A 123,660-nucleotide genomic window follows, 5' to 3' on the forward strand; every position below is an offset into this window, starting at 1 on the left:
TGCAGGTGGGTCAGGATGGGTGTTGTCTAGGGTTTCCCACTTATATACTCAAGGCCATTTTGTGGCTTGAATCGGTGGTGAAGACTAGGCTAATTTTCACCTCCCGTTCATGACACGAATTGGTTGTGATATACTATCACCAACGGTTTAAATAGAACCATCGGTGAAAATGTTGTTGGCGAAAACCATTTCTGTAGTTGTGTTAATATTTCAAGCCTAGCTTGTTTGTTTCACCTAAGGCTCCCTAGTGTTTCAGAAGGTTCTGTAATTTTCTTCAACACACTTAAACTATTATTAAAGGGATTATAATAGTTGAGAAATAAAAAAATTGCTTCTTGGGCCTTAGCTAGATGGCTTAAACCATGCATATGAAGTCCACAGTTATAATAATCATGACAATTGTTTCCTTAATGAGTCATATACCAATAATGTCAATCGTGCTTCATGCTAAACTATATTGATACTCAAGTAATATATACTCCTGAAAAGAACACAAGATTTTGTGCTCGCTTCTCCATGTTTCTCTCCCTCGACCCACGTGCCTGCTTCTAGCACCCCCTTTGCTCTTGGTTATAAGCAATTTTTCTCGGCCGCTTAAAAAACGAACACCAATCAGGGATTGTTTTGCCAAATTAACCTGCCTAGGTTTGCTGACTACGATCGGTTCCCCTATCTGCGACTCGCCCGACTATTCTGTTTTGTCTCTCCTAGGATTTTTGTCAAAATTAGCCCCACTAGAAATCGTTGCCTCCTCCGCATCCATCCACTAATACGCCCAAAATTGACGCCTCCTCAATGTCCATCATCCCGCAGCACACTCCATCGAGCCACATATATGCCCTCTATGTACTAGATGATGACTCTCCTATGCTGCTTATCCTTGCCAAGCCCGGGCTCACCACCAGCAATCACCGTCCTAAAAACATGGGTAAGGCCAATCAACGCACGTCTTCATCTCCAACCCATAACTATCGCTTGTCATTGAAGGAGATTTTTCGTCTCTAGCGAGGCCACTAAGCAACTTATAGTGGAAGATTCGAATGTTCGTCTATGGCCTTGATTTGTGTGGTGCCCCACAATAGGACGAAAATGGCTAGGATGATCACTTGGAGGTCCAACTCACAGCCCATGTGAACAACTAGATCCTTGGAGGCCAAATTAAACTTCACGTTGATGCCAATTGCATCTAGGGTCTTGCTCTGGTGATCATCAACTTTGATAATCGACGCAATCTTGAGTGGATTGAGTTGCTGATGCTGCTAATCACTATGAGTCGTTTCACTCGGATCCACTTGATTGATGCCTTTTCATGATATTTTTTTGGGTGGTTCTCATGTGATTTAGCATGGGTGTGGTTCATTTGGATTCTATGTATGTTGTTAGAGGTATCCAATTTTGCTTGGTTGGTTTAAAATTTTCTTAACAATGAACTAGAATTGCTCTTCTGATAGCTGTCACAAAGCAATTGTTTGCAACTTGATCCATTCTATTATTTTCATTTTTCCTAGAATCCTTGGGTTACATGGGCAATAATGAACTTTAGATACTTTGACGCCAATGCAGGATTAATAGGCATCCTCATTCTTGCCTCTTTTACAAAGAAGCTTGGTAGGTTCCTCTTCTAGACTCTAGAGTATGTTATAGGACAATAGGCAGATCAAACTATGCCATACTAATCGACTGAAGCATGGACACTTAAGTAAGTGGCAAGTTTTGGTGTTTAACAATTTGGATGTTAGGTCACAAAGCACAAGAGGAATGTGACCCCCCCCCCCCCCCCAATTTTGATGCAAAGGCAATCAAGGACATGGATTCAAGGCTAAGGACCTTTTCTAAAACCAAGTATCACAAATTAATGATATGATGGAATCTTGGGTAGAGAGGTTTTGCTAGTCTTTAGTGTTTCACCATAATATAAAAGGGGAATGAGAGCTAGTAGCTTGACCTTTAAGTTCCGTGAGATTAAAGATGCACACTTGGAGAACAAATGTCCATAGAGGAGCCTAAGGAATCAAGTTTGACTCAAAGCTAAGCAAGAATGAAGAATTTGGAGTCAAAACAAATTCAGGAATGTTTGGAAATTGTAACATCCTATTAAGGGTATACATTTCATGTGCATCATAATTTATGAGCATAACTAAATATATTTTTGCTTTTTATAATTCGTTATTAAGGCTAAAATCAATTCATAATAAACTCCTTGCTAAAACCCTACACGTGAAATTCATACCAGATCAATCACCAACTGGCCCTAGCAACTCAATTAAGCACAATCGGTATGAAAGTCTCTGAGACTGTAATGTCTGAAGTGTAAGCAACGGCGGAGCCACGTATTGGCCATAGAGGGCTCCGGCCCCCCCTTGCCCCGTAAAAAAAATGAGGATATATGCTGCGGATGTGCAAGCTCCGCCATACTAGCTAGTGCAAAGCAGCAGGACTGTCCGAGCAAGCAAGTTAGCCATACAATAGTAGAGATGCAGTAGTAATAATATAAGTATATCCGTGCCAGTAATAAATAATACACTTGCAGCAGAACAACTAGCTGCTCTCAAGTTCAAGGATGCTACAGTATAATTGGCCCCTCCTTAACTTTGATTCACGCTCCGCCACTGAGTGTGAGTGTGGCTGACTGGTAGTGTTACTAAGATGCTATATATGTTTAAGGCCGAGTAACTAGCTATCTTGTTTAAGCGCTTAATAAATTTCAATAATAAAAGGCATAGTATTAAACCTTAGGTTAAGTTAGAAAACACTAAGTCTGCGGTTGTAAACAAAAATGCACAAATGCTCAACCTGATATATCTCGAATCCATGTAGAAACCTAGCCGCAAGTTGAACTGATGTGCTTCTTGACAATGACAATTTCAACCTGTTTGGAAATGATCAGTGGACTTATATTTGGGGCAGCTCCCTTTTCTCTTGCAAGAATGCCTACAGAGCACTTATGGGGTTAGCTTCTGCACCACGGCCTTTTAAATGGTTATGGAAGAGCAGGTGTAAAGGCAAGCATAAATTCTTTTTTTTTTTTTTTTTTGCTCCTTCTTTTGGAATGATTAAACAATAAATCTCCTCCGAAGAAAACACTTTTCGGTACATTCTTTTGATTGTGTGCTCTGCAATTGTGTTACTGAGGAGACTTTGGAGCATCTCTTCTTTACTTGTACCTTCAGTAGGTGGTGCTGGCGTCTTATTGGGGTGCCATGGAACCTAAATGTTGATCTTATTGACAGAATTGTCTTGGCCTGAACCCTTTCCTTCAGCCCAATTTTTATGGATATAATCATGGTGGCCTGTTTGACTATGAGGACAATGAGGAATGGCATTATCCTCGACAATAAAAGACCCTCGCTTGGTCATTGGGAGTCCTGCTTTAAGGAGGATTTAGCTTTGTTAGTTCTTAGATGCAAGTATTCAAAGAAATCTCTTCTTAAAGATTGGCTTTCTATTTTTTTAGATTTTGTTTTGTTCTCCTTTTTTTTTACTTTTGTACATACTTATGCCCTCCAAAAACGAATACAATAGGGGATTCACTCCTATTTTTCTAAAAAAAGAGTTTTAGGTGTAGATGACATGCAAATATATCCCAATCTCATTTGAGTTGGTTTAGTCTTGAGTGATCCAAGTCAGTCCTGAGTAATCCAGAGTCCATATCCGAGTGATGACTCCTAGACTATAGAAAACACTTAGTTCGAGGTTGAAAACAAAATGCACAAATTTCCAACCCAATATATATATCTCGAATCCATATAGAAACCTAGCCGAAAGTTGAACTAGGATTTGTAGAGTTTTAGGTGTAGATGACATGCAAAGATATCCCAGTCTCAATTGAGTTGGTTTAGTTATTCAACTTCGAACTCAAACGAACTAGGGAAGAATCGAAGGAACCCAAGTTCTTAACTTGAATCCTCAACTTGGAGCACTAGATCCCTTATTTGTTTGTCTTTAGCCGATGAACAACTTTCGTATTTACAGCTCAACAAGTTTCCATTCGAAATCACAAAAGAGATCGCATTTGTGCTTACTATGTGGTGCTCGAATAGCATTTTGATCGGTTATAAGCAGACATATCTAGAGTTTGAGGGGCAATGTGGGATTATGCCATACACCGCGTATTTGCTTTTTGTGGATTGTATTAGTACTCCTTCCATCCTAATAAAATATAATATATCAAGGTATTAAAAATGTGCCTAATATTATAAGGGGATCTAGGAAAATTAACTTCCTAAGACCTCAATCATTAGTGAACTTATCATTGATGTATGTTGTCAACTAGCCACCAGGCGCAAAATATAGTAAGGACCACTATTATGGGATTAAAAAGTTAAATACACGACCGTCACGCGGAGCACGGACGGCATGACACGGCTGGCCCACCATCTCCCTCTTGGGCGCGTCTCCCTCTCCCTCTCCCTCTCACGTTCTTCCTCCAACCCTCATCTGTGCCCGCGCTCGTGAGCTCCTCCGCAGACGAGCTCCTCCCCGCACCTGCTCCTCGCCCCCACCCACGCTGGCGAGCTCCTCCCTCTCTCCCCTCCAGCGGCGGCCCCGGCGAGGTAGGCCTCCTCCACCACCACCTCCTCCTGGATCTGCTTCTTAGGGTTTTGGCGAGCTCTCCCTCCCTTCTTCCCAAACTTCGGCGGCTAGAAGGAAAGGGGGTTGGGGGACGAAGGCCGACCAGGCAGTGGAGATCCAACGGGCGGGCTCTAACGGCGGTGGAGGCGGCCGAGCCAGGTCCGAGCGAGGGCACCATGGCCATGGTGAGGAGAGGGGAAGAAGGTGGCGCCACGAGCGAGCTAGGGTTTCGTCGGGAGCTCCACGGCCGCCGATGAAACCTTAGCTCGTTGTGGCGAGGCGGTGAGCGGCGGCGGGGGCAAGGACGAGGCCGTGGTTGAGGGAGGAAGATGAACGGTGTTTGAGACGCCCTCCTAGCTTGCGTGGTCGAAGGAGGAAGATGCACAAGACAGGGGTCACGCGCTCTCCAATCGCGCAACGGGTGACGCGTTAGCTGCCTCCTTATGGGATGAGTTGATGAATCAATGCTACATGGCTAGGTCACTCCAAGTCCAACTCATTGTTATTACGGTATAGATAAAGAAATCCTATTGACTGTTATTACGGTATAGATAAAGAAATCCTATTGATTTGTTATCTTTTATATTAGGGTATAGATATAGATGTAGAAACATATAGATAGAGATTTGGACATCCCAAGAATAGCCGGATAGGTGTGAAGAAAACAATTGACTCGACAAGACATACTCGAGCAGCTAAATCCGTGAGAAAAGTAAATCAACAGCGTGACAGTCACGCGGAAAGTTACGGTACAATTTACGACACCGTTCAACAGAGCATCCATCATCAATTTATAAACATCATACACCAGTAACTGTCTTTTCTTTTGTTAACAATACATTTACACCGAAAATAACTACTTTTCTTTTGTTATCAGTAACAGTTACACTGAATCGTTCTCTCGTAGGGCATAACACCAGAAAACCCCTGCTACAGTTACACCTACAATCTAAAGCCGAATTTCAGGCATGCTAGATATACACTCACAAGAAGGAACAAATACAATGGATATGATTCTGAATTTAAGAAACTGGGAAGATTCCACTGTGCACACACCCCTTGTATCAAAGTATTTCGAGGTGTTTGGTTAAAGAAATAAAAAAAAGGAAAATATTGATCGTCCCATCTGTGCGACATCTATCTTTTGGCTTCGATGTGTCCTAGCCACAACTCCGGCAAGGTACACCATCTGTCATTATTCACCTGCTTGGAATCTGGCCTCTGAATGCAGCAGCTTAAGAGCTAACAGCTTGACTCCAGCTTCCGCTTCTTGATAGCAGGTGCTGGCTCAACAATGATCCCAGACTCAAGCTCCCTCTCGATCCAATCATTTTCGCTCAAACCATCAAAAGTGATTGCCTGCTCATTTCTTGGTCCTACCACAATCCCTGACTCGAGCTCTCTCTCAATCCAGGCTTCGTCACTTAGCTCATCTGAGATGGCATTGGCAGCACAATTGGCTTCTTGTTGTTTTGTAACAATCCCAGACTCGAGCTCTCTCTCAATCCAGGCTTCTTCACTGAGGCCATCTAAAGCAATGGCTTGCTCTTGGATCTCCCTCCGGCTCTTCCTCTTCATCAATAAACCTTTTATCCTGGCAACATCAATATTTCCAAGCTTTGCACTCAAAGTATCAGACTCCACCTTGGCCAGCAGCACGGATGGTGCATCATCTGTGGGGCCTGAAGCAGCATCAGCCAATCTCTGATCAGTGCACAAGCTATCCACATTAACACTGTCAGTACAGCAACCGGAGTTTGCAATCAATGGTTCCAAACACCAACTGCTTTCCTTGTCCACCTTGGCATCCAGTGATACCACATCAGGCAATGGGACACCATCACCATGCTGATTTATTGACACCTGGTTCAAGCTTTCGTCATTGACTCTGACATTGAAGTCATTACACTGGCTTGCATCCTGCTTCATATATTCAGCACTGCCCTCAGTGCCTACAGTAGCATCTAATGATGTCTGATTACTAGAAGGCATCATCCCATTGTCAAGTTTGGTTATTAAGGCATGATCCAAGCTCTCTTCATCATGTGCTTTACAAGAAACATTTATATTAGCACAAGTATTCAACGAACTGCTGTCAGGACCTGAGACCCTACAATCACCCGTGTGACTGCTTATCAAGTATTGACAGGAATCCACCTGCACGTGGTCACTGGGCTCGCTAATATCAGGGCTTGAGCTGCTTATTAACAAGCTTGATTGATTCAACACAGAGTCTGGGCTATTAGATAAGCTCAGTTTAGCTTCACATAAAGTGTCCTTTTGCTTAACCGGATTGGGACGAGCAGGCATCAATTTCTTCACAGCCGCAAGCTCCATCATTTGATGAATGACAGCTGCAGAAATACGTCTTCTTTTCATGTTTCAAAAAGCAAAGAGTACAATGATGATATGATCCACCTAATAGTCCACATACCTTCCAGAGGCTTTGGCGCAACATCAAATTGGTGCCACCAAACATGCACTCCATGCAAAGGAAGCTTGATATTGTGAAGCTTTGCAGCCAGGTAAAGGGAACCAGCAGCTATGTACTGGGGTTTATACTGTAGGCACAATGTTGTTTTAAGCCTGAACATAAGTAGCAGAATTAATACATCCGATTTGCAATCTTAGAAATATTGGCATTGATAAATATTGAAATAGCTTATCATATACCAATCATTCACAAAGTTCCATGCTACTTGTTTCACTTCTTTTTGATTGATGCCAAGATTTTGCATAGCATCAAAAAGTGGTCTATAAGGATGCTGAATGTTGAAATCAAATCGAATAGTTGTAAGAAGCAATCTCTCTCCGATCAAAATGAGCACTTTCTGCTTCTCAAAAACATCCTGTATAATAGATGCTGATCAAACACTGAATGGACAACAACATAAAAGTCTCAAACATTATTTTAGTGGTACCTTCTGGCGGATCCTTTGAGCCGCAGCAGTGTCCCGCCTATACATTGTTTCATAGGCTACTCTAACTACATGGTCCAGGGGGCAAGGAGTATCTTCAACTTTCGACGCCAGAAATACACATACTGTTGCAACTGTCTGAAATAGGGTAATGACAAAAGGAACCATTAAAACCAGTAAAAGGAAATAAAAGTTCCAGAAGAACTACTGGTCCACAACGAGCATACCACAAATAGATCATGCACTTCGAACAGAGTAAATATTATGAACACACATAATAAAACAGAAATTCCTACTAGTGTTCGACATAACTAGGGGCTGCATGATAACAGAGAGATAATTTCTGGAAAAGTGATCTGGTAAATATGAACTAAACAAATCTTACAAAACTAAGAAAAGAAATGCAGTAAAGTGAGCCATTTCTATAGAACTTACTGGTGAATATGTAATTTACAAGACGATCCGTCAAAGTATGTCAAACTTGCTTAAGTTGTAACAGTAAGTTGCAACCCAGTTGGCTGATCGGGGTTAAGTAACTTCAATAGGAAAATTCTGAATGCACTTTCCCAGTTATGACGAAGTATTGTACTTAATCACACTAGTATCATATCTTACAAACACAAACTTCCCAGGTAAACTGAAAACAACTCTTAACTACCTCGAAACTTTTTAGTATATTAAGAGAAGTGAATTAGGACTTAAAAGTTCTAGAAAAAAATGTGTTCCAACAACATTGTAGCTGGTAGATTCCTTTGAAATGTCCAATCACGAAGTGATCTTGAGGTAGAGTAGCATCAAGATGAATCAGCAATTAGCATGTAATCAGAAAACTAAAATAGTTATAATATTACAAGATTAAATACTTCAAATGATTTGAAGGATGTTCTGTAATGTTAAGTTAGACATGGAGAACATATTGCCAACAAATGCTTGGCAATGAAACTCTGCACTCTTGTCACTTTTCATAGACATCAGCAACCATCACTACCACAACAAAATAGTCTCTCACCTGCCATCCATTTTTGGCAAGGGACTGATGTAAATAGAAACGATGGCAAAGCATGACTGCTGTTGCTAGTGTCATCTGAGGTCTGTGGGAAAAAAAAAGATGTTACCACATATAGAAAATCTTACCAAAGTTGCCAAAATAATACAATCTGGTAGCAGAGTCAAACATATTGGTCGTATAACAAAAAAAGCTTTGTCTTAGAGAAAAAAAGGAAGTCATTTATGTTCATGACAGATTGGGTCAATGTAAACAATCATGTTATGAGCCACAATATAAAGTAGTATAAACTAAGAACACCCTAGAATAAGGTTGAACAAAGTCAATTTCACTTAAGAGAGTCGAAAGTAGTTTCATACAGCTTCAGCCTGATGCCAACATCCCGGATAAATGAACAATATAAATGCCGAATTTCTGACTCCTTGTTTTCAGTAATACCATCTTTCCTTGATGGAGAAAATTTCTCTAGTTCTTCCCTGGTGAAGTACCAAGAGTGAATGCATTCATGTGATGATTTCTCAAGGATCCTGGGTGCCCCATCCATCAGTATGTCTGAGACACCCTGCTGGATGGGCTCTCTGCAACCTCCTCTAAATCCAGATAAGGTTGAAGGAAGCTTAATTAGTTGTATCCTGGACGTTGCAAGTTTTGCGAAGCAACCTGTAGAATCGACATATCTTTAGAACCAAATATCCACTGCTTTGCATTGATATACTGCTTGAGAAAAGCAAGAACATATAAATGTACAGACAAATAAAAAAATAAAAATATATATTTATATAAGTAACGACTAAAACATGCATGTGGTACCAGATCTTGTCATGCATGTCCAGGTTTATTGTGTCTAGGTGCAGTCTTTAGTATTAGCAAATTTTCAGCTAGTAGTTTTGACGGAGAAAAAATAGGTCCCACTGAGATTTGAACTCGGGTTACTGGATTCGGAGTCCAATGTTCTGACCACTAGACCATGGGACCTTTGATTTTTTTCAGCTAGTAGTTAAGGAGAATAATAGGCAATCATAGAAGTTATGACTACAGTAATTAGGAGGATATCATGGGCAGGTGTATCAGCTATATATATGAGAAAATGGTGATGGTTAAGAGAGACGGATCAACCAAAAGAAGGGAGAGGGAGTGATTTCCAAGTGTGTGTTTGTGATAAACACTGAAAAGGAGAGGGAGTATTTCCTAGTGTGTGTTTGCGATAAACACTGAAGAAAGGGAAGGAGTGATTTCCAACAGAGCTTATTACTTTGCCAGCATGCTATGAGCCTATGGCTGTTCGCCAGGCCCTAGGCCATCAACAGTTTTTCATATTTCCTTTTTTCCAGTTGTGCAAGCAGCACCGTTTCCTCTCTCCTAACGTTGCAGGGGGGAATGAATGGCCATTGTCCTACAGGGTATAAAAATTATATTTTCTTTACTGGATTTGAGCATGCTGGAGAGAACCAGTTTTGCAACCTGACAAGCTTGTATTAGGGGAAGTCACCACTTGAGAACGGCTGTAACCAGCTCATGGACCTGTTTCGTACAGCTTAAAATTATGGAGAAGCTAGCTTTTCTCCTGCTGCCCACAGCAGACTCTTAGTAGGGAAGCTCTGGCCCAAAAACTGTTTGGCAGTCTCTAGCACCCATGGTCGTTTCCACCGCCAGATCTTGGCTATGGAGACGGAGACGGCCAGATCTCACACTGAGATGGGTAGATATGGTGCTGGACCACCTTGGGGGCAGCGGATTCAGGAGTTTGGATGCAGAGGAAAGGGTGACAGGCGGATGGGAGTGGAAGCGGATGGGAGCTTGAGTGCGGCCAGAGGGGAGCACGGTGCCGCTGCAGAGGAACTCGGCGACCTTGGGAGGTTGAAGGTGCTGGCCGCAACAGGGTGGAAGGGCGGTCGAGGCAAAGGGGAAGTGGCACCCATGTGGAAGCGGGGGGAAGGGGGGTGAACTTCAGGGAAGCTATGCGTTTGGCTCCTTTATGGTTTGTTTTTTATGGGAAACAATTCAAACAGCACCCATACTGGTTGATAAGTCATGGATTTTATGGACTTCCACTGTTAAGTGAGCATAGGCCTGATCAACATGCTACAATCCACTCTATTTCATCACTAATAGAATCACGATGTGTTAAAATATGTCTGTGTGTGCTGGGTTGATGGGGTCGAGGGGGAGTTTTACGCCTGCCAAGTCTCTCTCTATTGTTGTATAAACAATTTGTTTCCGGTCGTCATTCATGAAAGAAGGTCTTTATGGAATATTGTTGAAGTGGATGGTTACTAATAGAACATTCTGCTTCGCAAAATGGTGTCACCAGTTAGGTAATTCTCGTGGAACTATCTTGAAAACAAAGCTTGCAGCCTAGCCTGGGTATTTCAGACTCACTAACAACAATCCATGTTTGAGGTCGGAAATACTAAGAACATTCTGCAAGCCATGCATGCCCTCCACTCATGGTTCAGTAAACAGAACCGAAGTGTTTAAAGCTTTTCAGAGACAGCGAAGAAAAAATAATTTGAGAAACAAGACGTGCAGATATATTTCTGATTTACTGAGGCATTGTTTGGATAAAAATCAATCTCTCCCAATCCATATGGAGTGGATTGGAAAACGGACTAATTTTCCACCTCAACCCCTTCCAAAACGTATGGATTGAAGGGGATTGCTGAGTTTCCAAACAAGCCCTAAAGGTAAGTAAGTCAAAACTCATGAATCTCAAAGCAATTGGAACTCCAATCTATTTAAGGCATCATTATAAGATGCAATACGAACACTGTCAAGCACACTTCTACTCCTGCTCTTTTGGTCGAATATCAATAGTTTGACTTCAAGCTCAGCTCGCACCATCCTCACAAGAAAAAATTACTACGATGATTCAGGTAGGTAAAAACAGGCTGATTCAGCAGGTACAAAATCGAGCTTATGCCGAGCAACAAGGTGGAGTAATAGCACTAAAAGCTTTGAGAAGACAAAATTTGCAATTATTTAGATACAACAAACAGCAGCCTAACTTCCACCAAATTCACCCTGTTAAGGGGGACAATTTCTATTTCTACTCATGCACCTTATATACAGAAATAAAAATTAGCGATCTTAAAGGACATGGGTGTACATGTAGACCCGATTTTTTTGCAAAAAAGGAAAAAAATCGAAGTTTGCAGGCATAATCATGTATACTACACTTGTAATTGGATCAGATCAGATCCAAATAGAAATAGCTTGGGTTTGGGAGCTCGGTTTCGCGCAGCAGGAACGGAAGAGAAGGGGTGGGAAGAGAAGGGGCGGAAAGAGAAGGGGTGGGCGTACCTGGTGGGTGCTCGTCGCCGGTGAAGGTCCCGAAGATAGAGGGCTGGGCACGGCGGCGGCGGCGACCGCCAAGTCGTCGCCACCAGAAACAGATAGAGCGCACGCGAGGGGCACGGGAGAACGACGCGAGAGAACAGAAGCAAGGCCGCAGGGTAGAAGGTTTTGTGCCATGCATTAATCTCTGGGTAATAAGGGTAAGTACGTTTTCCCGAGTCTAAACCAAGTAGTTTCCGAAAAAATAAAGGCGATATTTTCTGAAACCAAGTCGATATTTTCTGAAACCAAGTCTAACCGGGCGTCCGTCAAATTTCTCCCAAGCCCATTCCACGGACGCGTCAAGTTGGGTTACAGGTGTTGGGTTCAAAAACTTTTTCAACCAAATTTAGGCTGTGTTTAGTTCGTGAAATTTGAGAATTTGGCTACCGTAGCATTTTCGTTTTTATTTGGCAATTAGTGTTCAATTATGGACTAATTAGGCTCAAAACGTTCGTCTCGCGATTTCCAACCAAACTGTGTAATTAGTTTTTTTTCGTCTACATTTAATGCTCCATGCACGTATCGCAAGATTCGATATGATGGCTAATGTAGCACTTTTTGAAAACTAAACATAGCCTTAAGGTATATCTATAAAATCTTGTTATTGATGGGTTCGTTACAAAAAAATTGACACCAATTTTTATCACCAAATAGCAAAAACACAAGAAACTTCTTCAATCTTATAAGAGGGGGAAAAATGCTCACTATTGTGTAATGGCCACTCAACCAATTCCATCCCTATATTTTTGCTCTAACTTTGGCGAGCCTTGATTTTGGCTTGCCATCGGGCAAGTTTTGAAACCCAACCAAGAAGGCTCATAGTGTCTCGAATTGGATTTTTCATATCGTGTCAGAGTTTGTTTTTTTTTTTCTAAATCAGGTTTGGAATCAAAACTTATGGACATGTCTAACCTAATGGTTATTATGGGTCAAAGAAAATTGCTTATTCAATTAGCATGTATTTAGTTCAAGATGATAGAGGATGGGATGGGCGAGTACATTTTTCATGGTGTTTGGTTCGGGGGTAATAGAGGACGAGACGGTTCCTAAGTAGAATATACACCTCATATGCCATCCCTTCATGATCCCTATGAATTGAGGGGATGGAGAGGCAGGAGTCGTTCTCGTGAGCGCGCCGGGAAGAGAGAAGGGCACGTCTCGAGCCAGTCAAGCCCGTGGAGACGAGGACAACAATGGCGAGCTCTGCATCGGTCGCACATGGATAGTCGAGGGTGGCGACTGCGCAGAGAGGTGAGGGTGCCAGCATTCGAGGCCCGCACCATGCGTAGACCTTAGAGCGGCGGTGGCATGCTATTGAGAGCGGAGGGTGGCAGACATGAGGAGGGGTTAGGGCACTGGCGTCCGAGCCATGCAGCGGACGTGCGGGGGTGATGACTTCGATCGTGGTCTTGGACGGAAAATGAACCAAACGAGGAGAGAGATAGAAAAACGGAGAAATAATAGAGACTAATAGGTGGACCCTAGCCCCACGTGCAGGGTGTGTGATCTAAAATTCCGGGTTCATGAACAAAATGAATAGACAATAAGAACCATTCCACCCGCGTCCAAACAAAAATCATTGGATCGTCACATTCTTAGAAATTGGGTTGAGTCCATCTCATTGCACCACGTCTCCGACCTAAAGACACGCTTAATGCATTAGTTGGTTAGTTTAGACTAATTTTTTTCAAGCAGGTTAGTTAATGAGGTGACTAATCTCTTTGCTTTTGAAAATAATGTCTTGTGTAGTTTTCATTTCTTTTCGTTATGATATACTACTTAATTTCGACATTTACTTCCTTCCTTATTAATGTTAGTGTCGGTGCAGAAAATGACCAACTAGTAAATATTTGTAGTTTTACTATACGTTGCGATCAGAGGTGGCTAGCGCTCAATGATATAGGATTTATACTAGTTCGGGCAACGTGCCCTACATCTAGTTAGGATCGGTCGGTGACTTTATTCCTGAGCCTAGGCGCTCGAAGTCTGTAGTGGGGGTACAAACGAGAAGGAGAAAGAAGGGGGATACAAGAGGTTCAGTTGGCTCCGATCGAAAGGGTCACAGTCGGAACTTGGTGGTCCTATGATTGTAAGGTGTTGATGTCGATCTAGTGAGTCTAAGCTTGAAGAAGTTGATCTCCCTGGTTGGAGAGAGCGCATCCCCTTTTATAGATGAAGGGGATGGCTTTATAGGTGAGAGGGAGAGAGAGTACGGATATTTCTAAGCCTTGCTGCCTACGGTGATGAAAACTAGATAATGGTTGACGCCCCCCAATACTGTCGATGTCGCTGTAGGATGTCAGATGTGCACGGGGGGCGAGCTATCTTCTTTAGGAAGGATGGACGCCGGTACCTGCAAATACTTCTTGATGCCTAGTGGCATATGAGGAGCCATGCTATGTTCACCCGGTATGGTAAATCCTAGAGCCCATACTACGATCGATGTCTAGAGACACGCGGGGGGCTTACCATATGGGAGTTTCTGGTAGCCCCTACAATACTTTGTGTCAGGGTGGCTACAGAGCACTGCTTCGTGCAGGGTATGGTCCCTGGTACAGTGGTTTTAACTTGTGTGCCATGCCTTGCCTTTCTCCGCACGTCTTTTGGTTCCTTCCAAATGGGGTGCCCCCGATTGGATGGTTCCAGTCAGCTCTCAGCGTGCCGGTCAGAGAAGAGTGGTGAGCAGGGTTTCCACGAGCCCTGGTCATAGGGTTGGAGTCGCGGGGTCGGAGTACAAAGCAATGTTACAGGCCTTCTGATTGGAGGAAACGCTTGGAGACAGCTGGTGCCCGAAGCGAGCGCTCCGGTCAGAGAGGTGGGCCGAAGAAGCTAACGAGCGGGCACTTGTTCTTTTGGGTAGACCTTCTGGTCTGCGACCGGACTGTCCTTCTGGCCCGTTGTGCTTTAGACTCTTGGGCCGGCCCATGAACTATATGTTCTTCTCTTGGTCCAAGCCCGGGCGTGGAAGCCGATCCTCGAGGGACCCTGGGTTTATAACCCGACAGGAGCCCCCGAGCCCCTGGGCAATTTTGAGCCGAATCGTCCGGGGGATTTTTGTCTTGCTGGCGGGTGCGCGCGAGCGTACCCGCGGGTGTTGCCCCCGAGCCCCTGGGTGGTTCGGACGGAACCGGCTGGGGGGTTCTTTGTGTTTTTGTGTTGTGTCTGTGGGTGTGCATGTTTTGAGTTTTAAGGCGTAATTTTGTTTAACCATGGCATCGTTGTGCAGCCGAGGTGTTTTTTTAAGCGTGGGGATTTGGATTGAGGCAGAACTTATTGATCCCGGTGTCGGTGCGCACCGGGGATCGAGCGAGGAAGTTTTTAGTTTTGAAACAAGCCCTGGCGTCGGTACACACCATGAATGGAAATAGCTTAGTTTTGGATGCAATAGAGTTTAATCTTTGGCGTCGGTGCGTGCCGTGGGATCGGGTAAGGTAGAGTCGTGAGTAGTCCTAGGCGTCGGTGCTCGCCGTGGATCGAGAGAGTTAGTTTTAGTTACTGAAGCCGTTACGTGAGTTTGGAGTTACGGTCCCAAGAGCCATAGCCGAATGTCGCCTATCCCGTCGACGCGAGTTCGGAGTCACGGTCCCAAGAGTCATAGCCGGATGTCGCCTATCCCATCGACGCGAGTTCAGAGTCACGGTCCCATGGCATTTAAGCCCACGAGCCTTGTTGGGCCTTCATGGGGGCCGATGTGAGTTGTTTTGCGCTACCCCATCCGGTTCCTCACAACCAGAGGGGCTGAGTTTCATCGCCTGTCCCGATCGCTCGGGCTCGAAGACTAGCTCGGTGAGCTCGCTAACGGGTGTGATCGAGTGGAATCTGGGTCCATCGTTTATGACGGGGTTGGCATAGCCCTCTTGTAGCATTCCACTACTCCTTTACCTGCAGCCTGGTAGATGCCTAGGTCGTTCCATAGACCGACCCAGGTGGCCTAATGGCCTCCCCTTGATGGAGATTCTATGGGCTTGGCAAGAGGTTCAGGATCAAACGAGAAGGTTGAGATGACCCGGTTTGCCAGACCGGGCGAAGGCCGCCTGGTGCTCATCTATGGTTTTCTCCCCTGGTTCTGTTTGGTTGCTCATGTCGAATGAGGCAAGCCGCTGCTTCATGGCACAACACGGAGCATTTTGGTGTATTTCGCTGCACGTGCGATGCTTAGTTCTCGAGCCCCGGGCGGTTCGTGCCCTAACCGTCTGGGGGTTCTGGCGTATGAGATGAATGCGTGTATGGATGTATGAATGATTTGTAATGGAATAGAGGGGCTTTTGATAGTGTTTTACCTTGAAGACTAGAGAGATGGGGTTCGAAGGGCTCCAGTCGGAAACGTCCATCCGGGACCTGCGCTCGTCAATCGTGGGTTAGCCCTCATGTGAACAATTTTGTATTTTAAAGAACACATGCTCACCTTGATGTCCTGAGAGACGGGGTTCGAAGAGCTTCAGTTAGAAATGTCCGACCAGGACCCGCGCAAGTCATTCGAGACAGAGTCGGCATGGCCCGTATGGGGCGCCCCTTCGCTTCCTGCCTATATCTTAGGTGCTTATCTAGAGTTAATCGATCGACTCAGGAGGCTGGTTAATCTCTCTTGGTGGAGATCTCGTTGTTGGATCTCTCCAGGTCTAGCCTTGATGACTGGAGTGATGGGGTTCGAAGAGCTCTAGTCGAAGACGTTCGACAGGGACCTTGGTGACCTGAGAGACGAGGTTCGAAGAGCTCTAGTCGGAGACGTCCGACCGGGACCTTGGTGACCTGAGAGACGGGGTTCGAAGAGCTCTAGTCGGAGACGTCCGATTAGGACCTGAGAGACAGGGTTCGGATAGCTCCAAGTGGAAAAGTCCGACTGGGACCTGTATCTTAGGCATTTATCCTTAGTGAATCGATCGACTTAGCAGGCCGGTTGATCTCTCTCGATGGAGATTTCGCTGTTGGATCTCTCTAGGTCTGGCCTTGGGAGATGGGGAGTCATCTGCGTGCGGTGGCGCTTCGGTTTTCATGCCCAACGCGTGGTAGTGGTTGATCGTGCGGTAGTGTGGACCATGTCTCAATCATGTCCCGTCGGTCAGGGGGTGTCCCATCTGCATTAAATGGGAAAGAGAGAGAAATTCTCGCTCTGTCGTTCTGCCTTCCCCGATTGGCGTGTCCTTCCCTAACCGCTGTCCCTTTTCTTTTAAGTAGGAGCAGGGAGAGATTTTTGTTCCGTTCTTTTGCCTATTCTTCTTCTTCTATCGCCCTCCTTCTTTTCTTGCCGTGAGCGTTCCTGAGAGCCACGGTGGTCTCTAGGAAAGAGAAGGGAGAGGGTGAGAGCAGAAGAGAAGAACTTACTGATTCTTTTTGCAATCCGGAGTGAGGATGTCAGACTAGAAGTCATCCATCGTGAGGAAGTCGGTGCTGGAGGCCTTCGTCTAGAAGGGGTTTCTACCGTTGTAGGAGTTGGCGTACTAGAGGGTCCCCAGAAAGGAGGAGTTCCCGCAACCTCGTTCCGACGAGGTGGTTTCATTCCTTACCTTCCATGAGCGCGGTTTGGGATACCCCACACACTGGTTCCTGCGTGGGCTTCTTAACGAGTGGGGCCTAGAGCTGCAGCATCTCAATCCGATGGGGGTGCTGCACCTCACCGGTTATGTTACTATCTGTGAGGCTTTTCTTGGGATGGAGCCGCATGCAGATTTCTTCCGGTGGCTCTTCTCCCCAAGAGCCTTGACGGCGGGGGACTCGGCTGAGATCACGTCGGTGGGAGGATTCGCCCTACAGAGGAAGTCAGGCATGGGAGACTCATATCCTAGGTACCTCCCCAGTGACTCCAATCGGGGGTGGCATGGGGAGTGGTTCTACATCAGGAATCCAGCGGCGGCGCCATTCCTGGTGTTCACCGGTAGGAGGCCGGAGAAAAAAGAAAGTTGGTCGTGGGGCTACGCCAAAAAGGAGAAGCATAAGGTGGGAGTCATCGAGGTGGAGTTCTAGAAGCTCATGAAGAGTGGTCTCAATGGGGTACGGGTGTTTCACACCCTATACCACCATCGGGTCATGCCGTTGGCAGAGAGGGTGCGGCCGATGTGGATGTACAACGGCCTTTCGGACCCGGACCGTACATCGTCGGAGGATCTACCGAACGACGAGGTCTAGAGTCGCATTGGCCAAGTGCTATAGCTAAGGCCCAAGGAGAGGGTCAAAGGGAGGCCCATACCTTTCAACTCTTTGATCGTGTCCCACCTAGTTTGTTCCCTTCTCTAATATGTGCATTTTTCTCTGCTTTTCCTATTTCTTGATTGGGGGTCGTACGTTCCGTAGGGGCTCAGAAAGTACAAGTCCCGGCCACACCTTCCCAAGGGACCGGAGGGCTAGGCCTAGCAAGCCGCTTAGAAGGAAGCGGCAGACGCCCGGAAGAAGAAAAGAACTAAGGATGTTCGGCGGAGGGAAGAGAAGAAGAAGGAGGTCGCCCGGTGCATGAGGGCCGAGGAACGTAGGAGCGACGTTGAGTCAGAACTCGTGTCGGATGACCCTCCTATGGATTTGGATGACATGGTCTTCTCCGACGAGGAGGAGAGTCGAGAGGTCGTTGTGACCTTGGCGGAGCGTTACGGCCCTACGGCGACGTCCGCTGGTGGTGAGTAGGAGGCTACGCGGCGTGCGATGGTTCGTACATCAAGGAAGCACGCAGCGAGTGCGGATGTCGTGGGTGAGCGAGCGGTGAAGCGGCCGCAGTCATCGCGCCCCTTGGAGGCGTCGCCGGTCCCGTCATCATCTGTGGCGGGCGCGGCTAAGCGAGCCGGGCGGTCCGAGGAGCGTCCGGGCGCTTGTGCGGCGACAGAACCGGTGCCAACAATGGACTTATAGTCGAGCAGTCTGGGCGGTCTGAGGGGCAGACTGGCACCCAGTCGATACATGACTTGCAGTCGAAGGATGCCCTACCCACTACTCCGGTCAGGGAGTCCTGAGCCGGGGGTCGTAGCGACCCACAGGCCGGGCAGGAGCCAGTCGGGATGACTCTAACCCTGTTCGAAGCGAGGGGGCACGGGTCGTAGCCTAGGAGCGGTCCTCGGGCCATAGGTCCATGGTCGTCGGAGCCTGCCTTCTGGGTCATGCCGCTCGCCACCCAGTATGTTTCCTTGCTTCTTCGATTCTTGCTAGTCGAGTCTTTGTGGAGTGTGGCTTACCCACGATTTTTGTTAGCGGCCGGGGGATGCCGGGGTTGAGCATCGCCTCGACCCCGTGCAGGAGGTTTGGAGGCCCACACTACAGCGTATGGCGGCGAGCGAAGGTGGCAGCAGGGTGGCGGTAGCAAGGCCTTCCCTCCCGGGGGTGTTGCCCCTCGGGGGGCTGCTGATAAGGCGGCAATGGTGGTGTCAGTGTTGGCGGCGATCCCGGTGCCGACGACGGAGGTGACGCTCGTGGCCCCTTCTTCGGCGGTCGTGGTGGAGGAGACAAGGGAGAGCAAACTCCCTATCTCATCGGGTGGAGGGCTGCACAACCTATCCTTGCCGTCGAAGCTGAAGGCGCCGGAGGGAAGCATGGCCAGGATGGAGCTGGGATGCCCAGCGGCGTCCCATGCGAACATGGTGGTGGAAATCCCATCTGACGACAAGGTGGATACTGTGGCGGAACCGGTGGTGTCGCCACGGGAGCTAGTGGTGGTCCGGTCAGAGGCTGGGCCCTCCGACGATTCATCGGAGGGTGACCTAGAGTGGCCCTTCCCTAGGGACCCATCGAAGGCGAGGTTCGTCCTTCGGGATTCCTGGGAGCGCCAGCTCTAGGACATTTTCGAGGGGCAAGGGCATGCCGTGGTGTCCGAACTCACCAAGCTATTCGTGAAGCTTGATAGTGCCCAGAAGCAGGCTCAGTTTGCTCGGTAGCTGGTTGAGGTCGACCTACAGCTCGCCGTAGAGGTGAGTTTCTAGTACTTATCCTTGCCCTTTGAATCTTTTTGTCGGTTGTTTTTAGCATGCTTGTTCTTCACAGGAAATAAGGAAGGTGTCGTCCCACAAGTCATACTTCCTCTAGACGGAACATGCCTGGACGGCCGAGCTAGAGCGTCGGGCGGAGTCCCAAGTCCAAACGGCCAAGGCAGCCACGGCGCGGGCGGAGGGGCAGCGTGTGGCGAAGCGGGCGACTGCTGCCGAGCAAGGGCTCGAGGCGGCGAAGGCCCGCCATGAGGAGATCGAGGCGGGGCTATGGACGTCCCTAGCCAATACTGAGGCGGCGCTTCAAGAGGCCTTGGCAGCCCTTGAGCCAGAGTGGGCTACCCTAGAGAGGGCACAGAAGGCCCTGGAGGCAGAGCAGAGGGCCTGGTCGGAGGTGGATCTGGAAGTGCTCGCGCTCCGAAGCTAGGTGATGGGGATGGAAGATGCGAGTGCCCGGCTGCACGAGCAGGTGGCCCAGCAGGCAGAGGATTTCTCCACCCTTGAGGCCTCTCGCATCGGTGCGTACCCTTTTGTTTTCTCATGGTGTTAATTTTCCCCTTAGCCTGTTTCTAAGTTTGTCGCCCTTCCTCCAGAGTTAGGTGAAAAGGTGAAGGCGCTAGAGCAAGACCTGGAGACGTCCAAGGCGAGCTTCAGCCAGAACGCCGAGGAGCTGGCCAAGTCCCGTGAAGAGCGACGTGCTCTCAAAGGGGATCTCGACCAGATCCACAACGTTGCCTGGCTCATCATCTCGAAAATCTTTGGGTTGGCGCCAAGTACCAGCGCGCCTGTGGTCCAGCTCATGGAGGTTCCAGACACGGTCAAGGACCTCGTTAGGAGCGAGCTATTTTATGGAGCGTCGGGGGTGCTGACCTCGGTGGCGATGCACCACCCAAACCTGGACTTCGACGCTATCTGTAGTGGGTATGCTGAAGGTCTGAGCATGGAGGACATCCAATCCATTGGGGTGAGCTTGCTACCACACGCGTGGTCGGTGTCAGAGCAAGTCTCCGCTGAGTGGGTGATGGACGTTGGCCGTCAGGACATGGCCCAAAGCATGCGTGGAGAGAATGCTTTGGGGCCTGCGGATAGCCCGAAGCCTGGTTCGGGGGGAAATGTCGCCTCGGCCTCGGTCGAGACAAATGTCGTGCCGCCAGGGGGTGAGCAGCCTATGCCTTCGTCGGTCGTGCCGCCAGCAGATGTCGCAGGGTCGGTTTAATAGCTTGTAGAATATAAGTAGTTAGTAAACGTAAAAAGTTTTTAGTTCATGGGGGAGCCCCCGTGTAAGACGTTCATGGTGTGTTTTAATGACTGCAATTGGTTTTTTATTTTTGTAATGGAGTTGCTCCGTTCGGGGAAGCTTGTTCCCTTTCGTTCCTTAGTTCTCCCTTAGCATAATTTTATTTTAAATTTCTTTCTCTCTCGTACCTGCCCGTTTGTTCCATGGGCTGCAACTTTACAAGCCCAGGGCATGGCCTACGAGGCTCGGCCGGTCGTAGCCGTAGGAAAAGGCGGGGTGCAATCAGTCAGAATGTTCTAAAGCAAAGTTACGTAAGGTAAAACAAAGGAACGAACTACCCTTTTATTCAGGTAGGAAGGAGTTTCTTTATACAAAAGCAAAAGAGTACTTAAGGTAAAAACAACAACAAAGGGGTAGTAGCGCCCCCTAGTGGAGCCCCCGAGCGCCCCGAGCCGAAAAGTGTTCGGGTCGGGGTGCTCTTATTGGAGCGTTCGCTAAGTAAAGGTAAGACTAAAACTTAGGAAAAGAAGAAAAGACATAGTTGTTCCAAGGTCCTTAGAGAGAGCATCGTCGTCGTCCTTTAGTCGATAGGCTTCCGGTCGGATCACCTCAGTCGTCTGGATCCTTGCCCGCTACGCCCCCTTCTTCGGTCGTGACCTCCTCGCCTTTTTCTTCCTTTTGCCTGCCAGCCTACCTCAGCAGGCGCTTGAGGAGCTGGTAGTCCTTGTAGAGATGGTTGATGGGATAGTTGTGGTTGGTGCACGGGCTCTCCATGAGCTCGTGAAAGTGGCCCGGAGGGTCTTGTTGGGGCTGCGTGCCGGCATGATCGACCGCGGCGATCGACGCGAAGTTAGACAGTCGGCGGTGATCCTTTCTGTTCCTCTTTCCCCTCTGCGTGGAGGGGCCCTCGTCTTGATCCTGGTGCTTGGCCTTACCTTTGTCGTGGTCCCCGTTGAAGCGCGGCAGAAAAGGCGCTTGCTGGGGGTGTTGGACAAAGGTTTGTGGTTCTAGGCTGTCAGGGCTGGGACTTCGACCGACACTACGCGCGTCTTGGTTTGACCCGAGCCGCGCGTAGATAGGCGATCGGCACGGGGTGGTCGTCAAGTCAAGACAAGGTGCGGTTGCGGCTTCTTATGCCGCAATCGGTGGTTGTGGCGATGACAGGGTGTAGTGCCCCATCTGCTGCGTCCCTGTTCCCCGGACGAGGAGTGAGGTCACAAGTTGGCGTCGCGATATGGAGTACTCTGCTTGTTGAAAGGCGGTGGTCTCCAACAGTGCCTGGAGGTTCTAGTGGATTGCTCATCCACGAGGGTCGTTCGGCTCGGGCAGGTCACGCAGGAGCATTGTCGCGGCGGCAACGTTCTAACTGGCCCGAGCGAACTATGGGGGGTCGGTCCCCCGGACCGGAGCATTGTGCTGGGGCTGACGGGTGCGACCCCAAGCGCCGCTCGCCGGTCTATGCGCGCGGGGCGCAGTGTGGTGCGCCGAGCGCGTTGGTGCAGTTGGTGGCTGATGCGGCCACTATCATCGTAGATGCTCCCTGTGCTCACGTGTGAGCTCGAGGGTCCCCGCGTGGGGGCCTGGTGGGGCGTGGGTCCGAAAGGACTCAGTTACCTCTAGCGGCTGTTCTGGGGCGTCCGCCGCAGCGTACTACTAGGACCGACGGTGGCTAGGCGCCACGTCGCCGATGCTGGAGCCATCACTCCCAACGTCATCATCCATGATGTCGAGGAAATAGGTGAGAGCATAGCTCACCATCCCCACGAACTCAGACGTGAGAGGGTGCGGCGCTAGCACCTTTTGGAGTCCCCGAGCGTATGCGTCCGCAGAAGACGCGATGCCATAGGGGAACCAGCCGTATGATGGCTATGACGGGGACAACGGTAACCCACCGGGTATTTGTCGGAAGATAGAGCATAGTAAGTAAATAACAGTATGTATATTACTCACAGCGGGGTTTGAGCAGAGAGTTTGCTCGAAATGAAGCGCAGATGCCGCGCCGTCGAAGTTGCGTGTCCCGGAGTCGATGGAGGACGTCCCTCCGACAGGTGCTGGGTCGCGAGCCTCCTCGCGGAGGTGGAGTACGCCGATCCGATTGGCGATGAAGTCCAGGCTCCTGAAGCGGAAGGCCTAGAATGGCTCAAAGACGGGTGGAACCCGCATCCCGACGGGCGAGAGTGCGGGGAACTCCAGCGAGCTGAAACGAATCGTATCGCCCGAGCCCGCCACGGTGAAGGTGGCGGAAAAATGGACCATCCAATGACTAGAAAGTGTTGAACGTACATCGTCTTCCCCACGGACGGCGCTAACTGTCGGTGCAGAAAGTGATCAACTAGTAAATATTTGTAGTTTTGCTGTACGTTGCGATCGGAGGTGGCCTAGCGCTCAATGACACAGGATTATACTGGTTCGGGCAACGTGCCCTACGTCCAGTTGGGGTCGGTCGGTGACTTTATTCCTGAGCCCAGGCGCTCGAAGTCTGTAGTGGGGGTACAAACGAGAAGGAGAAAGAAGAGGGGATACAAGAGGTTCGGTTGGCTCCGACCGGAAGGGTGGTGGTCGGAACTTGGTGGTCCTACGATTGTAAGGTTGATGTCGATCTAGTGAGTCTGAGCTTGAAGAAGTTGATCTCCCTGGTTGGAGAGAGCGCATCCCCTTTTATAGATGAAGGTGATGGCTTTACAGGTGAGAGGGGGAGAGTACGGATATTTCTAAGCCTTGCTGCCTACGGTGATGAAAACTGGATAATGGTTGACGCCCCCCCCAAAATATTGTCGATGTCGCTGTAGGATGTCAGATGTGCACGGGGGGGGGAGCTATCTTCTTCAGGAAGGATGGACGCCGGTACCTGCAAATACTTCTTGATGCCTAGTGGCATGTGATGAGCCGCACTATGTTCACCCGGTATGATAAATCCTGGAGCCCATACTGTGATCAATGTCCAGAGACACGCGGGGGGCTTACCATATGGGAGTTTCTGGCAGCCCCTACAATACTCTGTGTTAGGGTGGCTGTAGAGCACTGCTTCGTGCATGGTATGGTCTCTAGTACAATGGTTTTGACTTGTGTGCCATGCCTTGCCTTTCTCCGCACGTCTTCTGGTTCCTTCCGAACGGGGTGCCCCCGGTCGGATGGTTCCAGTCGGCTCTCAGCGCGCCGGTCGGAGAAGAGCGGTGAGCAGGGTTCCCACGAGCCCTGGTCGCGGGGTCGGAGTAGGAAGCAACGTTACAGGCCTTCCGATTGGAGGAAACACTTGGAGACGGCTGGTGCCCGAAGTGAGCGCTCCGGTCGGATAGGTGGGCCGAAGAAGCTGACGAGCGGGCACTTGTTCTTTTGGGTAGACCTTCCGGTCGGCGACCGGACTATCCTTCTGGCCCGTTGTGCTTTAGACTCTTGGGCCGGCCCATGAACTATATGTTGTTCTCCTGGGCTAAGCCCGAGCGTGGAAGCCGGTCCTCGAGGGACCGCGGGTTTATGAACCCGACCGTTAGCATGGCAAAACAAGCTTTGGCTCAAGCGCACTAGGATGGCAGGTTAAGCTCGCCCCGCGCCTCTTGTTAGATAGAATCTAGACAGCAAAATGCAAACCTAAAAAAGTTTGAGTCAGTCTGATGCTATTATTTAAATTATTTTACACTGCAGAAGTAGGTAGACATTTGATCTGATCTAAATAGAGCGTCCAACCCCAGTTGTTCTTTCATGACTATAATTATCCGTGATCGATAATTGGTGATCTACATGAATATATTCTAGTGCGTCGCTACGGTTTAAAAATTAAGATGTAGCATAGTTAGCTTGGTGAAGCTATTGCAACATAGCACCACATCTGTAATTGGCCATGTATATACGAAGAAAAGATTAAAAAAAGGACTCGTAAAGATGCATCTAGGCCTTGGGTTTTTGAGTAAGGCCCTATTTATTTCGCTGAAAAGCTAGACTGAAAAGTAAAGTACTGTTTACTGATTTAATAGCGGATAAGTTTAAGCGAACAGGACCTAAATGACAAGGTTATTAATGGAGTAATGGTTTAATTGAGATGAGCTGCATGTTAAATATACCGATGATCTCACCTCTAAAATTATTTGGACATTTAAAGTTGTTACCTAGAGTTTAATTCTTTCATATTTTAAATTTGAGTACTAGACATGCCTTGTTATGAGCTACCAAAGGAATATATAAATTGTTTATCATTGTAGGTGCCTCAGTTCAAATGGATATCTCAATAGACCCACGTACTGTACTTCACTAAATAGCTAGTTTCATGCTACATAATCTGACAGATTTGCTCAGTGTGGGAATTGGAAAACTTCTTTGATTCTTTCCCTAGAGTGTTTGTCTTCCACAGAGTGTTTAGGCCGTGAACGTGATGGAATGCAGTAGCGCTGGATCTTTCCTTCGCGTCCGTGGCCCGACGGCTCCGCTAGCAGTTACGTGTTCGCGCGCGAGCCACCAATACCGGTCTGTCCCGTTCCCCACCTCACCCTCTTCTTCCCCATACTCGGGCTGCGGCCACTGCTCCTCGCCTTAAACCCGTCGCCGCCATGACTCCCGCATCCACCTCCCCTTTCGCTGCCACCGCCGTCGTACCCACGAACCTATCTTCCTTCTCTCGCTGCCCCCCTCGCCGCCTCCCGCGCGTCTCCTGCCCGGCGGCGCCCGTACGCGGGGGCGGCAATGCGTCGAACGCCCCGCCGGCGCCGCCGCAGCAGCCGAGGTGGCGCGCCGCGGTATCCGCCGCGCTCGCGGCGGCCGTGGTCGCCGCCTCGATGCCAGCTTACGCGGACCTGAACAGGTTCGAGGCCGAGCAGCCGGGCGAGTTTGGCATTGGCTCCGCCGCGCAGTTCGGCTCGGCCGACCTCAAGTACGCCACTGCTTCTTTCGCATCTCTTCTCCGTGATCATTTTGTTGTTACATTGCATTGCTGATTTGCTTTTTTTTGTGTGTGTGGTCTTACAGGAAGGCTGTCCACGTTAACGAGAACTTCAGGTGGGTTCTTAATTTCACTTGTTCCGAGTTAGAAACCCCCCAATTGTTCATGCCAAGTCTGATAGATTAAAGGAATAGTTAGTAGAAAGGAATCCTACTTTTCAACTTTGTGCCAGCTTTGGCAGATCTGATGTGATTTTGGCCCTCTGGAAGTTTAGGTATTAGCACGCTGCATAGAGCTCTACCACTTCCCAGATATAACGATGATAATGTATTATTACCAAAATTGATCAGCATTGTGTCCGCATGCATTTTCTGAGCATTGCTTTTATTTAGGTCATATATACTAGATGGAAATAGCTTGTTGTATACAATGTTTATTTATGGAGAAAATGTGTAACAAATATGCTACAGAATTACTGTAAGTACACTGTTGTCAAACAAAATTTTAGCAGAGTAAGAGTAATTATCTGTGATACGGATAAGGATAACTAAAGAAATTGCTATTCCTCATCTCTCCTTCACCAAATACATCATTTATTGATGTAGGCGGGCCAACTTCACATCCGCTGATATGAGAGAGTCGGATTTCAGTGGTTCCACATTCAATGGTGCCTATCTTGAAAAGGCTGTTGCTTATAAGGCAAATTTCACGGGTGAGTGAAACAACAGCTTTTTATTATGCAGATAGGTTATTTTTTTTCCTAAACACGCGGGAGAGCTGCGTATTATTATATTAAGAAGAAAAAATGGGAAAAGAGTCCATACAAAGCCACACCAATGCACACAACTAGGAATTATTATCATACATGATGTGTGTGCTCGTACATGATGTTCGTGCTTGATGCACATAACTACCTTTGTTTAGTGGTCAGTGGTCCTCTAATGTACCTTACTCTGGAAGCTACTCAACCAGAGATATCATAGAGAACCTCTTATCTGCTACTTGCTTCACCACCATCTCAGTATAAAATCAGAACAGTTTTTTTTTTTCCTTTTCTGGTTTCAAGTTGACTCATCATGCTATTTATATCAAAGTTTGGTAGTAGTTCTGGTCTTAGCATTCACTGAAACCTGGCTATGTGGGATTCTCATATCTGTTGTTCCAGCACTTTATCTAGAATTGTAGAAACTTCCCTTATTTTGAGCAAAAACCAAAGTAAATTACAGAACAGGAACTCTATATCTGAATCTTTTTATCCTGTTGATGTGATTTTTACCACATTTGAGTATATGGCCTTGGAACATTTTAGAATATTCATGCAGTTATTTTGTGTTTTTTTACCAGTGCTGTTGTTTACCTTTTCAGGTGCCGATTTGAGCGATACATTAATGGACCGCATGGTAAAAACTGAATTAGTACTTTTAGGTTTTAGCTTTGTCATATTGTTGAACCATACCAATATTTTTTTCCCAAATGCATGTGATTTCTTATGTTTATTGAAATATATGGTTCATATTTCCAGTGATTATAGGCATAGATGGAGCATACGCAATTACACATCTAAATTCTAGGTCAGCTTTAAAGGTTGTCCCTATGTTTTCTCCTTTCTGTAGTAATAAATTATGATTGCGATAATCCTTCTTGATTTTTGAGGTTAATAAAAGATATCACAATAGTACCCAAGTTGATTAACTGTTGGAATGTTATCTCCACTTTTAGTTCTAGAAATAATATCCATAGCATTGGCTTCCTCTGTTTCTAGTATCCTTTCAGCAAATCTTTGAATAGCATTGATAAACCTTTGGCATTTGGTACATATTACAAGTACATCTAACTGAGACTAATCAACAAGACTGATACACTGCATCTTCTTCTGGGCCATGGATTCATATACATCTAGAGGCTCATTTTAAAAGAAAAAAGAAAGGAAGAAGGAAAAAATCATCTGTTGTGCAGTGGAAAGTCGAAGGGCGGGCCTGGTGCAAGCGGTAGAGTCTTACCGCCTGTGACCGGAAGGTCCCGGGTTCGAGTCGCGGTCTCCTCGCATTGCACAGGCGAGGGTAAGGCTTGCCACTGACACCCTTCCCCAGACCCCGCACAGAGCGGGAGCTCTCTGCACTGGGTACGCCCTTTTTGTGCAGTGGAAAGTCATTGGAAATTTAGGAGCAGCACTACTCATTTACTCTATGTTCAACACATCGATACATATACCACTTTCTGAAACAATGTGCACTTGGTCATATTTTGAAGAATTATCTGCATTACTAGAATAAAAATATAGAAATTTGTAAGTATGTTATTGGCCCTATAGTTATATATGGCCAAGTTCAAAACATATCCTCGCTTAAGGAAAATTCTACTTCCTTTTGGGCATGCAATATCTCACTCACATTCTCCCATACTACCCTCACATTTGTTTAAGTACAGGATTTTAAGATTTGGGTGTTAAAGATAATTTAATGAAGCATAAGTCTTGCTCAGAGTAGCTGTACTTTTTTCAAAAAGCTATATGTAGCAGAGTTACCCACATAAATATATTAAAAAATGGCCATGGAGAGGGATTTCCCTTTGGCTTTTCTTGAGAGAGGAGTACCAAGTACCCAACCTTTAGGTACTCATGCAACCTTCGAGCACCTGGGTTCGAACTTGGGTGGGCGACCTCTCAACTGTGGGGGCTCCACCGACGAAGCTATTGTTCGGTTCTCCCCACAGTTATACTCCCGCCGTTCCTTAATATAAGCCATATAGATTTTTAAAGAAAATTCCAAAATATAGGTATGTATCAGCTCCCACGCCGATTAGTTTTAAAACTTTTTCATCGTACATAGCACGTGCCCCAACCAATCCCTTAGATTTAGGAAGCAATCTGATTGGGAGAGAGAAGATGGCCTGATTTTCCTTTTTTTCCTCGGTCTCACATCCTTCCCCAAGCCGTGCGTTAATATTGGTGCTAAAAACTATATGGCTTATATTAAGGAACGGAGGGAGTATTAGAGATGCAAGGTTATTTTACAAATAGCCTAGTGGCAAGACATTCTTTTTTTTCTTTTAAAAAACAACTACTGGAAGAGAAACCGAACGAAGATTAAGAAAGATAAATAAGCAGAAGCAGTAGGCAAAATCCTTCTCTTTATATATTCTGACAATCATTTGCTCCAAAGTTCTCCCATGGAGGCATTTTGCTCTAGCCAAAGTCCAAGTGATGCTTCCTCCATGAGAACAAACTTAGATTTGCAGTGTGGTGGCCAATTTGTTTGGACGATGCACTTGTTTCTTTTTTTTCTTTACTACCAAACCTTTTGAGCCATTAGTCCATTATTTGGCAGCTAACCCAGTGTCCGGTGGATGGGAGAGAGTTGCTAGCAGACCTGTTCATCCACGGTTTTGGGGGGTTTGCTGGTTTCTGAAACTAACGTGTCGATGGACTATCTTAGCTGAATCAGTCTGGTTTCTATGGTTTTATGGCTGATAATTGCTGGGTTGGTTTCATGTGGGTTTACCGGTTTGGCTGGGTTAAACTGTATGCATACACCAGAAGCATCTAGATGAAGCTCGCGTCCAGCAAGGGGCACTTGAACTTCTCTGATTATTCCTCTATACAGCTGCTGTTGGCCATAGAGAGGAGCGGCATCATGTATGCCACCGCCAAACACGGGAAAGAGTCCCACCGTATATACCTTCTCTGGCTGAAGCCTCAAACAGGTAATGCCACACCACCATGGTTGCTGCGTCTATTTGGGGTGAGGAGTGGTGCTATTGGTGTAGCTATCAAGAACCAGAGTGATCTGACAAGAAAAGAACAGCCAGAGCTGAAGAACATAGAGGGGAATGCCTTAACTGGAAGATAACTCAACTGATTGAAGGATTCAAGTACAGGACAGCCTGCTTTACTTGACTACTGCTACTACAGAACTAGGGTTCTTCGATTAAGCCTTACAGCCAACACTCGCGCTCCTTACAGACTGAGGCATCGATGACTACATTAATTAAAAGATAAACACTTTTAACTTCTGAAAAATATGAAAGCAAACATAGTTTGGTGCTAAGCAAAGCAAGTGACTCAGTTGAAGCAAATTCGTTGGATAGCAATCAAATGCTGAAGAACGGAGTCTCTGAACTTGAGCATTCAGCACTGGCTTCCTTTCTGACGAAACTGAATGAACTAGCTGACAGTAGCTAATGGCAATATCAGGACTCGAGCTCAGTTAGCAAAACGGTGCTGGACAGCAGATTAAACGGCGGCTTGCACATCCCAAGCGTTGTGTTCTTTGTGATCAAGAGGAGGAGATGGTGCAACATATTCTTACCAGCTGTGTTTTTTGCTAGGCAATTGTGGCATAATTTGCTGGCCCCTATTGGCCTCCCCCAACACACTTCACCTGGGCGCCATGATGAATGCTTCACTGTTTGGTGGAGGAAAGGTAGCCAAAAATTGGAAGGCCTTAAAGAAAAGGGTTCAACAGTGTTGTCATTTTGGGAGCTTGGACCCTATGAAATCTCAGAAATGGATGTGTTTTTTATTGTGCCTCTCCATCATTGCCAGCAGTCCAACACTTTTTTTAATGAAGAGCTGCAGATATGGTGTTTTGCTGGAGCTTGGAAATTTCAGGATTTATTCTTTGGTCGTGTGGAGGTTATAGAGTAAACTGTTATCATGGTCGGGCGTGCTCTTGTATTTGTATGGGGTGATAAGCCTAGCATTTTTTTTATTGCAACATTCTTTTATCTCCTAGTGGAGGTAAGTATGTTGCCTTGTACGGGGTTTCTTCCCCCCTCCTTTCTCTTTAATATAAAAGATGCACAGCTCTCCTGTGTGTTCAAGGGGAAAGGACTCGAGCTCTGTCATGGAAATCAGATCAGTTAGGTCGCTTTGTGGATGCTACATCAAGCCAAGACGGTAACCTCCGGCATGGATGACAGCCTTGGCCCTGCACAAATGGCCCTGTATCGTCTATCTGGACCTCCCTGCTTGGCATGGATACACTACACTGTACTCTGTGCTTCCTCATCTGGATTTGCACCACTGTTGATGACTCTCACCTGCAGCGATGTTCCCACTTCTTGTCGATGATTGCACATTTGTAGTTTGCCTGGTGGTGCTTGAGCTCAACTAATGTCTCTCACTCTTCCGCCGTTTGCTGCACGTCAACTGCATTCGTCACGGTATACAGATGTGACTGACGCCATGAGCGCATGCACAGATTGGTATGGTTGAGCAGGTATGCCGGTTTCTAACCCATGTCGAACCTAACCAGTGCTCGATTTCAAACCAGAAAACCAGCTAACCCGTGTAACTGCTTCTACTGGTCCTGTCTGGTTTGGATTGGCAAGTTGAATGGTTTAAGACCAAACTGTGAACAGGGTAGTTGTCAGGAAGCAGTTATTGACTACTGTTGCTGACCAGCGAGCAGTTTCTGTGTGTTTCCGAGCTCCAGTTACACATTGGGGTCAACTATTAGTTTGAGAATCCTCTTCCCTTAGCCATTGGGCCATCTAAATTATGTTTATGTAAGGCAAGCCGGATGAAGAACGGGGTGTAGTTATATTTGTTCTGATGTACTTATTGCTTGCATTGTTAGACTGGCAAATGTCATTTCATTATTTAAATTGCAATCCATGGCAACTAGTGAATTCTCCCGTTATGCATTTGATATAGGAAGTTGTCAATATACATAATTCCCTGACAGATTTGCAGTTCAAACAAGTTTTGAGACATTGTATGTTTGTGGCAGGTTCTAAATGAGGCTAACCTTACAAATGCTGTCCTTGTACGGTCAGTCCTAACACGTAGTGATCTTGGAGGAGCGATCATTGAAGGTGCTGACTTCAGTGATGCTGTTATTGACCTACCACAGAAACAGGTACATAGTTACTTAAATGACAATGCCATCACATATCGATGCTGTTATTCTTGGAGATTGATCTAGAGACGGTGTGTGTGTGCTGTTGTATGGCTATATAAGCCTTTTATCCCCTTTCTTAATGCAATGATATGCAGCTCTCCTGCGTATTCCAGAAAAAAGAAAAAAAAAAAAGGTTCTATGGTCAATGCTTATGTGATCTCTTGATTTCTGATATTATTTTTGCAGGCATTATGCAAATATGCAAGTGGGACCAACCCCATAACAGGGGTAAGCACCCGAAAAAGCCTAGGATGTGGCAATAGCCGTCGAAACGCATATGGGAGCCCTTCATCCCCTCTATTGAGTGCCCCGCCACAAAAGCTTCTTGACCGAGATGGTTTCTGTGATCCAGCTACTGGTATGTGCGATGCAAACTGAGAGAGGATTGATCCAACATGGAAACTGGTGACTAGATGGTGTACATTACATTGGAGATTGAGTAAGAGCAGAATAGTGCAGAGAAACCAGTCGTTTTTCTTCTCGTCTTGCAATTGTTGTAACATTGCAACGGAATCAGGGAAAATTCAGGATGTAGATGAGATATGGGCGCTGAGTACCGTCGACGAAATCTGGTCGGTAGTCTATCGAAGGATATGCTCACGATAGTAGATGAATCGGTGAAGGTGCGCGAGATACGAACTAGATGATAATACCAGCATCGAGATACAAGATTTAGACAGATTTGGCCGTCACGTAATACCTACATCATGTGTTTCGATGTATTGCATTGAGATATGTGGAGATGGCCACTACGGGACCCCTGCCTCTCCTTATATACTTTGGAGGGATAGGGTTACAAGGAAAATATCATATTTTGTATTATACAATAAATCACATCTTCTTGTAGCCTTATGGTGTACGCCTTGATCTTATGGGCTGGGCCACCTTTGCGGCGCGGCTTATGTCTTGTCTTGTGGGTAGCGGGGGTATATCATCCACAGCTAGTCCCCGAGTGCCTTGTTTCCTTTAAGCAACGCCATCTTGAGCTTGTCCGAGCTGTTCAACTTGACTTGCTGCTGATCACCAGAGACAGGCTTTCGACCAGTTTAACTGTGAACCGAGCTGTTGAAACAAGCATCCAAGTTGTTAACCAGGTGTCCGAGCAGTTGAAAACGGTGTCCGAGCAGTTGAAGCAGATGTCTGAGCAGTTCAACTGGGAGCTAGGCTCGGACTTACTCGAGTAAAGTTTGCTAGAAGGATGTAAGGGGCTCAACATAAAAATTGAAAATTCTCCACCTTAGGCGAAGTGTAGCCATTTAGACTCCTTAGTCAATAAGAAGGGTAAATCAGAAAAAAAGTACTACATTCATCGTTAGGTGAAGTGTAGCCACTTAGTCCTTAAGCATGCTGGAAGATGAAAAAATGAATCTTGTAACAGGGTCAGAATTTTAATGAAAGCTTGTCAACGTCATCTGTCATGTACTTATCAAGACCCCGAACGTTGGTCATATTGCCCAAGATCAACACCCTGATCCGAACAGCATGGAGCAACTTAATAGCACACCGATGAGACGTAGCAAAATTCAAATGCCAAGGGAGTCCCTAGCTTAGCTGGCGACTCTTGCACAAAGAATCCAAGGGCCGAGGAGTCCCTAACATAGCTGGCAAGTCCTCAGCATAGCTGTCGATGAAGCCGAAGCGACAAGCAATATGACCAACGGGTTGGTGATGAGCGTCAAGCAGTCCAACCAACTGGTCGACGGTGAAGTGAATGCCTGAGCGGAAGTGAGCGTTGAACGGTTCGACCAATTGGTCAGCGATGAAATCCATGAGCCAAACGGTTCGACCAGTTGGTCGGTGGTGAAGTCCAAGTGCCAGGTGGCGTGACCACCCAGACGATGATCCTCTTATCCTTCTTGACGGATGTCCCCGAGCGTAAGCTCGTTGACTAAACCAGACCCCTGAAATAAAAATATGTAGAACGGGTAGTTCATGGTGTAAAAATAAAATGTATGAAACCCGGAAGAAAATCAGCAATGATGAAATAACGTATGCAGCTCGGTCATCGGTTTGTAGATGAACATTATGTTTGTTTTTGGAAGAAGTGTTTATATTTAATATAAACCATCCAAACAGTTAGTTTGTAGCTAAGTCTCCAGCCCTAACTAACCCGTTAACCATAACGCGGAGCGCGGAGCCCGTGTGCGTATAGGAAGAACAAAGCGTCGTCAAGGAGCCGCTGCCGACCACCCGTAACGCAGAGGGGAGATGCTCGTCACATGTAGGGAGAAGCCGGAGACAGGGCCCTCTCTAGGGACATCCGAGCATCAACATGATTGTTTGGAGATTTATTGAGTCAAAAACGTGTGTCATCTTTAAGATGGTATACGCGGAGAAAAAAGTCATTTGAAGAATGATTATGGAGAAAACAACATAGAGAGACATCGGAGACGCACGGATATTAGAGAATATTTAGAAGAATATTAAAGTGTGCCTTAGCTTGATTGACACCGAGTGGAGTAGAGGAGTCGGCAAGTGAGTCAGCGAGTCATGATGTCCGAGTAGATGGGTGTGATTTGGATGGCTCGCTTGACAGCTCGAACGGGTACGTGGAGTCATACAGCCTGTTCGGGAGGCCGTATCGTATCGTGGATTATTTACTGCTGGCTGGTTTGGTGTGAGAGAAAAACACTGTTCCCGGCTGGAAATTTACGATCGTTTACGAGCAAGCGAACAGGCTGGCGAACAGGTGTAATCGGAGCCTGACGGAGTCAATCCGCGTGGGGAGGGCCCTTGAGCGTGTCCGACCGAGGCGAGGGCGCAGTCCGAGATCTTCCTTGCATGCCTGAGATACGTGAGGTTGCTTGCATGGTGGTGTAGATCCAGATGCATATGTGCTTGTATATCTCTTGAACTACTCCAATTAACTTACGATCGACCAACATCTTTGGTGGAAACACTGCTCCACATCGCGTTATCGCCAATCGCCTTTCCTAATTGCTGGTTGTCGTGATCCGCGGAAATGATCTTACGTATCCGATCAGAAATCACGAGTAACAACAAGATGCGATTAGGTTTTTTCCCAACCGAAATCATGCAAACATACGAGTATATCTAGAAGTATAATAACAATATTTAATTAGAAAGCGAATTGACTTAGCTTTCTTAGATTGCTTGACTCTGATATTGCTGTCGCGTGTTGCGTCTGTTGGAGGTGCATGGCAAGGCGTCGAACTCCAGCATGTGCGACCGTTCGCTGGGGAAAGCAATCCGTTGCCTGCCAGCGGCAACGCCGAATGCCGAGTTGCCGGCGACGTTGATTGAAGAAAAGATTCTCATTTGGTTCGCCATAGAATCAGCACGCACATCCCCTACTTGGCGCGCCACATTCGACAAAATTTGATCGACAATCTACTGAGGGGTATGCCCATGGTAGTAGATGAATCGGTGGAGGTACGCGAGATACGAATTAGATGATAATACAAGCACCGAGGCACAAGATCTAGACATGTTCGGCCGTCAGTATGATGTAATACCTACATCCTGTGTTCCGATGTATTATATTGAGATATGTAGAGATGCCTACTACGAGATCCCTGCCTCTCCTTATATACTCTGGAGGGGTAGGGTTACAAGAAAAATATTCTATTTAATATTATACAATAAATCACATCTTATAACCTTGCGGTGCATGTTTTGATCTTATGGGCTGGGCTACCTTTGGGACGCGGCCCATATCTTATCTTGTGGGTATCGGGTATCCCCACAAGTACTGAATGCCATATGTAGCATAGTATACGTATATGAAATACTAGATCATATCATGTGCTTCTTGCTCGAAAGAAGTGGCCCGTGCTTTGTTCTAAAGCCAACATATGCAAAAGCAGAAAGTTCAACAGAGGAGTGTCTCAGTAAATAAACTTTCCACTCAATTTCACAAACATTGCTGATGCATCGGCAGCAACCAGAGCTGCCGTTCTGGATGGACCGTACAAATAGACGTCCATCGACAGCTTGACTATTTTTACAAATTGTCAAGTCAGTTGCTAAAGCTCCTTAGCTTCAGTTTTCGGCTAGCTACCTTATTAACACCAGGTCTTGAGACCTGATGTCAATAACATATATAACCACTTTGGCTACATGTTTATTATGCATATATGTATATTTTCATGTGCCATGACACGCATTGCATGCTATATATTTGTACACTAACTCAGGTTTGGGAGGCATATATTGTATATATGAATTGTATAGAGCATCCAATGGATTCGTGTACGTTCTGCAGTAGCTATTTCCACATGTTGGCCTCGCCGCCAGCAGAGGCAGATGTGGAAGCGTAGTCCAGTGCTTCTTCCGGTTGCTTGTTCTCAGCCTGAAACACCTGCGCCGGACTGGGGTAACCGGCCTCTTTCGTTGTGCCATCGCCGTGGCTGAAGAGCTGAGACGCGACGAACTTGTCGAGCACTCTCCAATCAGTGACCGAGTCGTCCATGTAAGCGGCCTCCATCAGGGGCGGTTGCTGCGCTGCGTACCCAGAGGCCTCGTCGTCGGGGGACTGGAGGCTGCAGCTGCCTTGGGCGGCAATGTAGGCGGGAGGAGGCTTGGGGCTCTCCAACTGAGGGAGCTGCTGCAAGAAGGCGTCTTGGCTGGGCAGAAGGTGGTGGTACTCCAGCTCCGGCTTGCAGTGGTAGAGCTGCTGCTGGCCGCCGCTGTACACCGCCGCTGCCGGATGGTGGTGGTGCATCAGCTGCCTCGGCGAGCTAATGAGGTCCGGCATGAACCCGCCGGCGACGTGGTCGTCGAACCACGGCGCGCCGTCGGCCATCCTCTGCACGGTCGCCACTCGCTTCTTGAACACCCTGCAGACCACCCATCCTTCCTCCTGAACCACCCACGATTCGTTCGTGCACGGGCAAGCAGAAGCAAATGCTGTCAGCTCAGCTGAATGACATGCTCGATCACATTCACATCGACGATTTGTTGTTACGTTCAGCTAGACTGACAGGCAGGCAGGCTTACGTACAGGAGCGGTCCCGTTCTCGGTGGTCTCGAGGCGGTACTCGTGCATGATCCAGTCGGACTTCTGGCCATTGGGCGCGCGGCCCCTGTAGAAGACGAGCGTCTTCCTCATCCCGACGAGGCAGCTCTTGGTGTAGATGGGCTTGTCGCGCCCCGTCGCCTTCCAGAACCCGGCGGTGGTCGCCCGGTTGGTGCGAGAGCCCGTCGGGTACTTCTTGTCATTGTGGCTGAAGAAGTACCACTCGTTCTGCTCCTCCATCCCAATCTTGCACTTCTCTGCCCATTCCAAATGCACGTGTAATGTCATCAATAGTTTCTGCGTCTGTATATTTAGAAGCAAGTCTGTATGTACTACCAACTCATCCGTTGCATGAACTACTTGTTTCAGAATGTATTTATTTATTTCTTACCTTGGAGATCCCAAGGCTCAATTTTGTACAGATCGACGTCTTTTATGACGTCAAGGTCGATCTTGTTGGACGCCACCTTCTTCCTGAGGTAGTAGTCGACGAGTTCCTCTTCGGTGGGGTGGAAACGGAATCCAGGGGGAACATGAGAGAAAGTGTCCATCCTTTCAGTGGATCCCCACCAGTAACTGCACAGGGTAATAACCTGACAAAGATTCAGTACAAGGTTTCATCAGCAATTTAAACATGCCAGTGCCATGCAGTTCAACTAGCTCGATCAAAGCCACGTAAAAGGTCTTCCTGTCATACGCCTACCACCAGAGTATGCCAAATATCCAATGACGCTAATAAGAAGCCATAGGAGAGAAAATTGAGTTATATATTAGCACCAACATACTAGGTATGTAAATGTAGGTGCCAAGACTCGATCACACATCAATCCTAATGTTTGCTACTGGTGTTAAGACTATTTTTTGTGATACAAGAGTAATATACTTTAAGCAATCTTAACGTCAGCTAATAAGGGGTGCAAAGGATTTAGGACCTGTTTGGATGCATAGTACGAATTTCTAGTCCTAGCTCATTCAAATGGGGGGCTAGTAGGTAAGCTAGCTTTTTAGCCAAACCATTAGCTAGTTGTTGTTATAGCCAACTAGCTGGCAAACCCTAGCTAATTTGGGTTAATTTGTAGTCCTGGCCTGCTAATAACTTTAGCTCTAAGTAATCCAAACAGACCCTTAATAATGCTGATAAAGAAGAAGCAATGCTACATGCAACTAACCTTAGCACCCAAATCAAGGGATAACATATGTATATGCTAGTCATCTTATATCTAGGGTGGGCACACATATACCATGATCATGATGTACAGAACCATGTCTATACAGACACCCGTTTGAAGCACAGTTGGCGCATATCACGAGCACAAATCTAACCATTTCTACTCTGAGCATTCATACATGTATATAGAAAGTTCAATATTATTTTACTGTCCCAAAATTTATTTGCTACTCATATTCAACTTTGGTATTGGTTGAAGATATATGTGGGCACATGTTTAGTTTCCAACAAATGGATCAGAAGTTTTGTTTCATTATTTCCATGGGGATGACATTTTCAGGAAAAAAGTGAGCAATCATGGCAGTAGATAAAAAGTACATACTTTCATCATGTATACGATTACCAGATTAATTCATTGGTTCGCTTGGTTCCTTTTGTGCCAAGGAAGCTAGCTTAGTGCACATGCGGACCTTTGTGCTGAAAGAAATGTATACTAGTACATGATCTAAACAACAGCACAAATGAATTTCTTTGCCCCATATGCTGATAGATTATATGGCTAAATAGCTCTAAAAAAGAGTGAATCAATTAATTGGGAATGTTCATGTTAATACATATTTATTAGACAAAGGAAAATACACCAAAATGTACCTACATAGCTTCCAAATTGTGGACAAAAAAAAGCACACGCGCACACACTGGCGCACACACACACATTTACAGAAGATAGAGGGTCCCTTCTGACATAAAATAACCTATTAATATGTCAGCCTAAACTGAAACAACCTTCATGAAACAAAAGGAGAGGAGGTACGGCAATGAGAAAAAAGAAATAAAAGAGAATTTTGTTCCTTCAAACATTGGAAGATATTTGAGAAATTTCATAAGAAATATGGTTCGGAATTTCAAAGAATTGGGACTAAACCTCTTGTATCAAACTTACAATTATTCCATTTTTGTCTACATTTACTTAATTCTACATGGACCTCTGTTGTCTGATAACCCTAGTTTAAATTTTACGCAACTGAGAGGTTAAACACTCTAGGCCTTATTTGGGGTGCATGAATTTGAATTTTGGAATAGCTAGCATAAATACCAATGTAACCCCCCACCCCAGTACCCCACCCCCCAAAAAAAGATTAAAAAAAAGATCTTCAAAGAACATAGTGTACCCAAATAATTAACCTAGCTAGCTAGTGTTACTGGGAACTGGCGGTGTCTGGCACTGCACTACACACAGCAGCATCAATCGTCCAAGAACTAAGCAAATTAAAGAAACAAAGAACGACAGTGCACTATGTATGAACAGGAAGAGGTGATCGAAGCCTCACCAAGCTTGTGCGCCAAATCTATAGTTCGCCCAGATCGAGTGCACCGAGAGCCACAATGACGCTTATCAGAGCACACTCAACGGACAGCTCCTTTGATTCTCCTTCACCTGGACAGTGTAGCCATGTACACCTCGCCAACCCTCTTGATATACCCTTTGCTTGCAATTGGGCCCCGGACGAGATGGATCAGCAGGCGATCAGCTAAGCCACACCCAGTCAGTACTCAGTACAAACGCCAAGATACATATATATTTGTAACCACGGCCAGCAGGCACGCGAATGGAGTAGAACACACAGCGAAACTAAAGCTGAAGATGAGAGGAGAAGAACATGCATTGTATGGTTATTAGGGACTCACCACCAATCTGTAGGTCGCCTCCGCTTTATATACCAGCAGAAACGCAACTGTCCAGGTCAGGAGGCTAGCTAGCAGCAAGGCCACGCTGGATCGATCGCTTTCACCGCCCAGGCCGGGGAATGAGAGGGAGAGGGACGACACGGAGGAGCGGATGGAGGCCGGCCGGGTTGACGCGGACCAGTGGGGCGGAGGGTGTGGGCGGAAAGCGCGGATGGATTGCGGGCAAAGTCTGGGCGCAGAAATCCTGGGATGCCTGGATCTGCCTGTGCCCTTCCTTTCCCGATTGGCCGCTCCGCCCGCGTTCCTTTCCTCCACTGTAACCGCCACCACCTCCACCAGCCACCAACAGCGACCGCCCGCTCGCGCCCGAGGCGCGACTGCGCTAGCCAGCAGCAGCTCCTCCTCGATCGCCCTCGCTCGTCGTCGTCACCTCGATCGCGCGCGTGAGGCGCCGGTGGCCCGGCTGGCCTGCACGTCTCTGTCTAGCTAGCCGCGTCCCGGGTCCCGGCCCTCTGGCAAGAGAGGGAGAGGGACAGGCAGAGACGCCGGGACTCCGCCGGGAGTGCGGTGTGCGATGGAGTGGAGTGAAATGTAACGGGGGACGCGGAGTTGCGCCCACTTATATACGGTGGTGGGCGGTGGCGCTGGACACAGGGCCGGTGCCACTGGAAGCTAGCTTAGCTGGTGGAGTCCTGGAGGCGGAAACATCGCTATTGCTAGTGCTCTCAGGCAGCTCGTTTGGCTCATGCACCAGGCGCAGGCGAGGTGTAGTCGTAGCCTCGTAGAGTTCCACACATATTTCAATCTTGATCACGGTCGCTCAGCCGATCTGACCGACCTAGTAGTATATTTTGATAGCGACCCTTCTCCAAATGGAAAATACTGTGTAAAGGAAGCCAAACGTCTTATCATAGTTCATAACCTCTTATCAGATCGATGTTGTGCCGCAATTTAGTGGAGTATACTGGTAATCAAGTACTGGAATAGTAATAATATATAATCAGTTCTAAAATTTATGGAATTCTAACTCTGGTCTGTTGTGATGCTGCCGGTGTAATCAGTACTGGAATAATAGCAATCCAACCACTTGGTGAAACTAACCTCAAAGGCTCAAAGCAGCATATGCAGTCACCTACCATACCATGACAGCCGTAGTCGAGGACTACTATGTAACAAGGGTACGTGTGAATGAGTATGTGTCGTCGACAGCACAACAAAAGAAAGAAAGGATGAAGAGAGCTTGATTAAGAAGCATGTCGTCTTTTGTCGACGACTATATATGTTTTAGCTACTAAAGGATAGGATAAATAAACAATGTCTATTTGTGAGGCGAATCGAAGAGGCTGCGTCGATCCTGGCGCACGCCGAGGCCGGCAGGAAGAGTCGTGTAAGCCGTGGCGGCGGGTGGTCCGGCGTGGGCTCGACCTGATCATTAGCAAACCTTGCCTTTTCTCGCTTTCCATAGATCGGCTTCCTTCAGCTTCTTCCTCAATACTGCTGTGATCAGTGACCTCTATTCCCTACTACTGGAGCTGAGAGCACAGAGCAGCTGCTGATGGTGGTGATGAACTCGACCGATCTGGGCTCCACACACGCACGAGCGCGCGAGGCTAGCTGATTGTCCCTTTCGCAGAACGGGAAAGTGATTTTCTGGAAGAGATCCTGGCCCTACTAGCCCGTCGTCGTCGTCGGTAAGTTTGCCAAACTGATCGTGCGATCGAGGGGCTCTACAGATTTGATTAGCTAGCAACGACAAACCTTGCGGCCTGGGGATCAGCGACCTGAAGCTGGCAGGATACGCGCTACAGACGAGATGGTTATGACTGTAGCAGTTGGACCAGGATCGGGCTTGGAGTCGGTTACCAATCAAAACCACTCCACAAGTCCAAGCCTTCTTCAAAGCGTCGATCTACACCCTGGTTGGAGATGGCCGCCGAACGCGGTTCTGGGAGGACCGATGGATTGGCGGTGAATCTGTCAGCGACATAGCGCCATATGTTTACCAGATGGTGCCCTGCAGGCGTGTCCGCAAAATGCAAATAGTCAGAGACGGGCTAAACAACCGGAACTGGGCACGCTACATAGCTGGAGGCCTGTCAATTCCGGCGATCATGGACTAACTGCACCTTTGTGTTATATTCGGCCTGTTCGCTGGTTGGTTTCTGGACTGGTTTGGGCTGGCTGGTGCTGGTTTATTGTGAGAGGAAAACACTGTTGGCTGGCTGGGTTGGGCTGGCTGAAACCAACAAGCGAACAGGCTGATTGATCTCTAACCTAATTGGACCCAACGGTCCAGTTGGGCCTTTGATTCGCGCCATGATCGAGGGCGCCAAGCCCATCATGGCTGTAGGGCCTCTGTCACCCTGCGCTATAAAAAGAGGTGGGGGCTGGCGGCTCTTATCATGAGGTTGATCTGAGCCAAGCTCCCCACCAACAAAACCCTAATCCGATCTAGAGGACGCGCAGCCAATGACGGGAAGCCACCAGTCGTGCCGCCACCGAACTCCACTGTCTTCACCGCCAGTCGCCACTGCGCATCACCTCTTCACCGACCGTCGCTGCCCTAGCGCAGACTACACCGACGAACCTAATGGCGTCTTCCGAACCCTCCCCCTCTGCGATGTCAGGTTCAACACTTTCCCCTTCCATCTCTGTCTCTCTAGTTTCACAAGCATTAGGATGTACAGTATCTATCATATCCCGAATAGAACCACTGTACCTGGCTAGATCTATGGTCCTAGTGATTCAACAGTTTTAACAGAAAATGAATTAGGGTTTACCCTAGGGGCGCGCGGCGTCGGTTTTATTCCGTCCGAAGTCGACGCGCGACCGTCCGATGCTAGATGAACGGACGAGCGTGATCGGGCCAGCGATCGGCCCAGGCGGGCGCGCGCGACCGCGCGACTTTGGCGGCCTAGGCCCAGGTTGCGGCCTGGGAAGCACAGCGCGCGCGCAAGCAGAGCTGGGCCGGGCCAAATTCATGGTCGGGCCGAAGGAACAGTAAAGAAATGCATAATTTTTGTTTTTTCTTTTTCCAGTAAAAGTTTTATTTCCTGGAAATTGATTAATGGCTTAAAGAAAATAGAAAAGAGAATTTTCCTGTGGGTAAAATTCACTAAATTGAATTATTTTCCGCTGCGTATTTAAAGATGTTATTTTCATTATTAAATTCGAACCAACGGGAGAATTTAATTTTGAAGATGGATATGTTTTAATTGATTATAATATTGTTATTATTCTGACCAGCGTTGATTAATGGTAATATTATAATGATTTTTGTCATGCATTAATTCTATTTCTGTCCAACGGTGATGTAGAATTAGTGTAGAGAACAATTGTATGTTTTAATTTTGACCAACGTTGAAACTAAGGCATGCAATTGTTATTGTTATTATTTATGTTCTCACTCTATTTGAATTGTGTTTTCAGGCGAATACAACTTGATGAGTTGTATCAAAGAGATTCCTACTCTCAAAGATGATAACTACATTGAGTGAAAGAAAAAGATCGACCTAGCCTTTATCTTGGCTGAGGTGGACTAGGTAGTCACCACACCGTGTCCCACAGAGCCTGTGGCACCGGTGAGGGAGACAAACAAGGCTGATGCCGCTTAGGCAACTAGAGAGAGGGATTTTGTATCCCAAAGAATGTCCTATGACCTTGAGCATAGGAAGTGGGTCACTGCCAACAAGAAGTGTTTAGCTGTGATAAAGAACACGATTGAGCCTACAATTGTGGGCTCAATCCTAGAGTGTGACATCGTCACCGAGTATCTCGAAAGAATAAAGAGTCAGTTCACTGGCTCTTCAAAGACATGCTACCCAGCTGATAAAGCAACTGGTGACAGAGAGGTACTCAGGTAATGGTGGTATAAGAGAGCACATACTAAGGATGAGTAATTTGGCATCCAAGCTAAAACCAATGGATCTGGCTCTCAAGGATGAGTTCCTTATCCATCTGATTTTTGCTTCCTTGCCAAAAGAGTTTGACACTTTTGTTGTCAACTACAACATACAGCCCAAGAAGTGGGACATGAAGAGGCTCATGGCTATGTGTGTGCAAGAGGAGGAGAGAATGAAAGCTGCCAATGGTGGCTCTATCAATTATTTGAAAGAAAATAAGAAAAAGAATCCTAATGCTAACTTCACCTCAAAGTCAAAGAGAAAGGGTCCCATGCTGCATCAGCCTCAGCAAAACAAGTTCACAGTAGAGAAAGATCAATGTCTCTACTACAAGAAGACGTGACATTATAAGAAAGATTGTCCCGATTACCTAAAGATGATCATGACAAAGAAATGTGAGAACATTATTACGTTCATAAATGAATCCATGTATGTACAGTATTCGAAATCTACTTAGTGGATTGACTCAGGTGCAACTGTTCATGTTGCTAATTCTTTACAGGGATTCCATTCGATGAGGACTACGCAAAGAAGCGAAAGACACGTTAAAGTTGCAAATGGAGTCCGAGCAAAAGTTGAAGCCGTTGGCGATCTTTCTCTAGAGCTTGCTGATGGTTTCAAACGTATACTTAGAGATGTTCTTTATGTTCCCTCATTACAGAGGAACTTGATTAGTGTTTCATGTTTGGACAACGATGGATATGATTGCCATTTTGGAAATGGTAAATGTAAGATAACATTTAATGATACATGTGTTGGTTTTGCTATCTTACAAAATGAGCTTTATTTGTTATCACTACGTGATGATGTGAATGTTGTATGTGATGATGGGAATGTTGCGTGCGACAATGTGAATGTATCCTCATCTGCGGATATAAACAGAAAACGAAAGAGAGCTCATGATGCGTTGTTGAAATTATGGCACTGTCGTTGGTCATATTTCGAGGGGGAGAATAGAAAGACTAGTTAAGAATGATATTCTTCCTCCATTAGAGCTCTCAGATTTAGAACAATGCAGAGATTGCATAAAAGAAAAGTACGTAAAGAAAATTAAGAAAGATGCCAAACAAAGCGTAGGAATTCTATAGATTATTCACACAGACATCTATGGCCCCTTTCCTATAAAGAGTGTGGATAGTTATGATTCGTTCATAACATTCACAGATGATTACTCCCGTTATAGCTATATTTATCCAATCAAAGAAAGAACAGAAGCATTGGATAAATTTAAGATATTTAAGGCAGAAGTTGAAAACCAACACAATTTAAAGATTAAGATAGTCAGGTCCAACCGTGGGGGGGGTACTATGGTCGGCATACCCTATATGGCCAAGTTCTTGGACCTTTTGCAAGGTTCTTACAGGAGAATGGCATAGTAGCCCAGTATTCTACACCGGACGAACCTCAATAGAATGGAGTAGCTGAAAGGCGCAATCGTACCCTGATGGATATGGTGCGTAGTATGATAAGTTACTCCACCTTACCGATGAGCCTGTGGATAGAGGCGTTAAAAACCACCATTCATATTCTCAATAGAGTACCAAGTAAGTCGGTGCCCAAAACACCGTATGAGTTGTGGACAGGAAGAGTACCCTCACTAAACCACTTACGTGTGTGGGGGAGTCCTACTGAGGCTAAAGTATTTAACCCAAACATTGGGAAGTTAGATCCCAAAATAGTGAGTTGCCATTTCATTGGTTACATAGAAAAGTCAAAAGGTTTTTGTTTCTACTGTCCAGACAGACATACAAAGTTTATGGAAACGAGACACGTTGTCTTCCTAGAGGATGAAATGATGAGGGGGAGCATGGTAGCTCGAGAAATTGACCTTGAAGAGAAGCGGGTGTATGCGCCCACTCCGATGATTTATGAGCCATTTTTCTCACTACCTGTTGTCGCTGCACCGACAGTACAAGATACTATGGTGCCAGCACCTGTTGTTATTCCGCCTGTGACAACAATGAATGATGATGAGGAACCTGTTCTTCAGGATCCTATAGAACCAATTGCCACACATGAGGGGGGAGCAACAACAGGCTCAAACAAAAGATGTGCCAAATGTGGAGGCCCCTAGAAGGTCTCAAAGAGTTAGAAAATCAACTATTTCTGCTGACTATGAAGTGTACAACACTGAGGAATTTCAAATGGATGATGATCCCACCTTATTTGAAGAAGCCATGAGAAGTGATCATTCATCAAAGTGGCTTGAGGCCATGGAAGATGAAATGAGATCTATGAATGCCAATAAAGTTTGGGATTTGAAAATAATTCCTAAAGGAGCCAAAACAGTAGGCTGCAAATGGGTCTATAAAACAAAACTTGACTCTCAAGGGAACATAGAGAGATATAAAGCATAACTTGTGGCAAAAGGCTTTACGCAAAGAGAAGGGATTGATTATAATGAGACCTTTTCTCCAGTCTCATTTTAGGATTCCTTCAGAATCATAATGGCATTAGTGCCACATTATGATTTAGAATTACATCAGATAGATGTAAAGACGACATTTCTCAACGGGGACTTGGAGGAAAATGTTTATATGGCACAACCGAAAGGTTTTGTCATGGAAGAAAAAGAACGAATGGGATGCCGCCTAAAGAAATCCATTTATGGATTAAAACAAGTTTCAAGACAGTGGTACTTGAAGTTTGATCAGACAATAAGGAATTTTAGGTTTAAAGAGAATGTAGAGGACAATTGTGTCTATACAAAGTTTAAGACTGGGAAGTTCATCTTTTTTGTCCTGTGTGGATGATATCTTACTTGCTAGTAGTGATGTCAGTCTACTACTAGAGACAAAGAAGTTTTTGTCCTTAAAATTTGATATGAAAGATCTTGGTGAAGCTTCATTCATTCTAGGGATCGAGATTCACCGAGATAGAAGTAAAGGGGTATTAGGACTGTCACAAAAGGCATAAATAGAGAAAATCTTAAAGAAATTCAGTATGCACAAATGTAGTCCCTCACCTGCTCCTATAGTCAAGGACGACAGATATGGGGATTTTCAATGCCCTAGGAACCAATATGAGATCGATCAAATGAAAGCGGTTTCATATGCTTCAGCTATTGAAAGCTTGCAATATGCTCAAATATTTACGCGCCCTGACTTGGCATTTGTTACCGGGTTACTTGGCAGATTCTAGAGCAATCTTGGAATAGAACACTAGAAATTGGTAAAGAAAGTCTTGCGTTATTTGCAAGGAACGAAAGGCCTCATGATGATGTATAGAAGATCTGATTCACTCCATATAATGGGATATTCAGATTCTAATTACACAGGAGATGATAGAAAATCCACGTCTGGATATGTATTCACTCTCACAGGGGGAGTTATTTCATGGAAAAGCTCAAAGCAAACCGTCACTACATCATCTATAATGTATGCCGAGTTTGTAGCGTGTTATGAGGCAATAGGGCAGGTGAACTGGCTAAAGAAGTTTATACCCGGTTTGAAGGTGGTTGACGACATCTATAGACCACTTAAGTTATATTGTGATAATAATCTAGCAGTACAGTATGCTTACAACAATAAGTCAAGTGGTGCTGCCAAACACATTGACATAAAGTATTATGTTGTGAAAGATAAAGTCCGGGATCAAGTCATAAGTCTTGAGCATATAAGTACAGTAAAGATGCTAGCGGATTCGCTTACAAAAGGCTTATCACCCAACGTGTTCAGAGAACATGTAGCCGACATGGGTTTAAGGAAAAGCCTATAATTCCTTGACAAAAGAAGGCCCAAAGATAAGTATCTATTTCAGAACAGAGTAGTGTGTTGTAACTGTTAAATCTATCGACAATGGACCATGACGATAAGACATGCTCTATGCGCTAATCTATAATGGAATGAACAAAAGTAAATGATATGAAAGTGAAAGATAAAAAGAGATCAAGGGGGAGATTGTTAGATTGATCTCTAACCTAACTGGACCCAATGGCCTAGTTGGGCCTTTAATTCATGCCCTGATCGGGGGCGCCCAGCCCACCATGGCTAGAGGGCCCCTGTCACCCTACGCTATAAAAAGAGGTGGGGGCCGGCGGCTCTTATCATGAGGTTGACCTGAGCCGAGCTCCCCACCGACAAAACCCTAATCTGATCTAGAGGGCGTGTAGCCAGTGACAGGAAGCCACCAGCCGCGCCGCCATTGAACTCCACGGCCTTCACTGCCGGTCGCCACTGCGCATCACCTCTTCACCGACCGTCGCTGCCCTAGCACAGACTACACCAACGAACCTAATGGCGTCTTCCGAACCCTCCCCCTCTATGGTGTTAGGTTCAACACTTTCCCCTTCCCTCTTTGTCTCTCTAGTTTCACAAGCATTAGGATGTACAGTGTCTATCATATCCCGAATAGAACCACTATACCTGGCTAGATCTATGGTCCTAGTGATTCAACAGTTTTAACACTTTGGCACATGGTGGACAACACCTAGCTCGATGAAAGACCAGATCGGATCATCTGGTGTTGGACTCCGGATGGGAACTACTTAGCAAAATCAGCTTACAGAATGCTGCACGTTGGGTCCATGCCGTTCCTTGGCCATAGACTCATTTGGAAAACATGGGCGCCGCTAAGAGTGAAGATATTCCTCTGGCTCGCATTCGAGCGACGACATTGGACCAGGGACAGGAGGGCAAGGCATGGCCTAGAGGCCTGGGAACTCCGCTACCTCTATGACCAAGGCCAAGAGACCATCGACCACATCATGTTGGTCTGCCCACTCTTAAGAGAAAGTCTGGTTCTACATCCTCAATGCCTCAGTCGATAGCTACCACAGCCAGCTGCTACAACACTGCGCTGGTGGCGACGACTACGCTCTCTTTGATGGCGACTGTCGATCATGCCTCGACTCCCTATTCGCCCTTGTCTCTTGGCAAATCTGGAAGAAGCGCAATGCAAGGTGCTTCAGAGAGTCGACATCAAGCGTCAATGACCTACTGCAGCTCATCAAAGTGGAAGCCGATCAATGGACCGAGGCCGGAACAAGGGGACTAGCAGCCTTGGCGCAGACCTAGCAACGGAGCGCTCCAGCTTGCACTAAGGATGGTTAACTTCAAAATGTAGCACTTTGAGAAAACTAACGGCCGGCAACGGCATTCCTGTATTATAAACTCTTCATCTTCTAATACAATAATATGCACACTCGTGCGTATTCGAGAAAAAAAAGCTAGCAAAGGCGCTAGTAGCATGCATCCATGTGACAATCGTTGGGACCTGGGAGTGAACGAATGGTCCTGAAATGAAGAGCACAACACACAGTTCAGTGTGGAAACCCTAGCTAGATAATAACACTTGATACTAATTACTCCTTCCATCCCAAATTATAAGTCATTCTAAGAATCTTGGAGAGTTAAAGGATCTCAAGTTTAACTAAATTTGTATGATAAGATAATAATATTTATAATACCAGTTAAGTATCATTAGATTCTTCATCAATTATATTTTCATAGTATACCTATTTGATGTTATAAATCTTTGTAATTTTCTCTATACTTTTGGTCAAACTTAAGATGCTTTGACTCTCCAAGATTCTTAGAATGACTTATAATTTGAAATGGAGGGAGTACTGATAATCTTTGTGGGCATGCGTAGACCGATCCATGCATTTGTGTAGTGTGGTCCTCAATATGTGTCATGCACGTGCTTTGTTCGCACGCAAATTTAAAACAGGGACGACGATTGGCTGGAAAGATGGGTTTTTGTTGCACATGCATGTTTCGTCTCTCAAGAAGACTAGTATAATACCCGTGCTAATGTCACGGCTACATTTGATGGATGCATATGAAAACAACAAAAGAACCAAACTACGATGGTATTTCGTCACATAAATAGAGTAGAGCAAGACAATTAAGAGAGATTTCAATTCATTGCATCATTTTTAGTATATTATAGAAATTTGTCCTATACATATGCCGATACGCCATTCAAGAATGTGTATTATACAACTTTTAACAAAAAAAATACATCCGAAACATTTAGCCTGCTATAAAAACATAAATCTGGACTCAGTTTGATCCTTCTATATTTTGTTGGTTTAGTATGATGTGTCTTGACTCAGTAAACCTTGCACAGTGCAGTAGTTCCAAAAAAAGATCTAAACAAGGTCATCTAATTGAAAAAAGGGTCATCTAATGATGGTGAATTCAATGGACTGGAAAAAGGGACTCCTCAGAGAATCCTTCAACAACCACCAAACTGTCGCGACAAACAAGAGTAGTGATAAGTACAAAATTTCTCAAAAGCTGAAGAGCATTCAGGATCCTCGACCCCTGCAATCTGCTCTCTCACTACCTCTTCCAAGTGAATAGGATCTGTAAGAAATGAAGGAACAATATTAAACTTGACATAGTGCTCCGCTAATCTCACTACTTACAATGCAATTGTTAGTCACTTACTTTTATCAAAAATATTTTGTATGTCTAATATGCATTGTAAAAAACAGTGTCTTGACACAACGTCCTTGCATTGAGGGCATACAGAACTTATCAAGTATCTGTGAAAATGATTATACCCATTCCAGTACCATGGAATGATTATACCCATTCTTATATATACTCACCTTCTGATAGCAAATTTGATTCCTCAACCATGTTGAACACCAAAATGATAGATGTTGGGAATAAGTTGAAAAGAATTATAGTCCGTTGTTACACTGCAATTTCAATAAATAAATATACATCACTTTATATTCACCCGTAGGGTCTTTTTTCCACATGTAAAGAACATGTTCTAATCGCTCTATTCAACTTGATACATTATTCGCTCACAGAAATGCAGACCAGCTAAAAAAGGGAGAACATAATCATCGTAGCGGAGGCAATATGAAGGGTCACTCGGTGGCAAATGAAACCAAACTATCAACAATAACCCTGGATCGAAAATTTTTAGTGTGGATTGTAGATGCTTGGTTTACATCTTATTTGCTAGCATTGATACAAATTCATGCACTTAGTACCCAGTGATGGATCACGCATCCTTATAAAAAGAACTGTTACATGCTGCACCGATATCATCCACAAGTCAAATTTCATTCTGCACTCAACCAATGGATGCACATAGTACTGTTAACTTAATTAACAAAACAAATCAAGCTAAATTGGAAAAAAAACATAATCATGACTTAAAGACTATCTGCATGTCACTCATGGTCATCTAGATTGGGAATGCCTGACACCTCGTCTCCAATTGCACCTTTTCCTGTCTCCATGTGAAAATGTATGCAACGGTATTGTAGGAAATCCTTTTCAATTCGATGTTTAATCAGTCTAAAAGAAAAGATGATATATATTTAATCAGCCTGAGAAATAGAATAAGTATATCCTGACAACGAACCTTCCCTATATCAGAGCTAGAATGACAATAGATTTTATCATAGACTAATTGTAGCTTACCAACATATTTTGAAACCAACTTCTAATTGCAGTAGTGTTGTTCTTTCAATTCCGACAATATACATTAGCAAGAATGGAATCAGGGAGATCTTATCGTGAAAAGATTGAAATGTATTTGAACTTGATCTTACCTGTCTTGCATGTTTACTGTACCAAAGCCTGTAACTAGGGCATAATATAGTGATTGAAATAATGTGGCACCAGCTAGTTGAAGCACCCGGAGACATCACCTCGTCGAGGGGTTAGACGCCAGGATCAGGGCTACGTTCAACCTGTCGACTGTCATCACTTGTCATGTCGTGCCCAACTACGAATCATATTTTCACAGGCAACGACTATAAAGTGACCCTGTGAGAAGGGGAAAATCATAGAAATTCAATAGATAAATTAATATGGGTAAAGCGGTTAAGCCTGTACATCTCATACAACTATGAGGCTGTGAAAAATGATGTACCTCTACTCCAAGAGGCTTGATTTGTCCCAAAGCTTCAGCTACACCAAATACAACTGCAGAGCCTCCCATGTCAAATTTCATCAGCTCAATGTTGTAGCCTGGCCTGGTCTGTTGTAGACACCACTGGAGTCATAGGCAAATCAAGCATAAGAAAAATAACAAACTGTTCCACCTTCATGTCTACTTCTAGTTTTTCATAAAGCCACTAAATATGTTGCAAGTACTATAAAGTACAAACCTTTTAAAAGTTAAACCCTTTACAACAATAGCCAGCTTTCTCTTGACGTTCCCATAAGTGGGTTTGTAACACAATGGCAACTCCCAAGCAGGAACACATCTTCAACTCTTTGCATTTCTCTACATCTAGTATTGTGGCAGTGAACACATCACTGTAAGTAGAAGTGATCTTTGATGCCTCCTCCGCAAGCACAGCTGAAAAGACAAAGGATGACTGCAATAAGTATACTGACAATTAATCTATGAATATCACACCTGACGAATATCTATTGACAAGGGGTAAGGACATTTGCAGGAGAGTTTACAAGCTCTCTTCTGAATATCACACCTGATGAAGCTCTCTTCCGAATGGTTACTATATCTCGATAATAGGGTATGTTGCCTGCAGAGAATTTTTTGTTTGTTATTAGCATGTATGGCCATGAAAGGCATTATCTATTTATTTGTGCATTGTCTAGTTAACATGAACACATAAATGAAAATCCTATCGGGTTTACATTTTGCAACGCCACTACCAAGCTCACACAATAGTACTACTATACTACAATCGAACAAAGGACCATATTTGCATCGTGAACCCAATAGATTCTATTCATGTCACCATTTATCCATCATTTGTGGCAACTCACAAACACAGTATCAAGAGATTTACCGGTTCTAAAAACAGCAAACATTTATGCTCCTGAATCCAAAGTATCGAACCATCGTGACCTCAAACAAAAAAAAGGAAAACCAAAAGGGATTATAGTAGCACAAATTAGAACTCACGGCTGCTTCTTGTAACAACCCAGGTTTTTCAATAACCCAAAAATCTAAACTTAAAAATTCTTTTCTAACAAAACCCATGCATGGTGAGTGTGCATACTAGGAAACCACCCATCTGGTTGCACAAGTAGAACCCAAGTTAGCATGGTTGAGCATTTTGCATTTAATTCAACTTATGAGTTGCTTCTTCATAATTTTATGTGATGCATTAAAATCAATTAAATCTTTCAATAAACTATTGTGTGTTTGTTGCCAAACCTTTGGCTTGGACCCTAAAGCCCTAGATGACCTCTAGTGGGCCCCACTAGGGTGTATACATGTTGGCAACACATGTATACATGCATAGGAGCCCTAGGTGTAGTGTGGAAATAGAAATAGAAATAGGAAAGGAATTGGAAAGAGGGAGAAAAAGAAAAGGGAAAGTAGCCCGAGCAGCCCAAGATGGCCCAGCGCCGTGGCCCGAGGGACCTCACACTACTGGAGGTGACATCTTTGCCAAGTGCCTGAGGCACTCGGCAAAGGCCGATATACACTCGGCAAAGCATTTGCCGAGTGTTACACTCAGCAAAGGGCGCTCGGTAAATAGTTTATCAGCAAAGGCCGATATACACTCGGCAAAGCCTTTGCCGAGTGTTACACTCGGCAAAGGGCGCTCGATAAACAGTTTATCGGCAAAGGCTTTGCCGAGTGCCAATCCGACACTCGGCAAAGAAAAGTGGCCATGACGGCGAGCGCCACCGTGACGGTGGCTTTGCCTAGTGTCAAGGTCAAGCACTTGGCAAAGGTACCCGATTTGCCGAGTGCCATTGACTTAGACACTCGGCAAAGGTGGCCACTTTGCCGAGTGTCATCGATAAGACACTCGGCAAAGTGGTGACCTTTGCCGAGTGCCTGGACCGTGGCACTCGACAAATCTGTGATGTTTGCCGAGTGCAATGGCCATTGCACTTGGCAAAGCATGTTCCTAGGTAGTTCCCATATGGTCATTTTGCCAAGTATCATGGCCATTGCACTCAGCAAAGTGACTGAAAACAACATTTTTATTTGTTTTTTACATCCCATCCAAACAAACAGAAGATATATATAACAAATATCACCAACATCACATATATCATCAACATCACATATATATCACCAACACCACATATATATCACAAACATCACATATATATCACAAACGTCACATGTCTCACAATATATCACAAATAAGTTCACAAGCAATCCAAGTGCTCCATCATCGTCAACCACAATTGCAAATAGAAGTATCATTAACAACCACAAGTATCATCACTGATTTGGTGAAGGATTCGCTGAAGCATGAGGATCGTTCGATGCCGCCGATTGATTCTGCACAAAGGAGAAGAGATTGCATGTGTAAGACAAGTTAAATATATACCATACATGAATAAAACTTGCATACTCCACTAGGTTTGACCGTAAGCTTGAATATACAAACTAAAACATTTATACTCATAGGAGTAGAATAGTGAGGAGGTGGAGGTGGAGCGAATAGCAAAGGTGGCGGAGCTACACCCGTAGTGGTGCCAAGACTTTGCATGTACTGAAGAATCTCCACCATCCTCCGCTGCTCAGCCTCCCGCTCAGCCTCCACCCTCTCCATCTTCGCTTGCATCTGCTCTCATATTCTCCTCTCTTGTTCCAGCTGGGCCTACAATATATTCACCCCAATGTTACAATAATGCAAAGGAAAGGTATGAAAAAACCAATGAACGATGAATAAACAAGGAATAACCTCGAGTGCCTCCACCTAGTGGTGTGAAGTGTCCTGCCGAGGTCGTATGGCCGGGCTCCTGCTCGTGCTGCTTGCTCAAATCTGGGAGAGACTGGGAGTAGCGGCCGAGTCGATTGTGCCATCGCCAATCCAATACCGCCCATGCTTCTTGCCTCCTCCCACCCTCATGACAACTTCTCCATCAAGGTCCTCGGTGCTCGGATTGTACTCTGACCCATGGACCTCCCTTGCCATCGATGTGTACTCACTAAGGCGGTCGTGGATGGTCGCATTGCTGTATGCCTTGGGCCTATCCTCCGAGTTGTAGTTGATGTCGGATGTCGCCTTGCCCTTGTGGGCCACAGCAAATGCCTTGAAGATGGAGCAAGGCTAGCCACCATGTGACGCCGACAGCGAGAAAAAATGCAAGATGATTAGAAATCATGCGGAATTGAGCATTAGAATAAATAAATGAATTTGTGTACCCATGTTTCTGCGTATCCGCTAAGGCTACGACTACCTTGATGGTGTGCTACACCTGTCATCATCAAATGCTGCTCTCGGCACAAGTTGTGCGTCTCTTCCCACTCGTGTGAGCACCACCTGTCCACCATCTGTTCCCAGCACTGGGGATGCACGGTGCACCAATAAGGAATCATCTATAGGCCATCAAGTACATGACATATCAGAAGATGAAATTAAGCCTACTTAATCTCAAAAGGAATTAGTATTAATGTTCTGTATTTACCTATAGGTACTGGTCCTGGGTCAGCGTCATGGATCTTGCGTCCCTTTTGGTGACCTTCATTCCAAGGACGGTCCCATGGTAAGTTACGATGGCCTGGATACGTGCCTCGTAATGCATGTCCACGATGAGTTTTTTGTAGCATTTGGTAGCCACCGCATCCGCCCTAGCCTCATGTCTGTCCTAGCATCTAAAGAAATCTTGCATACAAACACGATGTATCCATTCATTATTTCAAGAATGTATTAAGCAATGTAGTGCAAGGAAGACTTACCCACAGCTCTTGCTTCACCCGCTCCGCCTTGTTGTTGAATACCCTACGGGCCCGATCTGCAGCATCGGGGGCGGCGGCGTAGTGGTCAAACGAGTAGGCTGGCCCCATCACTCCGACGTACTCAACCAGGGTAGGGAAGTGCTCCTTGCACAAAAGACCAAGGATGCCATTGACTTGGCGTGTGTGACCACCTCCACTCACCACAATCATCCAGTTCCTACCCAAGTGATTAAAAAATTATTAATTTCTATTTTGATTTTCAAATCATATAAAGTAGTGATAACATCTAAAGTTACTTACTTTTCCCCCTCAGGTCAAATCAGTGGGCGTCTCTCACGAGGTATCGGTCGTTGAGGGACGCTCATGGGACCTCGCAAGTAGACGCTCGATAAACTAGAGGAAGCAAAACCCCATGCTGTCACCTCGTCCTCATCGTCCTCCCATGCGTCCTCTTGCGCCTCCTTGTCATCCTCCTAAGCATCCTCCTGTGCCTCCTCGGCGTCCTCCTAGGGCACCTGCTCCTCCTCCTCCTCACATGATGGGGTGGCAGGCGACGACTCCCTCTTACGACTACTCCTCCTCCTACTCTCCCCTAGTGCAGCGGTCCTTGTCCTTCGGTACAAGGACGTTAGCTTCCTCATCACACCACCCACCATCTTTGTTCAATCACCTACAATTAAAAAGAGTAAACTAATAAGCACAGATAAACAAGAAGTACTTAGAAATAGATGCAAAATAAACAAAATGTAATTACAAAATAACATAGTATTACATGTATTAGAAATAATCTTCATGATCGGAATTAGCTGGATCATAAGTCTCATCATCACTATCAATCATGTCAAAATAATCAACACTATCCGAATGAGCAATGTTGTCATTGTCATTGTCTAAATATAATCGCTCAAGCATTTGTAAGTCCTTCACATTTTGCACCTCATCTCCAGCGTCCTCTTCAATAACCGTTTTATTGTCTACTTCCATTCCGATCGTTTCGGTTAAGTCTATCTCAAACCTCCCTTCTAGTCCCTCTTCTTGAAAGAACTCTCCGTCATATGTGTTTGAGTCTAAGTTGTAATCTTCATCGTTTGGGACAGGCACTTTACCGTGTGGTGATACCCTGTGCACAATATCCCAACCCTTAAGATGCCTTATAGTTTGACATGCATATAGGAGATAATAAACTTGCGTGGCCTGTTGGGCCACAATATAGACATCGTCTCCTAGTAAGATGGAATCATGTCGAATTTTGACTAGCCCAAGATTAGAATATGTTCGTCTCGTTACTTCAGAATCAAACCAATGGCATTTGAATATGACGGGATTAAAAGGTTTGGAACCATGAAACTTGAGTTCGTATATTTCTTCAATTCTTCCATAATACTCGACCTCATCAATGCTAGGCATAAAAACTTCAGAACTTATGGTTCTTCGATTGGGCTGACTCTACTCGTAGCTTGTTGTACGAAAGCGATATCCATTCACATCATAACCAAAAAATGACCTGACCCTATAGGCAAAGCCATCGGCAACCTGTCTCAACTCGGCATGCATAGACGCATCCCTCTAGCCCTACAAGCTCAAGCAGAATACATCGTTATATTATTCGCACGTATGATTAACTTGGAATGTCAAACTAAGTACGAGCTAAATTGGACAGTACCTTCCGTTTGAACCAAGAAATGAAATCAGGCATTCCATTTCCCGCACCCTGTCTAAGAAGGGTATCTACCTGCTGTGGGGTAGGATCCCTTGATTGACGCCAGAATTCATGAAGAAATTCCCTGTACCAATGAGAAACAAGGGGGTTGGATGCAGAATAGTGACGGCGTATTTAACAAGTTCGTTGAGAACTTACTGCATGTACGGCGCCACTTCATCAAGGTTGGTCAACACGTATAGCATGATATGGCACCTCTCTTCATGATTCAAGGTCTTGGGGGTCGATGCACTTGTGCTTTCAAGTTGCCCTCGAAAAAGGCTGAGGTTCGATTCATTTTCGCCAGCATTGTAACGAGGAGGTGGATTATGCACGCTAGGGAGGTTGTCACCATAGTATGTTGTTGTGAAGTTCGCCACCTCCTCCAGAATGTATGCCTCTACAATGGAAGCCTCGATTTTAAATTTATTTCTACATTTCTTTCGAAGAACCTTTAGACATCCCTCGATTGGATAGCACCAACGGCCCTGCACAGCCCCCCCATTCATGCCTCATATGAGAGGTGCAAAATCAAATGCTGCATCAGATTGAAGAAGCCGGGTGGAAAGATCTTCTCCAACTTACAGAGCAACACAGGTGCCATTCTTTCTAAGTCAGCAATCATGGTCCGAGATAACTTCTTGGCACAAAGCTGGTGAAAGAAATAGCTCAACTCTGCTAGCACTAGCCAGACATGCTCAGGGACATAGCCTCGAACCATCACTGGAAGAAGCCGCTCAATCCATATGTGGTAGTCATGACTCTTCATCCCTAAGACTCACATAGTAGATAAGTTCATTCCCCTCCTCAGATTAGCTACATACCCATCAGGGAACATTAATGTCTACATCCATTCTAGTACTTCCCTCCTTTGGGGCTTGCTCAAGACAAAATCAGCCTTAGGCCTTCTCCATGTCTTGCCATGACTAGGAGGCTTCATATGTTGGTTTGGTCTATCGCATAACGTTGCCAGATCCACTCTAGCCTTAACGTTGTCCTTTGACTTGTCAGGAATGTCCATGATTGTTTCCCAAAGTGCCTCGGTGATATTCTTTTCAGTGTGCATTACATCAATGTTGTGTGGAAGGAGAAGGTCATCAAATTAGGGGAGTCGAGTCAAGCCCAACTTATGAGTCCACATATGTTGTTCTCCATATCCCACAAAACCACCTTCTGGATTGACCATGAGACCATCTATCTGTTCACGAACCGCGGCACCAGTCATTATCGGTGGTGCAGGGTCTATCACTACAACACCTTTCATAAAGTTCTTGATGTCTTGTCTAAATGCATGGTCAAGAGGGAGGAATTACTGATGTTTGTCGAATGATGAATACTTACCACCCTTCTGTAACCAAATAAACCTTAGACCTTAGTTGCATACTGGACATGGAAACTTCCTGTGAACACACCAGGCGCAGAATATCCCATACGCCAGGATGTCATGTAGGGAGTAGTGGTACCAAACATGCATTTTGAAGTTTTTCTTTGTAGCTCGGTCGTATGTCCATACCCCTTCCTCCCAAGCACGGACCAATTCATCAATCACAGGCTCCATGAACACACCCATATTATTCCTTAGGTGTCCAGGAATTATCAACGACAAAAATACATTCTGTCGTTGAAAGCATACGTCGGGGGAGAGATTGAGGGGGATAATGAACATGGTCCAACATGTGTATGGGGCAGCCATCATTCCATAAGGATTGAACCATCTGTTGCCAGTGCAACATGTACATTACGAGCCTCTTTAGCTTTCTCATGATGAATGCCATCTAAGTGGGTCCCTGCTTAACCATCAGATGTATGTACCATCCTATCGGGATTGTATCGTTTGCTATTTTTGTGTCATCTGTTTCGTGGATTCCTCGGTCATGTATAGCCGTTGGATCCTCGGTATGAATGGAAGGTGACGTAGGATTGTCATGAGAATGTCAAGCTTCCTCTTCTGGCCATCACCAGAATCTACCTCTAGGAACCTAGAGGATTTACACTTTGGACAATACTTTGCTTCCACATATTCTTTCCTAAATAAAACGCACCCCTTCGGGCAAGCATGTATCTGCTCATACTGCATCTTAAGTGGACAAAGGAGTTTCTGTGACTCATGCATGCTCTTTGGCAGAAGGTGACCCTCTAGAAGTAGGCTGCCAATAACTGTCAACATACCATCGAAGGCGTCTCGACTCAGGCTATACTGGGACTTTAACGTCATTATGCGTCCAATGGCATCTAGTTGAGAAACCTTGGTCTGGCCGTGAAGGGGTTTCTGTGCTACAGCAAACATGTCATAGAACACCTTTGTGGTTGCCTCTGGCTCCTCCTCTGTATATCCTTCAGTGAACCATGCCTCATGATAGTCATTTAACATGTCTTCTACCCTGGCACCAGCATCATAATCCTCGACGCGTGGTCTCACCACCTCCTCTCTCATATGATCGGCTTCACCATGGTGGACCCACCAGGTATAGTCTGCCATAAATCCATTCTTCCAAAGATGTTCCCCCACAACCTTCTTCGTTTGTCTTTTCATTTTTGCACATTTGCTGCAGGGACAACAAATTTTACTCGCTCCTTTAGCAGCCACGCCAAATGCCCATCCCAAGAAAGCATCGGTCTTGTCGATCCATTCATTGGTGACCTGACCTTGACTTGTGCGGCCCATGTACATCCACTCACGGTCCTCCATCCTCTAACGTATATAGCGACGCGTAATACAAACATCAATTGCATCTACACGATGTTCCTACTATCTAATAGGTGAGGATAGTTCCTAATCCCACACGAGGATGCGTATGTGGGATTAGTTTCCATGCTCTACTCCTATCCGAGATAGAATTTCGGTAGCACTTCCCCACTGTTCTCTAAATACACGTCTTGCCAGGGAGAGTGTGTATCCAGAGAACAACAGGGAGATGATGCCAAAACTCTATCTCGGATCGGAGCAGATCATGGAAACTAACCCCACCTACGTATCTGCGGGTTGTCCAAAAAACATGGATAAATCAAAACAGATACAGTTTTAGATATGAAAATATCTGCATATTTCCAACCGTATCTCTTTTGAACGGGAGACGCCTAACTGGGTTACGTGATCTACGACCATGATACGGAAAGAGGGGTTATACCTAGGGTGGTGGTGGAGTCAGGCTAGCGGGGCCATGGCGGGTCAGTGCAGTGGTGAGGTGACGCGGTGCAGGCAGACCTACAGCAGCAAGGAAGGGGATCAGGGTCGCCGAGGCACTCCGGCTCTGCTCCGACGGGCTTTTCTCTACAAAAAAAGAAACATAAAACTGTCAATACAAAATTTCGGTAGCACCTCCCCTCTACGGTGAGGTTTTCAAAACCTGCAAGAAAACCAATGGCACGATGGCTGATATGCACATATATATGAATGGCACGATGGCCGACATGCACAAGACTATATCCAACCACATATATATAACAATGTCACAACCACTCCTATGACTACCACCACTGCTACTCTACCACTACTACTACTACCGCAACTACTAGTAATACTACGACGACAACGATGGTAGGGCATATGTAGTGGGCATCATAGGGCAGCGGTGGTGAAGGGGCTAGGGCGCCGGTGGACAAGGCGACGGCTGGGGAAGCGCCAGGGATGGCACGGGCACAGGCAGGGGCGGCGGTGACGTGGGCACGGCCGACGGCGGGGCTGGCGCCTCCTTCTTCTTCCTCCTTCCTCCTTCTTCCTCCACCTCCTTCTCTTCCTCCTTCTTCCTCCTCTCCTCCTCCTCATCTCTTTCTCCTCCTCCTCCGGCAGCGTGGGCAAGGGCGGTGGCGACGGGGCTAGCGTGAGCACGGGCAAGGGTGGCGGCGGGGCTGGCGCGGCGATGCGGGCGCACTGGCGCTAGCGTGAGCGTGCGTGTGTGTGTGCGTGTGGTGTGTGGGCCGGCTGGGCCAGGAGGTTAAATCCCCTCTTTGCTGAGTGCCCCCGATCTGGCACTCCACAAAGTTTTTTTTATTTTTTTAATTTTTTGCCGAGTGTCGCCTGGCCAGGCACTCGGCAAAGAGGGGTTTTTTATTTTTTTAAAAAAAAATCTTTGCCGAGTGCCATAGGTCCTGACACTCGGCAAAGAGACTCCTTTGCCGAGTGTCTTCTCCTGACACTCGGCAAAGAGGCTCCTTTGTTGAGTGTCATTTTTTGACACTCGGCAAACCATATTTTTTTCACTTTTGACCTCCAAACTTTTTCTGCAGTCCTCAAACAATACCGGGTACTTCATGTTCCAATGTGGCACATTTCTTGGACTTTTTCTATATTTCTTTAATTTATTTCATTTAATTGAATTTTCTTGGATAATTCAAATTATAACTGCTAGTCATTCAAATAATGAAAAAAATGAATGGAAAAATGATATTCATGTTATTTAATATAATGTGAGGTCATATCCAGGAACAAACCACCAATTTAGAACATCTTGTTCATGAAATATGACCATGAACTAGCGGTCGAGTTGTTTTTAAATTCTATAAAAAGCAAACGAAGTCCAAAAATCATGAAACTTGTCAAGATGTCAAGATATCATATGTGGAGGCTATGATAAAAAATTAAGGAGGTTTCGCGCAAGTTGTCACGTACAATGCTTGCAAACCGAAGTCGGCCTCTTCATGAAATCATCATGGCCCCGTCGCCATGACGCCACCCCCATTTGCCTTTTTGACCAGATGCCGCTCGAATTAGGTGCCAGTGGGCATGCAGCCACCCCCCGCTCCCAAAAACCCTAAGCCAGAGCCCTTGATCACCCTCCATGTGCTGCCATTCCCTCCATCTGCCATCCACCATCGCCATGGCCGCTAGCACCACATAAAAGGGGCACGACCGGTGCCCTAGCGTCCTTCCCAAGCCCCACTGCCACTGGTGGTTTCACCAACTGCATGCCAAGACCAAGAGAAAGGAAGGAGAAAGGAGGAGGAGAGGAGATGGTGGACGACCGTGCCACTACCACCAAGGAGTCGTCGCTAGAGGAGAAGACAGCATCCCAATCGTCTTCCTCATCGTAGCGGTTCGGCACGACACTTCTACACTTCGACACGGCCACGACTTGCCATGGCACCGCCACCTTGACTTCACAACCACCTTCGGTGAGCACCCCATCCCCCCTTGTCTGCCACCGTCGAGCATGTGCCATGGCCACCCCTACGTCCTCAGCACCAGGGAGGGCCAAGGTTGAGCCTTTGGCCACCGCGCTATGCCACACGCACCCACGCGCACCTTCACAAACTCTCACGTGTCCATGCTGAGCTTTGGATGCTCAGGAACACTAGCATTCCGCACGTGCACTAGGCGCGCTCGCCATGGCTAGAGCACGGCCAAGGTGGAGCCGTTCTACCATCACCAAGCCGGTAGAGGTAGGAAGCCCACTTTGGCCAGCCTTGCCTCACCGAGGGACACAACCCACACTAGATGAAGGGGAAAGTAGGACCCCAAGGGCCACCAGTCGTGTTCGCCTTGCCAGAGCTACCACGCCCCAAGCCGCCGTCTTCTTAGAGGCATTCCCACCGATCCTGGCCACCTCGTGGAACGAGGGATGGCCGATGAGCTCCATCGCGTCAATGCGATCCTAGCTGCCTAGCTAGATGGCCTAGAGGACATGTGGCAGAACTATCTAATCTAATGCCTCACAGGAGTGCTTGTCTTCTATTAGACACTAAGCACTTGAGGGAGAACACTAAATTACTCGGTTCCGTCGGACACACCCCAGGGGAGAACCCGAAAATCCACATTTTTGCCATCAGGATCACAAATGAGAGAATAAAGCTTACATCATTCGTAACCATTTCTTACATCACTTTTAATACAACATCAGAGTATAATATTTCTTAATATAACAGCGGAATGAAATCATATTATCAGAGTTATAAACAATTTAATTGAACAACAGAATAGAAACATGTGAACAGAGTTATAGTGGAAATAAACATCTATTAATGACATGATGAAGTATTGATATATACACTATGACAACAGATTATGAACTTTCATTTATAAAAGCATTTGGTGAGAGTTATAAATAACAACTACGGTCGCAGCGTAAAAGGAAATCCTCTCTGAGCCCACCAGGAGGAATCCACACACAAAGGTCAGCTCAAGCCTCCACCTGTTACCTGCAACAGGGGGAATAAAACCCTGAGTACTCAATTGTATTCAGCAAGACTTACCCGACAGGAGAAAAGAAAAGACTCCAAGGATATGCAAGGCTATCTGGTTTGTGGGTTTATTGCATTTGCAGGAAGAATCACTAAGCGTGCGTCCTTATGTTCGATTTTTATTAATAGCCGCATTGGTTCATTAACTAACCATTCTATATAAGCACCTGTGCTACTTTCAAGCAGGTGGTAAGCAATCAGACTTCCCTTTTCCATCTTCCATCTTTCAGCTTTCAGTTCTTACTATGATGCTAAACCATAGACAAGCCGTACTGGATTTCCCGGCGATTCGCGAATCAATGCCCCCAGCTGGGTACCCCGAAAACACACGCCCCACTTGTACTCCAGGCACAAGCAGGACCAACCCATCACTCTCCTGTCCCGGGTGTCTAGGTCCCCGTCCAAACTGGGACTCCAAGCCCCCGCCCCTGAGTCCCGGACTCAGTACGGTGCAAGGACCTCCTCCACCAAAAACAAACCCTAGCAGTCGGTCCGGAAAGAGCTGGATCCATGACAAGAGAGCAACAAGTTTTCCAAGCGCCCATACACAAGTATGTGCTCAGGATAATAAGTCTGTGACCTATCCAGAGTCATATGCAACGATCGGTCCTTAACCAACCAGACAGGGAAAAACGGTGTAACCAAGCTATGACCCGCCTCCGCGGCGACACAACTTCTTACACCCACCAATACCCAAACCACATCCCTGCCTGGTCACCATTTTCCTTTCCACCATTTTATATATTCCAAGTGATAATCATATAGTAACATATTTCCTATATCTCGTGAGTGACAGGCAATCACTCGACTTCTACTGGAGTCCTATAGCATAGCAATCTACACGATCCTGTCATACTAGTAAGACTCATAGGAAGTGGGTTTCATTCAACTCCTTAAAACTTAATGCACAATTATAATTTAAACTGCAGAAAGTAGGGGTTATGCACCGGGGCTTGCCTGGGTAAAATATAATTAGAAGTTAGCTTTCCATCATGGCGACATGATCTCCAAAAGCACCATTTCTTCAGCAACTCCCAATGACTCCGTGATCCATCGACATCCCTATCATGATATGCAATGTAATAAATTGCAAGGGTATGATCAACTGACTGCAATCGTGACTCATATAAATACGCTCTACGTCTCTCAAGTGAACGAGCTAGTTCTAACAACGACCGTACTTAGGTTACATATACACGTTGTCGGATAAGGCGTTATTTCCCAACAATTTTTTTAGTTATATAAACCAACGGTGTTTCTTTATTTCATTCTATCGATTTAATCCTTTTTCGCAATAAGCCATCATTAGCTAATTAGCAACTAGTTATTCTGGAGCTACAAAATTTATGGTGGGTACTAATATTGCTGGGAGCCTACTATACAAATTTCATATTCAATACTATTGCCAATTTATCAGAACAATTCCTACAAGTTGTCTTTTTACATTATTAAGTATCCCAAATTAATTATATAGCTCTTAAGATTATTATCCAACTATGTGAAAAAATTATACTAGCAAGTAGATCATGATTTTAGAAACTTAACAAAATTGGTTTCATCATTTTTGGACAACTACACAATTTTATATTGATCTTGCAAGTTTTAGCCATTTTAAACAAAAACTACAAAAAGACAGGCACCTGGGCCAACCACGGCCAGCGCGGCCCACGCGGCTGACCACGTGGCCTAGGCAGGCATCTGACCAGCGGATGGCCTAGGCACGGCGCATGGCCAGCGGCCCGAGTGGGGCAGCGACGAGGCCATGGGCAGCGGCCCAGCCATAGTGAGACGTGCGGTAACGGCGCGCGGCCCAGCAGGGGTCGCCGGCAAGCCGGCCCAGCGAGGCGCACGTAGCCCAGCAGACCGGCCCAAGTGCGGCCTGCCCCAAACCAGTCAGGCGACTTTCGCAAAAATGTCCCTGCGTTTTCTCGAAACTAACCTACAGGACACAAGCAATATTTACTCGTGTCATGTATTTTGCGATAAGAACCCTGTACAAAAATTCGGCTTGGATTCATACCCTCCTTCAATCTCCAGAGCAGAGCATCGGCACAGAGGAACCAAGCGGCGGCACTGCTGCGGTTGAGAGGCGTAGAGCAGCAGCAAGAGCACCGGCGCGCGGGCACGGAAGAGGCACGTGGACACGACCATGCGTGGCCTGACCGCGGCACGGACCACGGCGAAGCACGGCACGGTGGCCTAGCAGGCAGAGCTGCACGAGGCAAGTGGAGGAGGATGGCACTGTGGTGGTGCAGCACGGACTCCCAGGCGATGGCGCGGCCATGACGGCTCGGGTGCATGGGCATGGAGGAGCCGCGGTTGGCTCCGAGACGGTGTGGGACACCGGCGCATGGCGCATGGGAGGGCGGCGGCACTACGGCACAGGAATGGAGGGGCAGTGCTCGTGAGTCAAAGCGGCTCGAGCACGAATGAGCAACGCACTCTCGCGGGCGCCTGCGTGAGGCAAGTCAAGGAGGGAGCGGCCATGGCAATGGGCGCTGCTGCTCGGCTGGTTGCGGCAGCAAGACTTGCGTGCGCTCATGGTGCGCCCGGACAACGGGTGTGGCTACCGCGGAGAAAAGGGAAGGCAGTGCGGCGGGCATGAAAGGAGCAGCGCCGCGGGGCTTGGTGCGCTTGTGCTCTATGGGCGGACGACAGTGGACTGGAGCTAGAGCGTCTCCTCATGGCTACAGAAAAAGAAAGGGAGAGAGAGGGAAGCAACGTGAGGAGGAGACAGACGAAGACAAGCACGAGAAAAATAAGGAGACAGAGGTAGACAGGCGCATGAGGACAGGGCATGGGCTGCCGAGGACTTTTTGACATTGGCCGTGGATGTGGATGCTCCTGCTCCTGCTGATCTGATCCCTTGCATTACGTGCTCCATCCATCTGACTTAATTTGTAGGAGCCACTTGGAGGCGCTGGATAGAGACAAGACAGGTTAGACAGAGGTAAAGCATGGGAGTAGACTCGTGAGAGAGAGAGGGAGAATGGACAAGCAGCAGCAGCACGAGCACCCGAGTACAGACGATGAGACCGGGGGACCTGGCGTGACATGCTGGATTGGATCGATCAACCCCGAGCAATCCCTCCGACGTTGGCTAGCGGGGACAAGCGAGGCAGGGGCATCCCATAGCCAATGATACAGGGCCCTCGACCAGCCGTGCTGCAGCAGCACATGCTAAAGGGCTAGACGTGGTTGCTAAGACAAGAGGTGATGAAACACCTTGCCGACCACACCACGGTAGCCACGGCCTCGGTTTGGACCTACGCGTGGCGCCACGGCCGACCCCACATGCGTGACATGCACACTATAGTGGGAGCCTGGCCGTAGCCAGCTGGGACCGGCCAACGCCAGGCTGGGGTGCAGCGCGGCACCCTCCCGGACGCTCGAGCCGGCCAGCGGCAACCGGCCTACCACAGCCTGTGCTGGCGACAGCGGTGCCCGCGCATGGTGATCGGGCCCCAGGGGCCAAGCGGCCGAAACAGTGACCAACACGATTTTTAAAACGTCGACCAAAGCCAAACAAGCTCGGTTGAGACCAACCCAAATTCAATTTAGCCCATGAACTACCCCATGCTAAGGTACTCGCTATGATGCAACCAACGGCGCGAAAACATGATCTAGCGTTTAAGAAATTTATTCAAAATTTAAATGCCGCATTGTCATTAGGTTTTTCGAACTTGGTCATCTAGAAACTAGAATCAAATTCCAAATTCAATTCTTGGGCTATCAAAAATACTATTGAACAATATTTATCTACCGCGACAAAAGTTGCATTTCTTTTCTGTTTATAAAAATTATTTTTCATGCCAAACAAGTAAGACAACTTATTATATGTTTCCTATTAGGATCTCATTAGCATGTTTTCACATAACATAAACTCACCTACAATGTTCGTGTAGTTTTTCTTAACCGCAAAAGCGACTCATGTAAGGTTTGTTTTATCATTGCATGTGAGTTTAAAATTTAAAATCCATGGAACTCATGTTGATAATTTCTCTTAAGCCTAGATCGCGGTGCTAAGTAAGCTCGTAACACCAGAGGTGTTACAACCAACCCCTCATAAAAAGAATCTCGTCCCAAGATTCGAAGCTCGAACTAGAAAAAGGGAAACACGATTACATTTCGTAGATCAGGGATTACACGAAAGATTACACGATTATGAATACTAACCACGGGGATCTAGGGATACCTGGTTAAGAGCAACTTGGTACAATCGAGACCTACTCTAGAAGTCGAGATAGACGAGGACAATGGAGAAACAACAAGATAATGATTATCCAAATCATGGCGTAGCACCAACAAATCCAGAAACAGTCGACAGAGAAGTAAAACATCGTGAATCCTAAGGCCAACTAACCAAGGGAACTTAAACTTCTTCGACGAACCGGATCCTTGCTTCTTCACACCATCACCTCAGACAGACGAACCTAGCTTCACAATGTCGCCTAGATTTCGTAGTTCTGCTAGGAAAGCGAGAGGAATGGGGATGAAGAAGAAGAGCAAGGACCAAGGGTATTTATAGAGGCAAACGGAGAGGGGAAAGCAACACACCAATGATGGAGGCGGTGGGGATGGGATACACAGACAGTGAGTGCTATGGAGATAAGGTCGAGGATATGGTGCGCTTCCTGTGCGAGTGGCGAAGGGGAAAATAAAAGGAGGGGAGGGGTCCGCTCGATGAGGCAAGCATGTGGGCGGTCGTGTCACCAAAAGAAGAAGGAAAAAGAGAGGGAAGGGGGGTCTAGTATGAGAGACAAGGCGTGAGAGTCGAGAGCCGACCGGATGCTGGGGAAAGGAGCAACGCACAGTGCACAAAGACGGCGAGCACTGCATGATGCCGCGGCCACACGAAAATGGGACGATAATGGACCCGACACCGACGGCGTTCATAGGGCACACAGCGAAATGACCCAACATGCGTAGCGGTCAACTAAGCATAGGGCTTTGGGCAAGACATCCACTCAGACTTTTACGACTATCCACGGCTAACCTTCTGTTACTACTCTTCTTTTGCTTTCCTTCCTTGAACACATCCGTCTTTTCTGTAAACCCAGATCATGTCATACTTTCTTTCTCCAAACCATCTCCTCTTGGTTACTAGAGAGAACACCTCTGCATCAACCTGTTGTGGATTTCCCGTTTGAACACCTAAACATTTCCAAGGAGAAAATTTTTAAAATAAAATGGTATGGTGGTGTAACTTGGTAAAGGTACTTGGTCAATAACCTCGATACCAGCGCGTGCCGAGCAGCGTCACCATGTGGCAGTTGTTCCACAGGGAGCCCTCGGTTTCATCGCGGCACCAAGCTTTTAACCAGGCAACTACTACCAAATTATACGCCATGAAGGCAATGGGGTCGTAGACCACAGAATAAGGGAAGTATTGCAATGGAAAATTCAAACAACAAGGGTTCCCTTCACAACAAGTGACAAGGAATTCAAATCCAATGGCGGATTTGGTTTAAAGAGATCCAAGTGTTCTGTTGGGACATCCACCATTAGTCTATACAGTGTCCAATAACACCCAATCATGGATGATCTGCTGGTATCGGAATGGCAACTTCTCTTGTAACCCACTTGATATCACCCATGAAACTCTTAAGCACACCTAACGAACTTAAGGTAGATGAACGCAATAAACACAGTGAATAAATAAAATTCATGTTCTAACGGTCTTATACGGGTACAACGTAGAAGCATTCAGGCTCACATTCACGGCATAGCATTCACCTATGGTCGGACGATCTCAACAACTATGGACGACAACAACGGCAAGAGCACAATACAGGGGGACAGCAACAAAAAACACTACTACTACGGGCACAACGTCCCAAGGCAACTAGTCTACATCCTCGTGGGGCAACGGCTAAGTGAGAGGAACCAAGGGCTCTTCATCTGACACTTCCGAGGGTGGAGGTGCGGGCGGTGTTATAACACCAGTTCTTCTTCTTTCTGGTGGGTGGATAGGGATCCCTTCCAAGATCGGGGCATCCTGCCTTCCAGTAGCCAACGTCCTCCGCTCGGCCCTAGTGACAAGATAGGCCACCTGCATCTGATGAACATGCCAATCTTCGGCCTCCTTTAGAACTTCCTCCATGGTAGCCTCTCGGCTCTCAGCAGCTGCAGCACTAGCATGCACTTCGGTGAGCTGCACCTAGAGCATCCGGTTGAAGATCTCAGCTTCCTTGGCGCATCGAAGGCACGCCCTTAGCTCTAAGGCTTGATGGTCGTACTGCTCATCCAGAGCGAGCAGGTACATGGTCAAGTGCACCATGGTGGGATTGTCCTCTTGCACATCTCATCCTTGCAAAGCCTCCATGCGGGCCCTCCATGCCCGCCGATTCTTGTCCAAAGGAGGAAAGAACCGCATGGGGGTACGGGCAATGGGCTCCTCATAGATCTGGCAGAGGTACCACAAGGCTTTGCGGGCCACAACCTGGTAGGTGTCGACGAAGCAAAACCCGGTTGCGGTCACACTCCAGGCTTCAGTGAGGTCAGGGAACTCCTCACTCTTCCCGATGTAGACGGTAACCTCACACCGCTCGGTGCCATGCTCCTCATACTCACGGCCCTCATACTCAGGGCGATCATTGACTCTAAGCTTTTGCAGGGTGGCGTGCAGGATTCTAGGAAAACCCTCAATGTTCATGCAGTAGGTACTAACCTAGGCTCCTGCCATCTCTGGTGGTGGTTGCAAGGAAGGCTGAGCGAAAAGCTAGCTCAAAGGAAAAGCTAAGCGAGCTAAAGTGCGCTGAGTGGTGGTACCAACGGCTAAGCTAGGCTCTACTTATAAAGGCGGAGCGTTCAGTGGTCCTGGCGCGGTTCGCCAGGGTTCCCGCGCAAGATCACTATGGTGGATCGACCAAATCCCGCGTGTTCGAGGCGAGCGACGTGCGATGCTATTACTGACTAGTACGACTGCAGGGCAAGGGTCCGACAAGAGTGCAGAAAGGGGTATGGGGAGACATGGGTCACGACTAGCGTGAACCACGGGTGAACACAGAGCACGAAGCCATAGTGCGGACCGAACTCTAGAACAGAACGAGCCAGTCGTGCACAATACGACACGCATGACACCTATGGAGGATGTATCTGCAAGCAAAACGAGCGCTACAGTGCACAAATGGAATATGCATGAATGCACGTCTTATACGTCCTTTCACTGTTGCCAACATATAGGGCAACCGTTCTCAGATTTATGGCACATCGTTCTCTCCCTGTAACTAGGCAATACTATCGGACTATGCTTGAGTCAGTGTACCTATAGAAAACTTGATTAAGCCTACCTAAGTTAGCAGAGTGCCATCTATTCTAAATACATAACCATAGTAATAGGGCTACTTATATAACTTCGCATACAAACGCCCTAACTTTTTACAAAAATAGGTTGTCAAATTTTAGCTTAGAAAAGGTTTTTAAAGCTGTATTTTCTCATTTGTGCTCTGATACCACCTGTGGCAGAATCGCCTAATCTAATGCCTCACAGGAGTGCTTGTCTTCCATTAGACACTAAGCACTCGAGGGAGAACACTAAATTACTCGGTTCCGTCGGACACACCCCAGGGGAGAACCCGAAAATCCACATTTTTGCCATCAGGATCACAAATGAGAGAATAAAGCTTACATCATTCGTAACCATTTCTTACATCACTTTTAATACAACATCAGAGTATAATATTTATTAATATAACAGCGGAATGAAATCATATTATCAGAGTTATAAACAATTTAATTGAACAACGGAATAAAAACATGTGAACAGAGTTACAGCGGAAATTAACATCTATTAATGACATGATGAAGTATTGATATATACACTACGACAACAGATTATGAACTTTCATTTATAAAAGCATTTGGTGAGAGTTATAAATAACAACTACGGTCGCAGCGTAAAGGAAATCCTCTCTGAGCTCACCAGGAGGAATCCACACACAAAGGTCAGCTCAAGCCTCCACCTGTTACCTGCAACAGGGGGAATAAAACCCTAAGTACTCAATTGTATTCAGCAAGACTTACCCGATAGAAGAAAAGAAAAGACTCCAAGGATATGCAAGGCTATCTGGTTTGTGGGTTTATTGCATTTGTAGGAAGCATTACTAAGCGTGCGTCCTTATGTTCGATTTTTATTAATAGCCGCATTGGTTCATTAACTAACCATTCTATATAAGCACCTGTGCTACTTTCAAGCAGGTGGTAAGCAATCAGACTTCCCTTTTCCATCTTCCATCTTTCAGCTTTCAGTTCTTACTACGATGCTAAACCATAGACAAGTCGTACCGAATTTCCCAGTGATTCGCGAATCAATGCCCCCAGCTGGGTACCCCGAAAACACACGCCCTGCTTGTACCCTAGGCACAAGCAGGACCAACCCATCACTCTCCTATCCCAGGTGTCTAGGTCCCCATCCAAACCGGGACTCCAAGCCCCCGCCCCTGAGTCCCGGACTCAGTACGGTGCAAGGACCTCCTCCACTAAAAACAAACCCTAACAGTCAGTCTAGAAAGAGCCGGATCCGCGACAAGAGAGCAACAAGTTTTCTAAGCGCCCATACATAAGTATGTGCTCTGGATAATAAGTCTGTGACCTTCCCAGAGTCATATGCAATGATCGGTCCTTAACCGACCAGACAGGGAAACAGTGTAACCAAGCTATGACCCGCCTCCGCGGCAACACAACTTCTTACACCCACCAATACCCAAACCACATCCCTGCCCAGTCACCATTTTTCTTTCCACCATTTTATATATTCCAAGTGATAATTATATAGTAACATATTTCCTATATCTCGCGAGTGACAGGCAATCACTCGACTTCTACCGGAGTCTTGTAGCATAGCAATCTACACGATCCTATCATACTAGTAAGACTCATAGGATAAAGATATATATATATATATATATATATATATATATATATATATATATATATATATATATATATATATATATATGCAAGTGGGTTTCATTCAACTCCTTAAAACTTAATGCACAATTATAATTTAAACTGTAGAAAGTAGGGGTTATGCACCGGGGCTTGCCTGGGTAAAATATAATTAGAAGTTAGCTTTCCATCATGGCGACATGATCTCCAAAAGCACCATTTCTTCAGCAACTCCCGATGACTCTGTGATCCATCGACGTCCCTATCATGATATGCAATGTAATAAATTGCAAGGGTATGATCAACTGACTGCAATCGTGACTCGTATAAATACGCTCTACGTCTCTCAAGTGAACGAGCTAGTTCTAACGATGACCGTACTTAGGCTACATATACACGTTGTCGGATAAGGCGTTATTTCCCAACAATTGTTTTAGTTATATAAACCAACGGTGTTTCTTTATTTCATTCTATCGACTTAATCCTTTTTCGCAATAAGCCATCATTAGCTAATTAGCAACTAGTTATTCTGGAGCTACAAAATTTACGGTGGGTACTAATATTGCTGGGAGCCTACTATACAAATTTCATATTCAATACTATTGCCAATTTATCAAAACAATTCCTACAAGTTGTCTTTTTACATTATTAAGTATCCCAAATTAATTATATAGCTCTTAAGATTATTATCCAACTATGTGAACAAATTATACTAGCAAGTAGATCATGATTTTAGAAACTTAACAAAATTGGTTTCATCATTTTTGGACAACTATACAATTTTATATTAATCTTGCAAGTTTCAGCCATTTTAAACAAAAACTACAAAAAGACAGGCACCTGGGCCAACCACGGCCAGCACGGCCCACGCGGCCGACCACGAGGCCCAGGCAGGCATCTGACCAGCGGATGGCCTAGGCGCGGCACATGGCCAGCGGCCCGGGCGGGGCAGCGAGCAGGCCATGGGCAGCGGCCCAGCCACAGTGAGACGCGCGATAATGGCGCGTGGCCCAGCAGCGGTCGCCGGCAAGCTGGCCCAGCGAGGTGCGCGTGGCCCAGTAGACCAGCCCAAGCGTGGCCTGCCCCAAACAAGTCAGACGACTTTCGCAAAACTATCCCTACGTTTTCTTGAAACTAACCCGCAGGACACAAGCACTATTTACTCGTGTCACGTATTTTGCGATAAGAACCCTGTACAAAAATTCGGCTTGGATTCATACCCTCCTTCAATCTCCAGAGCAGAGCATCGGCACAGAGGAACCGAGCAGCGGCGCTGCTGCGGTTGAGAGGCGCGGAGCAGCAGCAAGAGCACCGGCGCGCGGGCACGGATGAGGCACGCGGACATGACCATGCGCGGCCTGACCGCGGCATCGACCATGGCAAAGCACGGCACGGTGGCCTGGCAGGCAGAGCTATGCGAGGCAAGCAGAGGAGGGCGGCGCCGCGGTGCTGCAGCATGGACTCCAGGGCGGTGGTGTGGCCACGACGGCTCAGGTGCGCGGGCATGGAGGAGCCACGGTTGGCTCCGGGATGGCGTGGGACACCGGTGGCATGGCGCACGGGAGGGCGGCATCATTGCGGCACAGGAATGGAGGGGCAGCGCTCGCGAGTCAAAGCGGCTCGAGCATGAATGAGCAACGCGCTCTCGCGGGCACCTGCGCGAGGCAAGTCGAGGAGGGAGCGGCCATGGAGATGGGCGCTGCTGCTCGGCTAGTTACGGCAGCAAGACTTGTGCGCGCTCACGGTGCGCCCTGACAATGGGTGTGGCTACCGTAGAGAAAAGGGAAGGCAGTGCGGCGGGCATGAAAGGAGCAGCGCGCGGGGCTTGGTGCGCTTGCGCTCTATGGCCGGACGACGGTGGACTGGAGCTAGAGCGTCTCCTCACGGCTACAGAAAAAGAAAGGGAGAGAGAGAGAGGGAAGCAACATGAGCAGGAGACAGACGGAGACAGGCACGAGAAAAATAAGGAGATAGAGGCAGACAGGCGCACGAGGACAGGGCATGGGTTGCCGAGGACTTTCTAACATTGGCCATGGACATGGATGCTCCTGCTCCTGCTGATCTGATCCCTTGCGTTGCGTGCTCCATCCATCTGACTTAATTTGCAGGAGCCACTTGGAGGCGCTGGACAGAGACAAGACAGGTTAGACAGAGGTAAAGCATGGGAGTAGATTCGTGAGAGAGAGAGGGAGAACGGACAAGCAGCAGCAGCACGAGCACCCAAGTACAGACGATGAGACCGGGGGACCTAGCGTGACATGCTGGATTGGATCGGTCAACCCCGAGCAGTCCCTCCGACATTGGCTAGCGGGGACAAGCGAGGCAGGGGCATCCCATCGCCATTGATACCGGGCCCTCGACCAGCCGTGCTGCAGCAGCACATGCTAAAGGGCTTGACATGGTTGCTAAGACAAGAGGCGATGAAACACCTTGCCGACCACACCACGGCAGCCACGGCCTCGGTTTGGACCTACGTGCGGTGCCGCAGCTGGCCCCACACGTGTGACGTGCACACTACGGCGGGAGCCTGGCCGCAGCCAGCTGGGACCAGCCAACGCCAGGCCGAGGTGCAGCGCGGCACCCTCCTAGATGCTCGAGCCGGCCAGTGGCAATCGGCCTACCACGGCCTGTGCTGGCAACAGCGGTGCCCGCGCGTGGTGACCGGGCCCCAGGGGCCAAGCGGCCGGAACAGTGACCAACACGATTTTTAAAACGTCGACCAAAGCCAAACAAGCTCAGTTGAGACCAACCCAAATTCAATTTAGCCCATGAACTACCCCATGCTAAGGTACTCGCTATGATGCAACCAACGGCGCGAAAACATGATCTAGTGTTTAAGAAATTTATTCAAAATTTAAATGCCGCATTGTCATTAGGTTTTTTGAACTTGGTCATCTAGAAACTGGAATCAAATTCCAAATTCAATTCTTGGGCTATCAAAAATACTATTGAACAATATTTATCTACCGCGACAAAAGTTGCATTTCTTTTCTGTTTATAAAAATTGTTTTTCATGCCAAACAAGTAAGACAACTTATTATATGTTTCCTATTAGGATCTCATTAGCATGTTTTCACATAACATAAACTCACCTACAATGTTCGTCTAGTTTTTCTTAACCGCAAAAGCGACTCATGTAAGGTTTGTTTTATCATTGCATGTGAGTTTAAAATTTAAAATCCATGGAACTCGTGTTGATAATTTCTCTTAAGCCTAGATCGTGGTGCTAAGTAAGTTCGTAACACCAGAAGTGTTACAGGACAGCCCTAGCCCCCACGTCACCATCGCCGGCGCCTCACCAGAGCCATGTCGCAAGCACTACCGCAGAGCGAACTTCACCGTGGAAACCGATCACCGGCGCTGCCTTCATGAGCACTCTAGTGACCCTAATTGCGTGGAAAGGACCCATCTTGAGCCCTAGGTGCTCACGTAGCTGAACTATTGTGGCATCTATGCCTGGCGCCTCACTAGAGCCATGTCGCACGCGCTACCACAGAGCGAACTTCACCGTGGAAACCGATCACCGGCGCTGCCTTCACGAGCACTTAGTGACCCTGATTGCGCGGAAAGGACCCATCTTGAGCCCTAGGTGCTCGCGTAGCTGAGCTGTTGTGGCATCTATGCCCGGCACCTCTTGACCATCATTGACAGGCCATGAAGACGCCACCCTTGCCCTGGCCACCCTTGCTAGAGAGCCAAGGCCACTCGGGGAGAGCCATGGTAGTCTTGTTGAGCATGCCTCATGAGCTCACCATGCCGTCGCCGCTCCACCAAGCTCGCCCCACCACCGAGCACCATTGCCAGCCCTTGCCAGCCACCAAGGAGCCACCTTTAGTACCCCATCGTACCCATGCTAGCGCCTAGGAGCCCTAGGGAGCCATAGCATCACCGCTGACCTACCGCCGACCACCTCCGAGAGACCTCATCACCGGCGTACACGAGAAGAGGAGGTCGAGCACCCTGCGGCGCCTCTCCCTGCACTGGGTACACCATGAGCCAAGAAAAGGAGAGAGGAGGTGGACGTGGTCCACCATGGACCTAGTGTGTGGTCCATGGACGCGTACCCGGTGGACCACCATGAACCACGCCTGTAGGCATAGGCCCGATAGCAGCCCGCCACCGCCACAAGGATGGCCTGGCCAAGTGACATGTGTTCGGGCCGATCCGGCCCAAACCAACCCAACCCGACCATGACTCGGCCCGTTGAGCCCAGTCAAGCCCAGTCACCGTTGACCATTGACCTAGCCCACCTGTAAGTCACTGTAGACCACGGGTCCCACCTGTCAGTGACCGTATTTCCCACGTCCAATCACATGCTGACATGTGTCCTTCACTGTTCAAAATTCTTATTTTTCTTTTTTCAGAAAATGATTTAAACTTAGAAAATTCATACGGCCTCAGAAAAATATGAAACAAGTGCCCAAATTTTCTAAAAATGAGCTCTACATCATATGGTTGTGTTTGAGTGCATTTGGATCTTTTGAATTTCTGTTGCTTCTTTGTGATCATCTATAGGGGTCGTTTACCACGGCTATATGTCTCGTTTGACAGATCTGGAGGAGCCATAGACTGAGGAGCATGACCCTGACTACACTGAAGAGCTTGGAGATGACCTGCCAGATGCCACGTCCCACCCAACCTTGTAGAATCCTATTAGACATGCTACAATGTAGATGCTAGTGCTTTACTTTTATGCAAATGATCTGTGATAGGTTGCATGGTAGAATTGCTTGTGAGCCATTACCTTGTCGCAACCTATACCCCTACACACCCGCTGTTAAGTTAGACGCTCGCTTACTTGCTTGCTACTACTTCTACTATGCATTATATCTGTGATGTGATGCTTGGTGAAGGATTGTATGTGAGTGGTTAAGGCACGGGGTGCCGGTAATGTGGTAACAACAGGGGAGACCTTGGCGTGCGTTTTGGGTGTGTGGTGAGGGTAGAGTTGATCGGGCAGGATCTTACATCGAGTCGTTGGATGAGTCTTGCTAGGGGGGTGTGACATGGGCATCCCCTATGAGTGGTACCTATGGCGGGTGCATGTGAGATGAGGAGATCCTAGGGTGGAGTGTCTTTGTGGATGAAGCCCTAGGATGGAGGTGTCATCGAGGCATGGGGTGTTTGTTTTCCCCTATGAGAAGATATCCTGTCCGGTCCACCTAAGGACTGGTATGTCGAGAGAATCAGATCATAGGACCCTACGTACACACCACTCATCCCTAAATGGGTGGAGGACGGATGCTAACCAACTAGGATGGTGCCACTACTACTAGGATGGAAGTGGATAGTGTAGAGAGGTACGACCGTTCAGCCCACACCCTCGTAAGACAGTGTAGTGACCTCTGGGGGCCCGGTACTATGTCTCATAGTCTTAGCATTTCGTTGGACTCCAGGGTGGCCCAGGGCTGAGTGGTAGGGTGGCATCGCACCGGTTGGGAGGTAGCCTAGTATCAACCAAGGCGGGGCACCACCGATGATGGTGATCTTCTGGTTCTAGGTGTACACGCTCTGCAGAGTTGATCGATCTATACATATAGCCGCGTCCTCGGATATGGACATTCCTATGACATGTGCTTCCCTTGATTAGTGAGAGGAGTCCTTTCTTCTTCTTCTCCCTAGGTTCTTGTGTTGGTTTTTGGCCTTGGTCGATGAGGCAAGGTACGAGTGGGAGTCATCCTTGTCACCTAGAGAGTGTGAGAGTGGTGAGATGTGTGTGATGGGATGGGAGAAAGTGTGGATGAGATGAGTTAAAACTTGATGAATTGTTATTAAAACTTGACATACTCGCATAGGAAACTACAGGCACAAATAGGTCTTTTGCTCTACTCTTGAATTCCACTACCACAAAGTAAACACAAAGCATAGGGTGGGAGCCAGTGGCCAGTACAAATCATACTGATAATTGTTTGATAGGTTCTGAGCCTGAGTACGACTACCAGAGTGACGGTTGGGAGGATTAGAGGTCTCGTTCCTGCGCTCAAGTTTGGTTGAGAAGATGGAGTTGACATCCGCTGCCTTTATACTTGATGTTGTTCCGGATGCTGCATGCTCTAAGTGATTCCGCCAAGTGGCGATGTAATAATGAGCAAACCTTGCTAATTGTACTCTCTTTAAGATAAGTATTCGATGTATGACTGTGATATCGACTGTTATTTGATAATGTGATGGAATGATTACCTGGGACTATCACGTTATATTTTGAATATGTGGATTTCCCTTCGAGGAAATCAGGATCGTTTCACTTCTCCTCGGTGATGATGAAGTCAGCAAAGGACTCGAGGTCGGCAAAGGAGCAGACGCGGTCGTCGGGCCGAACCTCGCATGACGAGCCCAACTGCGTCGACCACGCCATGCCAGAGTGGTCGGATACAGGCATGAATGGTAGTGGGGGCCGCTCCTGGTACTTGTTTGCATCTGGAGGAACGTGGCGAAGTTGAGGATGGTCGTTGCGAGTTGACAACCATTGGCGATGAGATCTCCGACACTAGGTGGTCCCAGACCATGGCGAACGGGGAGGCTTGAGCTGAATAGTGCGGTCGGGGTGGCCTGCGCTGCCCAGGAAGCCGCACGCGGAGGCGGTAGGCGCGCGCGCAGGTAGCGGCGCATGCGGCCCTAGAGAGGGCGCTGCCGCGTGGCATGGGGCGGGTCAGCAAGTGTGGCTCCGCGTGACCTGGCGAGGGCCGATGCCGCGCGGCCTAGGTCGAGGTACGAGCAGCACCGACAGGAAGCCTAGCCGCGGACAGGTAAGTGTGGCGAGTCACGGACTGGGAGGGGAGGGGAGGGGAGAGGAGGGAGGATGATGTTTTACTTTTTTCGGGAAAAAGAAAAGGACAAGCCACGAATCGAACTCTTGCCAATGGGCGGGGGCGTGGGGTATAGGTGCTGGAGGTGGAGTGAGGCTTCAAACATAGGAGGCGTGAGAAGCCTGCCATCACACACACAACATCGGCCATCGGATTGGGTTTGAAGTATGTGAGGGGTGTTTTTACTCTTGATTTTAATAGAGACGATTTGTTGTATGCATTTTACTGAGTGCACAATGGTTAGAAGCACTCAGCGGGGGACGTTTTTTTTGAGGACCTAGTATAGTTTTGATTGGTCCGTTATAGTAAAGATCGGATGGATGGAACAACTCACATTACACGCGCGCCTTTGTGATGTCTTAGTACTCCTCACGTGCACGACTGTTTGTATAGCTCAAGCCAAAATCCAATGCTTTGATATGCAGCAAGCTCGTTGTAATACTTAATGGCCTCTCACAAAAAAAAGATGACTTAATGAATGTGTGTTGTTATATATATATATATATATATATATATATATATATATATATATATATATATATATATATATATATATATATATATATATATATATATATATACTACCTGTAGCTGGCTATAAAATAATTTATTATGTAGCCACTTTGAGTTACGATAATTATTATGTTAATTTACGAGACTATAGTAACTCTTTACTAATTGGTTTACTATAATGTTATGGTAAATATCCTCATATGTTATAGTAACCTAACTATCATAAATATGTATTGATATTATCGTAAATTAGTATATAAAATTATCGTAAATGAAGGTGGCTACAGAATAACTTATTTTATAGCTGACTACTTAATATACTCTCCATATATATATATATATATATATATATATATATATATATATATATATATATATATATATATATATATATATAACCTCTAGTCAACATGCATGGCTAGCTCAATCATATTCATAATCTGCTTTGTTGCGCGGAGAGAGGCGGCGTAACCAAGGTTCTTCTTCTTCTTTTGATTGAACGTAACCGTGGTTCTTGGGATAATGATTATATAAGTCCATCAACCCATGCTAGCTCCAGCAGACATAAGAATCTCAGGAGCCATAAGAATTACCAGTTCGTGAATAATACCTACGACTAACAAAACAAATACGTATATTTACATTATCTCTCTATTGATTTACTAATACAATGTGCATATATAAATCGAGCCCTTGTGCCTTCAACACGGGCGGACTCAGAGTACTAGCAGTGGAGGCACAGGCCGCCACTTAGGTTCTTAATTTTTGAAGGGAAATATGCCTTTTGCACTATAGCTACCGAGGTTCAGTAAGAAAGGTGTTGCCACTCTATTTTGGCTGGGGCCGCCCCTGGCCTTCAATCTATGCGTCCATACTTAGCTTAAGTTATGATAGCTTTTGTTGTTGTCCATGTCTCATGATATCATTGATCTAGATTTTAACCTTCAGTTTCTATCTTATTTGTTTATGCAAATTTTTAACTTAAATTTAAATTGCAACTATTATGCTTATTATGCCTTTTTTTTCAAAAATCTCATTATGTACGTCATTAAAAATAAGGATTTTGGATCATAGGTTGCACTCTTGTTACTAATATATATATAGCAACATAAACGCCTATACCATGGCGCACAAGCTCGACCATATAACCGATTGAGGTTAGATTTAGGAGGGACCAAGGATGCTAACCTTAAGAATATATTTGAACTTAATCATAATTAATAACCATGGTTCACTGCAAAGGAATATCAAAGACTAGCGAGATCATTTATATATGCATATACACGCACACATGCATGCATACGTACGCCTCTCAGCTTCATTAGTTTTTGGTGGTTGCAAAAGGCCGCTCAAATTTGACTTTTGATCGTGAACTCCTATGATATTTATTAAAGGGTGTGTCTCCTTAGGCAGGTGACTTATTCTAAAAAAGAGGAATCATTGAACGCAGTCGCCTATGGTTCGCAAATCTATCGGTCACCTGCCTGAGAGACTGCACGCTAGGCAACGCCTGTGAGAGAGACCCAGCAGGGAGTGGGGGTGTGGTCTGCGAGATTGGCAAACTGGGCAGCAATGCTGCATGCTGGGCAGCGATGCACTGCGGAGAGACGGGCGGGTGGTGACTGATGGATAAACACTCCATCAGTCACTAGCTGAGGAAATCACCCATAGAAAAATCGGTTTGTTTCAACTTAGTGGCACAGAATTGTTATTAGTTCTTGTTACGATCTCAGTAACCGAAAGATGTCAATTGACATACATTATATATCGTATTAAAAGATTGCTGCTATATATGTATGCTTAGATATTAAATCAAAATCCGGTACATTAATTAGCATGACTTGAGTGGAGGGCCTTTAATTCCATGCCGATCTACTGATCTTAGCGCACATTACATTGATTGATGCATTGACATGATAGACTGCATTATCTATATGATCCATCGCTTCCTGTTCGGCTGGCTAGGCTGGATCGTGGATTATTTATTGTTGGCTGGTTTGGTGTGAAAGAAAAATACAGTTTCAGCTTATAATCCACGATCTTACGGCCTGCCGAACAGGCTGTGAACGTCTGCCTTTTTTCTTTCCCGTCCTGGAAACGTGGGGCCCGGCAGACACAACGTCTTATCCACTTGCATGCAGAATTATAGAAAGGCCGGCCATATATGGAGAGCGAGCTGTAACTTTTGCTCCCTTTCTTCTACCCCATCGAGTGCCACCGGCCGCTGTAACTTTCGTCGTCAGGTAAGTAGATCACACAGTCGGTGGCAGTGGCACTGCCAAAGCGTGGCACCGCCAGGCGCCGGCCGCGCGCAAGGACAGACAGCCAGCACCTGATGCAACAAACCGCCACTCGTGTGTCGTAGGATCGATCGGGTCGGAGTGGTGGTTAAACAAGGAGTTGCCGCAAAGCATTCCTGTGAAAACTTCGGCTTCAATTCGTTTTGACCTGATGGTAGCTAGAAAGATCTTGAACTTTGCGCGATGTCCGCACCGCGGTGAAAAGAGAGGCGGTCGATCTCCTCGAATTATTTCAGTGTGGAGGCGGTGGTTAAGCCCAATGATGGTAAGCATCATGGTAATCCCAAAGCAAGCTGGGTAATTGCCCGGGGCAAATGGTAAATAAATTACGCCTGGCCGGGCCGCCACAACTCAATAGTCATCTGCATGGCGATGGCGGGAGGCCGACGTGGCGCTCCTCGGTTGGTTGCGCGGAGGGGCCGGCCGGCCAATGGGAAGGGGACGTTGCGGGCTGGCCAATCCTCCTCGGGCCCCACCAGAGCTGCACCTGCACGGCTGCACGCACCCACCTGCTCAGTGTACACCATCATGGCCATGGCAGCCTACGGCTGGCTCTACGCCACCAAGCTACACGCACATGCATTGTGTGGCGAGGAAAAGCGGCGCGAAAGGCTGCGTCGTAACCGCGTGCCCTCGGATATTTACAGATCTATTTTCCGGGCCCACCAAGCAGTAAAGTCTGATGATCCTCCTCCTCATGGTATCAGGGTCCCACATGCCATCGAGACAAGGCCACAACAGAGCTCAGGGGACAGGATCACAGGAGAGCAGCGTGCGGTGTGCTCATGCGTCGGTTCTGATTTCTGGTGTACGTCTCTGCAGCCTAGCATGTATTTTCTCCAGCTTTTCTTGCGTTGCGACTTGCAACTGGTGGTCCCGTCTACTGTATTCTCTAGCTGTCGAAATACTGGTAGTAGTAACAGGCTGCAGATCGAGCCAGCTAGGTATTTTTCTTTTACTACCTGCTAGCTACTAGGCTGCTACCAGCTGCAGCTGCGAGTGTTTCTGTGTGGCTGCCATTGATCACTTGGAAGAGCAGCGAGCTTGCAAAAAGCAAACGGAAAGGTAGCAAGTTTGGTACGATTTAATTTGTCTGTGGAGTGTCTACTCATGTAGCTAGGGTTTGTATACGTCTAGTACTAGTATGCAAGGCTTGCCTGATCAGTATACTTGTGTCTTCCTCTATCGGGAATTCATGTTTGTATTTTAGCTAATCCGTTCTGCCTTTGGTGTGGTCCTGTACCTTCTCCATTTGTGTGCGTCATAGCAGTACATTAAAGTCTTGTTTGGATACATGTGTACATGTGTTGGAGTGAATTAGAATGAAATTTAGACTCTGTTTGGTTCTTTAGGCGCTCCTAAAATTCCTGTCACATCGAATGTTTGGACACATGTTTGGACACATGCATAGACTAATTATGAAACTAATTGCATAACTTGCGACTAATTTACGAGATGAATCTTTTAAGCCTAATTAGTCCATGATTTGACAACGTGGTGCTACAGTAAACATGTGCTAATGACAGATTAATTAGCCTTAAAAATCGTCTCGCAAATTAGCTTCCATCTATGTAATTGGTTTTGTAATTAATCTATATTTAATACTCCTTATTAGTATCTAAACATTCGATATGACATGAATTTTAGGAGCGACTAAAGAAAAAAAACATCCTCTTAGTTTAATTCCATTCGAATCCACTTCAACACACATGTGGATTGAGATGAATACATGCGCATCCAAACAATGCCTAATAAGGTTTGGTTTGATACTTTCATGATATGGTCCAATAGGGCAGCGTCAGGCAGGCCAAACTAATGAGTAATGACTAATGAGAGAATTGAAGATGCAACGCGAGTGATGTGTATTAACTATTCATATTTTTTAACTTATATAAATTTAGGTAAACTTAAGATGGTTTGACTCGGTATTATATTAAAATTATATCCTTTTTAGACAGAGGAAGTATATGCATTATGCCTAAGTAAATAGAAGAGCATGAGAGTTTTGGTTTGGTTCTCAACTCCAGCCGGTGATTGATGTTTGCCGCTGGGATACTCACTGACTGACATGGAGCTACTACTAGCTAGGATGTGTACACTACTGCTAATATACGGATGGAGAGGTCTTGTCGTCTTCATTGTAAAGGTGATCCTGGTAAGTGTAACAAAGTGATATTTTCATTATTGCAAGAACCATAGCCGTCGATAAGCTACTGAAGGTCGAGGATTAAAAAAGAAGTCATAATTAGGTATCGCTGTCAAAATCATTAGAAGCAACCGGTGAAATCTGCAAAGCTTGATAATTAGAAACAACAGGAACCGCTTTTATACCAACAACCTTGTACACCGATTTATAGCATCAGTTATAATGACGAAATTAACTTTAGTTGATAAGTTATAATATAAATAGTGCTGCTACAATTGTTGGTGCACAAGAAGCCCCAGTCATAGGAAACTGTGTTTTTTTTTTTTTTGAGGAAAACAGGAAACTGTGCTAAACAGGCTATTACACATTACTCTTCTCGGGTACCAAGTACAGTAGCAAATGAGAAAGGGAGCCAACAATTCGCCTTCATGGGCCTAGGATACCCAAAGCCCACTTTGTTTAGTCTAGGCCCATTTATCTCTCTATAAAAGCCGAAATACTAGCCCATTAAGTTGCACAAAAAGCCCAGTGTTGCTTTCGTCATCTTCTTTCTTGGGTTCGCTCCCCACAGCGGTGGCGGCGGCGGCCACAGCCACACGGTCTCGCTCTCGCCCGGGATCTAAAATCCAAAACAGCAGTGCCCTTTCTTCTACCTTCGCCCAAGTGCGCGCGCGCTCTCTCTCGTGGCGACGACTGGGCGACCGCTGCCGCTGTCCAGGTGTCCAGGTCCCCATCCGTCCCTCGCCAGGTCTTCTTCGGCCCTTCGCCGCCGACAGGCTCCGCCAGGTACCCACCCTTCTCTTCCGTTCCTACCGTGCGAAGTTGAGCACCCAAACCCTAGGACTTAAGCTATTTGTATTCTGATCTGATAACTATAGGGTGAAATGGCTCGTTTGTTTATTGATGTCCTTTACTGCATCCACCCCTGCTCGTTTGTTTGGTTCATAATATTGTTGGTTTATTATTGTGTTTTTTGCTACTGCGATATCTTATGTTATCAAATCAAGGCTAGTAAATCGTGTTCTACTATTACAGGTTGCTGTGTTAAGTCCAAGCTTGTCACATGGATTCAGCACAAGATTTCCAGCCCAGGACATTCTCTATAAAGTTGTGGCCACCAAGTGAAAGCACACGGCTCATACTTGTTGAGAGGATGACAAAGAATCTGTCCACAGAGTCCATTTTCTCTCGCAAATATGGCCTTTTGGGCAAGCAAGAGGCTCATGAGAATTCAAAAAGGATTGAAGAACTTTGCTTTGCCTCTGCTGATGAGCATTTTAAAAGGGAGCCAGATGGTGATGGGAGTTCTGCTGTCCAGCTATATGCAAAGGAAACGAGCAAGATGATGTTGGAAGTTCTGAAAAAAGGCCTAAGGACTACTGCAGAACTGGAGGCACCTGTAGCTGATACACCTCTTGTGCCCGCTGATACTGTATTAGATATATCTGGTGGCAAGCGTGCTTTTATTGAGGCAGATGAAGCAAAAGAACTGCTGAGTCCACTCACCAAACCAGGAAATTCATATAAAAGAATTTGCTTTAGCAACAGGAGCTTTGGTATTGGTGCTGCTAATGTTGCTGGGCCAATTCTTGAGTCAGTTAAGAATCAGCTCACAGAGGTTGATATCTCAGATTTTGTTGCAGGAAGGCCTGAGGATGAAGCCCTCGATGTGATGCGCATATTCTCCAAAGCATTAGAGGGTTCTGTCCTGAGATATCTGAATATCTCTGACAATGCTTTGGGTGAGAAGGGTGTCAGGGCATTCAGTGAGCTCCTGAAATCACAGGAATCCTTGGAAGAACTCTATGTGATGAATGATGGCATATCAGAGGAAGCTGCAAAAGCTCTATCTGAGCTTATTCCTGCAACTGAGAAGCTTAAGGTTCTTCACTTCCACAACAATATGACTGGAGATGAAGGTGCTATGTATATTGCTGAGATGGTTAAGCGTTCTCCAAATGTAGAGAGTTTCAGGTGCTCAGCAACAAGGATAGGATCTGATGGTGGAGTCGCATTGTCTGAGGCATTAGGGACATGCACTCATCTGAAGAAACTTGATCTCAGGGACAACTTATTTGGTGTTGATGCAGGGTTAGCTCTCAGCAAAACCCTTCCAAAGCTTCCTGATCTGGTTGAGCTTTATCTCAGTGATCTCAATCTTGAGAATGAGGGTACAAAAGCAATTGCCAATGCCCTCAAACAGTCAGCACCGCAGTTGGAGGTCCTTGAAATGGCTGGAAATGAAATAAATGCCAAAGCAGCCCCACATTTGGCAGAATGCCTAGCAGCAATGCAGTCACTCAAGAAGCTGACCTTGGCTGAAAATGAGCTCAAGGATGATGGTGCTGTGATTATTGCAAAATCATTGGAAGATGGCCACACAGATCTCAAGGAACTTGATGTGAGCACGAACATGCTGCAGAGAGTTGGAGCTCGGTGCTTTGCGCGGGCAGTCGCAAATAAACCAGCTTTTGTGCAACTGAACATCAATGGAAATTTCATCTCCGATGAAGGGATTGATGAGGTGAAGGAAATTCTCAAGGCAGGTAAGAAATCCCTGGATGTTCTGGGCTCACTAGATGAGAATGAACCTGACGGGGAGCCTGATGATGAGGAAGAGGACGAGGATGCTGAGGACAATGAGGACGAGCTGGATTCGAAGCTGCAGAGTGTGAAGGTTGAGCAGGATGATTGACCATCCTTCGGTTAAAGAGGATGTAGCCTTTTGCATTGCTGGTAAAGAGGATGTTCTGACCGCTCATTGATAGATAAACCTCTTGTTTCATTGATAAACACATCACTTTTCAAAGGATCTATTCTACACGTGTCCACTCCCCGTGAATGATTGCAGGTGTTCTTCCCACGTGGTAACCTTTTAATTTTTTTCACGGGCCCTGATGTGTGGATTTAATCATGAAAGGTGTGTCCTTGGTTAATATCACAATATATACTTCCAATAAAAATGTAGTTCAGGAGGATTAGAAAACAGCTTTTCACATGACATCTCATTTGCTTTGTATTTTTGTTCATCTGATGCGAGTTGGTATTAAGATATAAGCTAGTAGCAGAGTCTTGATTATCGTGGCTCCTTGGTCAGTTTTTGTTATGTAAAACCACTTATCTTGTGCAATCTCATTTCTGATTATAGATTATTATAACTGGTCTTATTTATTCTGTTATATAACTCGTATTCATGACATTGTTCCATTATAAATGGTCTAGTTTATAGATGCTACCTATTTTTCCAACATTTTTTTTGGGTGACTGTGCACTAGTAGTTGACCTACTACTATAGGACGTCTCTGTGTGCTTTGATCAGTAAATTCACTTGCTAACGCCATGTTCGCTTGGCTTATAAGCCGTATTTTTTCAACCAACGAACAGTATTTTTCTCTCACAACAAATCAGCCAACAGTACTTTCAGTCATGGCTTATCAGCCTTAATTATATTATACATGTATATACCTCCAAAAACTACTAAAATTTTTCTTAAAAATGTTGGATATGCCTGGAAATACCCGAGCACAACTGTAGGTCCGCCCATGGTCATCACTGCATTCCAAACAAACAGCCCCAGAGTGCGCTCCACCAATGTCTTCTTGTCCGAGTCGCGGTCGTCTTAGCTAGCAAATGAGAAAGAGAGCCAACAATCCGTCTTTGTGGGCCTACAATATCCTAAATCCAACTTTGTTTGGTCTAGGTCCATTTATCTGTGTATAACAGCCGAAATACCAGCCCGTTAAGTTGCACAGAAGCCCAGTGTTGACCTGTCGAAAGTAGTATATGGTGTTAGTAACTTCCTAATAAAACATCTAGGACGCGAATGCGATTGAAACAATGAAACCTACAGCCCAGTGTTGCTTTCGTCATAACACATGGATGTATAGTGCCAAAACACTTCCTAAAGCACAATAGAAACATACAGAAACGGTGACTACATCAAAATCTCAGTGATAGTACTAGATTACAAATCACCAATAACAGATTACACAGACAGATAAGTAATGGGACGAAACACGCCATGAACGACATTGGCCTTGGTGGTCTCCTTCGAAATAACTGTCCCGCGACGCACACGTCGAGTGCGACGGCGACCAGCGATTAGAGAAGAAGGGAGCTGAGCTGACGCGGCGTGCCATCGCAAGCAGAAAACACGAGGTCGCCGTCTCCCGTGGTCACTTGGTCTAAGGAAGCTACGTAAGATTTTTCGTGCAGCAAATTGTCACCTGCAAATGTTATCATGTTAACTGAAAGACAAACTAATTCATGTAGCTCTATAATTGAGAGGTCTCTGCAATTGATTGTAAGGGAACAATGTAGTAGGAACGGTATCGGGGGTTCAGACGAAACAGGATTCAGATATTATTAGCTACTACTGCATAACGGTGACTGTAGAACATGAGGTAGCTCCAATATGAAGGCACAATGCAACACAACTACAATCCCAGTACAAGATCAACAGCAGAATAGTTTAGCATGAACATGATGTAAATTCCTCACCGACTTGTGGAGGTACATGATCGTGGTGTTATGTGCGTCCTCATCAACCAGCAATCTAGCATGGTCAGTTTCCCAAATAGCAGGAGCCAAAGGCCAATATAAACGCAAAGTCACCGCTTGAAACGGAGTGCAGATCAACTGACCTTTCCAAGCTCCATAGAGACAGGGAGGGGGACAATTAAGGATTGCCTGACTCTGACTGCAACAGCCCATCAGTCGGCAGTCGGCAGTCGGCACAGACAGACTGAAGAAAGAATATGATAATGATAATGTTTAGAAGCAGATCACTAGGGGAGATTTTGAATGTCTCCGCTAAGCAACAGGTCACTGTTGGGAACAGGTGAGTTGGAATCGTGTGTGTTATCAGAGCAGATCTCTGCGCTGCAGCTGGAGCATCGTTCTGGCTCCGAATCATTCGGTGACTGCGACGACCGAATATGCATGGATCTTCGTTGATCCGGCTCAGATTTTTTTTCTCCATTCAGTTCTGCTCTATTTCAGTAGAGTACTACTACGTACTTAAGTTCAGAAATACCTTTTTTTAAAGAGAAAAAAGGTGTTACTCACTGATCACTGAATTGAACGTTAGTTGTAACCAAATACCAATAATCACTAACCTGTCAGTGCATCCCAACAATATATCTCCCATAAACGATGGACGCTTATGCTTGGTTTAAGACCTACGTTGCATATTGTTTCTGAATGAAAATAACATATGTAATGTGGATCTTTGTAGCATACAATACAACCATATATCTTATCTATTATTTTTACTTTGTCTTGGAATAGTAAGAGCAATTGTACAGACTGCAGACATTGCAATAGTCACTTATAGCAGTAGATGTTAGATGCGTTCAGCAACGATGTTACGTGATCCAGCAACAATGTTAGATGTTAGTCAATTACACTATTTAGAAAATTCAGTACCCGCCCAGGAAAGATGATACGTGATCCATGAAGAAATCAGAGAAGCTGACCGACCAGCTCTCCCTCCGTTCTCCATTTCTAGACGTTCGTGCGGGTTTTGCTCAGGGTGTCAGCCCCAGGATCTTCGGTACGGGTGAGCCGACCACTTCTCAACGTTGCCGATCACACACTATGGCTAGAGATAGAAAAAGGAAGGAAGAACAGAGCGTGCACACACACAGCACAAGCACCAGCGTTGACCGGAGCTCTGCAGAGGAGATGACAAAACTGAACTCGCTCTAATTACTGAATTGCTGTGGGAAACTATATATCCAACCCTACCCATCTAATCCTAGTACATAGACATGTCAGGCTGCCATACTGCTACCGTGACTAGATGTGACAGTAGGGCTGACTTTGGCGCCTGCCCCTGCTGTGGCTACAGTGCGGCAGGGGAGCCTTTCGGCGCCTGCCCCTACAGCGACCACAGTGCGGCAGCGAGAGAGCCTTTTTGACGCCTGCCCCTGCCACACGTTCACATAGGGGAGCAGCAGATTACTTATCAATTATTTCCCTAATCCTGCTGCTAACCCTAGAACCCCCTACATGTCGATCATCCTCTTCAGCTCCGTGAACCGAAGACGGCCGAGCGGCTTAGTGAGAACGTCCGCGAGTTGCCGACCAGTTTCAACGAACTCGATGACGATCTGCCCTCCATTGATACACAGTCCCTGAGGAAGTGGAACTTGACGTCGATGTGCTTGCTCCGATCGTGGAGAACCGGATTCTTCGCGAGGACGAGGGTGATGGCGAGCTGATTGTCCACCATCAGTGCTGGTGGGTGAGCTTCCACACCGGTCAGCTCGTCCAGCAGCCAACGTAGCCATACAACTTAGCACGCCATTATGGTCGCCGCCACGTACTCTACCTCGCACGTGGACAACGCCACCACCTTTTGTTTCAGCGACAGCTATGAGATTGGAGCCGACTCGAGGAAAACGAGCACGCCAGAGGTGATCCGTCGTCCATCGATATCCCTCGCCATGTCTGCATCGCTGAACACAGTGAGCGCGGCCTACTTCCACCAGTCTTGGGGAAGACGATCCCCTGATCCACCGTCCCCTTGACGTAGCGCAGCAGCCGCTTCACCGCAGCCTATTCATCCTCTCGGGGATCCTCCATGAAGCGGCTGACGTAGCCTACGACGAACGCAATATCCGGCCTCGTGTGGACTAGGTAGCTCAGACCACCGACGATGCTCCGATAGAGTGTTGCATCTACCTTCGCCACGGTACTGGCCTTCGTCAGCTTCAGTCGCTCCTCCATCGGAGTTACGCACGGCTTGCACTCAGCCATGTCACTCCGCTCCAACAGCTTCGAGGCATACGTGCTCTGACCGAGCATGAACGCCTCCCTCCCTTGTCTCACCTCGATGCCGAGATAGTAGAAGAGCGCGCCGAGATCGCTCATTCGAAAACGAGCCGCCATCTCACGCTTGAAGCTATCGATGTCCTCCGCACGCGCGCCGAGTCGTCCACATACACGCCGACGATAAGCTCCTCCTTCCCCGTCGCAGCGTGTAGAGCGCGTGCTCGGTTGCGCACCGCGTGAATCCAAGCTCACCCAGCGTGATGTCAAGCTTGGAGTTCCACGCTCGGGGGCCTACCTAGCCAGTAGAGCACCTTTCGTAGTTGGAGCACCCTGTGGTCCGCTCCCTTGACGGCGAAACCCAGAGGTTGCCTAACAAAGACCGTCTCTGCCAGCTCACCGTTGAGGATGCCGATTTTACGTCTAGATGATGGGCGCGCCAATCCTTCGCTGCTACCAAAGCCAGAAGCAGTCGGACAGACTCCATGCGCGCTACCGGCGCAAAGACTTCCTCGAAGTCAATGCCCTCGTGCTGGACAAAGCCTCGGGCGACGAGGCGCGCCTTGTGGTTGATAATGGCGCCACGCTCGTCCCGCTTGACCTTGTACACCCACTTCAGGCTGATCGGACGGCATCCTGGAGGTGGATCAACGAGCTCCTAAGTCTCGTTTTCCTCGATCGCCTTCATCTCCTCTAGCATCGTTCGTCGCTAATTTGCATCACGCTCGGCCAGCGCAAACATGGGTGGTTCCTCTGCACTGACGAGAAGCAGCTCTAGGTCATTGAGCAGCCTACCCGCCAGACCTAAGGGCCCTGTGCCGCTGATGATGTCGTCCAGCCTACGGAATCGCACCTCCTCACCGTTGTGGAAGGCATCCACGAACTCAGTATTGTCGCTTAGAGGTGATGAGAACTTGATTAGCGTCGATGGAGTTCCCTGTTCCGCTGGAGTGGTCGGCACAGCACTTGGAGTGCTTGGTACCCTGGCTACAGTGCTCGGCACTATGCCTGGACTGCTCGTCACCACTCCTGGAGTCGTTGGCACCGCTGCAAGACCTCTTGGCTCCGCTACGGGAGCGTTCGACACCCGTCCTGGAGTGGTCGGCACCACTGCAGGACCGCTCGATGCCACTCTTGGAGTGCTCGACACCCCTCCCAGAGTGCTTGGCACCGCCGCAGGAGTGCTTGGCTCCGCTGCTGGAGTGGTCGGTACCTCCTCTTCAGTGTCTCCACCACCATGGATGACCAAGTGCTCAACGACGCTGGTACTGGTGAAGCTGCAAGCTTCCCCTATGCCCGGACTGTCCTAGGCCCAGGCCGCCTTCTCGTTGAACACGACGTCGTGCGAGACAACCACCTTGCCTCCGCATGGGCCGTAGAGCCGGTATGCCTTGATACCTTCCACGTAGCCCAGGAACACCATTGGTGTGCTCCTGTCCTCTAGCTTGGTGAGAACTAGCTTCATTTTCCTGACGTGGGTAATGCAGCCGAATGTCCGAAGGAAGGACACGCTCGGCTTGCGCCCATACCAAGCTTCGAATGACGTCTTACCCTTCAGGGCCTTCGTGGGTGCGTGGTTAAGGATGAACACCGCCGTAGTCACCGCTTAACCCCAGAACCTTGTCGGCATGTCCTTGGCCTTCATCATGGATCGAGCCATACCGACCACTGTCTGGTTCCACCGCTCCACCATGCTATTCTGCTATGGCGAGTACGGCGCAGTGTGGTGTCGCACCATACCCTGATCCACGTAGTACGTAGGGAACTCCACCAAAGTGAATTCACCGCCGTGATCAGTCCTCAACACGCGTAGCTTCTTGCCGCTCTCCGCCTCCATGCGCGCCTTGAACTTCTTGACCTCTTCCGCCGCCTCGGTCTTGCTGGTCAAAAGCTACAGCCATATGTACCGGCTACAGTCATTCACCAGCAAGATGAAGTACTTGCGCCCGCCGGGCGTCGCCGGTGTGATCGACCCGTAGAGGTCACCATGGACCAGCTCAAGGGTCTCAGCCACGTGGTACTTCGCCGTCTTTGGGAATGGCAACCTTCTTTGCTTCCTGGCCAGGCAGCTGTCACACAGCTCACCTACGTGCTCGATGTGAGGCAACCTAGTCACCATCTTCTCCAGCCGACCAAGAGTGTTGAAGTTGAGATGTCCATACCGGGCATGCCACAGCCATGGCTCCTTCGTGCGCCGTGTAGCCAAGCAGATGGGCTGCTCCACCTTGAGGTCAAGCAGGTACATCTGGTTCTGAGACCTCTTTACCTTGGCAAGAAGCCGCTGCTCTCGGCCCCTGATCCTGAGGACGCCGTCCTTGATCAGTACCTCGCTGCCACGCTCATCTAGCTGGGCAATGCTGATGATACTTGAATGCAGCTGCAGAATATAATATACATCTATTAGCGCGTGGTGCTTACTGTTCTGGCACCTGAAGATTATGGTGTCGTGCCCTCGGATCGCCACCCTTGAGCCATCACCGAACTTCACCGTGCCAGTCATGTCGTCATTGAGCTCAGAGAAGGCTGCCTTGGAGCTCGTCATGTGGTTGCTAGCACCAGAGTCCAGGTACCACCGCTGCTCCTGCTCGTCGCCCACACGTCCGAGGTGGACTTAGGCGCGCGGTTCGTCGAGGTTGACAGCTTTCAGAGCCTTCCCAGACCCTTTCACCGCCACTACCTCTCCCTTCTCCTTGGCCTCAACGTCGTGTAGTGCATAGAACGTCGCCATCAGGAGAGTGGCTGTAACAGAACCAACCAATTATACGAAATTAAGTAAGAAAATCATCCGCCAGAGCAGACGATTTAGTAAACTTAAGCCCGTATAACCTGGTAGTCCGTGAAATCATGAAGGATTTCAAACCAACTCACATACCAGCCAAGATCGTAATAAGTTTAGCGGTCACCATCACATATTACATAAAAGTTCGCATCTCTGATACATTAGAGTTTAAACATAGTTATTACAAAACGATTTCAAATAGAAGTAGCGGAAGCCATTTGTTCAAAACCACACGCACTCACACGGAGTTCAAATACAGTGCCAGCTAATGATCATCTTCAACAAAAGCATCAGACGAGACGTAAGGAATGACCATGCCCATGGTCCTAAGCATCACCCATCGTAGGATAAAGGCAGTTGATACAGTAGCCGTAATACATCTGTCCATCTGTAATAAGTGGGAATAAAACCCTGAGCACGAGAAGGTACTCAGCTAGACTTACCCGACATAACCAAAAATAAAGTGACACCAAGGATTATGAAGGGCTATATAGTAGGGTGGCTGACTCATTTGCAAAAAGAGGCATTTTTCAGCATTTCAAGAACCTTTACAAAAGTATTATTGTCAAGTTAATTATTATTAACCTGTCGACTACATTTGCACCTATACTAGAGCAAGCATGTGATTAAGCAAATAATGATAACCAATGATCATTAACAACTTCCATAATGTCATATTCCTTATAATTGTCCAAGTGTTCCATCAACATTACTACGATGAAGTCACTCAAGTCAAGTGCTCACTATCCAGGAGCGATGGCGATTCGAATCGATTCCTAACCAGCTGGTGATTTATTCCTTACACAAACCTCACTCACCCGCTACAGTGAGGTATCAGTCACCGAGTCAACTATCCAAGAATCTCGAGTTCGCCAGGAACCACATGTACCCGGGGGCCGACCGACTGCTCTTTGGTCTTATCTTCACGCCCCCGTGTCCTACCACACCTGCTCCGGCACAGTGCGCTGCGGGCAATCTACTCGGCCCAAATAATCTCCCAGCTTCATGGTCGAAAGGTACTTTATTCGGCCAGCTAAATGTAAGGCATGCGTTCAACATGACCTGAGGCCCAACAACGGTCGGTCCTTAATCGACACAGATGGAAAGCACTACAGTCCAAAACTTTGTAAGTCTCCGTCCGGTCTCAACTTCATTTAACACTTAGTTATACCATGACTACATAGTTCTCCAAGCAGATCCAGGTAACCACTTATAGCTTGTAGGTGACAGGAAATCACCCGACTTCTACCGGTCTAAGCCAGCTAAGCATTGACTCGACTGCGGATACTAGGGTAACAAGGATATAGTAGAACAAAGGTAGACAAGTTATAATGCAGCAACGGTTGCAAACAACTCCTGAACGTAATGCATCAATTAGAGTAAAGCATTTAATTAATAATTGCAAACCAGGAAGAAAAATGCTCTGGGGCTTGCCTCTCTCGAAGGAGCTCGGGCGGTGATCGGGGCACTCTAGAAGTTCCTCAACGTCCTCCTCGTCTGCTTCGGTCACTTCCTACGGCTGCTCCTCGGGCTCCTAGGGTATGATGACTGGGCTCTCGGTTAGCGATCCTGTATGATGCATGTGCATAAGTGCTTATGCAAAAAGGTGCATCGGATGAAATGAGCACAATGGATATGCTTGAATGCAAGGTAGTCAACATCATCCAAGAACATGTACTACAATCACATGTCATCTACTGCATTCTCTTCTACTACTAATATGCTAAGTCAACACATCTCATTAAATGCTTCAAAGATACACCAAAGCTTCACTAATTTCTTAATCACGCATAAAGCAACATTTGATTAAACCCTAATTAATAATAGGTTTGAATAGCAACATCTATTTTTATAGCTTAGAAAAATCTTAGAAAATTACCATAGCACAGTACTACCCTAAGTAGTCTACCATTAAATTTTTATGACATTTGAATAAGTGGAGTAGCCTACACAAAAATGACAAGCTTGGACCTAATTATGAGCATGAAAATACTTTGTATTATGAAAAGTGTCAACCAACAGATTTAGTATTTTTCCTAGGTTCTAAACAGTAAATAATCACTGTACAAAAATTATCACATGCATGTTTTATACAAATTTTGCTCTCTAGCAAAAATAACAAAAATCAGCCATTAAAGGCACTTGAACTACATCTCATAATTTTTCTATAGAACATGCATGGCATATATTTTTCCTAGGAAGTACATTACACAAGAATAACACACTTGGAAGCATATTTTTCTAAAACATATAGGTTGTACTACACATTTTATAAGATATCAGCAATATCAAGGATTAAATAAAGCTCTACAGAAAAGTATCTCAAAAATGACATGCAATATTTTTATCATGTAGATCTGGTGACAAAGAACACAACAAAATTTGTTTCAGCAAATTTAGAGCCAAAATGAGTACACAAACATTTTCTAAAGTATTTCTCTTCCCAAATAATAAAAGAAAACCGAAATCCATTTTTCCTATTACTACTGGGCCGGCCCGGGGGAACAACTGGCCCACGGCCACTTTTGGCCTGCGCAAACGAGCGAAGGAAAGGCGATGGCTTGGCCCGGGGCTTCGGCCCAAGGCCGACCTGGCCCAGCTCGGCCGAGGCGAGACGCCACGCCGGCGTTCCAGACGCCACGGCGGTGCGGGCGCTGCCAGTGGGCCAGCGGCTGTTGCCGGCCATGTCCGGGCAAGCGAGCGTGCGCGTTGGGTCCACAAGAAGGTGGCGAACCTAAGCAGGTAACTCAATGGGATGGAGAAAGGACGGAGGAAGCTTTCCACAGCGAGGTCAAGCGCGGCGGTGCCATGACCGACGGTGGCAAAACGCGCAAGCCGCTATACCTTGCTCCAATGGTGTCCCTGCAGCAAGCACCAGGTGCCGAGGAGCGAGGCGGAGCGAGGTGTGCTCGATTGAGGGCAATGGTGGAGCACCGACGGCCAATTTTGCTGGCGGGGCTGCGGTGGCGACGGCGGCGCGAGCAGAGCTTGGTGCAGGGCGAAGCAGAGAGGCAGCGTGGGAGAGAAAATGGGAAGCGCAGGGAGAAGCGGAGCTGCGGTGGCTTGAAAACAGCGAGGCACGCTTGCTTGCGGGGGCCACGGGACACCACCCGGCCAGCGTCGCCGGCATGCGCTCGCCACGAGGCGCGGCGTGCCTGACGCGGTCGGACATGTGCGCGCGTGGGGGAAGAAGGAAGCCAGCACGCGAGGTGGGCTGGGCTGAGGCGAAGGCGCGGCGTGGGGTGGATCGTTGGGCCGGCTTTGGCTGGCGAGCCAGAAGTGAGGCGGCGGCCCGTGAAAGGAGAGAAACCATTTTTCAAATTCTATTTCAAGGAATTTTCAAATATCAGTTTTTAAATACCCTTTTGAGCAAGAAAATGACTTCTTTTTGAAAATGGCCCAAAAATAAAAGTTGCTTAGAATTTAATCCTCTACAACTTTGCTTTAGGGGCCAACTAAAAATTTTGCATAGATTTTGAATTGGGAAGCAAAAGCTAAATAGGGAGGATTTTTGACCATTTTCAATAAAAATTTCAAATGCATATTTTGTCAAAAGTTTGAATACAAACTTTGCTCCAAAAATTGTGCTAAATAATTCTAGATGATTTACAATTATAGCCAAACATGTTTTACTAACCTAGCAAGCATAATTAGGGCAAAAACAACTCTAAACAAGTGTATGCAACATTCATGTTTCACGAGCATGTTTCATATGTTTCGAAACATGGTTTCAGTTATTATTTACACGATTAGGCATGGATACTTAGGATGCTTTGATGATGCACAATATGCATGATTTGCAGTGCCTAAATGCTTGCATAACACCGTGCTGTTATAGCCCTCCCCCTTTATAAAAATCTCGTTCCGAGATTTGGGTTACGAACCATTTGTTATAAAAATCTTTATAAGCTTTTTGTAGATATTCTCCCGTTTCCCAAGTTGTATCTCCCTCATCATGATGATTCCACTGTATTTTATATGTTTTCATCATACTATTCTGAGTAGCACGTTCTTTAGTGTCTAACACACGGATCGGTTGCTCACGATACACCAAATCTGATTTGAGTTGGATGCCCCGAGGTTCTATTCTTTCCTCCGGAACACGCAAACATTTCTTGAGATATGATACATGGAAAATTAGGAAGACGGTACTTATTATCTCAGGTAACTCTAACTTATAAGCTATTGGACCTCTTCTTTCCAAGATCTTGTATGGTCCTACAAATCTAGCGGCAAGCTTTCTCCAAACTCCAAACCGTTTCTTCTTCATTGGCATGACCTTTAGATAAACATAGTCAACAACTTCAAACACAAGGGGTCTCCTTCTTCTGTCTGCATAACTTTTCTGACGTGATTGGGCCGCCTTCATATTTTGTTGAATAATATGAATTTTCTTCTTGGCCTCTTCTACAAAGTCAATGCCATAATACCTTCTATCTCCTGGCTCGACCCAATTCAATGGTGTTCTACATTTTCTGCCATACAAAGCTTCGAATGGAGCCATCTTGATGCTTTCTTAATAACTATTATTGTAAGCAAACTCAGCTAATGGTAACCATGACTCCCATGATCCCCTAGAAGACAACACATAGGCTCTTAACATATCCTCTAGAATAGCATTCACTCTTTCAGTTTGACCATCTGTCTGAGGATGATAAGCGGTACTATGAATCAAACTAGTTCCTAAGCCTTTGTGTAAATGTTCCCAAAAGTGAGCCATGAATTGTGGCCCTCTATCAGATACTATAGTCTTTGGTATACCATGCAACCTCATAATTTCTGCAATATACTTCTCGACATATTGAGGTGGTCGATAAGTTGTCTTGACAGGTAGGAAATAAGCGGTCTTGGTAAGACGATCCACAATCACCCAAATCGAATCATGTCCCTTTTGAGTAGTGGGCAATCCCGAGATAAAATCCATACTTATATCATCCCACTTCCAACTAGGTATGGACAAAGGTTGCAACAAACCGGTAGGTTTCATATGAATAGCTTTCACTCTACAACATGTGTCGCATCTGGCAACATATGCTGTAACTTCTTTCTTCATTTTGGTCCACCAATAACGAGGTCTTAGTTCTTGATACATCTTACTACTTCCTGGATGGATAGATAGCTTAGAAAGGTGAGCTTCATCCATGAGTTTATTCCTAAGCTCTCAATCCTTGGGAACCATAAGACTGTCGTCAAACCACAACATGCCCTGTTCATCCACTTTAAAGTGCTTAGACGGCTTTTCTTTTATTTTCTCTTTGATGTGGAATATTCTCTTGTCTGTTTTCTGGCCTTCTATTATCTTACTCTTCAAAGAGCAACTAATCTGAATACTATTTAATACAGCAGGATGCATTAGATCGAACCCATCTTCAAGTAATGGCTGCACATTCAAGTAATGTGACTTTCTGCTCAAAGCATCTGCCACCACATTGGCCTTTCCAGGATGATACTGTACATTCAAGTTGTAATCTTTGATCAATTCCAACCATCTTCGCTATCTCATGTTCAGCTCTGGTTGGGTAAAGATGTACTTAAGACTCTTGTGATCTGTGAAAATATTGCACACATTACCAAGTAGATAATGTCTCCAAATTTTTAGGGCATGCACAACTGCAGCAAGTTCAAAATCATGTGTCGAATAGTTGCCCTCGTGCTTTCTCAATTGACATGAGGCATAAGCAATGACTCTTCCTTCTTGCATAAGAACACAGCCCAATCCAGTTTTTGATGCATCGCAAAACACATCAAATGGTTTCTCAATGTCCGGTTGTGCGAGAACAGGAGCAGTGGTCAACAGTTTCCGCAAGGTGTGGAAAGCTGCTTCACACTCCTGTGTCTACACGAACTTGTGATCTTTCTATAGCAGACTTGTCATTGGCTTGGCAATCTTCAAGAAGTCCAGTATAAAACGACGGTAGTAACCGGCTAATCCTAAGAAACTTCTAATCTCAGGAACTGTGGTCGGTGCCTTCCAATCTATAACCTCTTGCACCTTACTTGGATCGACTGAAACTCCATTTTCTAACAGAATGTGACCAAGGAAAGGAACTTTCTTCAACCAGAATTTGTATTTGCTAAACTTAGCATACAGCTTATGATCTCTAAGTCTGGTCAAGATAATTCTCAGATGCTCTTCATGATCCTTCTCGTTCTCGGAGTACACCAGAATGTCATCGATGAACACAACCACGAACTTATCCAATTCTGGCATGAAAACTGTATTCATCAAAAACATAAAGTATGCAGGAGCATTTATCAAGCCAAAGGACATGACAAGATACTCATACAACCCATATCTGGTGGAAAATGCAGTTTTCGGTATATCTTGTGGCCTAATCTTGATCTGATGATAATCGGATCTCAAATCTATTTTGAGAACACCTTAGCCTTGGCTAATTGGTCAAACAAAACATCAATAAGAGGCAAGAGATACTTATTCTTGATGGTTATAGCGTTAAGTGGCCTGTAATCTACGCACGTTCTCAACGTGCCCTCTTTCTTCTTCTTCATAAATAAGGCAGGACATCCCTATTCAGACTTGCTTGGCCGGATAAACCCCTTTTTCGATAACTCTTCTAGTTGCTTCTTCAGCTCAACTAATTCATCTGGAGGCATCCGATAGGGTCTCCTTGAAATCGGAGCTGTCCCAGGGATTAACTCAATTCCAAACTCAATATCCCTATCTGGCGGAAGACCAGGTAGCTCATCCGGGAATACATCCGGAAACTCACACACTACCAGAATATGATGAATAGGAGTAACTTCAGTAGCATATGTCACACTTATAAGGTCTGTTCTCCGAGGCAATGGTACTTGGAAAGTACCCTCACCCAGGGGATCCTTAAGGGTAAGTACCCGACTTCCTGTATCTATAACTGCTCCCCAATCCTTCATCCAATTCATCCCTATAATAACATCTAGAACTAGTCCAGGCATAACTATCAAGTTCACTCGAAACTTTCTGCTACCTAATTCAAGGGTTGCCCCTCGAACCATCTGATTGGTCAAAACATCAGCCCCTGCTAAACTTATACGGTAACCATAACCCAATTCTGTGCATAGTTGTTCATGTTTCTGTGTAAATGCTTGACTCATAAAAGAATGCGATGATCCAGAATTAAATAGAACAACTGTAGGGTTTTTGTTGATAGGAAACTTACCAGCGGTTACGAGCTCTCCCTCAGGAATCTCATCCACGGTCGTACTATGCACCCGAGCATTATAGGTCTATTGCTTCTTCTTGTACGGATAAGGACAGAACCTTGAGAAGTGGCCGGGTTGGTCACAATTGTAGCAGGGTCCCCTTACTGTACTAGCAGACCCCACAGCTCCCTTGGAACTGCCCTGTACCATAGTTGCGGCCGTCTTGTTAGACTATACTGCCATCTTGTAAGGCTTCTGGGGTCCCTAGAAATTCTGACCTCTCTGCTATGGTGGCCTGAACCTAGCGCCAGGTGTAGATGGACGATAGGGAGGACGACCTCTCGCAGGTGCTCTTGCTTGGGACGGACCACCTTCTAGGGCTCTCTTGCGAGTCTTAGCTGCGGTGCTGGCATTGTTGTTCTTTTCCTGCTTCAGACAATCACTGATGAAGTCATTGAATCTGGCGCGGGTGTTGGTACCCACATGCTTCATCATCTTTGGATTGAGTCCTCTCTTAAAACTGGCGATTCTCTTAGCATCGGTGTCAACCATGTCGGGAGCATAACGACACAAGTTGTTGAAGGCATACAAATATTGGGTCACGATCTTGGTGCCCTGATTTAACGCCAAGAACTCTCCCAACTTCATCTCGGTCAGCCCAGGTGGAATATAAACTCCATGGAAGGCCTCAGCAAACTCTCTCTACATAATCTGAGCATTTGGAGGGAAGGTTGTGCGATGGTGCTTCCACCACATTCCCGCTGGTCCTTGCAACTGATGTGCAGCATACTTAGTTTTCAATACCTCAGTCATCCTCAACACACGGAATTTATCTTCCATAGTGTTGATCCATTCTTCAGCATCGAGTGGTTCCGTTGCTTCCTTGAATATTGGTGGCCTAGTGTCCATAAAATCTTTGAAGCTGCTATACTGATTCACCCCAATGCCACCACCCTGATTGTTACCGCGCTGAACATTGTTGGCGATAGTACGTAGAAAATCCTCCATGTTCTTCTGAGACTGTTCTGTGTTGCGCTGACTCCCGAGCAACTGTGTGAGGAACACCTCTAGGGTAAATGGGGGAGGAGGTGGCAAATGCGGTTTATGGGGAGGCTCATTGTTGTTGCCGTGGTTTCCACCACCACCACCGGTCCCCGCACCATTAGCACCGGTCTCAGCAGCCTCATAAGTGGTACAGCGAGTATTTGTTATCTGTATATTTCAGCAACAAGTAATGATTGAGCGAAGCTATAATAATTGTGAGTGAATGAAAAATTATACCAAACTGAATTTACTGGAGAGAATAAATTCATACAATAAAACAGAGGCACAATAATCGCATCCCAATTAAAACAACATCACTAATTAAATTACTTTAAAAGCAAACATCATGTCCATACAACCAAATTGCCAGCATACATACACTGGACTTTTATGCGTTCCGATATCGCATTACTAGCCAAGTTCCAATCACATGCCAAGTCTCATAAGTTCAAAGCAAGATACATTAGGTTACATGCCAACAAAAGAAATGTCATCGCGACAGGACCTAGATACTAGTGCAAGACAACTAGCCTACTCCTCGGGGCCATCGTCGAGGTCGGAGACGTCACCATCGCCCCTAGGTGAAACTATAGGCTTGTCCTCGTCGTCGTCGTCGATGTCCATGCCAGTGGCGTCTGGAGGAGCATATGGGCCAACCCTATTATAGAGCGCGTGAAACTCCTCGTGCAGGTTGACGTTGTACTCCTCTAGCTCATCGACCCTCTGCAGCAGAAGGTCCCTCTCGTCCCAAGCTTCATTCCTCTCCTGAACCAACTGTCCAATCATGCGGTCTGCATTGTTGTTGGCTTGAGTCAACGTATGCACCCGCTGCATAGCTCTATCACCTCTCTCAACCGCTTGGTTTCGCTGTAAGTTCATATCAGCCAACTGCTCCTGCAAACTAGCTATAGCACGTGCCTGCTTCTTCTTCTGCTTTCTCACCTTGAGCTTATCATGACTACGCAAGCCAGTCAAAGTCTAGTAGGTACTCTCAAGACCCTCATATGCTCTAATGGCGGTGAACATAGCACTCATAGCATGGTTGTCGCTAGCCTGTCCCTCAGCTAGACCTCTAACCAAGGCACTTCCCTGAGGCTGAACCCAAATAGCATCATGAGGATCATCCCTAGGAAAGGTGCCAGCTAGAGCTGCTGTAAGCTCACTGGGAAATCTGCTCATGATATCCCTGATGACACAGAAAGCTGCTCCCTCTGCACCCTCAATAGGAGTGTGACCCTCAAACTCCAAGTGCCAACCATCCCAATCTAGAGCATCACCAAGGGCAGGAACTGTGATCTCTACCACTGCAAGTCCATCCTCTGCTAACTGGCTCTCATTCCAAGAGTACATCGGCTCTTGACCCTCTGGGTACCCCACATCATGGAGCACTCTCCAAAGCAAGGTCGGCATGCCAAACTCGCTCAAGAAGGTGTCCGTGGTGCAGTGCTCCCTCAGGGCCAATGGACGTCGAGGTGCCCTTCCTCCGGTGGACTTACGGGCGGTCTGCTTCATGCGGGCCATCTGTAGCAAAATTTCTTTTATTACTCCGTGGGAACATATTTTAGGTGATGCAACTTTTATTAAAATGAGATAATCAATTTATAAGGGGAGGAATGCATGACATGAATGAAATGCACAATTAATATGATGTATGTACGTGCCGTACGTTCTCACAAACTTATGAAATAAATAATTTCTAGCGACGAATTCGGTAGCATACAAATGATCTCTCAAATACGTATCTAATATGTTCTATACGATAACATTGTTATGTACCTATAGAAGATTCATTTCAGCCCAATTCCTAATGAATGCATAAAAGCAGTAATTTTTATCTACACGCTCTACACGAATCCCCAGATACATGTACAATGGTAGTAACTACCCGAACCATTGTTCTATTGACGGCATCACCTCATTAGACGGAATACCCACACATGAGATACCTTTGTAAAGCATGCGTAGAACATGTAATTACTCCAGCATCATATAAGCATTCACCCTAGATCGGCGGTGTATCCGATCATGCTCTCACAACTCACACTTACCGAGGCGTAGAGGCAAATGATCCATACACTACCACTCAAACAAGTGGCACTCATACAATAGCACGCCGTATGAGCAACGAAAGAGAAATATGATGCAAGAACCCTAAGTTAGTACTTAATTAAGCCACCTAGAATCCTTAACTGGGCATAAAGGATATGACCACTGGCACACTTTTTAGTTTGGAAATCACGTTTTTCAAATGTCTTTTTGTTTTAAATACATTTGTGAACAGTAACACGCTAAACCATGCTCTGATACCAGTTGTAACAGAACCGACCAATTATACAAAATTAAGTAAGAAAATCATCCGCCAGAGCCGACGATTTAGCAAACTTAAGCCAGTATAACCCGGTAGTCTGTGAAATCACGAAGGATTTCAAACCAACTCACATACTAGCCAAGATTGTAATAAGTTTAGCGGTCACCATCATATATTACATAAAAGTTCGCATCTCAGATACATCAGAGTTTAAACATAGTTATTACAAAACGAGTTCAAATAGAAGTAGCGGAAGCCATTTGTTCAAAACCACACGCACTCACACGGAGTTCAAATACAGTGCTTGCTAATGATCATCTCCAACAAAAACATCAGACGAGACGTAAGGAATGACCATGCCCATGGTCCTAAGCATCACCCATCGTAGGATAAAGGCAGTTGATACAGTAGCCGTAATACATCTGCTCATCTGCAACAAGTGGGAATAAAACCCTGAGCATGAGAAGGTACTCAGCTAGACTTACCCGACATAACCGAAAATAAAGTGACACCAAAGATTATGAAGGGCTTTATAGTAGGGTGGCTGACTCATTTGCAAAAAGAGGCATTTTCAGCATTTCAAGAACCTTTACAAAAGCATTATTATCAAGTTAATTATTATTAACCTGTCGACTACATTTGCACCTATACTAGAGCAAGCATGTGATTAAGCATGTGCGTAAGTGCTTATGCAAAAAGGTGCATCGGATGAAATGAGCACAATGGATATGCTTGAATGCAAGGTAGTCAACATCATCCAAGAACATGTACTACAATCATATGTCATCTACTACATTCTCTTCTACTACTAATATGCTAAGTCAACACATCTCATTAAATGCTTCAAAGATACACCAAAGCTTCACTAATTTCTTAATCACGCATAAAGCAACATTTGATTGAACCCTAATTAATAATAGGTTTGAATAGCAACATCTATTTTCATAGCTTAGAAAAATCTTAGAAAATTACCATAGCACAGTACTACCCTAAGTAGTCTACCATTAAATTTTTATGACATTTGAATAAGTGGAGTAACCTACACAAAAATGACAAGCTTGGACCTAATTATTAGCATGAAAATACTTTGTATTATGAAAAGTGTCAAACAATAGATTTAGTATTTTTCCTAGGTTCTAAATAGTAAATAATCACTGTACAAAAATTATCACATGCATGTTTTATACAAATTTTGCTCTCTAGCAAAAATAATAAAAATCAGCCATTAAAGGCACTTGAACTACATCTCACAATTTTTCTATAGGACATGCATGGCATATATTTTTCCTAGGAAGTACATTACATAAGAAGAATAACACACTTGGAAGCATATTTTTCTGAAACATATAGGTTTTACTACACATTTTACAAGATATCAGCAATATCAAGGATTAAATAAAGCTCTACAGAAAAGTATCTCAAAAATGACATGCAATATTTTTATCATGTAGATCTGGTGACAAGGAACACAACAAAATTTGTTTCAACAAATTTGGGGCCAAAATGAGTACACAAACATTTTTCAAAGTATTTCTCTTCCCAAATAATAAAAGAAAACCAAAATCCATTTTTCCTATTACTACTGGGTCGGTCCGGGGGAACAACTGGCCCACGGCCACTTTCGGCCTGCGCAAACGAGCGAAGGAAAGGTGATGGCCTGGCCTGGGGTTCGGCCCAAGGCCGACCTGGCCCAGCTCGGCCGAGGCGAGACGCCACGCCGGTGTTCCAGACGCCACGGCGGTGCGGGCGCTGCCAGCGGGCCAGCGGCCATTGCCGGCCATGTCCAAGCAAGCGAGCATGCGCGCTGGGTCCCCAAGAAGGTGGTGAACCCGAGCAGGTAACTCAATGGGATGGAGAAAGGACAGAGGAAGCTTTCCACGGTGGGGTCAAGCGCGGTGGCGCCATGACCAACGGCAGCGAAAACGCGCAAGCCGCTATACCTTGCTCCAATGGTGTCCCTGCAGCGAGCACCAGGTGCCGAAGAGCGAGGTGGAGCGAGGTGTGCTCGATTGAGGGCAATGGTGGAGCATCGACGGCCAATTTTGCCGGCGGGGCTGCAGTGGCGACGGCGGCGCGAGCAGAGCTCGGTTCGAGGCGAAGTAGAGAGGCAGCGCGGGAGAGAAAATGGGAAGCACAGGGAGAAGCAGAGCTACGGTGGCTTGAAAACGGCGAGGCGCGCTTGCTTGCGGGGGCCACGGGACGCCACTCGACCGGCGTCGCCGGCATGCGCTCGCCACGCGGCGCGGCGTGCCTGACGCGGTCGGACGCGTGCGCGTGCGGGGGAAGAAGGAAGCCAGCGCGCGAGGTGGGCTGGGCCGAGGCGAAGGTGCGGCGCAGGGTGGATCGTTGGGCCGGCTTCGGCTGGCGGGCGAGAAGTGAGGCGGCGGCCCGTGAAAGGAGAGAAACCATTTTTCAAATTCTATTTTAAGGAATTTTCAAATATCAGTTTTCAAATACCCTTTTGAGCAAGAAAATGACTTTTTTTGAAAATGGCCCAAAAATAAAAGTTGCTTAGAATTTAATCCTCTACAACTTTGCTTTAGGGGTCAACTAAAAATTTTGCATAGATTTTGAATTGGGAAGCAAAAGCTAAATAGGGAGGATTTTTGACCATTTTCAATAAAAATTTCAAATGCATATTTTGTCAAAAGTTTGAATACAAACTTTGCTCTAAAAATTGTGCTAAATAATTCTAGATGATTTACAATTATAGCCAAACATATTTTACTAACCTAGCAAGCATAATTAGGGCAAAAACAACTCTAAATAAGTGTATGCAACATTCATGTTTCACGAGCATGTTTCATATGTTTCGAAGCATGGTTTCAGTTATTATTTACATGATTAGGCATGGATACTTAGGATGCTTTGATGATGCACAATATGCATGATTTGCAGTGCCTAAATGCTTGCATAACACCGGGGTGTTACAGTGGCCTCATCATCATCATCAGCCTGCGCTTGATGAGCCTCAGCCTTCTTCTCCTGCTTGTGATTTGGGCACTCCTTTGCCCAATAACACGTCTTCCCGCAGCGTCGGCAGACGTTGGGGTCGACCTTCTTCTTCTTCTCCGAAGAAGCCTTGCTGCGGCGCTTGCCATCACCACCGCAGTTGGAGGAGGCTTCCCCGGACTTCTTCCTCTGGGCAGCCCACTCCTCCTCTGTCAGCAGCAGCTTGCTGCTGTTCATTGTTGTTGTGGCCTGCTCCATGCGCTCGTCCACCGCCCGTAGACGGTCTGTCACATCATCAATGGTGAGGGTGAATAAGTCCACCATCGTCTCTATGGAAAGAACGATCTGGATATACTTCATCGGCACGGAATGGAGGTACTTGGAGACCGCCTCTTCTTCATCGATGGTGACGCCGTGGCTCCTCAGCTTGCTGATGAGCGTCTGTAGACGAAGGGAGAAGTCCTCCACCAATTCACCATCCTTGAATTTGAGGGTGGCGTACTCCTGCTTCAGCAGCTGGGCCGTCGTCTTCTTTTCACGGTTGAAACCGACACGCATCGCTGCAATGGCCTCAACGCCTCCTTAGCGGAGTTCTTCGTCCTCAACGACTCCCTGTACTCCGATGGCATAGCAGCGAGGATAGTCTCCAACACTGACATATCGTCTTCTTTGTTGTCGGTGCCCTTGTCAATAGTATTTTAGAGTCGTTGGGCTCTGAGCTTGACCTTCATGGTCACCGCCCACTCGCCATAGCTGGTGCGAGTCAGTGTCGGCCAACTGATGCTGCTGACCTCCCGCACTGTGTGCACAATAACCTCCTATCGTGGCTGGGCAGCCACAGCAGCGCCGCTGTTGTCGTCCATCTCCAAACCGTCCGTCATCGCCAGCGATTAATCTGGCGACGTCGCTTGTATGGCTCCGATACCACTTGTCAGCCCCTTGATCTTCGGCACGGGTGAGCCGACCACTCCTCGACGTTGCCGGCCACACACTATGGCTAGAGGTAGAAGAAGAAAAGGGAGAACAGAGCGTACACAGACAGCACAAGCACCAGCGTTGACGGGAGCTCTGCAGATGAGATGGCAAAACTGAACTCGCTCTCTTTACTGAGTTGCAGTGGGAAACTATATATACAACTCCACCCATCTAATCCTAGTATACAGACATGTCAGGCTGTCATGCTGCTATAGTGACTAGATGTGACAGCAGAGCGGACTTTGGCGTCTGCGCCTGTTGTGGCTACAGTGCGGCAGGAGTGCCTTTTGGCGTCTGCCCCTGCAGCAGTTACAGTGCAGCAGTAGAGAGCCTTTTCGACATTTGTCCCTGTAGCACGTTCACACAGAGGTGCAGCAGATTACTTAACACCGGGGAGGCTGCAGCTATATATGTAACTGCTCTGACTTTAATATATTGCGAACATGCATGAACGCCTTCTCCTAATTGAGGGGCGGTTCCGAGGCCCAAAATTTCTCCAGAGCAGATAGCACCTACGACTACGAGATGGAGCTTCAATTCGTCATTATTTAAGACTAGAAAAAAAAAGATTTCTTTCTGATCAGGTACTCACTCGTACAGTCGATCGTACTCTCGAGATCCTTTCGAGGCACTTAGGGCCAAGACAGTGCAAGTTGTTGTTTCAACTTTCAACAAGAGAACCCGATCAACGTCGTCAGTCCCCAGCAACCAGCATGGATCCAAACCAAAGTGGCCAATGGAGTGCACGCAAGTTCATCACCAGGGCCCAGGGGTCTGCGTCAATTTCACTCATCAAATTGCTGTATGTATGGGCCCCTCTATATGTTTATGAACTCTCCAAAAAGAAACTGGCTGTGTACTATAACTTTCAAAAAGGGACTAATTGCAGGGCCCATGTGAGCCTGATAAATCGATCCGTTGCTCGTAATCCTCGTCAGCTCCAACCAATCACTAGGATAAGCTAGCTAGTAGAGTAATCGATCAGCAAACTGATACATAAAGCTTAGCTTAGCTTAGCTTTACTAGCCGTGACGCGAGCCATTTGCCGGTTGTCTTCTCCCTTGTACGCTTGTTTAATCACACAAGTGGCGTTTTGTTTTGCGGGTCCTCCGATCCGCGACTTATCTATGCCAAAGTAAGCGGCCGTCCGTGTCGTCCAGGCTTTATGACCTTATCAGCGGCTGCATCCTTTTGCGCTTTCACGGTAAGTACGGTCAGGGTACGGCTCTAAACTATCGGGGGAGCTCGGCGTTGTCGCGCCACCATTGCGTCGCCGCCACCCACCTCGATCAGACGACCTCACCATCCGGCCGGACCACTACTTGTACGCCGCCGCTGATCACTGGTCAGCTGATGGCATGATGCAAACGCATGGCTCGATCTGGGTCTGGGAATTGAACTCGGATTCAGATCAGATATCACCGGTGCATGCTGCGTAGGATATCAAGAGGGAGGTTTTCTATTGCTTCGATCTGCCTTCTGAGGTGGTTGGCTACTTGTCTGTGAGGTCAGTGGCGAACTGCCGTTTTGTCTGGCTGCTCAAGGCTCAATCTACATATATATATCTCCTCCATACCACTCCGGAATCGCATCCCAACATCGAGTTGTTTAGAGTTTCGCAGTTTCGCTCGAAGGAGAGAGCTGACCTTTTGATCGATCGATAGGGGTTGCCCGCACGTGACAGATCCAGATGCCGCCCTACCAACTAACGGTTCGGGAAGCAGCAGCATAACGCAGTGATCGGTTGTGCAGGGTGCGTGCGTGCGTGCACTACTTCATTCTGCTGTTGGAACGAACCAGGAACCAGGCGTGCATGTTCGTTGCGATTCTTGTCAATGATTTCGACGCCGACTACTGGCCGGCCAGCTGGGTATTAGCGGCGGCTTCACCCCGGAGCCGGTATCTTACGATATGTGCATGAAACATTAAATATAGACGAAAAAAAAACTAATTACACAGTTTAGTTGGAAATCGCGAGACGAACGTTTTGAGCCTAATTAGTCCATGATTGAACACTAATTACCAAATAAAAACGAAAGTGCTACAGTAGCCCAAATTCCAAAATTGGGCCAACTAAACACGGGCTTAGTACTAGACTAAGCCTATCTCCAACACCGAGAGGCAAACCCAAAATGCGTCCCCAACAGTGCTTTGCCTATCCGAAAACACCATCCAACAGCCGACCCAAACCCGTCACCAATTTTGCCTACCGAAGCAATCGATACGCAAAAAAGCATCGCCTCTCTCCTCGCTACGCAAATCTACGCGCTCGCTTCGCTCGCGTCCGAGGTGGCCCACTCCCGCACCGTTGGGGAAGAAGAAGGAGAGGGAGATCCGCCGGGCGCGAGTTCCGCCGAGCCGCAGGCGCGGACGCGAGCTCCGTCGGGGAAGAAGGAGAGGGAGGGGGGCCGGATCCGGGCGCGGACGCGAGCTCCGCCGAGCTGTGGGCGCGAGCTCCGCCGCGCGCGGGCGCGAGCTCGGCCGGGCCGCGGGGGCGAGCTCCGTCGGGGAAGAAGAAGGAGAGGGAGGGGGGCCGGATCCGGGCGCGGGCGCGAGCTCCGCCGAGCCGCGGGCGCGAGCTCGGCCGGGCCGCGGGGGCGAGCTCCGCCAGGCGCGAGCTCCGCCGGACGCGAGCTCCGTTGGGCGCGAGCTCCGTCGGGGAAGAAGAAGGAGAGGGAGGGGGGCCAGATCCGGGCACAGGCGCGAGCTCGGCCAGGGGAGGAGGCCCCGTCCCCGCGCCGCGCTCCTGGGCGCGAGATCTGTCGGCGTCGAGGACGGCCCGCGCGGCCGCGGGGTTGGACGGGGTGCTCGGGGCGGCGCCCGCGCTGCCGGCGTCGGGAAGGCACGGGTGGTGGCAGCCGTCCTTGCCGGGGTCGTCGTCGGAGGCCAGGAGGCAGTGCAGCTGCAGGCTGGAGGTGATGGTGAGCGCCCCGCACGCCGCCCTGCACTCCACATCCTCGTTCCGAGGAGTTCGACCTCTTCGGCTCTGGATCGGGACGTTGAGGATGAGGAAAAGAAGCGTGGGCGTCTGGCGGTGTGTGGGCGTGGATTTGGGTCTGTCTGTTGGAGCGGAGATATCTAGGCCGTGACGTTTTTTTACTGTAGATGACCTATAACAGTGAATGGGTATCGTATTTGGATCCTCTTTGTTGGAGTCAGTCTAAACTAGTAGTAAATGGGAACGCTGAGGGACGTACGGTTCGTACTAGCTCGGTGATATGATGGTTTTCTACGAGGACTCGTTCGGTGATATGGACTAGCGTCTTGTTTAGATTACCTCCAAATTCCAAGTTTTTTCACTCTCTCTTTATCACATTAATTTTTAGCTGCTTGCATGGAGCATTAAATGTAGGTAAAAAAAATAACTAATTGTACAGTTTAGTTCGAAATCACGAGATGAATCTTTTAAGCTTAGTTGGTCCACGATTGGATAATATTTACCAAATAAGACGAAAGTGCTACTATTCATCGGTTTGAAATTTTTTGCAATCTCCTAGTGTTGGGTTTTTTACTAGGCGGCACGGCAGGTTCGTCCTCAATCGTTGCTTCGGCTGGAGAAGACAAAGCGAACCACGGAACAGAACTCCGAGGTCTCCGTACGGTTCCGTACTGCTTCCTGCTGGTCTACTCCAGCTGCCACTCGTTCACTGGCACGACGCGTTTGTGGAGTACAGAGAGTACGTACACTGCACAAAAGTCAGTCTCATCCATCTGTACCCATTTAAGTGGGTTTTCTTGGACCAAATCAAAAGGCCGGGTTTAAAGCGAGTTTCGCCGCTTTAAGTTTCGTGGTTATTGACTCGCATGCAGAGCATTTCTCACGTGGATCATGGCTTCGTCAGATTTCAATTCATCACATCGACATGGAGTTGACTAGCCATAAGATAATTTGTGAAAAGTCTCCCCATAATATTGGCTTATATATTATTTATAAGATACTCCTTCCGTTCAAATTACAAGTCGTTTTGACTTTTTGGTACATCTATATACTATGTATCTAGATAAATAATATGTCTAGATACATAATAAAATGGATGAACCTAAAAAATCAAAGCGACTTATAAGTTGGAACGGGTCAACGGCGGACCCAGAAAATATTTCAGGGGGGCTAAACAACACTGTTGTTTGATCTTAAGTCTCAGCCCCCTACACTATAGAACTTTGGCTAAAAATTCATGGGGCTCCACAGGGGTTCCACTGCTGCGATACGGGTAGGGGGGCTTGAGCCCCCCCCCCCCCGCCCCACCGCTGTGTCCGCCCCTGGAACGAGTGGAGTATGTAACATGAACGTAGTTGTCGGGGACCTAATACTGGGGTACCTAATGAGGTAGAACTAATAACTATCAAACATTGATGCTTCCAAACAGACAAGAATGCAGCTACACTTCTTGCCCGAACGACTGAAGATTGGCTCCGCCTCGCCCAACGTCCCGCGCTGGCTCCGCCTCGCCCGACATCCGAGGGCAGGCTCCGCCTCGCCCAACGTCTGAGGGCAGGCTCCACCTCGCCCGACGTCCGGGGGCAGGCTCTGCCTCGCCCGACCCCCGAGGGTTGGACTCCGCCTCGCCCGACGTTCCGGGCTGGCTCCGCCTCGCCCGATGTCCAGGGCTAGCTTCGCCTCGCCCCACCCTTGAGGGCTGGCTCTGCCTCGCTCGACCCCCGAGGGTTGGACTTCTCCTCGTCCAACATTCCGGGCTGGCTCTGCCTCGTCCGACGCCCAAGGCTAGCTCCACCTCGCCCGACCCCCGAGGGCTAAACTCCGCCTCGCCCGACGTCCCAGGGCTAGCTCCGCCTCACCCGACGACTACACCCTACTCCTTCATAATGATGAGCACAGGGTACGACAGGATATTTGAGTCAACCGCAGTACCGAGGACTATGTCCTGCACGTCTGCAGGAAAGTACCGTTAGGATATGACGGGACGGGCGCTTTAAGCCCTTTCCGGCCTGACAGAGCCCGAATAGTGTTATAGGCGTCGACTTTTGTCTTACAGTGTTGTGGGCGCCGCCGTCAGCTCTCAGACGCAGTGTCTTACAGTGTTGTGGGCGCCGCCGTCAGCCCTCCGACGCAGATCCTAACATAAGCATATGACAACCACTATAATCCAGAAGGGAACTCACATCATCTACAGTGACAGACGTATGGTCACTTTTCTGTCTACTCCCTGTAGGGTCATAGCTCGGCACCCTGGCACGCCTCACCGTTCGCCGGTGTAGGATGGGACGTAAGCACTTGCTGAACGAGGCTAGGGCACGGCCCTGTAAGGATCAACGAATATGCTATCCCTGACACGGTCTGCCATGTCAGCAGGGCAGGCTCAAGGGGAAAGGAAGACCCGGCTCCTTTGAAGGACCTTCTCTACCTCTGGTTTTTTTCTCTTTCTCCCATTTGTAATCTCTGCTTTCCCTTAGTCTATAAAAGGGAGGGCAGGGCGCCCCACTAAGGGGATGGATCGATTCCACACACAATACACAGCCAAACAGCAACAGAGCTCTTGGCATCTTTTTGACCTTTCCATCAGAGACTTGGGACATGTCCCTCTCTCGACCGTTTGTACCCCCTACTACAAACCTTTTTCGGTACTAATAACACGAGCAGCAGCAAACTGGATGTAGGGACATTCTGCCCGAAGCAGTATAAACCTTGTGTCCTTTAGTACACTATCCGAGCCTAACACGCAACAAATATAAATTTACTAGTTGGTGTTTGTTCGAAACATCGACAGTAACACTCATCGTGGAAGCTGGCATGGTATTAAATACTCTCTCTATTATAAATTATAAGATATTTTGGTCTTCTTAGATACATAACTTTTGTAATACACTTAGATATACATTATGTGTAGATACTCCCTCCGTCCTAGGAAGAATACAATTCTCGCTTTCTAGAAATCAAATTGAAATTTGACCAAAATTGATATTAAAAAGGTACTAACATTTATGATACATAAATACATTTAAATTATACTAAGACATAGGTTGAGTCCTTATATAAATCATTATGACCAAAATTATGGGACTTAACCTCCAAACAACTTATAGGTAGAGTCCTTATATAAATTTGGATTCTCTTTTCCTAAACAAACTCTATTTTCTTTTATTCTGAATTATGAGGCGTTTTGATTTTTCTAATAAATGTATCTAGAAAACCGAAAAACGTCATATGGAATGGAGAGAATACTGTACATTAGCCTGTAAGAAAAAACAAGCCCGAAGAAAAAAAAACAATTCCACATTTTATTGGTGGAAAACTAACATAACACACGTTTGGAGAAGTGCCACGATAGCTGAAACAATTGCATTGTTCACTTGAGTTAACCGCAACCCTCGTAATTAGATGTGTGCCATAACAATTGAAAAACACCACTATCCCTTACAACTACGCACTTGACACAAAATGCGCACTAGCAAAATCCGACGTGAGTAATCATTGCTAAGCTCACATCAGATCCGACTTCCCGCTAGCCTGTTCGGGAGGCCGTATCGTATCGTGGATTATTTACTGCTGGCTGGTTTAGTGTGAGAGAAAAACACTGTTCCTGGCTGGAAATTTACGATCGTTTACGAGCAAGCGAACAGGCTGTTGTGAGCATCCACCGTGAAGTTGGCATGATGTTTCTCCCGTACCTTCATTTTTATAATCTCGCGTTCCAAAGAGGCCTGAATACTACCAAAAATCATACTCCCTACGTTCATTCCAACTTTGAGTTTGACCAAAATTATAAAGAGAATTACAACGATTTATAACATCAAATATGTATGCTATGAAAATATAATTGATGGAGAATCTAATGACACTTATTTGATATCATAGATGTTATTATTTTATTATATAAATTTAGTCAAACTTAAAATGCTTTGACTCTCTAACAAAATTGAAATGATTTATAATTTGAAATGGAGAGAGTGCATTCCCTCATTTTCCACATCCTAAAAAATGAGACTACCATAACATTTTTCATAACCAACTGCTCTCTCTGTCCCTAAATAATTGTTGTTTTCGTTTTTTGAGAAACAATTTTGACTAAATATATAATAATAATAATAATATTTATATAACAAAATTAATATCATTAGATATATCATTGAGTCTATTTTCATAATAAATTTATTTGAAGATACAAATGTTGCATGTATTTTCTACAAATCTAATCAAACTTATGGTACATAAAAAACAACAGATATTCAGGGATGGAGGTACTATTTTTGCACCATCACTAAACACAAGAATATCATATTTCTAGCACAAACAACACGCATGACAGCATCAAGATTTAAACCCCACGATTCTATAGGAGGCAACCCCCACGTTGCGCACCCGAGAAACTTCCTCGTTTTAGCATGGCTTTTCTCCCCCGGAAATAAAAAAGAAGATACTACTACCAGCTGACTACTAGAGGCCAGAGGGTATCAGACAGAGTCAGAGACCTCACACACCCAGACATGAGGCGCCTAGCCCAGGTGTACTTCTAGGCCTTGTTTAGTTACCTCAAAATGCAAATTTTGGCACTATGTAAAAAGAAGATTTCCGGTCACATCAAATTTACGGTACATGCATGGAGTACTAAATATTGACGAAATCAAAAACTAATTACATAGTTTGGTTGTACTTTGCAAGACAAACGTTTTAAGCCTAATTAGTCAACGATTGGACAATTATTATCAAATACAAACGAAAAACTACAGTGCGCTACAGTGCTGATGAATTTCAGGCGACGGCCGATTCAGGCGGCAACTAAACGCCCCCTACTTGCTGCCATTGCTGCTCCCAAAATGTGCGAATCCATAAGAAACGGCAGTCACGCTCGACGAACGGAAACCGAATCTGAACTGACAAATCTTCCTGTCAGCCGCCGTGCACGAACGCGGCGGACACGGCCGCGTTGTTGGGATCTCCATGTCGATCACTGGCGATGGCGAAGTGGGATCGGATGCCGCACCGAGTGTCGTCCCCCGGTGAGTGGACTTGAGCTTTCAGCGGGGCCGACCGGCCGGGCCTGTGTGCGTTTTTGTCTCGCATGATACACGCTCGGTTTTGTGGGACGGCGTACCACGCTTTTGTAGTTTTGTCCGCTGGCTGCGTCTCTGAGTCTGCGGTGCCGGCGTACCGCAGGTCTGAGGCTGCCTGCTGGCCTGGGACTGGGACGTGGGTCGCGCGCCTTGCGCTCCCTCGTTCGTTTGTGCCTTACTTTGCCAGATGCCCTTGTCCGTCATTTGAAACGACAGATACCGACGTGTACACGCACACCTTACGTACAGTAACTCGCAAAGAAGTTTCAGCACAACAGCTTACAGTACTGTCCTACTGTGCCACAGAGAAGAAAAAAAAAGTCTTGTTTAGGCTGCGTTTGGATCCACATGGATTGCAGAAGTTAGCTTCTAAAAGTCAGATTCCTATAAGCTGGATTACGAAAGCTGGAATGAGAGGTTGTTTGGATTCACAACTTCTACAGGCTGGCTTATAGCACTGTACAATGTAAAATTACCGAAATGCCCTTACTTCTAAAAGCTGGCTGCAATGTGTGAGCCAAAAAGTGAGGGGCCGATTGGTCAAGTTCAATTTAGAAGCTGATAGAAGCTGGGTGTCCTCAGCTTGCTAGATCGTAGAATCTGAAGGAGTGTAGATTGTATAAGCTGCTTATAAGCTGGAGCTATTTGGATCCCTAGGCTCCGTTCAGTTAGAGGGAATCCGGCCGTAGAACCGTTCCAGCCATTGAAAGCTTATATAAATTTTAGTAAGAAATCCGATCAGGAATTGTTCCTCGGGTTCGTTCACCCGGAAGCGAACAGGGCCTTAGTAGGTTCCAAAATCTGGCTTCCACAATCTCGAAGTACCCAAACAGGCCGGGTGGAATCACATGAACGAAACTATGAAAAACTCTAGTCAGAAATGGATACCTTGCTGGCCGGGTTACCTATTTACCTTGCAGCTCAGAACGGTCTTCCAGGAAGGACGTTTCGAAGTCAAGTACAGAAGTCCACTCTGCGGAGATGGTGCGGTGGTGGGACCGGATCCGCGTCCTGCGCTTGCGCCATCTCAAAATTTTCGATAGGACCAACGGAATTTCACCTTGGGAAGTATATATATATAATTCCGAGAAGACCAACTTGGAATATCCATTCAGGTTAATTTGCAACTTGCCTGTTCGCGTGCGGAATAAATTTATATACATCCCGCTTTTCAAATTACCTCCAAGTTGCTCGCCTTTTCGTGTATACTCTAGGACGACTTCACTGTTGCACGCTCTTTGTTTTTGTTGTTATTTGGCTTGGACCTAACCTGTGCTCAGCAATGGTTCTTTTACAACCGCCTGTGAGCTGGTCGTTATCCTTTACTGCCTCCGTTTTTATTTTATATATACGAGATTTGTTACGGTGCTTGGACGGAACCTTCGGTTCCTCCTCACCGATATTTTCGGAACCATTGATCTTTTAAAAAAAAAGAATTATTGTAATCTACTATAAATAAGGGTACTTAAGTTATTGATACTTCTATTATCTTTGGACGTTGTCCTCTTTGGTCCGGCTCTTGTTGGCCGCCGGTCTGCAAGGGCTCACCGCCGTCTTTCTAATCACTGCCGCCGCCTGCAGAGCTCACCACTACCCTTCCGTGAAACAGAGGAGTTCCTCGTAGTCTAGCAACAACCCTGCATGACCCCTCACACACCCGACGTCCTGTAGCTGCAGCTCCAGAAGCCTGGCCATCGCCCATGCATAAGTCAGAAGCCTGGCCATCGCCTGGCCAAGTATGGCTTCAGGGAAGCAATTGTTTGGGCCAGCGATCGAGATGCCTCTCGTCCTTGGCGCCGTTGGAGATCGATGGTTGCCGGTCGGGACGGGATCCGGCATCACGGCACCGACCATCTGGTCATCGCCGGTCAGGCCGGTTATGCGCCGAATGAAAATTCTATTACACCCTTTTAATAAAAGTGAAGATCAGTTCTGGGCCCACTAAATTTAAGTTTCGGCTCATGATTTAAGTTCCTCTATATTTTTAACCACTAGATCTAAATGAATGAAAGGCTCACGTTATTTCCAAATCAAACATTTATACTGCGACACCTGTTTATCACCGGAGTCCATGGCGACCATCGCCAAACTCCACCAAGAGATTCGGCGGCGGCGATAGATCCCGAGTTAGGAGGCGATACTTCATCGGGTGATGGTCTCGACATGTCGATTCGGTGCCGCCTCTATCTTCGTCCTTCCTTCGTCGTGAGAACGAGCAGGTCTGCAGGCCTCCATCTCGGCGGCACTTGTGGAGGTCTGCAACCGCCATGGGAGAGAGAAGCCAAATAAAGGAGATAGAAAATATATTTTATTCCAAATGTCTGGCCATTAACCATATGGATATATTAATCGTTGCTCTTCCTCTTTCATCCTCACAATGTATATGGGTATATATCTTTGTGACGTTGCATGGACTGCTTTTGGGCACATTGTGGCTGTACCCAACTAAAAAAAAGCTTCATATACTCAAAGTATACGGTGAGACATGCACGGCGCACCCATGTACGTAATATAATGTTGTAGTATTGTTCATTTTATTAAAAAAAAACTAGTTCCATACACTTTTGGATATATGATAGAGGTGCTATATAGAATATGTGCAAGATATATAGAGAAAGATATGTCAAGTTTGGAGAAAAGAAAAAGATATGTCAAGTCAAAGAGAAAGAAGATACGACCGACGTCTGTGTTTAGTATATGGATGAGAAATTTGGCAAATGTTCATTGGACCACGTTAGCATTGATTTGTTCCACTTACGACTGAAGAAAAAAAAAAACAGAACATTTGAGAGCCTTGAGCCATATGACCCCCCCCCCCCCCCCCCCCTCCTGGCGAGAAAAAAAAAAGTTTAGCCAACCGAACGAGGTTGAGCCGTCCCGCATAGTACGGTGCTCGGTGCACCGTGTGTGTATCACACCGTCCAAAACCACCAACCGGCAACGGGGCGGGACCGACGAGAGCCCGGAGGGTCGCCACCTCAAGCGAATCTCTCCATGTTCCACACAAAACCGCGCTGGAATCACGGCCAAAACGATCAGAATCGCCCCCTCGCTCTCGCTCCGGCTCCCCCACTCGTCCACACGGGCCGAAGGCGGAGTCAGCTTGCACCCCACACGCACGAAGCGCTCCTGCCGCCCGCGCCCACACGCCATTCCGCCGCGCACAGGCCACGCACAGGCCGCCGCCCACACAGCACACCGCCTATAAGACAACCCGCGCTGTCGCGCACCCTTGCCACCGGCCACTAGGACGTCGCAGCTTCCACGCCTCCTTACGGTTTATCCAAGCACGCGAAGCACAGCGAGAAAGCGGAGACCTTTGCGCGAGTGCGCTCGATCTCGTTCTAGCTCCAACAAGCAACAGCAGTAGTGGTATGCTGACGAGGCGGCACGGAGGGTTCCGGCTCGGCCGGAAGCTGCTCAGCGCCTGGCGCTGGGTGCTCTGCCACCGCCGGCGCCGCCGCGGCCGCGGGTACCTCCGCCTGCAGCCGTGCCAACAAGGACGACGAGGCAGCAACAAATCCCCGTCGACGTCCCCCCTGGCGGATGCAGCGGTGCGCGCCAAGAAGCAGCAGCAGCAGCGCGATGAGTCTGGCTCGCCGCGGATGCTCACGTGGGGGCGGTCGCTGGCGCGGCGGATGAGGCTCCTGCGGCGGCGTGCGGGAGGGGGGAAGGACGGCCGGCTGCTGGAGGACGCCGCGGCGGAGGCCACCACGCCCAAGGGAAAGGTGGCCGTGTACGTGGGCGGCGCCGAGCCCGGGGGCGAGTCGATGATGCGGTACGTGGTCCCCGTGGTGTACTTCAACCACCCGCTGTTCGGGGAGCTGCTGCGCGAGGCCGAGGAGGAGTTCGGCTTCCAGCACCCTGGCGGGATCACCATCCCGTGCGCGGCCTCGCGGTTCGAGCGCGCCGCCGCCGTGGCCGCCGGCGGCGGCGGGAAGAAGGTGCCTGCTGGATGGTGGTAGCAGCACGTGGCCACACGGTGGCCGGTGTACATACACACATGCATGCCCCTCATCCTCAGCCTCTGCCTCAGCCCTCAGGAGGATCCCGATTCCTATGGCATGAGGACAGATCCTTCTTTTTTTCTCTCTCTCTCTGTCTTTCTCATTAGTTTGACTTTTTTTTGCCCTCTTGCCCCGTTTCCTTGTGTGGATTGAGCATGTGCCCCATGGGATGCGAGGAGGATGCATAGTCGTAGTTTGAGAGATGAACAAGGTTATTTTCGGGTCAGCAAAAACATGTTCTGATATGATTCCCCCCAACTTGCAAGTCCATGTTAGAAAGCATGCATCAAATATGTACGTCATGTGTGTTCTGATTCTCTTTGCAACTAACCCATCGATCTAGTTCTAGTTTTTTTTTCCGCTTATAACATAGGAGTACTACTTATATGTTGAAGTAGTGAATGCTACTTTGCGCTGAAAACGGAAGCACCGAAAAAAGGAGTAAATGAGCTTATGGAATTTTCTCCGGGAACACGATTTCACGCGTGTTTCATAAAGAAGAAGTTAGAGCGCCGAAGAATAGCTTACACAATGTTACTGTAGAAGAACCCATAGCACAGCACATGTGTCGGGTACCACGAGAAGGGGTCCCTTAAGCAACAATCGAAAAAATCGCTTAGATCCCGTCAAAGTCAAAACTAAGGGACAACTATTGACCAAACCCCGGCCATGTCCGAAGCCACCTACTCTCTGCCTCGCTAGAGGCCTCGCACGGAAGGCCTCGGACGCCCTACAGAATCTCCGCCTCGCTAGAGGCCTCGCACGGAAGGCCTCAGACGGCTTACCGAATGTCCGCCTCGCTAGAGGCCTCGTATGGCCTACCAGTTTTCCGTCTCGCCCGAGGCCTCGCGCGAAAGGCCTCGGCCGGGCAACCAATTCTCCGTCTCGCCCGAGGCCCCGCGCGAAAGGCCTCGGCCGGGCAACCGATTCTCCGCCTCGCTCAAGGTCGGCTCGGCAAAACAACCCCATCGCCTCCGCCTCGACCAACTTCTCGGACAAGACGTCACGTCCGACCGGCGCAGTCGACCGCTCCCACAATATCAGTCGAACGACGGCTCGACACAGCGGCGTGGCCGACTGAACGCCAGTCACACCGAAGCCATGCCGTCCAAGATAGGACAGGATAGGGGTTACCAACCACTGTGCTCGGTATTGTGCCCACGACCGGTACCCGTACTGCACTGTGCTGCCTAACCCCTGCTCCAGAAACAACGCGGCGTGCGGAGTCAAGTCCAGGTTACTATAGCCTCGAAATCAGTGTACAGAACCAACTGCTCCCTCCACGCCTCGGCAATCTACTTCAGGGTCTCAGCAACCTCGGGATTCACGCCTGCCGAGCCCCCTACGACGGCTCGACCTCGGCGCCAACTGAGCCACGGCTCTTCACGCAGTCAACGCACAGCAACCAGCACGTCGCTCGCCAAGCCCTGCGTCTAGCCATCACTGGAGCTCCCACGTCGCACAAGGTCGGATGTGACCAGCGCGTTGCTCTAGCACTTCAAGGGCAGGACCACTCCATCAACCATACCGCCATAGTAATAGGCTACAGGGCTCGGACATGCCGCCTCTGTTTGCACGACGCAGCGTAGCTAACACATGTATCACCCATGTCCCCCTTCAACTATAAAAGGGAGAGGCTCACGGGTTCACAAGGTAGAAGAAGGCACACTCGACATTTCGTAACACGCACGCTTCTCTGCCGCCCGAAATCAACTTCTCAAGCGATCCACGCCGCTCCGCGTAGAGATCTGGGACTAGCTCCCTCTCTCGCCCTGCTTGTAACCCCCTACTACGAGCATTTCGGTGCAAGGAATACAAGATCGATCTCTCAGACTGGACGTAGGGCACCTATTGCTCGAACCAGTATAAACCTTGTGTCTCTTTGCATCACCATCCGGGATTAGGGGCACGCAGTATATTTTTTACTAGTTGGTTGAGGGCCCGCCAGTCCAAAACACCGATAGTTGGCGCGCTAGGTAGGGGCTCTGTGTGTTAGCTTCATCTCCCTAACAAGTTTCGGATGGTAGATCCCGTACGACCACTATGTCTCGGCACGGTGATCTGGTTCGGGAGCCTAGAGTTCATGTCTCTAGGATGTGAGTACGATATGGTACTTCTCACACCCCGAGCCCCACCGACCGATGACGATGTCACGCACCCGCAGCCCAGGCGCAGGCGGCGCCCGGGCGGCCGCTCTCGTCGCGCTCGCTAGGCACGACGCGAGCGGGGCCACCCCGACACCACACGAACTCAGGGTGACACGCCGCCCTTCACCGGTATCCCATGCCCAGCTGTTGGCACAAGGTCCCTGGTTGGGGACCTGTCTAGCCTGAGCCTAGATGAGGGAATGACGCCAGTGGCGCACGACGACGCCCCATCATCAAGCTCTGCCCCACCACGTCCTGAGGAGTCGACTTCGGCGGAGCAAAGCTCAACGATGGCACCATCCCCATACCCCTTCGGGTTGAAAAATGCCGCTGCCACATATGCTTCCGCCTACGCTTCTGCTCACGTAGAGCTCTCAGGACGCCACCAACACTTCGCCCTCGACTTCGGCACCACGACTTTGACTCACGCCCACGCTGACTCCTCGGAGGAGGACAAAGCGTGGGCCAGAGCAGACTTCTCCGAGCTTCATGACCCAGAAGCCATGCGCCGCTTCCTGGCCGCGAGAGACTACTGCTTCGGCTACTCCGACTCTAACGATTAAGGCACTTACGATCCCACTCATAAGTGCTTCCACGTCAGACTCGGGATGCCGAGCACGAGCGATGAGGACGAGGGGGTAGACAACCGTACCCAACTTCGCCAGGGAGCGGGCGATGCCACACCCTCATGCGTTGTCCCACCGGTAGTGCGGAATGAGAGCCTCGCCCTCGGACAACTTCGACGCTTGGACCTGGAGCAGCTCCGTGAGCTTCAAGCCAAGATCGAGCAAGACCGACTCCTTCTGCAGTAGCTCCGAGACACTCTCGAGCAGGAGTAGCAGGGTCGCGGTGATGGCGGACTAGCCCGGCGGAGGGCCCGCGACGTCCACCACCGCATCAACGACGACGAAGGGGGTGAGCAACCCCCAATCTTCAATCGCGCTAGCTAGAATGTCATGGCTACGGCAATGCTAGTCCAAACGATGCCCGAACCCTCTACTACGGAGGGGCGATAGGTCCGTGGCGAGCTCTAGGATCTCCTCGAGACCGCCGCGGTGTAGCAGGCCTAGAGTTCCGCCTCCCGACGCCATGGAGGCGCCTCAGACCTTCCCACGGCACTGCCTCAGCAGGACAGGGAGGCCTCGGCTCGTCCCGAACCCGCTCGCGCACCGACGATCAACAGGGTCCCCTTGTTGCACGACCGCCTCGACAACCAACGTGAGGCATAGGGCGACCATGAAGTGATCAGCAGGCGACGGCAACATGATAATGAGGGGCCCACCCGGGGCTACCATCCACATCGAGGTGGCCGCTACAATAGCGGGGAAGACCGCGGTCCTCCCCCTGAACCACCTGGCCCTTGAGTTTTTAGCAGAGCAACCACACTAACCCCGAGGATGCCCTCGACCAACTGGAGGAAGCCCGAGACATTGCGTTGCTACATTCGGCCAAATACCAGCAAGCTCTACGGCGCTATCAAGCCTGGCGCGTTCGAAACCGAGACCTGAAGGTGGGTGACCTGGTGCTGAGGCTAAGGCTGAGCAACAAGGGCCGCCACAAGCTGACCCCGCCATGGGAAGGATTGTACATCATCACCCAAGTGCTGAAGCCCGGGACCTACAAGCTAGCCAACAAGAAGGGCAAAATCCTCACCAACGCTTGGAACATAGAACAGATACGTCGCTTTTACCCTTAAATTTCCAAGCATTGTATACATTGTTTCTCGGAATACAATTAAGAAGCGTTCTTTAGTTGTTCTAATTTTTTGAGAAACCCCCCGAGCCCATCACGGGTCTCGGCAGTACAATAACACCGTAAGGGAGACTCGGCTCTGCCTCTGCAGAACTGAGCCTCCCTCAAGGGCTAGAAGGGGGGACTCCCCCCCTAAGTCCCACGCACCATTTTTTAGTTATTTT

The 123,660-nt window shown here is 47.1% G+C and overlaps 5 protein-coding genes and 1 non-coding gene across 7 annotated transcripts; 3 read left to right on the forward strand and 3 right to left on the reverse strand.

Annotated features, from left to right (window-relative positions):
* Positions 1–5,570: 5,570 nt before the first annotated feature.
* On the reverse strand, positions 5,571–11,941 carry LOC136467412 (cyclin-T1-2-like). Of its 2 annotated transcripts, XM_066466100.1 has the most exons (7): positions 11,797–11,941; positions 8,856–9,156; positions 8,500–8,581; positions 7,494–7,628; positions 7,246–7,421; positions 7,007–7,158; positions 5,571–6,926 (listed from the first exon to the last, which is right to left on the reverse strand). In XM_066466100.1, exons 2-7 carry the CDS (start codon positions 9,038–9,040, stop codon positions 5,815–5,817), a joined length of 1,842 nt encoding a protein of 613 aa, XP_066322197.1. In that variant the 5' UTR covers positions 9,041–9,156; positions 11,797–11,941; the 3' UTR covers positions 5,571–5,814. The 2 variants fall into 2 exon arrangements, with proteins under 2 accessions (XP_066322197.1, XP_066322198.1); XM_066466101.1 differs by lacking the exons at positions 8,500–8,581; positions 8,856–9,156; positions 11,797–11,941 and adding an exon at positions 7,926–8,459.
* TRNAR-CCG (transfer RNA arginine (anticodon CCG)) lies at positions 9,400–9,471 on the reverse strand. Its single transcript has one exon. It is a non-coding gene; the product is annotated as a tRNA-Arg (tRNA).
* A 13,493-nt stretch (positions 11,942–25,434) lies between the features above and the next one.
* LOC136467413 (thylakoid lumenal protein TL20.3, chloroplastic-like) lies at positions 25,435–32,554 on the forward strand. The gene is made up of 6 exons (XM_066466102.1): positions 25,435–25,828; positions 25,924–25,953; positions 26,443–26,549; positions 27,203–27,237; positions 31,570–31,698; positions 31,927–32,554. Exons 1-6 carry the CDS (start codon positions 25,509–25,511, stop codon positions 32,116–32,118), a joined length of 813 nt encoding a protein of 270 aa, XP_066322199.1. The 5' UTR covers positions 25,435–25,508; the 3' UTR covers positions 32,119–32,554.
* A 3,063-nt stretch (positions 32,555–35,617) lies between these two features.
* LOC136463933 (NAC domain-containing protein 7-like) lies at positions 35,618–37,271 on the reverse strand. Its single transcript, XM_066462905.1, has 3 exons — positions 37,110–37,271; positions 36,704–36,975; positions 35,618–36,562 (listed from the first exon to the last, which is right to left on the reverse strand). The coding sequence occupies exons 1-3, from the start codon at positions 37,267–37,269 to the stop codon at positions 35,969–35,971; spliced, it is 1,026 nt and encodes a 341-aa protein (XP_066319002.1). The 5' UTR covers positions 37,270–37,271; the 3' UTR covers positions 35,618–35,968.
* A 46,870-nt stretch (positions 37,272–84,141) lies between these two features.
* Positions 84,142–86,428, forward strand: LOC136463934 (RAN GTPase-activating protein 2-like). Its single transcript, XM_066462906.1, has 2 exons — positions 84,142–84,391; positions 84,641–86,428. The coding sequence occupies exon 2, from the start codon at positions 84,669–84,671 to the stop codon at positions 86,298–86,300; it is 1,632 nt and encodes a 543-aa protein (XP_066319003.1). The 5' UTR covers positions 84,142–84,391; positions 84,641–84,668; the 3' UTR covers positions 86,301–86,428.
* A 32,388-nt stretch (positions 86,429–118,816) lies between these two features.
* Positions 118,817–119,927, forward strand: LOC136463935 (auxin-responsive protein SAUR36-like). Its single transcript, XM_066462907.1, has one exon. The coding sequence runs from the start codon at positions 118,965–118,967 to the stop codon at positions 119,553–119,555; it is 591 nt and encodes a 196-aa protein (XP_066319004.1). The 5' UTR covers positions 118,817–118,964; the 3' UTR covers positions 119,556–119,927.
* Positions 119,928–123,660: the final 3,733 nt, after the last annotated feature.

This window comes from Miscanthus floridulus, chromosome 7 (assembly GCF_019320115.1).
Source record: "Miscanthus floridulus cultivar M001 chromosome 7, ASM1932011v1, whole genome shotgun sequence".
Lineage (NCBI taxonomy): Eukaryota > Viridiplantae > Streptophyta > Magnoliopsida > Poales > Poaceae > Miscanthus > Miscanthus floridulus.

Coding starts and splice junctions, on each gene's coding strand:
- LOC136467412 (XM_066466100.1), bottom strand. CDS start 9,040: ATGGATGGGGCACCCAGGATCCTTGAGAAATCATCACATGAATGCATT. Junction 7,422..7,493: donor CTCAAAGGATCCGCCAGAAG/GTACCACTAAAA, acceptor TCTATTATACAG/GATGTTTTTGAGAAGCAGAA. Junction 6,927..7,006: donor TGCGCCAAAGCCTCTGGAAG/GTATGTGGACTA, acceptor GTATTTCTGCAG/CTGTCATTCATCAAATGATG.
- LOC136467413 (XM_066466102.1), top strand. CDS start 25,509: ATGACTCCCGCATCCACCTCCCCTTTCGCTGCCACCGCCGTCGTACCC. Junction 26,550..27,202: donor TTATAAGGCAAATTTCACGG/GTGAGTGAAACA, acceptor TTACCTTTTCAG/GTGCCGATTTGAGCGATACA. Junction 31,699..31,926: donor TTGACCTACCACAGAAACAG/GTACATAGTTAC, acceptor TTATTTTTGCAG/GCATTATGCAAATATGCAAG.
- LOC136463933 (XM_066462905.1), bottom strand. CDS start 37,269: ATGGACACTTTCTCTCATGTTCCCCCTGGATTCCGTTTCCACCCCACC. Junction 36,976..37,109: donor TGAGCCTTGGGATCTCCAAG/GTAAGAAATAAA, acceptor TGGAATGGGCAG/AGAAGTGCAAGATTGGGATG. Junction 36,563..36,703: donor CCGAGAACGGGACCGCTCCT/GTACGTAAGCCT, acceptor TGGGTGGTTCAG/GAGGAAGGATGGGTGGTCTG.
- LOC136463934 (XM_066462906.1), top strand. CDS start 84,669: ATGGATTCAGCACAAGATTTCCAGCCCAGGACATTCTCTATAAAGTTG.
- LOC136463935 (XM_066462907.1), top strand. CDS start 118,965: ATGCTGACGAGGCGGCACGGAGGGTTCCGGCTCGGCCGGAAGCTGCTC.